General features: G+C 44.1%; 1 protein-coding gene across 1 annotated transcript; it reads right to left on the bottom strand.

Moving 5' to 3' along the window:
- Positions 1-30,074: 30,074 nt before the first annotated feature.
- stambpl1 (STAM binding protein-like 1) lies at positions 30,075-143,760 on the bottom strand. Its single transcript, XM_084322749.1, has 13 exons — positions 143,627-143,760; positions 143,379-143,454; positions 73,125-73,252; positions 69,938-70,155; positions 66,653-66,728; positions 65,786-65,881; positions 53,804-54,019; positions 49,697-49,847; positions 49,357-49,481; positions 48,800-48,937; positions 31,668-31,780; positions 31,215-31,314; positions 30,075-31,061 (listed from the first exon to the last, which is right to left on the bottom strand). Exons 3-13 carry the CDS (start codon positions 73,227-73,229, stop codon positions 31,005-31,007), a joined length of 1,395 nt encoding a protein of 464 aa, XP_084178875.1. The 5' UTR covers positions 73,230-73,252; positions 143,379-143,454; positions 143,627-143,760; the 3' UTR covers positions 30,075-31,004.
- Between the last annotated feature and the right edge of the window lie 419 nt (positions 143,761-144,179).

Here is a 144,179-nt window from a genome sequence, read left to right as displayed (position 1 = left end):
CTATAGCAGCCCTCCTATATCTTCCCTTCTCAGATATTCATTAAATGGTTTCCATATATCCTCGTAAATCTCTATATTGTTCCTGAGGATATACGTTATTCTCTCCATAGACATGCATTGTGCCATGTTTTTAATCCAAGCACCGATTGTGGGTGCGTCTATTTTCTTCCAATTGAAAGCTATTGTTCTTTTTGCCTGTAGTATAGCAAAATCAATAAATTTAAATTGTTTGGTTCTCAGGTTCAGATTTATTGGATATAAATGTAACACTATCATTTTGGAGTCTAGTGGGATATTCACTGACAGGATATCTTTGATTTTATTCACCACCTCCCCCCAGAACTTCTTGATTTTGTCACATTCCCAAATACAATGTATAAAAGTTCCCCGATTCTTGGTACATTTAAAGCACCTATCTGGTGTGTTGCTGTTGTATTTATTCAGTTTGACAGGGGTTATATAAGTCCGCATCAGCCATTTGTATTGAAGTAGTTTTAAGCTAGTGTTGGCTGTTTGTGTCTGAGCCTCCTCGCATGCTCTGTTCCAGTCCTCGTTTGAGATCTCCTCTCCCAAGTCCAGCCTCCATGACTCCAATCTAGATAGTGACGTCTCGTCTGAACCAGATACAATCCAGTTATAGAACATTGATAACAGGCCTTTGCTGTTGCAGTTCTTGATGATAATTTTTTCTAAAGATGAAAGTGTAGGAATTGCCAGTGACTGGTTTTGCATAGAGGAAATGAAACTTCTCAGTTGCAAGTATTTAAAAAAATGCTTCCTTGGGATGTTGTATTTTATTGATAGTTCCTCAAAAGGTATCAAGACCCCATCTTTGTAAAGGTCAGATATTTGACTTATTCCTTCTTTTGTCCATAGTTTGAATCCGGCATCCAGTTTGCCTGGTTTAAATGAGACGTTTCCCCAGATTGGGCTGAATTGCGACATGGAGTTGTTTATTTTCATAAATTTCTTTACCTCATACCATACATTAATCATGTTGAGCACTATGGGGTGTGTAGTATGTTTTCTTAAATATTTTGGCTCAGCTGAATACATGTATAAATGTAGTGGTAGTTGCATTGGGTATGCTTCCACTCCCATCCATGATGGTGGTTCTTCCTTAGAAAAATAAAACATTACAGTTCTCAATTGTGCAGCCAGGTAATACCAATGAAGGTTAGGACAGGTCAACCCCCCTGCATCGAATGGAAGATACAACAGAGATAGGCGGACTCTAGGACATTTCTTGCGCCATATAAATTTTGAGATGAGAGACGCAATCTTTCCGAACATTCTTACCGGTGGTGCCAGAGGGATATTTTGAAATAAGTATAGGAACTTTGGTAGTATGGACATCTTTAGTATGTTTATCCTCCCTATCACAGAGATGGGCAAGAACATCCATCTCTCTATGGATTTGAATACAGAGTCTATCATAGGTTCATAGTTTATTGATGCTATATTTTCTATTTGGGGTATTATTTTGATGCCCAGATAAGTGAAGCTGTTCGAGAGCTTGAAAGGAAATTCTTGTTGGTCAGCGGTTTTTCTCTCGTTGTCATTAAGCAGCATAAGTGATGATTTTGAGGCGTTTAGTTTATATCCAGAGATACTACCGAACTGATCAATTATATCGAGCAGTGCAGGTATCGATGTATCTAGGTTTTTTAGGAACAAAATGACATCGTCCGCAAAAAGGGCTATTCTGTGATCGTTATTACCGATTTCAATCCCATGTAGCTGTCTGTTAGCCCTGATTGCTATTGCTAACGGTTCGATAGCTAAAATGAACAGGAGCGGTGATAAAGGCGAGCCTTGAGGGCAACCCCTGGTGATATTAAAGGGTTTAGATGTCACTTCGTTTGTTAGTACCTCAGCTACAGAGTTTAGGTGTAGTAATTTGATCCAGTTACAAAAGTAATTTCCAAATCCAAATCGATCAATAACATCAAAAAGATAAGCCCATTCCACCCTATCGAAGGCCTTCTCCGCATCGAGCGAGAGAAGACCTGTGTCCCTCTCTCCTTTTTGGTTGTATAGGATGTTGAAGACCCGTCTAACATTGTGAAATCCCTGTCTCCCTTTTATGAATCCATTTTGATCATCTCCCACTATCTCTGGGAGTACGTTCTCTATTCTTTTGGCCAAGATTTTACTAAGGATTTTGGTGTCGTTGTTTATCAAACTTATAGGACGGAGGTTCTCGCATTTAGTATTGGTTTTGCCTGGTTTTGGGAGCAGGATAATCAGGGCCTCTTTCATTGATGCGGGTAAGTAACCATTTTCAAAGGATTCTAGGTACATCTCAAAAAGGGGGGTCACTAATTTATCTTTAAAGTGTTTATATAGGTCAATTGAGAGGCCGTCTGGTCCCGCTGTTTTTTCAGGTTTTAATGCTCCTATGGCCTCTGATATCTCTGTTATGTTTAATTGTTCGTCCAGGTTTTTTTTTCTTTCTTCAGAGATTTTGGGGATGTTAAGGTTATCAAGAAATGTAGTTTGTGTAACTTCACTAATGTTATATTCTGAGCTATATAGTTTTTCATAAAAGGTTCTAAATGTTGTGTTAATCTCTAATGGATCGATTATATTATTTCCATTGCCGTCCTCTATGTTAGTGATTGTCCTCTCAGTCTGTTGTTTTTTGATGCGCCATGCAAGGAGTCTACCAGGTTTTTCTCCTTGGTCGTAATAATTCTGTTTTAGCCTCATCACATTTGCAGCAGCTTTATCATATGTTATCTCGTTGTATTGAGTTCTGAGTATTAATAATTGTTTTGAAATGAGATGTTCGTTCTGTCCTTTCTGAAATCTTTCATTCTCAAACATTTTTATTTTGGATTCCAGGTCTCTAATTTCTTTCGTTCTTTCTCTTGTCGTTCTACTTGTGTAGCTTATAATTTGACCTCTAATATATGCCTTGAAGGCGTCCCATCTAATTGTGGCTGACGTTTGATTCGTGTTAATTTCAAAGTATATATCAATTTGTTCTCCCAAGAAAAGTAAAAATTTTGGATCTTTCATCCATTTTGTTTGAAATCTCCATTTATGAGGTTTGTGTATCAGTTTTGGTTCCACATATACCATAGATACAGCTGCATGGTCTGATATGACTATGCTGTTGTGTTTACATCCTCTAATGTTAGGTAGTAGTTCTGTTGATATCAGAAAGTAGTCTATTCTGGAGTAACTTTTGTATGTACTTGAATAACAGGAACATTCTTTCTTTGATGGATTTAGGTGCCTCCATATATCCAGTAGGTTCAGCTCTTTTATAAAATAGTGTAATGTTTTCCTGCATCTTGTGTGGGTGTTATCCACTCCGAATGATCTATCTTCCTTTGGGTCGAGGGTGCAGTTAAAGTCCCCAGCGATAATATATTTGCCTGGTAGTGTTGAGATTTTTAGAAATAGGTTATTATAGAAGTTAACGTCATCATTATTTGGTCCATATACGTTGATTAAATTGAGGTGTAATCAAGAATCTACCATTAGGATCCTTTATCACCTCTTCAATTTGGAATGGGATAGACCTGTGTATTAGTGTCATTACACCTCTAGCATTGGTAGAGTATGATGTTGAGAAGACCTGTCCTGGCCACCTCCGTTGTATTTTAGGTGTGTCGTTCGCTAATAAGTGTGACTCCTGTAAAAACACAATCTTGGCTTTTAGTTGTTTTATCCTGTTCATAACTTGTTTTACTTTAGTAAGCTTTTGAAGGCCTCTGCAGTTCCATGAAATATATTCAATTAAGGTATCTGCCACTTTGCATTAGTTGTTTTGTCTCCCTGAGACTGTTGTAAAGATTCGGATGTCATGATGTAACAGTATAGAAATAAGAAAAAAAAATAAAAACAAAAATTAATAAAGTTGGTTGGTACCATAATACAGAGAGAGAAATTACCCTACCCCTAACATGCCCGATTTGGCCCCTCGGGCAACCCTTAACCCTTACTAAGTAGCTTCCTTTTCGAGCTCGAAATATGTCCACATCACTGTGAGGAATCATATTTCCTTTACCTCTACTCTATACTACCTGAGGTGTGTGACCGTTGGTACAAGATAAATCAAAAATCAAACATGAACATCAAATATAAATCAAGTGTGTGAACTGTTAAGCATTGGTATTACAGTACATACGTTATGTCCACCTAGAATATAACTTTTGGTACACTTTTAGAGAGCTGTTTAGCCCTCAAAATACACGTGTGAAAGTGTATATACATATATACACACATACATATATATATATATACACATATACACACACACATAGAAAGTATATACAAAAAAACCAATAACAAAAAACATATACATTTCACTTGATTCATTTTTTTTTTTTTTTTTTTTTATAAACACTCATTCGTTGACATTCAAAAGTCAACTGATTAGCTGCCAGAGTCTTGTTTGGTGCCATAACATATTGGAAAATATAGCTTCGAAAGGCCTAAGTTGTAATGTTATATTTACTATAGGTGAAATAGAGGATACGTGTTACATCACCCATCTACGTTTGAGGGACACGTTACAGCAGCAGTCAATTGTGTAGTTTACTCCTCGACAAAGGTAAGAGAAAAAGTAAGAGTAAAAAAAAAAGTGAGAGTGCCGAAGCAACAGTTCATGTTATCTGTTGCTTCTGCTAGGGCAGCTAGGCTAACTACATCAGTCAAACAGCTAACGCTGCCATGTTGTTTAGCCTGTCGGCTAAGTAGGCTACTGGTGGTAAACAGTTATAATGTTGTATGCTTATTGTGGATAACACAAAAGATAGGTTATATAGTGTTCGTGTTTATGTAGCCTACTCACCCGCCAGGACAAGAAGTGAAAGTTTAACATTTTCCGAGAGTCCTCGATAGTCCATTCTAGGTTAGCTGGCTCAGTCAAACAGCTAGCACAGCCAGCTAGCCTACTAGTTAGCTTGTCGGCTAACCTGCCAGTACGACCAGCTATGCGACCTTTTGGTTATTTAGGCACGTTCATCGTTTTCAGATATTTTTGGGTGAAGTCGGTTGCCAGAGCTGGGTCTTCGAATCGGTGTGTCGAGTTGTCCGGTAACGTTATCCTGAGAACTGCAGGATAAACAAGTCCATACTTCACTTCAGTGCAGGTTCTCAGCAGGCGTTTCACCTCACCAAAGCTAGCTCGCTTCTTAGCTACTGCCGTTGTATAGTCTGCGAAGATGGAGATCCTTTTCCCATCAAGGAGCAGGGGAGACCTTTTCCCCGCTTGCTGCATCATATCGTTGCGAACGTGGAAGAAATGTACTCTGATGACAAACGGTCGTGGGGTTTTTCCTTCTCGGGGGCGGATTCGCAGGGTACGGTGAGCTCGGTCCAGTAGCGGCTTCTCCTCCAGGCCGAGTAGCTTTTGGAGCAGCCCGGCTATGTATTCAGTTGGTCGTGGACCCTCTACTCCCTCTGGTACACCTAGCAGTCGGATGTTGTTTCTCCGCATTCTGCTCTCCATATCTTCGCAACGGTTGTCTAGGTATTCTACCCTAGTCACCAGGGAGCCGACGGTGGTTTCCAGCTCACGGATGCGGGTGCTGTTATCTGTGGCGCCGCGTTCCAACTCCACTATAACCTCTCCTTGCGTTTCGAGTTTGTTTTGTACTTTCTCAATAGACTCTTTTAGCTCGTCTTTGACTGCCAGCATCTCCGATCTGAGAGAGTTTGAGAGGGAGTCAATTTTGGCAAAGATATCAGTCTTAAGGGAGCCCATCATGGCTTGTAGTAGTCCAGCAGTTAGGATCCCGGTTTCGTCACCGGCCTCCGTGGCATCTGGTATTGGACCTCCTTTTCGTGTATTCAGCATTATAAGTTATATTTCCGCACTGATATCAACGATAGTTCATCAATTTCGGTTTGAATGACTGTTCAAACACCTACTTAACACATGTGTGTTCAATTTGATAAGAGTATAATATGCAAGTTTAGTCACACACTCAGGAGCGGTGGGGAAGCGTGTCTTACATCCTCCTCCCACACGGCCCTGTGACTTGGAGACTTGTGTGACTTGGAGACTCGTGTGACTTGTGTGACTTGGAGACTTGTGTGACTTGGAGACTTGTGTGACTTGGAGACTTGGAGACTTGTGTGACTTGGAGACTCGTGTGACTTGGAGACTTGTGTAACTTGTGTGACTTGGAGACTTGTGTGACCTGGAGACTCGTGTGACTTGGAGACTTGTGTGACTTGGAGACTCGTGTGACTTGGAGACTTGTGTGACTTGGAGACTCGTGTGACTTGGAGACTTGTGTGACCTGGAGACTCGTGTGACTTGTGTGACTTGGAGACTTGTGTGACTTGGAGACTCGTGTGACTTGGAGACTTGTGACCTGGAGACTCGTGTGACTTGGAGACTCTTGTGACTTGGAGACTCGTGTGACTTGGAGACTTGTGTGACTTGGAGACTTGTGTGACTGGGAGACTTGTGTGACTTGGAGACTTGTGTGACTTGGAGACTCGTGTGACTTGGAGACTTGTGTGACTTGGAGACTCGTGTGACTTGGAGACTTGTGTGACCTGGAAACTCGTGTGACTTGGAGACTCTTGTGACTTGTGTGACTTGGAGACTTGTGTGACTTGGAGACTCGTGTGACTTGGAGACTTGTGTGACCTGGAGACTCGTGTGACTTGGAGACTCTTGTGACTTGGAGACTCGTGTGACTTGTGTGACTTGGAGACTCGTGTGACTTGTGTGACTTGGAGACTTGTGTGACTTGGAGACTCGTGTGACTGTAGGCTAGCTAAGCTGCATGTTAGCCTAGCACAATGAATGGAAGCGGACATGACTGGGTAGCCATCGGGAGAGGTGTTAGTTGGACAATGCCTAGGCTAACCAGTCATGCCCGCTTCCATTCATTGTGCTAAGCTAGGCTATCATTGTGCTAAGACTGAGCGAATTTTCCAAAATGTTGGCGTGTTCCTTTAAACTGTATAAAGTTAGCTGTATTGTCTATAAAACACTTAATATTTCATTAGATGATATGTGTACTTATATAAGCAGATAATTTTCTGCAGAAATGTTGTGCCTCTAATTTAATGTGTTTCAGATGTACTCATGTATGGGATGCATGACTTTCATGTTCAGTTTTACTGTAAAAGGTAATGTACAATTAGCAATTCTGTATATTGGGCTAAACCTTTCTGAAGCAGAGACTTAGTTAGTAGCTCCCCTGTTAGCCTCTTTAGCTCCCATGTTAGCTCCCCTGTTAGCCTATTTAGCTCCCCTGTTAGCTCTCCTGTTAGCCTCTTTAGCTCCCCTGTTAGCTCCCCTGTTAGCCTCTTTAGCTGCGGCTGTTAGCTCCCCTGTTAGCTCTCCTGTTAGCCTCTTTAGCTCCCCTGGTAGCTCCCCTGTTAGCCTCTTTAGCTGCGGCTGTTAGCTCCCCTGTTAGCTCCCCTGTTAGCCTCTTTAGCTCCCCTGTTAGCTCTCCTGTTAGCCTCTTTAGCTCCCCTGTTAGCTCCCCTGTTAGCCTCTTTAGCTGCGGCTGTTAGCTCCCCTGTTAGCCTCTTTAGCTCCCCTGTTAGCTCTCCTGTTAGCCTCTTTAGCTCCCCTGTTAGCTCCCCTGTTAGCCTCTTTAGCTGCGGCTGTTAGCTCCCCTGTTAGCCTCTTTAGCTCCCCTGTTAGCTCTCCTGTTAGCTTCTTTAGCTCCCCTGTTAGCTCCCCTGTTAGCCTCTTTAGCTGCGGCTGTTAGCTCCCCTGTTAGCTCCCCTGTTAGCCTCTTTAGCTCCCCTGTTAGCCGAATCTGGGTTTAACATGATTTGTGGAGCTCCCTGTGTTGTGGTCGTGGTATTCACTGACCTTTGGGAAGTATTTTGACAGCTTGGTCGTGTAGTGTATCTTGTAGACCAGGCCCATTGCAAGTTGCTGTACTCTGTCGTCTACTAGCCATCCTAGGTTGTCAAAGTGGGCAGGGGTGAGGTGGGTTCTAGGAGTAAGGTCAAGCAGTAGTCTGACCAGTGTGTTTTGTTATGTTTGTGTAGCAGGGTGGATTCCCTACTTTATGAGAGTAGATGTACACACTGTCACCAGCGGTAGGGGGGAACGCAGCAGATCTGAGTCCAACTGAATCCCCGACTTTAGTGCAGGAGTAGAGCTTTAGCAGAGGGAGTGGATGGGGCCTAGGATTTACTAACCTAGGTGTAGTGTGCTGGTCCAACTTTAACAAATTATCTCTGTATCTTTTCAATGTAAATAATAAATCAGTAACCAGTATTGTTATGTTAGCGTATGGCTGCGGTTAAAGGCCTTAACCACAGTTGTTATGTTAGCTACTGAGCTGCTGGTTAAAGGCCTTAACTAGTGTTGTTATGTTAGCTACTGAGCTGCTGCAGGCCTTAACCACAGTATTATGTTAGCTATGAGCTGCTAACTATAGAGGCCATAACCACAGTATTACATATACTCTTGTTAGCTTTATGAGGCTACATCAACACGCTCCTATGAGTGCAGCATATGTTAGCTTAATGAGGCTACATCAACATCCTATGAGTGCAGCTATAATGTTAGCTTTATGAGGCTACATCAACATGCAGGCTCCTATGAGTGCAGCTAATGTTAGCTTTATGAGGCTCTGCCCCCCCCCTCCACTCCTCTAACACCCACCTCGCTCTGCCCCCCCCCCCCCCTCCACTCCTCTAACATTTTATTTATTAATTTTATTATTTTATTTGTTGCCATTAAAATAATAGGCAAGCATAGGGCTAAAACATTTTCATAAACAATAATATAATTTTTTGTTATTTGGTTATAATAAGGGCTTTTCTATGCATTTGTCTGATTGATTGATTGATTGAAAGCTTTATTGACAGACTACAGAGTGGGTACAGTACAGCTGTATTCACTTGTTGTGGTGATCTCAACGGAACAATTTTGATTGACAGTCGATTCTGCCAATCACACCGCTGTTGTGTGTGGGGGCGGCGTCGCTTGACTGAAACTTCGGCTCTTCCCCGGCAACCATTGCCGGGCCAGAGCCGGTTTATCTTTGGCGAGCCCGAGTCGGCTCTGCCCCGGCAACCATTGCCGGGCCAGAGCCGGCTTATCTTTGGCAAGCTCGAGTCGGCTCTGCCCCGGCAACCATTGCCGGGCCAGAGCCGGTTTATCTTTGGCGAGCCCGAGTCGGCTCTGGCACGGCAACCATTGCCGGGCCAGAGCCGGTTTATCTTTGGCGAGCCCGAGTCGGCTCTGCCCCGGCAACCAGAGCCGGGCCAGAGCCGGTTTATCTTTGGCGAGCCCGAGTCGGCTCTTCCCCGGCAACCAGAGCCGGGCCAGAGCCGGTTTATCTTTGGCGAGCCCGAGTCGGCTCTGCCCGGCAACCAGAGCCGGGCCAGAGCCGGTTTATCTTTGGCGAGCCGAGTCGGCTCTGGCACGGCAACCATTACCGGGCCAGATCCGGCTCATCGTTGGCGTGCCGTGCCAGACATGTGCCGAGTGTGCCGACCGGTAGCCGGAATCGGGCAGAGTATGCTGGCCACCTGGGATCACTCTCCCCCTCGGGGAGTGTCAAGTCAAGTCAAGAGTTTTATTTGTCACGGCATACAAGTATACAGTGAAATGCGGGGGGTCTTGCCCGCAACGATTATGCATAATACAATAATACAATAATAAGAATCCAATAGGATGAGAATTGTGGAATGAACTACCCACCCCAGTTAGGACAGCCGAATCCCGTCCAATCTTTCGCCGTCGACTAAAGACGCACTTCTTCAACCATTATCTGAAAAAATATATATATATATTCTAACCCTAACTAACCTTACTGTCATGCACTTGTCCTAATAAACTAACCTACACTGTAACACGCAACACTTTGATGAATATTGTTACTCAGCTGATAGAGTTGTATCCTTCCTGATGACCTGTCGTACAGAACTTGTAAGTCGCTTTGGATAAAAGCGTCAGCTAAATGACTAAATGTAAATGTAAATGTAAATTCGACATTTGTGCAATAATACAAGTAATCAAAGTAGGGCATATCAGGTATATGTACATGAGTTTTATAAGAGCATTGTTGTGAAGGATCAGATTAAACCGAATATATATATTTATTTATGGATATATATTTAATAGTATTTGTATATCGTTTGATATCCCTTGTATATTCTTTGTACATATACACTGAATATCCCTTTAGTCTACTACAGCCCATAATAGTTCATTCTCTCATTGGACAAGAACCTGGCGCCAGCAGACAAGCCCCTTGAGTCAAGTTCAATAGTGCCGACGAACATGTCCCAACTAGCCCCGGTTCCACGTAGGAATATGGCTACCGAAATACGAATGGTACTATTTGTTCAACGTGCATATAAATATGGCGCAAGTAAAGTAGAACTTTCTTTTAGTCCATTAGTCCTTTACCCTCCAACCTAGTAACAGATGTGAAGCCTCACCCACAACCCATGTGTGGTGCAGTATGGCCTATTTGGCCCCAGAATAGGCATTGAGACCTCGTGTAAATTCATAGCTGAATTGTCATAGTTTGGCACTGTACCGTCGAGTGGGACGTATTTCTATTAAGTTAATAATAGTCTATTATGTATGGTGCATCGTGCGGTATCGAGTTCTAAAGTGAGTAGCACCCCCATCGCCTCCTCGTGTTATCTGGAAGCTTAACCAGGCTGGGCAGACCACGTGTGGTGCTTGCATCCGAGGAGTTCTAGACGATGACCGAGGGGGACCTGCACATTGGATTACCTACCCGGACGACTGCTGAGCCTATACGGCATGGAATATCTATTTGCTTTGGGTGCTTTGATTTGTGGAGCGGATAACAGCCAACGCCGGTGAGTGTTGGAATTACCCCCGAGAGGAGCCCAGGTGAGACGGCGCTCAACCCAGACCGAGGCCGCCTCGCTTCTCCTTCGTTGTGGACCTACAGCCTACAGCTACCGTCTACAAGAGGGCCCAAGTGTATTCATCTGTGGATCAAGATCCTGCAGGCACTGTGTTCTGTACCTGAATTCTCCCCAGGAATCGTTGGCCAGATGGGATGCAGCTGACGGCTCTCCAAACCCCCCCCCCCTACTGACTTACAACCAGCAGGACCCCTTTAGTATCCCGCTATAATCCTTAAGTACCATCGCTATAGTTCCCTAAAGAACCAGGTTGTATACTTGCTTCCTGCGTAACCAGAGATTGGACATTCAGTGTTGATTTGCCTACGAATACTCATTTGCCTTACAAGTGCATTCAAATCATAAATGTAATTAAGTGAATGTTGTATATACCTTTTGCTATATTAAACCTTCGACTGTTATATTTGTGTGGACCTGATTTCATATGTGGGAAAGTGTTCATCATACTTAGATATCGTGTACTGTATGGCTAGAAGTTAAAGTACATCAAGCGGTAGTGGTTTAATGATACCATACTTATCAATACAGTCAGGGAATTGTACCCCTCAGTTACAATTGGTCCTTCGAGCCGGAGGGTAACTAGTGTAATATTAATATAGTGTTATTAATATTGAAATGGCCTATGATGAACACTCCACGAAACGGTCCTCCTAACGTAGAACGCCCGCGGCGCAGACGACAGACACCTCAGTACTTAGAGGATTACGCTGTCAGTCAACTACCTAGCCTTCTACAGACGGTAAACGCGGTAAAAGTAGAAAGTAAAATTATGTCTGACCTTAACGACCAGGTTACCCCGACCACAGAGGCCCTAGTGGGTTCTAATGTAACTGACCAAGCTCACGGTGGGGACCAGGAGGGAACAGACATGCCTTTACCCCCCGCCAATACCGAAGAAGTAGTCCCCGACCAGCTCCGGGAGGAAGACAACCCTCCAGAGGTGGAACCCTGCACGGAACAAGATGAGGAGAGCGCCGAGGAGATAGAGCTCCAGGACTCCCCAACGAGTACAGCCAGGAGCGGCTCACCTCTACAAGCGTCTTCCCCCAGCGAGGCGGAGAGGATGCTGTCACAGGCGTTCCTCGTCAGCCTGACAGCCTCTACCGAACGCGATCGACTCCAGGGTGAACGCGATCGACTTCAGGGTGAACGCGATCGACTCCAAACACAGCAACGGAGCGAAGAAGAGCACATACGCCTGGAGATGAGACGCCTTCAGACGGAAGAGAATATGGCAAGAGACCGGTCCGACACCCAGCGTGCCGCTGACGGTGCCCAAAGAGAAGCAGAGCGCGACATCGCTCTCATCCAGCGCGAAGCCGAGCGCGACAGACTACAGGGCGAGCGCGACAGACTACAAGCGCAGCTAATGGAGCAGCTGATCACCAAGGCAACACCCTCTCCCTCCGCCAGGGGTTCAAGGGCCTCGTCGAGACAACAGTCAAGGGCAGCATCCCCTAACCGACCAAGCGACCCTGAACTTGACCACCAGAGAGAGCCTATACCCCCCGCAGACCCCCTTCCCTGACCGGTCCAAGCGAGACCCAGCTACAAGGAAGGAGCAGCATACACTGCGGAGAGGCTAAATAAACGACTACAGGATCTAGAGGACCTGACAGAAGAAGAAGAGGGAGAGGAGGAGAACCAAGCCCGACGACAGCACAGTACTCCACCGGACCAGGAGGTCCAGTACAGCCCAGGCTATACCCCCGCGGCGCTGCGCTACAGACCCCCGACTCTATTCACGGGTGAGCATGACGCACGACCAGCCCCGAGGAACAGCACCTGGACCAGCGGGCCATGGTACCCTGCCGGTACCAGCCCACAGAGAGGCGCAAGAGGAGACTCGCCTAGGAGGCCTCTCTCCCAATGCTCACCGATGTGCCAGCCATCCACGGCGTCATACATTGGCACACCGACGTTTCCAGACTTCACCCATGAGAATCGAGCACAGTACACGGAGCTCCGGATGTGCTTAGAGACAATGATGGTGGATGTCGTTGACGAACGCCACAAGTATGCAATATTACTGAAGCACCTGAAAGTACCCCGAGCGCACAATATAGCGCTAGCCTATGCCACCTCTACGACCCCATACACCGCGGCTCTAGCAGCGCTGGACCAGAGATATGGACGTATATGGGATTACGTAATCCAAGAGATAAGGCATATTGACCGCCTACCCCCAGCAACAGACAATCGCTCACTAGACGACCTGTCTATAAAAGTGCAGTCCCTGGTAGGGATGCTGGGAGCGCAACGAGAAAAGGGTATGCACGAGCTATACGCCAACTCTAACGTCGAGAGGATTTTAGAGAAGCTGCCGCCCGCCAGACAAGAGCGCTTTAGGCGGCAAAGAGACCACCGTGATCCTAACGGTCCCGAACCATCCCTCCTCGATTTAGCCGACTTCCTGACGAGAGAAGTCAGCAGCCTACGCTTGGATACATTCGTGCGGAGCACACCAAGCTCCAGAGAGGGACCTAGGAGAGTAAACGATGGAAGAAGATCAGTGACTGTCATGCACCAATCAGAATCAGTACCGAGCAGTAAGAACCACAGTACCCCCTCGAGAAAAGAGAAGTGGAAGATGGTGTGCCCGTACTGCGAGAAGGAACACTGTCACAATGTGACCTGTTCAAGAAGATGAATGCAGAAGAAGTGAGTCAATGGATAAAGTCCAACAGGCGCTGTTACCGATGTGCGCGCAGTCACATGGCAGCCGAGTGCCGCCTAAAGAAGAGGTGCAGTCGGTGTGACGGAGCCCACCTAGATGTCCTACACGACAGTAACAGAAGAAAGCCTGCACCTGCACCATCGAGCAGCACAAAGGCAAGTGTCATGTACATTGACCCCGCCAGCAGCAGCGGCGCCCAGGTGCTCTTAAAGGTAGTCCGTGTAACATTGAGCCACCAAGATAAAGTCATGGACACTTACGCCGTCCTTGATGACGGGTCAGAGAAGACCCTTCTCCTCGCATCCGCTGCGGCCCAGCTGGGACTGCGGGGGAGCGAGAACCAGATGACGATTCGGACAATAAGAAGAGATTTAAAGACGATAAAAGGCGAGAATGTCTCCTTCACTATCGCAGCAAGCGGGCAGCCAGAGAGACGGTATAGGATTACAAATGCTTTCACCAGCCAAGAAATAGGACTATCACAGTACACCTACCCCATCGCCAAACTGATGGATAAATATGTGCACCTGCGTCAACTACCTATCCCGCTCATAGACGGCGCCACCCCGACCCTGCTGATAGGCTCCGACCATGCAGACCTCATAGTCCCGATAGACCGGGTCCATACAGGACCCAGAGGCTGTCCTGCAGCAGTCGAGACCCGCCTAGGATGGACATTACAAGGCCCCCTCGCTAAATCTCTCAACCGAACAGCAGCCACTAGCTGCCTCCACTCCAGAGTGACAGAAGAAGACACCACTCTCCTGCAGCATGTCGAGAGGCTATGGACACTAGAGACAATGCCCTTTAAGAACGAAAAGAAAGACATTCGTTCTAAAGAAGACATTTATGCCATAAACCTCCTCGAGCAAGGGACAAAGAGAGTCACAGTCAGCGGAGTGATGAGATACGCAACTCCACTCCTGAGGCGAGAGGGAATGCCCACCTTTCACGCCACGAAAGAAGCTACGGAGCGGTATCTATTGAACACAGAGCGGCGCCTAGCCAAAGACCCCGCTCAAGAGAGTGTGTACCGCGCTGAGATTGAGAAGCTAATCACAGCGAGACACGTAATGAAGATTGACATTAAAGAGGCCGATCAGACGACCGAATCATGGTACGTGCCGCACCACAAGGTCCACCACAACGGCAAGGATCGCATTGTGTTTAACTGCAGCTACCAGATCGGATCCCAGAATCTGAATAAAGAGCTCTTGCCCGGCCCCACACTCGGCCCCTCTCTACTAGGCGTGCTACTACGCTTCCGCCAGGACAAGGAGGCTATCAGCGGGGATATCAAAGGGATGTTCCTGCAGGTGAGACTGCGGTTCCTATGGAGAGAGAGGATCGGAGATGAGCACCCAGCCATCTACCAATGGGAAGTCCTCCCCTTCGGAACCACATGCAGCCCGTGCTGTGCTACATTTGCACTGCAGAAACACGTCGCAGAGGACCCAGCAGCAGATGAAGAGGTCCGACACAGTGTGAAGAACAGTTTCTACGTGGACAACTGTTTACAAAGCGTTTCGACCCAAGAAGAAGCCGAGGCTCTCCTACTCAACCTACGCGCCTCCCTGATCAAAGTCGGCTTTGATCTCAGGCAGTGGGCCAGCAGCGACCCGCAAGTATTGCGCAGCCTCTCCCCCGCGGACAAGGCAGCCAGTAGCGAGACCTGGATGGCGACCATCCCAGGAGAAGCCCAAGAAATGACACTAGGACTAGTCTGGTGCTTCAAAACAGACTCGCTCCACTATAGACACAAACCCCTGACCACGGAGCAGGGAAGGTCGACGGCGATACCGACCACCAGACGGAGTGTGTACAGAACACTCGCCAGACAATATGACCCATTGGGATGTATTCTACCTTACACCACCAGGGCAAAGATACCCAATACCCGCACACCTTGCCTCCACATGGAGAGAGTGGGAGACGGAACTCCGCTCACTCCCAGGCGTCAACATACGCCGCAGCTACTTCCCACCCACAGTGAGGCCAGAGACATGCAAGATGGATCTACACGTCTTCAGCGACGCCTCCGAAGTAGCCTATGGATCTGTGGCCTACTTGCGTGCCCAAGAGAAGGGAGGAGAGATACACACCGCTTTCATCCTGGCTCGCTCAAGAATAGCCCCACGAAAGCAACAATCTATCCCGCGTCTAGAGCTCTGCGCAGCCCTAGCAGGAGCGCATCTAGCCACGTTAATCCAACGTGAACTCACCATCCCGGTGCAAAGAACAATCTTGTGGTCAGACTCTACGACAGTACTCACATGGATCAAGTCTGATTCATGCAGATACAAGGTCTTCGTGGGAGTCAGAGTCACAGAGATTCAAGAGTTAACAGAAGCAGCAAGCTGGCGGTATGTGGACACCAAACACAACCCAGCTGACGTCATCACCCGGGGAATGTCCCTAGATGACCTCACCCGTCACAACATCTACAGTGACGGACCAGAGTTCCTCAAGCTCCCGGAAGAAGAGTGGCCTACGCCCACCCCCCGGGAGGCGAGTAAAGAGGAGGCTGAAAACAAGAAACCTATGTTCTGTGGACTGAGCACAGTCGCCTCCACAGACCCCAACATAGATGATTGCCTCACCCTACAGAGTGCGCAGCTAAAGACATTCCTGTGGCACCACCCAGAGATTCAGCCCACCACTGACATTTCAGCAGCTGACTACGAAGAAGCAGAACTTCTTCTACTACAACGAGCCCAGAGAGACTCGTTCCCCGATGAGCTAGACTGTCTACAGGGAGGAAAGCCCGTCCCATCAGACAGCAGACTGCTCCACCTGGCACCCGAGAGTGACGCCCATAATCTCATCAGAGTGGGTGGTCGTCTGCGGAGAGCCCCCGACCTACCGGATGACGTTAAGTACCCGATAGTCTTGAACAGCCGACACAAGGTCACAGAGCTGATCATAAAGAAATACGACGAGGATGTGCACCACGCAGGAGCAGAGAGAGTCTTCGCGGAGATCAGACGTCGCTATTGGATACTTCAAGGGAGAGAAGCAGTGCGACGCTTCCAGCGAACCTGTCTAGACTGCCGAAAGTGGCGCGCGCAGCCCAGCATACCCCGGATGGCTGACCTACCTCCCTGTCGCCTCCGACTCGGCGACAAGCCCTTTCACTCCACAGGCATGGACTGTTTTGGCCCGTTGTATATAAAGAAAGGAAGAGGAACCGAGAAGCGGTGGGGTATTGTATTCAAATGCCTGACCACCAGAGCGATACATATCGAACTCCTTCTAACCATGAGCACAGACTCATTCCTTATGGCCTTCCGAAGATTCACATCGCGGAAAGGAAAACCGTCTACATTGTTGTCTGATCACGGGACAAACTTCAAAGGCGGAGAAAGAGAGCTGAGAGAGAGCTTCCAAGCTATGGGCCCAGAACTTAAGACCCACCTCGCTCCATCCCAGATTGACTTCCAGTTTAATCCCCCGAACGCACCCCACTTCGGTGGAACCTGGGAACGAGAAGTACGTTCTATAAAGACAGCCCTGTACGCCGTGCTTGGGGCCCAGACTGTGGCGGAAGAAGTCCTAATGACAGTCCTCACGGAGATCGAGGGAGTATTGAACTCCAAGCCCCTCGGTTACGTCTCAAGTGATGTAGCAGATGTCGACCCAGTCACCCCCAACACACTCTTGATGGCGCGGCTGGACCCCGCGCTACCCCAGACAATGTACAGGCCTGAAGAAGCGAACGGCCGAAGAATGTGGAGGTACAGTCAAGTACTGGCTGACAAGTTTTGGAATAGCTTCCTACTCCACTATCTACCGTCTCTACAGACCCGCCAGAAGTGGGTAAAAGAGAGAGACAATTTGACAGAAGGAACAGTCGTCATGATTATCGACCAGTCACTACCCAGAGCTATGTGGCCGGCTGGCCGCGTAAGCAAAGTGATCACCGGTGCCGATGGCAAGGTCCGAGCAGCTGAAGTGCTCGTCCAAGGGCGGACTTACACACGACCCGTGGCGAGGCTAATAGAACTGCCAAGACTCCCAGACACTATCGATGACGACCATGACCCCACGACTTTGTGAGTTGACTGACCCTTACAGCGGACCTTGAGTGGTAGACAGTGCGGTTAATCTGTCTCTGCTTAGCTAATTAGGTGGGACTAATTAGGGGGCGGCTGTTGTGAAGGATCAGATTAAACCGAATATATATATTTATTTATGGATATATATTTAATAGTATTTGTATATCGTTTGATATCCCTTGTATATTCTTTGTACATATACACTGAATATCCCTTTAGTCTACTACAGCCCATAATAGTTCATTCTCTCATTGGACAAGAACCTGGCGCCAGCAGACAAGCCCCTTGAGTCAAGTTCAATAGTGCCGACGAACATGTCCCAACTAGCCCCGGTTCCGCGTAGGAATACGGCTACCGAAATACGAATGGTACTATTTGTTCAACGTGCATATAAATATGGCGCAAGTAAAGTAGAACTTTCTTTTAGTCCATTAGTCCTTTACCCTCCAACCTAGTAACAGACGTGAAGCCTCACCCACAACCCACGTGTGGTGCAGTATGGCCTATTTGGCCCCAGAATAGGCATTGAGACCTCGTGTAAATTCATAGCTGAATTGTCATAGTTTGGCACTGTACCGTCGAGTGGGACGTATTTCTATTAAGTTAATAATAGTCTATTATGTATGGTGCATCGTGCGGTATCGAGTTCTAAAGTGAGTAGCACCCCCATCGCCTCCTCGTGTTATCTGGAAGCTTAACCAGGCTGGGCAGACCACGTGTGGTGCTTGCATCCGAGGAGTTCTAGACGATGACCGAGGGGGACCTGCACATTGGATTACCTACCCGGACGACTGCTGAGCCTATACGGCATGGAATATCTATTTGCTTTGGGTGCTTTGATTTGTGGAGCGGATAACAGCCAACGCCGGTGAGTGTTGGAATTACCCCCGAGAGGAGCCCAGGTGAGACGGCGCTCAACCCAGACCGAGGCCGCCTCGCTTCTCCTTCGTTGTGGACCTACAGCCTACAGCTACCGTCTACAAGAGGGCCCAAGTGTATTCATCTGTGGATCAAGATCCTGCGGGCACTGTGTTCTGTACCTGAATTCTCCCCAGGAATCGTTGGCCAGATGGGATGCAGCTGACGGCTCTCCAAACCCCCCCCCCCCCTACTGACTTACAACCAGCAGGACCCCTTTAGTATCCCGCTATAATCCTTAAGTACCATCGCTATAGTTCCCTAAAGAACCAGGTTGTATACTTGCTTCCTGCGTAACCAGAGATTGGACATTCAGTGTTGATTTGCCTACGAATACTCATTTGCCTTACAAGTGCATTCAAATCATAAATGTAATTAAGTGAATGTTGTATATACCTTTTGCTATATTAAACCTTCGACTGTTATATTTGTGTGGACCTGATTTCATATGTGGGAAAGTGTTCATCATACTTAGATATCGTGTACTGTATGGCCAGAAGTTAAAGTACATCAAGCGGTAGTGGTTTAATGATACCATACTTATCAATACAGTCAGGGAATTGTACCCCTCAGTTACAAGCATGGTAACACATGCTAGGTCCTGTGATAGTGCAATACACTATTAGCTATGGATGAGGCACTGGGTCATTATGTACACTGCTATACAATGCTATATTATACAATCTCAAGTTCTACTATACTATTTTTTAAAGTGACCTTTCATTTTGTAAAGTGACCATAAGTGTGAGCGTGTGCAGCATGAGTGTGTGTGTGTTCATGTTAAAGTGACTGCTAGTGTGTGAGTGTGTACAGTGTGTGTGTTGTGTGTGTGCTTGTGTGTGGAGAGTTCAGTGTTCAAGACTCTGATGGCCTGGGGGAAGAAGCTGAGCCGAAGTATCTCTGTCCTAGTTGCTGGTGTTCGCAGGCGTTTGCCTGACCGCAGCAGCTTGAACAGGCTGTTGTTGGGGTGGTGAGGGCCTTTCATTATTCTTCAGGCTCTGGATTTGCACCTCTTGTTATATAGGACCTGCAGGGGTGGTAGTGCAATACCCGTACCACTCTCTGTAGGGCCTTCTTGTCCTGTGCCGTGCTGTTTCCATACCAGGCAGTGATGTTTCCAGTCAAGATGCTCTCTACAGCTCCAGAGTAGAAGGACTGGAGTATCTTCCCCGATACTCTGAACTTTCTTAACTGTCTCAGGTGGTAGAGGCGCTGCTTCGCCTTTTTTACGACTGAGTCTATGTGTGTTGTCCATGTCAGATCCATGGCAGGGGGTGCTGCGTCTCCTTGGGGTTCCTTGTACTCCGGGACTGGGTTAGAACCTCCAACCCCGAGACGAGATGCCCAGCTATCTGCCGCGTCGGACGTTGGAGGCCGAGGCAGCCTCCCGTACGCGAGGGACGCGAGTGACATGGAGGAAGGTATGCAAGGGGAGTTGCTTGCCTTGTTCCCCAAGCTCATGGCGGCCGCCACAGCCGCTAATGGCGTGGCGTTGCCGCAGCCACTGCCGGCACCTGTTCCTGATGACATGATAGGTCATCTCTGGCAACATTGTCCTGTGAGAGAGACGGGCGTTGTCTGCCCATTCTTTCCAGCAATGGAGGCTTACGTGGCACAGGGACAGGTAATATCCCGCATCATTGGCCTTACCCCCGCCTACGTGCCAGTCACGCGGGTGGTGGGTTTGGTCCAGGGGCTTAAGGACGGGGTGCCTTGGCTTGATAGCCCGATGGCAGCCATACTTTGCCCCGAAATGGTGTGGGAGCCGTTAAGGAAGCCGGTTCCCCAGGGGAAGTCGGCTAGGCAGTTGGCGTCGTGGAGTGACCAGGTGTACATCGCCTCAACACAGAGCCTGGCTGCGACCTCCAACATCGCGCAGCTGGTGCGCTGCATGTCGGGGATGATGGCGGGCGGGTCGGTACTGGATGACCATCAACGGTACCTTTACGCCCAGGTGGCTGGAACCATCCTGCACCTAACCCAGCTGCAGGCGATAGCCGCCGGGAAGGAGCGTGCCCTGGCCACTCTCATCCAGCGCCACCTTTGGCTGGAGCAGGCGCGGGTGCCGGACCAGAGGAGGATTCCGCTGCTCACGGCCCCCCTCTCCGATGCTGGACTATTCAGGTCGGCCATGCAGCAGATGACGGCAGCCTGCAGGGAGATGGAGGAGGAGTGCTCCGTGCTCCAGCCCCATTTCCCCCGACCCGATGCCACCGGTGATGTCCGGAAGAAGCCTGCGACCGGTGCCTCCATCACCGCCGCCGCTGCTGGGCCTTCCGCCAAGAAGGCTAGGAGTGGAGGGAGTGCCGCGACCACTGCAGCCAGTCGTCCCACGCCCGGAGGGTACGGTAGGGATCGACGTGACCAGGAGCCTCCCCAGCACCGTCCCTCCGGGCCGGCTCCCCGTGGGGGCAAACGGCGCTCTGCACGCGGCAGGCGGCGCTAGTGACTCCCCTGTTTACCCCTGCCCCCCCCCCCCCCCCCCCCCCCCCCAACATATAATTTTGTTATTAAATAAAAAGTCCCTTCTGGTGAGGGACTGTTTTTTGTTACAAAACGTGTTTATTCACTATATATTTGGGATACGATGTATAACCCTCACCTAGCTGTGGGGTTGTGTGCTTGGACTTCACCAAAGAGCAGATCTCTGCCTTTACATCTAATGGTTTGCACTGCTTTCATCTTAACTCATTGACTGCCACGCTGTTTTCCCATCTTTACTCCCTGGCAGCCAGCATTATTGACCATTTTCACAATGTCTGCGGACCCATCGTATATTCTATATTATAGCTATGGAGACAATAGTATGGCTCATTTGATTTTATAGTCCAACATGGACAAACCAGTTAATTTCTACATACTTTCGTTTGTGCACTATTCCATGCTAAACATCGCCCTGTTCTCGTTTCTCGTTCGGGTTGCTCGCCTGAAACCTATATTATTTCCAAATCAAAGGTATATACCATATTAGATGTTTCTTCACAAAATCATCATGGGGGGAGGCGTCGTTTTACGAAGCTGTGATCTTTACCAAAAGCATGTTTTAGGTTAGGTAAAATAGACCTAAAATAGACCTGGCCTATTATATGGGAAACAATAGGTTTCAGGCGAGAAAATCGGTGACAGATAGCTGTGTGCTGATTCACTTTGAGGGGGAGGGGATTCTTGCAGCCGGAGGTACAGAGGTACTGAAAGACAACTGAGAGACCCAGTTCAAAAGGTAGGCGATACTTCCACCTGTCGGGATTCGATCGTCATTGCAATTATAACGTAGGCAGTGGTGCCAGGGAGACACAGGCAGGTCTGCGCAAGTGAAAATCGGAAATAATATCTAAAAACTAGTTTTCTCGTTTTTGGCGCTCAGAGGTTGGATTTGAAACACGAGAATTCTACCAATGCCCGCATTTTGTGCTTCAGAGATTCTGAACTGGAAATTGAAAACATCTCAATTATCCGTAAGGACAGAAACAGACGAGGAGGAGGAATTTGTTTATTTGTTAGGTCGGATATTGAATTTTATGTAAGAAATTATTTGAACAATGACAACCTTGAAGCTGTTTGGATCGATATTTTACTTCATAAAAGCAAACCGATTTTGATTGGCATTTTATATAGACCTCCCGACCAGAATAACTTTGTGGAAATTCTGGAAAATGTGTGCACAAGCCGCCATAATTTTTTTAATAATGAAGTAATTTTGATGGGGGACGTGACTATTGATGTATTAAATCATAACGGTCCGCTTTATAAAGCCTTATCTAATTTTCTGAAGACGCTGGGTCTTACACAATTGATAAATTAACTCACACGCATTACTGAGCATAGTCAAACCGCTATCGATCTCATTATGGTGTCTGATGAATCTAAAATATCTAAAAGTGGTGTCATCCCGTATGGAATCAGTGATAATTTCTTAACATACTGTACAAGGAAAGTCAGGTGAGGTCCCCTGTAAATTCCCATAATTCTGTTAAATGCAGAAGCCTCAGAAGGTACAATATTGATAACTTCGAGGCTATGCTCAGGAATATTGAGTGGTCCAATGTTTTAGATAGTTGTGATGTTGATGTAGGGTGGAATCACTTCCAAAGAAATTTTCTCCAGGTGTTAGCTAAAATAGCCCATGGTACAGTATATAAGATTTTACAAGGTTTGTGTCCTAATTATTTTTAAAACTATTTTCTGTGTGTCCAGGACTCCCATAGCTTTTTTTTTTTTTCCACTTTTTCTCCCATTTTCTATTTTTCTCCCATCCCAATTTCGTATCGTCCAATTCAACCCTCCCCTGTCTCGAACGCTGTTTCATGCCTCCCACAAGCCGGCTGTAATGTGGACGTGTAAGCCATACATAGCACGAGTCCCCTCCGGTACTCGAGGTAGCAGCCGTTGCATCTTTTCACCTGCACAGCGCGATCTTTCAGCGTCAGGGGTCTGCGCTTTGGAGGGACGCCGCCCCCGTCACTTCCTGATTCTACTGCGCAGGCGCACCAACCGACCTGTAGGAGTCGCTGTCCACAACGTCCGATCCCCACCCATCAGTTTCCCACCCCCTAATACTGCCAAATGTATTAGTACGAACGACCAGCCAAACTGAAAGCAATGTGGAGAGCTGGGCTCGAACCCAGCGTCTCCAGCATTGGAGGTGAGCGCCTTGCCCACTGCACCACCTAGCCGCCACGGACTCCCATAGCTTGAATACAAGGGCTAGTGTAGGTAATCTGAAAATACCCAACCTGAAAAGCAAAGCTGGAAGAAGTACATTGCTCTATAGCGGGGGGGAGGAATGGAACAAAATCCCCAGTGAAATTAAATCTGCCCAGTCCTTGAATGGGTTCAAAAACCAACTGAAAAAATTGTTGCTGAGCAACTTAGGGTAGTGTAGCCTGTAGCTTTGAGTCTGATATTAAGATGATGTGTTTTTTATGTACTTTTTATATTATTATTGTAATTGTTATGGTTAATTGAGTAGGTGTGTGATTGACTCCGGTTGTCAAGTAGGAGGAGTAGCATACTGTGCATGTCCCTCTTTTTGTTCTGCCTGCCTTATCCTGGGACCGCAATGGAAATAAGTCTAAGGACTTTCATGCGCTATCCTGATATATTTTTATACTGTATGCACCTGTGTATTGTATTTTATTATGTCAAATAAAATCAATCAATCAATAGGTCTTTCTGTAAGCCTTAACACTTTACACTGCCAATGATGTTGAAAAGGGGTGGAAAAATACTCCACAAGAAAGTTGCTAAGCATGGGTAATTACACCTTGTGAATTTCACAGCGCCCCTTTACTTTCGCTAACACTCTACTACAAGCCCTGGACGTCAAACTTCTGCATTAATTTGGGTGCGCTTGTTATTAACTCCAGGGTGTGCCCGAACGATGCATACATTTAAATGGCTTGGAGTAGACTATAGAGTAATGCATGAGTACCTAGTGACCTCCACGTGTCATGGTGTTTTCACCCATTTTCAACATCACTGGCAGTGTGAAAGGACGGTAGACTAAGATCTACTAAAACATACTTTATTTATTTTTGGGGTTCCCCCCTTACCTTTAGTGTGTTATATAGCTGGGGGTGCATGGGTAAAACTCATGGACCGTAAACCAATGCAATGGCATCACTGCTGTGTTTTGAGTAAGCACAATCTTTTCACGTTTAACAATTTTGTAATTTTCTGTAATATTAGACTCGTTTTTAAATGTTTGCACAATCATGTATCATTATTCTTTTCTGGACTGGTGGTTAGACGTTGGAGCTCTAGTAGAGCAAACACACAAGCTTCCAATAATGGTGTTATAATACTGTTCCCATGTGTTCGTTTGGACAGTCTGCCTTCTCGGTTAACGGGGCAAACTTATGGAACTCTCTGCCTACTGGAGTCCAATGTCAACGTCTTCAGCAGAGGACTCAAGGTATGGCTGAAATCAACGCAGCAGTGCTCACATATGTAGACACGGACTGGTTTTGATCATGGACTCTTGCTCTGATAACTATTTGTTCCGATTTGTGATTTTAATTCTGTATTTTACTGTTGATTTTATTATATCTTAGAAAAGCCTCAATGGACTGGTGTCAAAAACTAGCACTTGTGCTATAAACACGCAAAACAGCGCATCTGGTCTGTCCACTGTGGCTGGTCCAATGTGGCTGTGGTGTCCATTTTAAATAAACATTTTCATTCATTCATTCATTCATGTAGAATGTCTGCAGAGTTACAAAATCCAAAGTCCACGCCTTTTCTTCTGTTACACGTCTAAGTCACTATGTAACACAATAGTATTAGAATGATGTGCCCTGGTTATGCAATTATATTAAATAGGATATGCAATTGTTGGATCTTCAGTCATAATTTATTTTCAATGCCTAGTTTGATCTTCATTTCATGCATGCTCAGGTGTGGGAAGCAGAAGCTCATTTGCATTTAAAGAGACAGCAGCCAAAACAGCCCGTTTCAGGATGAGTGAGCCTGACTGCACACACAGGCTGCTGTAACTAGGTGCTTTTTGACAATAAAAGCATGCAAATGCTTGTAAGTAGACCATGAATATGAAAATATTAGACTGGGGAATGGGCATAATATGGGCTCTTGTGTAATGTGGGGATAGCTGATTTAAGCCCGACACGTACTCTGGGTCAAGCTAATTAGACCTGGGAGCAGGGGTGGCTGTGCACCTGTTGTGCACTGAGGTAATCAAACAATGGACACAGGTTAAATCAGCCTTCCCCACATCACACACTGAGGAGAGCTCCGTCTAGACGGCACATAGACCATCTCCTCTGGCTTGTTACATATTGCCACAACTCAACCTGTGAGCAGCAGGTTCAACTGCCAGTCTGTCACACTCAAGATTCAAGATTACACAGGTATATGGTCCTTGAGTTTATGGCTCCCAGTACCCACTGGTCTTAATGGGGAATGCTAATGCTAACAACAACCGTATCCTCCTCCCCTTGCCTTAATGTAGAACACCTGATGAAGAAAAACTCCTTTAACAATTCAACTGATATATGATCTCAACACTTGCTGGCTGTGAACATATTGCCCATATACATTAAACAACAGCACGTGTGCATCCATATTCCATCCATTAAGCCACAAAACTTTGCAAACAGCACAATTTTTTTTCTTTTTCAGCTGGGGAAAGCTGATAGCAGCAGCCCAGCACACTCTACAATTAACTCAAACATAAAGCCTCCTTTGCTGAATGTTCACTAACAGTGATTTGGTCATTGACGGTTGATGTTCAGATACATTTGACGAGTGGTGGGTGTTAATTTGTATATCACCTATTGTAAGCGGGAAAACATTTTTAGAATCAAACCAAATCATGTTTCTAATGGCATATTGCTGCTCAAAAGTTGAGCTTCAGTCAACTTTTATGGAGTGCAGGATCGGAGGTTTGTGACGAACATACAGGACTTTCATCGCTGTGGCCAACTCTCGACCCACCCTGCTCCATAGGCAATACATGGAACCTCATCTTGTCTCTGTCTGTGAAAATTCAATCAGAATCACAGGTATAGGACCACTGCTCAGGTTGTGTGAAGGCCAAGGGTGTATTTCCCTTTTGTGGCTGATGACGCCTCTATGGAGGATCCCATATCCCATATATAAGTGTGTCAGTGGTGACTGACCTCCATAAATAGCCAATTTGCAAAGGTTAACTTAGAACAAAGGATGTGTCAGAAAATGTTCTGTACCACTCAATAGAATAAAACACATTTGCAATTGCAACCATTTTGTTCACTCCATTACCTCGCCGCTGCCTTAGCGGAGCAACAGGACACATTGGCCAGAGGCAAATATACAGATGGACCCTGAGCAAACAGCGACTGGTGGTGTCTTTGTACAGAAGCTAGCAGAGGACGCTGTAAGTAAGTACTCTCTCAAAGGAGAGAGGACTTTGGTGGCAGTGGAGTGAAATTAATGTATTTGCTTTGTAAGAGTTGACAGGTAAGAGTCTGAATAAGCTAATGTATAATGACCCTCACTTACAAAGGCTGATGGAATAATTGTAACGTCAGGTGACTTTTGTTGCAAAACCTTTCTGACACAAGTCGTCGGTCTCCCTCTAGTAGCCAGACCTCTCTCCACACTATGTTAGCACTGTGCCAGCACCGGAGAGAGGTCTGGCTGAACCTATTATCATTCCAGTATAAAGGGGGGGGGGGGACGCTCTGGCTTGTTTGTATTTCTTCAAAACAATCACAATCATCCTGGGTGGTGCTAAGCACAGGATGCAGCGACGGTGACGCAGATAGCAGTCGACAAAATAGTGTTGCAGATAGCAGAAGGGGAAAATAGTCTGCCTGGGCACAACCTCCAGGCTGTTGTGTTCACTCTGCCCCCTCTGCTTCGTTATGAGAGCTAGTTTAATACATTAATAGTTGATGAGGTGAATAATGTTAGTAGTAGAGAGTTCCATTTTCATAGTCGGAATAACGTTTTAATAGACTTTGGCACTTGATATGTAAGGTCAGATAAATGTGCATATATGTACAAGATCCTTTTTTAAATAATTGTTGATCTGGCGGGAGGGGGTACATGCGTTTGGGGTGTGGGAATCGGAAGCTGGCTTGAATGCAGCCGTGCAACGCATCTGCGAGCAGGCAAACAGGGATTTCTGTCAATATTAGGGATGGGTACCGGATTCGGTACTTTTGAGGTACCGAACCGAAACACGTCGGTACTACAGAGTATCGAATCAAGTGAGTACTAAAAAAAAAAAAAAAAAAAAATTCATGTCAACGTTCACACGCACAATATATGCTTACCTAGGATTTGACTTGATTCAACAACAAAGCAGTCGGAGCAATGGCAAGCCGAAAACTGTCGATATTGTAGTTATTTGAAGTTTGGATTTTTTTTTTCACGACTGAGGTAGGTAAATTCAATTTCTTGAGACTAAAGTACCGAAAAAAGGTACCGTTTGGTACCGGTATTGGTTCAAATGTGAAAGGTACCCATCCCTAGTCAATATAGCACTGAGGGATTTATTGCTTCAATTGACTACATTTACCATGAAGACTGACTGGACATCCAGTGGCAAAATGACCTTTTAATACAACAGTACTTTTGGGGTCTCCTTCAGGAATAGCTCTAGATTAATTGTTTGTTTATTTCCCCCCCAACAGTGAAATTAAATATCCTCCCTTGAAGAAAACTGGCCTAAGATCAGTATTCCTGTTCTAAAGTACTTCATGCATTTAGACCATGGAGTGTATTGAATATCACAACTGGTCTCAGATCCATATTCCTGTTCTAAGGTAACTTATGCATTTAGACAATGGAGTGTATTGCATATCACAACTGGTCTCACATCCGTATTCCTGTTCTAAGGTAAGTTATGCATTTAGATCATGGAGTGTATTGCATTTCACAACTGGTCTCACATCCATATTCCTGTTCTAAGGTAACTTAAGCATCTAGACCATGGAGTGTATTGCATATCACAACTGGTCTCACATCCATATTCCTGTTCTAAGGTAAGTTATGCATTTATACCATGGAGTGTATTGCATATCGCTGCTGGCGGGACAAAACCTCATAACTCCAAAAACCCAACTTTTCAGCAGATGAAAAAAACGAACACAGATTTGAGGGTGAATAGTTAGGAGGTTTAGACAGATGATCGGTTTAATGCTTTCCCATTGTTTAAACTTTGTAAAACCCACACACACATATGGAGGATGATCTACGGAGTTGATTTATATAAAAAAATAAATTAAAAATAGAGTTATGAGGTTTTGTCCCGCCAGCAGCGATATCACAACTGGTCTCACATCCATATTCCTGTTCTAAGGTACGGTAACTTAAGCATCTAGACCATGGAGTGTATTGCATATCACCATAAGGGATGGATTTGGAGAAGAAAAACCTTTCAATGGATCTAACCCAGCGGATATTTGCGATGCACACTGTGGTGGCCGAAGCCAATGCAGCAAAAAAATGTAATCAGATGTAATGCTAGTTCAGACTTTGCACCCTGCCAAGAAGAACTTCTAGGGATGACACAGAGTATAGTATGGTAACGATTTGGTACAGTAATTGTATTGAAGAGCTGACCCTACAATCTACAAGTCAATTCATTATGAAACTAATGAACCGTCTACTAATGAACTGTTTTCATGAGAAGGCACTATCTTACGACATGCTCTTTGTTTCGGCTTGACCTGTAATTCACTTTCAGTTAATTCATTTATATTTCATTTTTTAAAACGTTTTTGTTTCAGCTGTTTTTTCGTTGTTTCTTCTTTCTTTTATATATATATATATATATATATATACGCTTCCCACACACTTGCATCAAGTTAGCAAGATAATATCACATTCACAAAAAAGCAAAAAAATGAATGTATACAAATACAAATGCATAGACAATAACACTGGCCAATAAAGTATTCATCAGAAACACTCGTTTCTGTATTATAAACATACAACACCACAAAAATTATAATAAGAAATAAAACAAAACATTCCTTGATGAGAGAGCCAATAAAACGCATTTGGTTAATTCCAGAAGAGATGTCATATTGGGTTGGCTCCTAAAATCCACTTAAGATCCCATGACGGGTACAGTACACTCAGAGCTGAAGTCACCATAGATGGCCAGTTTGTGCATCTTGTTAAAAAGAATAAATACCAAGATGGTAACTGGTCACACATTGTTTATGGAGGTGGCAATAGAAAACAGAAGCTGTAATTAAATGTCAAACAAATCTCATCACCACACTGGCTGTAATCGTGACGAAGTGAGAGGCCTTGTGTACGTGTTGCCTTGGAAACTAGACCCCGGCAAAGTACCTCTGGCTTGCTAGGAGACGTCAGGTAAAACAATGCGTCCTTGTGGTGAAGGTGAGTCATCACGCCTTCACTCTTCATTTACTGGAACAGTGGAGTCAGATAACATGCCGATGGGTTTGAGTTTAAATATGTGGAAAGCATACCGTATCTTTTTTTTGGTACATTTTGGCACGTATGACGTGATGCACACATGTGCAAAAAATGCACTTAGGCAAAATAAAGAAATTCTAATTCTGGTCTACATTTTGCATCTGCCCACTGTTTACATTGAACCGCTAGCCCCTTTCGGGACTGTAAATCACACCAACATCGTTGGACGAGCTAACGCGCTCCGTGAATACACAGTCCCTTCTAAGACCATTGAAAAATCTCACAATTAAGTCTGAAGAACTGGTCGTCAGCAAAACGCTCATTGTACAAGTCTCGCACAGAAATGTCAAAGGTACTCACAGTTGCACGAGGGTTTCGGACAGACAGACGCTCTGCATTGCTCGGTGAGCACAGCGCAGGTGCATCAGGCAGCCAAAGCCGAAATAAATCTGTGTTGACAAGTTTATTCAAATTATTTAAAATGTTTATTAGCAACGCCGAGCTTTCAAACCCTAGCGTCTGTCCGAAACCCTCGTGCAACTGTGAGTACCTTTGAAATCTCTGTGCGAGACTTGTACGACGAGCGTTTTGCTGACGACCAGTTCTTCAGACTTAATTGTGAGATTTTTCAATGGTCGTAGAAGGGACCGTGTATTCACAGAGCGATCCGGAGCGATCCCGACAGGGGCTAATTGAAACGCTACCTCTGCTGGTCACTAGCATGACCAGCAAAACTCCAAAAGCCAGATTCACTAGCTATGCAGCCAGAAGATAGTGCTGTGTTAAAAATATTGCATACAAGACACATCCTCTCTTTGACAAGAGCTCTCTTCAAAACCAGGAGGTTTTCATAGAAGCAGAATTACTATGCCAGATAACTAAGTGTTGTTTCTTCATAATGAGAGCTCATCGGGTCATAAGGCTACAAGACAAACATAAGAACCAACTCTATGTCTGACAAACGACTCAAAGCAAGGTAATTCTGGCTCTTGAAATACCCCTCAGTATTAGTGTCAATTAAATGTCCTTTCATATAAATAGGCCCTTATTTTAGTGTAACTAACTGTAATCACTCCCACTTCAGAGTGATCGGGTTACTATGGCAACAACGGTACATCCATTACGCAGCTATAACACGACGAGCAACGGCAACAGCGACATACAGTGTAAGTCTTAAGTATTGAGAGAGTGAGCCGAAGTGGGTCTTTTCAAAGCGCATGGGACACGAAGCCAAATGGGGTAATTATAAAAGGCTGTGAGATAGTGAGCTAAAGTCTTCTTTGCGGGAGTCGTCGTCTTAACGAGGACAGTCTGTCCTTTGGGTCATATTCACCTTTCAACATTAAATCCATATTACGGTGTTGATGCAAAAAAAGCCCAATTTTAGGTTCACTTTCTAATACTATTGACCATAGGTCCAAACAAGCTCTCTTGTAGTATACAATCACACAGTGGAGCCAAGCGCGCTCAGTTCACAGTAACTTGTTTTTTTCTTCAGAAAAATAAATAAATACAAAAGCCTTTCTGTAAACAAAGCGGTATATAAATAGGAGTGTTGCTGTGGTGGTGTTTGGGGGGAGAACAGCGCCCTCTCTCTGTCACCTGAGGTCCAGCACACTGATCTTGGCATCCCGCACTACCACATGTTTGCAGATCTAGAGAAGGAGAGAGAGAGAATTAGAGAGACATAGGGGGAGAGAAAGTGTGAGATAATTAGACAGATATAAGAAGAAGAGAGAGCCAAAGAGACATACTGTATGTGTCAAAGCATATACCTGAGGGGCATATTTCAGAATTGAATTACTCACTGTGAATAGTGGTGGTTCCTTTGAGTGAGGGTGGAATCCTTTTAGTCTGCAGGTAGATACTTCAGCCATACCTGGACTGGTCAGCCTAAACACTCCAGTACTGAGAGGGAAGGGGGGGCAGATAAACATTGATAAAGAGGGAGGGAGAGAGAGCGAGAGATAGCATTATCATCCACATTTAATAACCATGGATTTTAATGTGAGCTGGCTGGATGATAGCTGTGGCTTAAAAACTATAGTATATATATATATATATATATATATATATATATATATATATATATATATATATATATATATATATATATATAAGCTATATATATATATATATATATATATATATATATATATATATATATATATATATATATATATATATAGTTATAGCTTCCAGTAACAGGAGGTTGTAGAAGCATTGTGTGTGTGAGTGTATGTGTATGTCTTTACACTTACTCATTGTGTTTAGGAGCACAGACGATAGCAATAGCTTCTGGCAGCATCAGCTGGTAGGAACAGTGTGTGTGTAGGTCTACACTGGAGAGAAACGCAGTCTGGGTTGGATGGGTCTGGGGAGAGAGTGTAATGGAAGAGAAAGTGAGAATGGAGTTGAGGTGGAGAGAGAGAAGGAAAGAGAAAGAGAGGGGAAAAGAGAGAGGGGAGAGAGAGGGGGAAAGAGAAAGAGGGGAGAGAGAGGGGGAAAGCGAGTGAGAGAATGTTTTGTGTTCCACCTTGCTTTGATTGATTGGTTGCTTTTATGTATGAAGTATCTTCTTGTTGCCCAGGCCATATGCACTTACAAGACACTATTCACAATGAAGAAGCATACATCAAATACTGTACAGTACATACGCATCATATATCTGTATACATACACCGTATATACATTACATCCCTTACTGATGAATATTAACACAATCCAACCAACTCTAGTACATACTGTATATAGTCGATTTGCTTTGGAAACACTGAGCCATTCATGACAATAGGGCATATTGAATTGTGTGAGAGAGAGTGAGAGTGAGAGTGAATGTGTGTATTAGATTAGATTCACTTAGTTTATTGTCATTACACAGTACAAGACAGTGCAACGAGATTGTGTACGTCCAACCAGGATGTGACAATCAACAGTCAGTTGCAATATAAGACACATAAATAAAACTGTACAGTAAAGTGCAATGGTTAGCACACTGTGCAATGGTGAGAATAAAAAATAATAATAAAAATAAAGTCTACATAAGCTATGGCTATATACACAGGTATACAGTAGAGTTTTGATTCAGAAGTCTGACAGCTGAGGGGAAGAAACTATTCGTGGTCCTGTTGGTTCTGCCTGGGAGGCATAAATCAATGTATGTGGAGATCCACACTTGAGAACTGACCGATCCCAAGCTCTGCCCTCTTTTCTTGACCCCTCCGATCACAACCGATGCTTTCCTCGGTAAGGCTAAGAGAGGGCGGAGCTTGGGATCGAACGAGGTCAATTGCTGTAGACATTGGGTTGGTCTGAGGAAAGAGAAACAGTAATTGTGTAAATTGAGACCTCCAAACCCTGCGTCTAAATTCACAACTTGTTTTATTCCATTTATTCGAATAAATAACTTTAATAAATAAAGCCAAAGGACAGTGAGTGTGTGATATATTAGCCTGCTGTCTGAATTCACTGCTCGGAATTACAAGGACATGTTGAATTTTTTTATTTATTTTTTTATTATTATCTTTTCCCCCCCTTTTTCCGTACTTTTTCTCCCATCCCAATGTTAGTCGTTATGCCAATTCCCTTCCTGGTCGTTGCGCACTTACCCCCTACCGTCGGTCTGGGAGGGTGAAGACTACCACACGCTTCCTCCGACACATGTGGAGTCAACCAACGATTCTTTTCACCTGACAGCGAGGACTCTCACTGGGGGAGTGTAACGCGTGGGAGGATCACACTACCTCCCCCAGTTCCCTTCCTTGCTGAGCAGGCGCCCCGACCGACCTGTAAGAGTCGCTGTTTACAACAACCAGGATACATACCCCACCGGCTTCCCACCCGCTAACACTGCCAATTGTGTTAGTATGGACGACCGACCAAGGTATCTGGAGAATTATCCGACGTTTTTCCCAATATATTTATCATTATTATCCTTCATTATTATCATGAGTAACATTTATTGTATACATTTATTGCATGAGTTCATTATTATCTGGTGCCGCCTAGTGGACGCACTTTGGAGTACGTATTGCGACTCTGAGCAGGTAAGCTGTCTCTGCGCAGGCGCGTCGCGCTATTTAAGTGACACTCTCAGTCTAGACTGTAAGGTGAAAAGCCCTGTGGGCGAACTCTTGACTGGCCAACGGTACGTAGCATTATATGCGCCGTTAATATCCGCATTTCTCTTTAATTCATATATCTAGTTATTAACTAATGCGGTTTGTTTTCCTTTCCTTTGTATAGGTAAATAATCTGACTAACGTCTGACTAACGTCTGACTAACGTCTGACTAACGTCTGACTAACGTCTGATTGTACGTTGCTGACTAAATGCTGACTGAATGTACTAACTGACTTAATGGAAACGCTGACTACATGCTGACTACACGCTATTAACAATAGACTGGCTAACGTCAGACTGAATGTACATGCAGACCAACTAATGTCTGGCTACACTAACCAGAACTGGTTGCTAAATTGCAACTTAACTATTAATGAACTATCAACAGAGGCGACTTGGTTGAACATTACCGATACCACTTCGACCTCTACTAACATTATCCACTAAAGCTTGGATGTAAGCTACTACCAACTATCAGCTACACGCTAACCCCTTGTTAATTGACCACCTGGTGATTACTGTAACAGAGGATGAGCTGGATGCTGGATTTCAAGGTCCAAATAAACAAACATTCTTATGAAGTCCGAATTGTTTCTATGGTTTAAGAAAAGTCATTTCGCCCACACCCTTCCAAGGGGGACATCTAGTTGACTCATTGACTGAGACTGCTAGATAATTGGACAGTACCGCTGACAGCTGGATTCGATCCCAGTGTCTCTGTGGTGGTAGGCAGGCGCTTAGTCCGCTGCGCTACCCAGCCGCCCTGACATGTTGAGGTTTTAAAGAAATCTATCTGTTATTATTCAGTTATTCATTATTATGTCACCTCTTTTTCTCTCCTTCTCTCTCTTCCCCTCTGCTAGACTTGCAACCTGGCTTTCATTTCTCTGTACACTGGGATGTTTCAGATTAAATAAAGAAAGCTAGTGGGCGAAGTGTGATATGTCATACTTCACACAACAGAGAAGATGCAACTCTTTTGCAACTCTGAAAAAACTTTACCAGTTCAACATTTATTTCTCAGTGTATTGTGACTGAACGAGAGCCATTCCATGAGTACTTATTAGCAGAGACGTTATTGCATTAGGGGCCAGTGGGGCACGGCTGTTGTAGAGAAGGATTCTCTCTATGTCAGACAGAGTAATGTGATGAGCTTAAGTTAATAGCACACTCAACTTTATGTACTTAATAAAATGTAAAAAAGATTTCATCATATGCTGAATGCAATTTATTCTCTAGAAAAATATTGCTTTGTAGCGTAAGAATTTGTCTTTGTGCGTGATGCTGCTTGGCTGTTTCTGCTTGGTGTTTCTGCTACATACAGTATATGTTACAGTAGTCATCATGAATTGTGTGGATTATTTAACTACAGTATGATTTATCTTTTTCTTTTAATATTTTCCTCCCTTCTTTTTCCGTTTTTCTCCCCTCCCAATGTTAGTCGTTATGTCAATTCCCAATCCCCTTCCTGGTCGTTGCGCACTCTACCCCCTACCGTCGGTCTGGGAGGGCGGAGACTATCACATGCTTCCTCCGACACATGTGTACCCAGCCCACCACTTCTTTTCACCTGGCAGCGTGGACTCTCACTGGGAGAGTAACGTGTGGAAGGTCACACTACCTCCCTCTAGATCCTTCCCTCGCTGTGCAGGCGCCCCGACCGAACTGCAGGAGTCGCTGTTTACAACGACCCGGACCCACCCACCGGCTTCCCTCCCGCTGACTCTGCCAATCGAGCCAGTATGATGGCCAGCCAAGCCGGAGGCAACGCTGACAGCCGGATTCGATACCAGTGTCTCTTGCGTTGGTGACAAGCGCTTAGTCCGCTGCGCCACCCAGCCGCCTACTACAGTACTGTATGATTTAGTACTTTAGTCTACCCCTTGAGGAAAAATTGGAAACAAAACATTTGGGACCAGATCAACCGGATGATCAAATCTCAAGAAGAAAAAGATTAAAACATTTAAATTAAAAAATAAACTCAACCACGAGTGGTTCAAAAGTAAACATTGGCTAACTGCTAGCATAAAAAAAAAAAAAAAAAAAAATATATATATTATATATATATATATATATATAAAAAGCCCTGCTCTGCTTTCAATGTCTTCCTTTCTTTGCATGTCTTCCTTTCTTTGCATGTCTCCCTTTCTTTCCATGTCTCCCTTTCTTTCCATGTCTCCCTTTCTTTCTATGTCTTCTTCTCGGAGGGGAAACTGTCTGGACAACAGTTGGATTTTAAGTCTTTCAGAAAAGCTGGTAAAAGACGAGTGTTGTGCATCGCATGTCGATAGTGCCATCAAGTTAAATGGTAAAAAGTTAGGCTTACTACAAAAAACGAGAAAATGGTTGAGTCATTAATAGTGAGTGTGATGGGTCCGGATCAGCTGAGGGTGGATTTGGTGCCAATGAGGAATAGTTATGTCTTTTCACTGTTGAGTTTGAGGAGGTTGTGAGTCAGCCAGGATTGTATTTCGGATTGGCAGGACTCAATGTGACTGAGGGGTGGGTTATGGGAGGAGTTTGTGCTGATGTAAATTTGGGTGTCGTCAGCATAGCATTGGGAGTCGAGGTTGAATTTGTGGATGATGTGACCAAGGGAGAGTATGTAGCAGATGAAAAGCAGGGGGCAGAGGACTGAGCCTTGGGGGAGATGAACTGATGTCTGTCGGTGAGGTAGGAGGTGAACCAATCGAGTGCAGTGCCCTCAACACCCAGTTGGTACAGCCTTTGGAGGAGGATGGAGTGACACACAACCGACAGACTGAAGAAAACAGGTATTTTCTTGGCAGAATTATAACCTGTATAAAGATTGCCTTGCGTGGACATGACGAGCCCGCCAACTTTTAAACCCTGGCATTTTTAGATGCTTATTTGAGACAATGTGCAACTGAGACTCCAGGCTTAGGAGCCATTATGATGCTCAACCTTATTCTAAGGACACTTCAGACATTATTCAAAACAAAGAATCTAGAAATTTAAACATTGTACATGCAATCCAAAACTTTAAGTATCGACTTATTGGCAGTGATCCGTTCAGTTTTGCCTTGTGCTTTTATTGTCCTCATGTTAGTGTTGTTTTGGTTGTGAGTATTTTATGTTGAGATCTTTAACGCTGTCCTTTGGTGGTCCTAATGTTGGTATGGTAAGATATGTAGTCAGACCTTCATTGTTTGTGTGATTTTGGATGGTAGTATTCTGCTAGAATGTTGTCATCACTGGTACTGGCGATCCATTGGTCACATCAATCGCAGTGTTTCCCCTTTCTCACACACAGTTTATTGGTTGTGCGAGTATGGTTCAATGTAATATATCTATGGTATGTTTGGATTGCATCATCACATCTTCTTGTGTGTGAACAGAGGTCTGAACTTGAGTTGAACTTGAACACTCACATTTTTCTGTAGTGGTTGCAAGATTCCATATTCCAATATTCCAGCAGTGGAGGTTTCTCTATGACAACACGTGAAACACAAATTCACTCATAATTCATAATTATTATTAATTTACATATACCTATATATAGGGCTGGGCGATAAATTAATTCCTCGAAATAAACATGAAACGTGGTCGCAAAGTTTCGATATATCGATTTTCCAAGCTTGGATATGAGCACACGCACTAACAACCAATCAGTGAAGGAGATGGCCGAGAGCGAAGGAGACCCGGAAGGAGACCCAGAGGTAGGACTCACTCAACAACAAGGCTTGCTAGGCTAATTAGCTTGCACGGCGCTGTTTTATATATTTACGTACCAAGTATGTGTGTGGTGTGAATTCTGAGGCCACGTTTATAGTAGTGTGGGGTATACAGTGGACGTCGTTTCAATATATTGTGGCGGAAGAGAGTATTTTAGTGTCATATTTAGCACAGCTCAGCATTCAATACCATAGTCCCCTCCAAACTCATAGCCAAGCTCAGGGACCTGGGCTTGAACTATGACCTCTGCCAGTGGGTCTTGGACTTCCTGACGGGCAGACCCCAGGTGGTAAGAGCAGGCAACTGCACCTCCTCATCCATCACGCTCAACATAGGGGCCCCCCAGGGCTGTGTTCTGAGCCCCCTCCTCTACTCCCTGTACACACATGACTGCGTAGCACAGCGGAACAACAACACCATCATCAAATTTGCTGATGACACAGTAGTGGTGGGCCTGATCTCTGCCAACAACGAAAGGGCTTACCTGGAAGAGGTAGAGAACCTGTCACAGTGGTGTCAGGAGAACTGCCTCTCCCTGAACGTCAGCAAAACAAAAGAAATGATTGTGGACTTCAGGAGGTCGGGGGTCAAGGACTACAGCCCCCTCAGCATCGACGGGGCACCGGTTGAGAGAGTGAACAGTTTCAAGTACCTCGGAGCCCACATATCCGAGGATTTGACATGGACCACACACATTGACAGTGTTGTGAAGAAGGCACGACAACGCCTCTACTTCCTCAGGCGCCTAAGGAAGTTCCAAGTCAGTCAGAAGATCCTTAGGAACTTCTACTCATGTACAATAGAGAGCATCCTGACTGGCAACATCACCTCCTGGTTTGGGAATAGCACTGCACAAGACCGTAGCAGACTACAAAGAGTGACACGTTCAGCCGAACGCACAATTGGAGGGGGGCTTCCCACCCTCCAGAACATTTACAACAAGCGGTGCAAGGGGAAGGCTAAGAGAATTATTAAGGACTCGAGCCACCCGAACAACTGCCTCTTTGAACTGCTGCGGTCAGGCAAGCGATACCGGAGTCTTAAGGCGAGCACAGAAAGACTCAGAAGAAGCTTCTATCCCCAGGCCATCAGGCTGCTAAACGAACAATAAACACTATGCAACAACCATCAAATGCACACAGCACACACACCCACACGCACACACTCACTTAAACAAACAACACACTGCAGCACCCACTCTCCACACTTTAGATCACACAAACACACTTTATATTTATTGATAAAGGATTTGCACTACAACTCGTACACCTACTGTAAATTGTACCTAAATTGCACCTCATCCTATTTCTGCCTTGCACTATATAGTATTGTATATTAGTACACTACACAGTATTGTATATTATATGGTAACTCAGTTACGTCTACTCTGCATCGAACATTGTACATATGTCTATACTGAACACTGTGACCTCATTTTTTTACTTCTAATTTACATGCTATACTATGTTATTTTATTTCATACTTATCTTGTCTTGCACAGTCTCTGGAGCGTAACAGTAAGAAGCATTTTGTATAAAAGTATTCTGTACTTCTGTATGACAACTATTAAAGAAACTTGAAACTTGAAACATTGTCATGGAATACACCGTTTAGAAACAACAGGCTGGCTAGGATAACTAGCTTGCACGGCGCTGTTTTATATATTTACGTGCCGAGTATGTGTGTGGCGTGAATTCTGAGGCCACATTTATAGTAGTGTGGGGTATACAGTGGACGTCGTTTCAATATATTGTGGCGGAAGAGAGTATTTTAGTGTCATATTTATTACATTGTCATGAGATACTCCGCTTGTCGGCTAACTGCTAACGTGCGCGGACTGATGACGACATCAACTCGACTCGAGACATTCGCAGCAGCATAAGAAGTTAATTAAACTTGACAGACATTATATCGACGATAATTATTGATATCGAGTTATATGAAAATAATTTTATCATTTTATCGCGATAACGTTTTTGGTCATATCGCCCAGCCCTACCTATATATATATATATATATATATATATATATATATATATATATATATATATATATATATATATATATATAAAAAACTATATATATATATATATTTTTTTTTTATTATTATTATTATTATTATTATTATTATTATTATTATTATTATTATTATTATTATTATTATTATTATTATTATTTTATTATAAATGTTTTCCTCTAAAAAGAATTCCAGTGAATTTTTTTTTCTTCAAAAATGGCCAATATGTACAGCTCTGAGCAGGCCTGCACTGCAGTATTGCCTGCAGTAATTATTCGTGAAGAAAACTTCACAGGTGACCCATTGTTAAATAAATAATAAATAACAGCGAATCAAAATAGGCTATTAACTTCATCTAAGCACGGTATGTGCAGTTAAACTCTTGCCATTGAATGGAGGATTGATTGATTGACAGCCCTTGACATCCAATACACGGAGGTTGAATATGATTGGCAGCCTTGCAAATCCAATCAGAGATTGCTGCATTGCAAAGTCAAAACGGGACCAGCTGCATGTCCGGAGGATAGGTTTAGCTCGGGCCGATCTCAAGTTTCTCAAGTTTCTTTATTAGTTGTCATACAGAAGTACAGAATACTTTTATACAAAATGTAACATAAAGAAGCATTTTGTATAAAAGTATTCTGTACTTCTGTATGACAACTAATAAAGAAATTTGAGAAACTTGAGATTGGCCCGAGCTAAACCTATCCTCCGGACATGCAGCTGGACCCGTTTTGACTATGTGAAAGTTGAGACTATGAGAAAGTTGTTGTTTAGTAGTTAGTAATCTGTACAGCTATAACAAGTCAAGTCAGGCTAAATTAAACTTTGCGCCAACATTAGGACCGAAGTATAAACCAGCAACTGAGCAACATGAAGAAGTGGACTTATGCATCTGGATCAGAAAAAACGTTGTGGATGAAAAAGTAAGTAGGCTACAGTGCTTGTATGCTAACAGTAGCTAGCCAGCTTAGCCTACATCACAATGATAATCACCAAGCTAACTTACTGTACACACTGTAGGACTGGGCAATTAATCGAAACAGAATCGCGATATCGATTCATAGACCTATGCAATCTCATTTCTAAGTTATGATTTTTTTTTTTTTTTTTTTTACTTTTTAAATTATTTTATCTGGGTTGAACATGATTTGTGGAACTCCCTCTGGTGTTGTGGTCGTGGTATTCACTGACCTTTGGGAAGTATTTCGACATGCACATGGGTATCTTAGTGGTGTAGTGTATCTTGTAGACCAGGCCCATTGCAAGTTGCTGTACTCTGTCGTCTACTCTAAGCCATCCTAGGTTGTCAAAGTGGACAGGGGTGAGGTGGGTTTTAGGAGTAAGGTCAAGCAGTAGTCTGACCAGTTTGTTTTGTGATGTTTGTAATCTTGTTTTTATTGCCTTTGAGGTGCTTTGGTACCATGAGGTGCAAGCATAGTCGTAGTACCCTTGAATGAGTGCTCCTGTTAGAGTCTTCAAGGTATTCTTGTTTACCAGAGGGTACAGGAATCTAGTTTGTTGGTTGACTTAGTTTTATTACATTGGATCCCATTTTGTCACAGGAAAGATTTGCCTCTATAGGATGGAACCCAGGTAGGTAATTTCATCTTTCCTTTTAAGATAAGATAAGATATTCCTTTATTGATCCCCTTGGGGAAATTCAGGCATCATAGCAGCATGGGGGAAGGGGGGGGGGGGGTACAGGTAGTGAAAACAACACAAGCAGTGTAAACAAATAGGTCAATATAATTTACTATCTAACTAACTGAAATATACATTATTCATTATTCACAGTATCACAGTATCCACATAAGGTGCAGTATGCATAAGGTAGTGTTATTGTCCTACTTGGGTTCTTATTAGTTCTACGTCGATGTCTGGCAGCAGTCGCTGCCCACTGTTGTGGAGCCTGATGGCCACTGGTATGAAGGACTGTCCGAGGCGGTTAGTTGAGTGTCGGGGGGGTATGAGTCTGTGGCTTCCTTGTCACCTTCACCTAATATGTTTTGATCTGGTCAGGTGCGCTGTCACCTAAAATGTTTTGATCTGATCAGGTGCGCTGTCACCTAATATGTTTTGATCTGGTCAGGTGCGCTGTCACCTAATATGATTTCATCTGGTCAGGTGCGCTGTCACCTAATATGATTTCATCTGGTCAGGTGCGCTGTCACCTAATATGTTTTCATCTGGTCAGGTCCGCTGTCACCTAATGTTAATATGTTTTCATCTGTGTCCACTGACCACTGACACACAGTGGGGGATGTTTTAAAAATATTATTTAATATATAATATAATATAATCATTTGTGCTTCACCTAAAAATTTGGTCAGCAGCCTCCACTGTATTCCAGCATAGAGGTATAAGCTGGAAAACACTGCAGTTCCATAGCCTGAAGTCGTATGTAGTACAGGTCCAAATTTTATAAAAATCCATTCAGAAGAGTCTTTGAGAGACGGTTTAGTAAAAAAAAAATTAAAAGCTTTCCTCATCCACCGCTGTGCATTCTGAAGTCTGATTCATTTCCCGTTTTCGCTCTTCAACTTTAACCTAGTTCCTACTGTATATTCGCACTCTTTTCCATAAAAATAGCATATTTGGATAAGTGTGACCATTTCTCAAAAACTGAAAATCATGTATTTTTTTTTTAAATACAGAAAAGGATCACTAAAGTGCTATCTGTTACAGCTGCACTGTTCTCCATAAAAATAGCATATTTGGATAAGTGTGACCATTTCACAGAAAAGGATCACCAAGTTACAATTTCTCAAAAAATATAAATAAATACAGAAAATAAGCACTCGTTCACTCAGTGGACATTTCTAGCTCAATGCGAGGTCTGCTGCTGCTGGCTAATAATACGGTCAATACGTGGGGAGATCTTTGACAAGGCAACACGCATGTCATCCTCAAGGCTCAACTTGGCCCTATATTTTGTTTTCAGAGCTGTCATGGATGAAAAGCCAGCTTCACACAGATATGTGGTGCTGAATGGTATCAACACCTTAACTGCTGCATCATGAGATACTTGGTACTCAGCTCCACACTCTGAAACGAGATCTCCAAGTGGTATCAGATGATATTTCAATGAGTTCTTCCAAGAGTTTGGATGGAGATGTGTCAGGAAGCTTTGGCTCAATGTTGTCTGTAAAGTTTTTTTTTATCCAGAGTAACTTGGTGATCCTTTTCTGTGTTTTATTAAATAATGATTTTCAGATTTTGAGAAATGGTCAAACTTATCCAAATATGGTATATTCATGGAAAACAGTGCAGCTGCAACGGATAGCACTTTAGTGATAATTTTCTGTAATAAAAAAAAATTAAATTTTAAGGCACCCCTGGCAGCTCTCTGAGGCACCCTAGGGTGCCGTGGCACCCCTGTTGAGAACCGCTGGTCTAGAGCCTCTTTCTCTCAGTCACGTGAAGTGAAATCTACTCTGCTACTCTGTGCTGCGACACTGTGAGCACAGATGGAGCAGACAGACACTTTCAGTTTATAATGTTGTCAATACTTGATTAAGTGTACTTTACAAATAAGTGTTTTAATTTTTTTATGAATGTGGGCACCGATGTATGAAAATAAACTAAATGGGTTCTATTTCTATTAAGAGGAACGAATGGTCTTTCCCTTTCCCGTTTACCAGTCATGTTGTCCTTGATACTGTATGTGTATGTACTGTATTGAAAATTACGTTTCAAAGGATTTTATGTTTGGTTAATGTTCCAATTTTTTTAAGTCAAATAGCTAACTGCTAAATTACCAGATGTTGCAGAGAATGCACTGACGCTGGTGACCTGATCTGCAATGCTAAGCTAGTTTTGACTAGAGACTTTTTTTTTAACTGCCGCTTAAATCCCCTGCGCGCGCTCTCTCTCTCTCGCTCTCGCTCTCTCTCTCTCTCTCTCTCTCTAATTGTATATTAGAAGGTTTTGTTCACGGGACCACAGCTGCATGAACCACAGACAAAGCTAGGAACGATCTATTAACTCTGATGACCAAACCCGTTGAGTCCCAAGTATACTCTGGTTTTGATCCTTTGATATTTTCCTTTGATCCGCGTTCTATACGGTCAGCCAGAGCCCTCTAGGTGTCTCCGATTCATCTTCCTACATTGGAATTGCAATGATGATCGAATCCTGGGAACTGGGGATATCACTTGTCTTGTGGTCCACTCCGGCTGTTTCCGCCTAGGAGTGGATCACAACATAGCAATCGTGGAAGATTTGGTGCATCAGAGCTATTATTTCCCGTATGGTAGCCATGCCCAATATACACGAGTAATTGCGATCGCCATGAGATCAACTGGGATTTATTCATTTTGGAGTACTTTCTGACTGAGGTAAGGTCTATCTTAGGTAACCTGCTGGTATTTTCTTCAACGTAAAACATGCTTCTGTACCGATCACAGTGTCGTAGTTTACCGGATGTAAAACGTGCTTTTGGTAACGATCACAGTTTTGAGTTAAAACGACCTTCCCCCCCTTGATGATTTTGTGAAGACACATATGTACATGGTATATACCTTTGGTTTGGGAGTATTTGGGGCTTCAGGCGAGCAACCAGAACGATTTGGGCTTATTGCATATAATGTGTCATATCTCGCAATCTATGGAAAAAGACTGGATTATTTTGGAAATGGGGCGATGTTTAGCGTGTAGCGTATAACAAACTACAGTGTGTAGAAATTAACTGATTAGTCAGTAATGGACTATGAACAATGCCTGTAAAATGAGCCATACTATTGTCTCCATAGCTATAATACAGAACACACGATGGGTCTGCAAACATCGCTAAAATGGTCAATAACGCTGGCGCCAAACAGTGCAGATGGCGAAACCTGGTGGCTGTCAAAGAGTTAATAGTCCATTTATTTTCCTATAGTTGCAGCAATGACTGGAGAGTGGAGACTCAGAAAAAGCTTGAAAACACAATATGTCACTAACCCACACAAGAGGCAAACGCAAGTGTGGAAGAATTGAGGGAACGATCATGCATGCAAGTTCCCTGCCGTCTGTGCTGCACATACTGGAGAAGACCTTTTCTTCACTCAACAAGTGGCTTCATACAAAATCACAGCATGCGTGTGATTGCTACCAGTGGTGCGTTATTGAAATCATCTGTGGTTGCACGCACCACGTGCACGCGCGCTCCCGGCGCGTGCGCGCGCTCCCACGAATGCGCATTTAATGTCCCCTCGCTTGAGCACAGACTAAAGACAGTGCCTAATTGCCTCTACGAATGGAATGTAACACATGTCTTCACAACAAGTTAGGTGTGAATGTGTCTGAGAACGTATTTAACACACCTGAGGACCGGCGCTATTGATATGCAAATAGCGAGTACTTATCTGGGGGTTGCACAGAGTGCAACCCCGTCCCATGAAGAACGCATGCCTGATTGCTACTCAGTAGCCATGGCAAAAACAGTTTCCCCTCTCCGGTGACACAAATGTGTCTTCCCTCAAATAGGGAACCATTTGGTAAAGGGCCTTTTAAAAAACAAAATGTATAGAAGAAATCAGTCCAGCAGAGCGGCCATGTTAGAGCAACAACACAGTCTAGCATGTATTTGCAAATCTGGTATTTCATAAATGTATAGATGTAGCAGTACTGTCTATCTGTATGTCGTGTATGTCATATGTTATGATGAATTGAAAATGGGGGACCCTGATGTAAACAAGACGAAAGTCTTTCTCTGGTCTGCATCCCCTTAACAATTGTATGTATTGAGCTGTACTGTACCCATTCTGCAATCTGTTAATAAAGTTTTCAATTCAATTCAATTCAATAGCAGAGCGGCCATGTTAGAGCAACAACACAGTCCAGCAGAGCGGCCATGTTAGAGCAACAACACAGTCTAGCAGAGCGGCCATGTTAGAGCAAGAACACAGTCCAGCAGAGCGGCCATGTTAGAGCAACAACACAGTCCAGCAGAGCGGCCATGTTAGAGCAACAACACAGTCCAGCAGAGCGACCATGTTAGAGCAACAACAACACAGTCCAGCAGAGCGGCCATGCAAACAGGTTGGAGCAACAACACAGTCCAGCAGAGCGGCCATGCTAACAGGTTGGAGCAACAACACAGTCCAGCAGAGCGGCCATGCTAACAGGTTGGAGCAACAACACAGTCCAGCAGAGCGGCCATGCTAACAGGTTAATAGGCCCTGTGTGGCAGCAGCAGCGCGTCATCCTAGAGATTCGGCACAAGCCTATTTTCTTGTGTAAAACGTGAGGTACTCTGTCTACACAAATAGCATCATCGGGAGCATGTCTATGTTCCCCGGGTCCTATGTTCCCCGGGTTCTATGTTCCCCGCTTTGATTGATTGATTGATTGATTGAAAATTTTAGACCACCAGCCCTGATTCCAAACTCTAACCTTAAACAGTTCGAAAGAGGGCCTAAGCTTAACCGTTCGAAACAAGGCGGACATTAATAATTAATAAAATAAAAATGTATAACATTTTCAATCTATTAATCAATCAAAGCGGGGAACATAGAACCCGGGGAACATAGGACCCGGGGAACATAGGGATGATCCCGCATCATCAACAGAGCTACTGAAGTAGAACAGTCGGCGAGGTGTGTGATGGTTTCTACTGAAGTAAAGTAGTTGGCGAGGTGTGTGATGGTTTCTACTGAAGTAGAATAGTCGGTGAGGTGTGTGATGGTTTCTACTGAAGTAGAATAGTCGACAAGGTGTGTAGATGATTTCTACTGAAGTAGAATAGTCGGCGAGGTGTGTGATGGTTTCTACTGAAGTAGAATAGTCGACAAGGTGTGTAGATGATTTCTACTGAAGTAGAATAGTCGGCGAGGTGTGTGATAGTTTCTACTTAAGTAGAATAGTCGGCGAGGTGTGTGATGGTTTCTACTGAAGTAGAGTAGTCGGCGAGGTGTGTGATGGTTTCCCTGTAAAATAGTACAGTAGCTGAGAGGTTATAATTACATCCAAACAGTACTAGGTGGAACACATTTTTAATCAGTTCCCTCATACCCCCTTGCCTCTCCTCTCTCTTTCCCTCCCACTCTTTTTCTCCCAATCTCTTTTTGTTGAGACTCCAAATCTCTTTCCATCTCGCTCTCTCTCTCCCTCTGACTCCCCCACTCTCTTCCGTCTCCTAATCTCTCTCTTTCTCTCTCTCTAGTCTCCCCCCTATGATTGGCAGTCCTATGTATAAACCATGAAACATGAGACACTACTGTTGCGTTGCCATGGCGATATTTGATTATGCAAATAAAGGTGAAGAGATGGCACCATGGAGGTTACTATACAGTGTCAGCTCCACCTCAGTGAGGCGTGTGTCTGTCATACAATGTGTGTACTGTACTGTGTGTGTCCTTCAAAGTATCCAGCCCAGCATTTCAAACATTAAATAAATATTCAAATACGTTTAGTACCTGTTGCAGTGTTTTCTATTACAATAGCTGACAGGAAATCAACTTTGAGCAAAGCTGTTCCCTGCAATGCAACTCCACTGAAAAAGGCCCCTCAGGTTGTGGTGTGAGAGCAACTTTTATATCCAGACCCAATCTGCTCACAACAACCTGGATATGACTACCAAGCAGTGTTAATTTTGGCAGCTATTTTCATTTTAGTTTTAGTCTTAGTCATGTGTCAAGTGCTCCTTTTTCTTTTCATCATATTTAGTCATCTTCATTTATTTTTTGGTTAGTCAGTTTTAGTCAACTAAATGTCTGAGCATTTTAGTCTTAGTCAGTGTTAGTCTCGATTTTGTCTTTTTTGTTTTTGTCTAGATTTAGTCGCAGAAAACTGATGATTTTTGTCTAGTTTTCGCTAATGAAAAAAAGGCATTTTATATTTTTATATTGTAAATAATGCAATTCTATTTATTAAGTATAGTCTAGCCAAATCCCCTATCAGCTGATTCACAATAAGTTCAGTAGAAGGCTAGAAGCCCAATAGTAACCAAACATTCCTTGAAATAGTCAATAGATTCAGAAATAGTCCGACATGGAATGGAACATATTCTGATTTAAATAGCTTTTTTAACCAACAAAGCAACATTAGGATAGTGTAAATACACAGTACACACCGATTGCAATTCTCACTGGGACCTACTGTACAAATTTCACACACGTCACACACACATTCCCTGTTGTCCGTCGAGTACAACCGTAGATCGCTGACGTCACTTTAAACTTAAAACTTAAAATGGCGGCCCCCATCAGAGCATTCGGCTAACAACATTACCTTAGCAAACCTGCCACCGCACCGCACTTCTATGTGCATAAAGTGTGGTAACAAAATATCACAGCCCCTAAGACTGGGAGCGTTCTAACTCTACTGAGCATGTACCCAACATTATATGAAAAATAAAAAGTCATTACGATGTTTTAGTGCACTTCAAGCGCTAAAGGGATTCATTAACAACTTATACTAGTAGTAGGGTCCATCTCACTCTGTGGTAGTACTCGTCTGTGTCTTTCTTTTCATACCAACATCAGATGTAGTCAACGATCATGCATAAATAATTTAGTCACGTTAGTGTCACATGATCAACATTAATGTGACGTCACGTCTCGTTGTCGTCGGGGGAAAAAGCTTTGTTGACGAACATCTTTAGTCATAATTTTCGTTGACAAAATTAACACTGCTACCAAGTGGCTTATAGTGGTGATTATGTCTGTCTGTCTGTCTGTCTGTCTGTCTGTCTGTCTGTCTGTCTGTCTGTCTGTCTGTCTGTCTGTGTGTGTGCTCGTCCATTTGTGTGTATATTTAATTTAGAGATGGGCCGTTAACAGCGTTAACGTGCTGCGTTAACGCTATACTAGTATCGCGCGATAATATAATTAACGCATTAATCAAAAAAAAGAAAGAAAAAAAAAAAAAAAAATTTACATTTTTTTTTTTTACCTTTATTTACCCAGGGTAGGTTCGCTGAGCACAGATGCTCTTTTTCAGGAACGCCCTGCTTCACATTCACACAGTTCCATTCACACCTGGGAGCTGCCCAGTACAACCACAGTTGACACCATTGGCCACTGAGCAACTCCACTGGAGCAGTTGATTCAAGCCATGTCACATAGTTCAAGTTTGAAATGATTCTTTCTGTTTTGCTCCTGAGAGTGTGCTAGATACTGTACTGTACTGGTAATATTATTTATTTGTGTTAACTTCTGAATAAAACAACTTATTAAACACAAGTACATCTTATTGAACATTATTTTGATATTTCATTACCAATTATCATATCAAAACAGCTTTTTCAAACAGTCTGTAATGCATTTTGGAAACGGGAGATGGGCTCATGGTGTAATGGGCCACCTGGCCTGAGAAACAGAAGGAGGAAAGAAAAAGTAAGGACTTACTTCTGGTCATTATTTGGGTAGAACACACATATTTTGAATGCCTTCGGCAGGTTTTTCTTTTTTTTTGAGTCATTTTAATCTAGATTAATCTAGATTAAATCCAGGATTGCAGATAGATTAATCTAGATTAAAAAAAATAATCTATGCCCACCTCTAATTTAATTATTCTTACATGTATCCAGCCCAGTGTTAACAGGTTATGATGATGGTGTGTATTTATTCTTACATGTATCCAGCCCAGTGTTAACAGGTTATGATGGTCTTGGAAGCTGAATAGCTCCTCAACGTTCTCCATGTCGCAGAAGTCTGGACCCGCTGTCTGCTTAGGGACGACCACATGAGTCAGCAGAAACTCATTCTGAGTCTAGAGTAGAGAGAGAGAGAGAGAGAGAGAGAGAGAGAGAGAGAGAGAGAGAGAGAGAGAGAGAGAGAGAGAGAGAGAGAGAGAGAGAGAGAGAGAGAGAGAGAGAGAGAGAGAGAGAGAGAGAGAGAGAGAGAGAGAGAGAGAGAGCGAGAGAGAGAGGGAGGGAGAGAGATATACAGAGAGAGGGAGAGAAAGAGGTAGAGAAAGAGGGAGGGAGGGAGAGAGAGAGATACAGAGAGAGAAAGAGAGGGAGAGAAATAGGCAGATAGAGAGAGGGGGTAGAGAGACAGACAGAGACAGAGCGAGAGTGACAACATGTACAGAGCTGGTTTTCCTCTGTAGTAAAGCAACACTTCTACAAATACAAAAGAGTGAAATTTCCCTTTAATGTCAGTGTTTTAGTTAGTTGTTTATCTCACCAGTTTTCCACACAGAATCCCACAGGTCTCGATGCCCCTGGTGGTGTTGGAGTCAGCCAGCAGGAGGAAGCGGTAGGTCAGGTCTCTGGGAATCACCACTCTCCTAATGCCCTCTATGCGCTGGGCTAAACACACGCATATAAATGTTACAGATGAAGATGATCACCACTTTCATTGCCAAAACAAAGCACAGAGGCTCCATATCATACACAAATGTGTGTGCGTGTGCGTGAGTATTGGGGTGGCGGTTATATGTGTGTTTGTATGTGTGTGTATGCAATAGAAAGAGAGAAAGAAAGAGACAGAGACAGAGAGACAGAGACAGAGAGAGAGTCCTCACTGTGAGCTCCAGCTAGCGTAGCAGCAGATCTGTTGACAGGGGGCGGAGGCTTGTTCCTGTTGGGGTCTGACGCCTGCTGTCGTACGTGGTTTCTGATTGGCTGGTGGGACAAACATGAGCCGTCCGTCACCTCAGGCACTTTATGGTCCGCCTGCTAGAAAAAGTACAATGTTGAAATATCCTTCACAAAAATAAGTTCAAGTTTCAAGTTTCTTTAATAGTTGTCATACAGAAGTACAGAATACTTTTATACAAAATGCTTCTTACTGTTACGCTCCAGAGACTGTGCAAGACAAGATAAGTATGAAATAAAATAACATAGTAAAATTAGAAGTAAAAAAAATGAGGTCACAGTGTTCAGTTTAGACATATGTACAATGTTCGATGCAGAATAGACGTAACTGAGTTACCATATAATATACAATACTGTGCAGTGTACTAATATACAATACTATATAGTGCAAGGCAGAAATGGGATGAGGTGCAATTTAGGTACAATTTACAGTAGGTGTACGAGTTGTAGTGCAAATCCTTTATCAATAAATATAAAGTGTAAAGTGTGTTTGTGTGATCTAAAGTGTGGAGAGTGGGTGCTGCAGTGTGTTGTTTGTTTGAGTGAGTGTGTGCGTGTGGGTGTGTGTGCTGTGTGCATTTGATGGTTGTTGCATAGTGTTTATTGTTCGTTTAGCAGCCTGATGGCCTGGGGATAGAAGCTTCTTCTGAGTCTTTCTGTGCTCGCCTTAAGACTCCGGTATCGCTTGCCTGACCGCAGCAGTTCAAAGAGGCAGTTGTTCGGGTGGCTCGAGTCCTTAATAATTCTCTTAGCCTTCCCCTTGCACCGCTTGTTGTAAATGTTCTAGAGGGTGGGAAGCCCCCCTCCAATTGTGCATTCGGCTGAACGTGTCACTCTTTGTAGTCTGCTACGGTCTTGTGCAGTGCTATTCCCAAACCAGGAGGTGATGTTGCCGGTCAGGATGCTCTCTATTGTACATGAGTAGAAGTTCCTAAGGATCTTCTGACTGACTTGGAACTTCCTTAGGCGCCTGAGGAAGTAGAGGCGTTGTCGTGCCTTCTTCACAACACTGTCAATGTGTGTGGTCCATGTCAAGTCCTCGGATATGTGGGCTCCGAGGTACTTGAAACTGTTCACTCTCTCAACCGGTGCCCCGTCGATGCTGAGGGGGCTGTAGTCCTTGACCCCCGACCTCCTGAAGTCCACAATCATCTCTTTTGTTTTGCTGACGTTCAGGGAGAGGCAGTTCTCCTGACACCACTGTGACAGGTTCTCTACCTCTTCCAGGTAGGCCCTTTCGTCGTTGGCAGAGATCAGGCCCACCACTACTGTGTCATCAGCAAATTTGATGATGGTGTTGTTGTTCCGCTGTGCTACGCAGTCATGTGTGTACAGGGAGTAGAGGAGGGGGCTCAGAACACAGCCCTGGGGGGCCCCTATGTTGAGCGTGATGGATGAGGAGGTGCAGTTGCCTGCTCTTACCACCTGGGGTCTGCCCGTCAGGAAGTCCAAGACCCACTGGCAGAGGTCATAGTTCAAGCCCAGGTCCCTGAGCTTGGCTATGAGTTTGGAGGGGACTATGGTATTGAATGCTGAGCTGTAGTCGATGAACAGCATTCTCACATAGTTCCCCTGCCTCTTGTCCAGGTGTGATGCTGCTGTGTGCAGCACATGGGCTATGGCGTCCTCCGTGGACCTGTTGGGGCGATATGCAAATTGCAGAGGGTCCAGGTTGATGGGGAGGGAGGAACAGATGTAGCCCTTCACTAGCTTCTCAAAGCACTTCATGGCTATGGAGGTGAGGGCTACAGGGCGGTAGTCGTTGAGGCAAGCGGGCGTAGATTTTTTGGGTACAGGGATGATGGTGGACTTCTTCAGACAGGTGGGGATGACAGCCTGTTCCAAGGACAGGTTGAAGATGTCAGTGAATACCGGGGCCAGTTGGTCGGCACAGACTTTTAGGACGCGGCCGGGGATGCCGTCCGGTCCTGCTGCCTTCCTGATATTCACTTTTTTAAAGATCCGTCTCACCTCATGCTCTGTTACCCTGAACACTGAGTCTCCATCAGCAGACCCCCCCCCCCCCATTGCCGTGGTTTGTAGGCTGGTGTTGTTATTCACAGCCTCAAACCTCGCATAGAAGGAATTGAGATCATTTGCTAAGGAGATGTCACTGTTCAGTTTGAGGGGGGTGCCTTTGTAATCTGTCATTGTTCTGAGGCCCTGCCACATGCCTCTAGAGTCAGCCTGTTCAAACTGAAGTTCAACTTTATCCCTGTAACGCCGTTTTGCCTCTATTACTGCTCTCCTGACGTTGTATCTTGCCATCTTGTGTTCTTCCATGTTGCCTGTCACCAGCCCGGTGTTGTATGCTGATGTGCGCACTTTCAGAGCCTCACGGACGGATTTGTCTACCCAGGGCTTTTGATTTGGGTAGATTTTAATTGTGGTGGAGGGGATTGAACTACAGTAGAACTGTAGTACAAACTAGGGGTGTGCAGAGATGTCATACATTTGTTATCCCATGTTCAAGATTTTGTTTCTAAAGTCTATCATCTAATGAATTATTCATACATAAGAATGATAAATAGCCTAAATATAAAATGGGTGGGCTGTTTACATGAGGAAGGAGGAGCGGATAACACCCTGGTTACAATAACATAGTTTTCTATGTCTGATCATTAAACTGACATGTCCACCTCAAAACATACTTAATAATTGTTTTCTTGATTTGGAGTAGTGGAAATATTAATATAATATAATAGGCGGCTACGTGGCGTAGTGGGCAAGGCACTCGCCACGAAATGCTGGAGACGCTGGGCTTGTCAGTTCGAGCCCAGCGCTCCACATTTGCTTTCAGTTTAGCTGGTCGTTCATACTAATACACATTGGCCGTATTAGGGGGTGGGAAACTGATGGGTGGGGATCGGGCGTTGTGGACAGCGACTCCTACAGGTCGGTTGGTGCGCCTGCGCAGTAGAATCAGGAAGTGTCGGGGGCAGCGTGAGCCTCCCACGCGTTACTCCTCGCCACTGAGAGATCGAGCTGCGCAGGTGAAAAGATGCGACTGCTGTTACCTCAAGTACCGGAGGGGACTTGTGCTATGTATGACTTAGTCCACATTGCAGCCGGCTTGTGGGAGGCAAGAAACAGCGTCCGTGACAGGGGAGGGTTGAATTGGATGATACGAAATTGGGATGGGAGAAAAATATAGAAAAATGGGAGAAAAAGTGGATAAAAAAAAAATAATATAATATAATAATAAATGGTGTGTGTCTGGAGAACAAAAGCATTGCGATGCATGTTTTTATTCAGCATATCCATTGCCAGTAACAAGGACAACCCATGACATTTTTTTTTACAGATAAATTATATCTAGAAATCATATTCCTGAAATTGGTGTATATGAAGGGTGCAGTAACGTAGGAGAGGAGAGACGGGGAGCGCACCGTGTCTCGGGTTGGTTCTGAAATAGGTCTCCAAAGGCACGCACACACATGTGATAAATATATTTAAATTAAATTCACATGCATAACTCATGATGATACAAGACAAGCTTAAAGCTTAGGCTTTTGAAAATGCATCAATAACAAATAATAATATTAATATCTGTGCAATAAAAAGATCTGTGTTCATGCTTTCCCAAATTCATATTCAGGCTCATCCCTAGTACAAACACTAGTACGTCACTAACGTAGTCTGACTACTTCCTATTACTTTTTGGTTATTTTGCGTCCAAAATTCATAGATTATGTACTGGAGTTAAATCAAGGGTTTAACTGAATGGTGTTTGAATGGTGTTGCATCATTGTCAACTACTATCAACCATTATTTCAAGATTTCAAGATTTCAAAAATGATGTTCCTTTCTATCACAATATATCACATTTATATCACAATATAAACAGTTTTCCCATAATACATCATTCTTAGCAATCCAAAAGGTAAGCACCTATTTCTTGAAAAGTATCTGTTATCTAATTGCAGTATACATATTATTTTACAGTTACCATGTTTTTTTTTATGAAATGCTTGGAGTCCTATTACATGTAATCAGTGACCACAGATGGCCAAGTTTACTCAGTCTCTACGTGCCTTTTGCTCCACCTCCTCTCCCCTCTGATTGGCTAATTCCTGACGCCGTAGCTGATCCTCAAAGTAACGGAACTGTTCTGATTCGATCTGCATCCGCCTAAGAGCGGCGACCCTCTGCCTCTCGTCCTCCAATAGTGAGAGCCGCTGCCTCTCTCCGTCCAATAAAGTGAGGCGCTGGAGCTGTTGGCCACACCCATCGACCACCACTGACTGGCTCTTGAGGTGGAACAAATACACACACACACGCAGTGAAGAGAGAAGTAGACACATCTATTAGCAAAAGTAGAAATATTCTGACAGTAGTACTGTGGTAAAAGTAAGTCCTCCATTAAAAACAAATGTTGTATAAAAACATTTTGCCATTAGATGTACCTACTTAAAGGGATATTTCACTTTAGTAGAACTTGTTTCAGCAGTCTTACCTCTGTGTATGTACATCTACAAGTAAGCTAGCGGCACTACTGTCCCTGTTGTCTAAAGTATAATATTTAGACTTGGTCCTCAAAATGAATGGAAGTGAATGAGGAGCCTGACACCTGGGAGGAATGGTGGTGTTGACACAGACGACAGCGACGGGGTCGCTATACACTTTCACAAAGAAAGTCTACCAAAAAACTAATTTGCATAGAAAGAGCCACATGTTCCGCCCATATTACCTCATTTAAATACCCGCAAATAGCACAGACGCACAAAGACGCAATGCTGATGGCAACATAGTTAACACCGCCTTTCACACTTTGCGCTTGCTTTGTGAATAGCAAACTGTGTTTCGGAGCTACAGTATTTGCACAGGCATAACGTCAGAAAAAGCCGTGCAATCCCTTTGTTAATTCGCTCCTTAGATGGAGGCAAGACTGCTGAATTTTGACAAGTTCTACTAAAGTGAAATATACCTTCAAGGATCAAACATTTACATTCAATATAATGTTACACGTAATTCCTGGTCAATACTCACACACAATTGGACACACACACACATCATTAATTTGGTTGTGAAATGGAGTTTTAAACCTATGTCAACATACAGTACCTTCATGACACACACACACACACACACACACACACACACACACACACACACACACACACACACACACACACACACACACACACACACACACACACACACACACACACACACACACACACACACACACACACACACACACACACACACACACACACACACACACACACACACACACACACACACACACACACACACACACACACACACACACACACAGGCAATCTGATGATCTGGATAAGGGACGGTTGAGGGCAGTCACATGGATTGGCCTATTCAATGCGACACACACACACGTACGCACACACTACAACTACACAGTGGATGGAGGACCCTTATGTAAACAAGACGAAAGTATTTTTCTGGTCCGCATCCTCTTAGCAGTTGTTTGTATTGAGCCGTACTGTATTGTACCCATTCTGCAATATGTTAATAAAGTTTTCAATCAATCAATCAATCAATCAAACAGACACATGTACACACACACTACAACTACACAAACACACACATTACAACTACACAGAAACGTACGCACACACTACAACTACACAAAAACGTACACACACTACAACTACACAGACACATGTACACACACACACTACAACTACACAGACATGCGTGTACACACACACCTACAGTAAACACACAAACCCCATGGACATGCACATAAGTTAAGGCAAGTCATACTTTATGTGTATCACAAATCATACACTGGAGTCTGGACGTCACTGAGCTTGAATCACCCACTCAGTCACTATCCCCTCCTCACAGGTGAATACTATGCACACAAACACACACTGGGGCTGAGCCCTAACGTTCCAAGGTTCGGACCTTCGTTCGTTACGTTGGCACTCAAATCTTAATGAATGGGTTCGAACCTCAGAATGTGATATATATATATATCAGAATTAGGGATGTCCGATATTATCGGCCTACCGATATTATCGGCCGATATCGGCATTAAAATGTGATATCGGAAAATATCGGTATCTGTTTTCAAATTTTTTTTAATTTTCTTTTTACATTTCTATAACCTTTATTTACCCAGGCAAGCAAGTAAGAACAAATTCTGATTAAATTTATTGTCAGAAGTATGCATAATGTTGTGTTAATTCCACAACAAGAGATATGTAATGTTAATTACCTGAAATTATTCCATTTTTTGGGGGGGAAACCCTGCATATATCGGTATCGGTTGATATCGGTATCGGAAATTAAGAGTTGGACAATATCGGTATCGGTAAAAAAGCCAATATCGAGCATCCCTAATCAGAATATCACAATATTTATATAATATACAATAATTCGAAAGTCACGGACGAACACACAGACACAACACAGTCAACGAGTCGCGGTGAGCAGGGGTCACCGTCATACGTTATCAGGAAATGAGTCAATGCTATGCACGTTAGTCACGCTATGCACGTTTAGCTTGCTAACGTTAAGATAGCAGGAGCCGGCTGCCAACAAAGATGTTGTTTCAACAAATGTATTCACAAAATGGATTACCATCCAAATGTTATTGAAGACTCCTGTGACCAGGGCCCTAATCCCCGTACCTGGCTAACTGAGTTAGCCGGATAATTTTCAGCATAGCTTGACTTAAACCAGACCAGGAACATCTTTCAATCCTGTGCCGTCCGTTCCACCTCCCCCGGGAGTTTACCGCGGTCATCATGAACGCCGTATATATTCCCCCACAGGCGAATACTGGCAAAGCGCTGGGGGAACTACATGATTAGGGCTGGGCGATATGGAAAAAAATCATATCGCGATAACGATATGATAATTTTATTTTATTTCTCGATATCGATAATTATCGAATTGTTATAAGTATAAAAAAAAATAAAAAATAAATTATTATTATTATTTTTTTTAACAACAGATGTATGTTTATTTTGCAGCAATTCTTTGTCATTGCCGCCATCTTTAGTGTTACATCCCCTCACACTCCAGTTCTCAGGCTGCAGCTGGTTTAAAAGCTAAAGTAAACCGGCTTCTCTGCTGGCTGTGGCTCCAGAGGAGTTGAACAGTTCTGGCTCTGCTAGTTTATTTTCGATCTTTTGGCGCTTTTTTGGTGGACAAACCACCGCACATGTGCACTGTGACTCGTGACTGGAGTCTAGTTCTGCTAGCACACATAGCCTACTGTGTACAGACGGTTTCAAAATGTATTTTAAATTAGAAAGCAAACAAAATAAATGGACAAGAGAAAAAGAAATCTGAATTTGGTCAGTATTGTCATTTGGACAAGCAAAGCCATTACTTTAAGTTGCAGGCAAGAAAGACAAGTCTGTCCACTGTCTCTGGTTTTAAAACTGCCCTGTTGCAGGTATAAAAAAAAAAAAAAAAAAAAAAAAAAAAACGATTTTTCGATTTTTTTTTATTTCGATATTCGATATCGATTATTAAAATATATCGCGATATTTATCGTTATCGTTATATCGCCCAGCCCTAACCTCAATATACACCAGATCAAACACCCGGACGCGGCGATGATCGTGGCTGGCGATTTCAACCAGGCGAACCTGAAGAAAGTGATGCCGTCCTTTTTTCAGCACATCGCCTGCTCCACCAGAGGGAGGAACACGCTAGACCACTGTTATTCCCCGTTCAGAGCCGGCTACAAGGCGGTAGCAGCTCCGCCATTAACGGGGTCTTCAAGCTCGAGCGATCACGACTCCATCTTGTTATTCCCCGCCTACAAGCAAAGATCACGTGACGCCGTCGTGTCACGTGAGACAAAGAAGTGGACTGACGAATCAGAGGCCACGCTCCAGGACGTGTTAGCAGACACGGATTGGGATATGTTCCAAGGCAGCGCCAGTGACGTCAGCGAGCTCGCAGACACAGTGGTGAGCTATATAACAACAATAGCTGATAGTATTGTCCCCACGAAAAAGGTGCAGGTTTTCCCAAACCAGAAACCGTGGGTGGACAGTACTATTAGAGCAGCTCTGAACTCTCGCACCACCGCTTACAACCTGGGCAGAGAGTCAGGAAACATGGAGGAGTATAAGGCTTCAGTCTATACTCTACGCAAGGCTGTTAAACTTGCTAAGAGGACATATGCTGACAAACTGGAGACACAAATGGCACAAAACGACACAAGAGGCTTATGGCGGGGACTGAAGACAATAACTGACTACAAAGTCAGCGCCCCCTCAATGGGGAGCGACGACGCCTCCCTCGCGGACAAGCTCAACTCTTTCTACGCTCGGTTTGGTGTAGACAGTGGCGCTGCTAGCTCTCCGGCTAGTGACGTCACTGGCGCGCCTGCTGTTGTGGAGGGGGGGGGGGGGGCAACCGCGGGGGGGCGGGGACGCTCTCTCGTTGTCGGAACACAGTGTGAGAAGAGCATTTATGCAGGTGAACACCAGGAAGGCTGCTGGCCCAGATGGTATAACAGGACGCATACTTAAGTCCTGTGCCAACCAGCTAGCCTCGGTGTTCACCGCCATATTTAATCAATCCCTGGCGGAGTCAGTGGTCCCTGCCTGCTTCAAGATGTCTACCATCATCCCTGTACCGAAGAAACCCTCCCCAACATGTCCAAATGACTACAGACCGGTGGCACTCACCTCTGTGGTCATGAAATGCTTCGAGAGGCTGGTCAAGGACCACATTTGTGCCTCCCTCCCCAGTGATATGGACCCTATGCAATTTGCATACAGGACAAACAGGTCCACTGACGACGCGGTCTCCCAGGTACTGCACAGCACCCTCTCTCACCTTGACCGTCAGAAGGGGGGCTATGTGAGACTGTTGTTCATTGACTACAGCTCAGCGTTCAACACCATAGTCCCCACCAGACTGGTGGACAAGCTGATCGAGCTGGGCCTGAGCTCCGCCCTGAGCGCCTGGGTACTGGACTTTCTGAGTGAAAGACCCCAGGCGGTCAGGGTGGGGGGTCAGACCGCCAACACCATCACCCTGAGCATCGGTTCCCACCAGGGCTGTGTTCTGAGCCCCCTGCTGTACTCACTCTACACACACGATTGTGTGGCCAAGTTCAGCTCCAACTCCATAGTGAAGTTCGCAGACGACACGGTGGTGGTGGGGCTGATCTCGGACAACGACGAGAAGGCCTACCGGGAGGAGGTTGAGGTACTGGAACGCTGGTGCCAGGACAACAGCCTGCTCCTGAACATTGGTAAAACCAAGGAGCTGATCGTGGATTATAGGAGAGGACAGCAGGAGACACACACACCACTGAGGATTAACGGGGCTACCGTGGACAGGGTGAGCAGCTTTATGTACCTGGGGGTCCACATCTCAGAGGATGAATGAATGAATGAATGAATGAATGAATGAATGAATGAATGAATGAAAACTTTATTTAACAGATTGCAGAATGGGTACAATACAGTACGGCTCAATACATACAATTGTTAAGGGGATGCAGACCTGAGAAAGACGTTTGTCTTGTTTCCATCAGGGTCCCCCATTTTCAATTCATATAGACATTTATGACATACACAACATACATGACATTTATGGCATAGGGACATAATGGTATTTAGTACTGATACATTTGTGACATAGGCGGTATTCAAATATACAGTACTGTTACCCCTAGATCCTGACAGAGTATATACATATGATGGGGAGGGGACTGTACATTAGGAGGGGGTGGGTGGGTGGGAGGGAAATATACATACGGCGGGGAGGGAATATATACATGCGGTGGGGAGGAGACTGTCTATTAGGAGGTGGTGGGGGTTTTGGGCATTTACGGTGGCCAGTTTCGAATTGCAGCCTCCCGTAGGTGCTCTTTAAGGGCGGTTTTGAATGTGGGCAGGGATTCACATTCCTTTACAGCTTTGGGTAGGGCGTTCCACATTGTTGTGGCATAATTGCGAAACGTGTTTAGTCCCTTGTTTGAGCCGAATCTGGGTTTAACATGATTTGTTGAGCTTCCTCTGGTGTAGTGGTTGTGGTATTCACTGACCTTTGGGAAGTATTTTGACATGTACATGGGCACCCCGGTCGTATAGTGTATCTTGTAGACCAGGCCCATTGCAAGTTGCTGTACTCTGTCGTCTACTCTAAGCCATCCTAGGTTGGCAAAGTGGGCAGGGGTGAGGTGGGTTCTGGGGTTCAGGTCAAGTAGTAGTCTGACCAGTTTGTTTTGTGATGTTTGTAATTTTGTTTTAAGCGCCTTTGAGGTGCTTTGGTACCATGAGGTGCACGCATAGTCATAGTACCCTTGAATGAGTGCTCCTGCCAGAGTCTTCAGGGTATTCTTGTTTACCAGAGAGGAGATCCGGTACAAGAATCTAGTTCGTTGGTTGACTTTTTTTATTACATTGGATGCCATTTTGTCACAGGAAAGATTTGCCTCTAGGATGGAACCCAGGTAGGTAATTTCGTCTTTCCTTGTGACAATATTGTCACCCACTGTAACTGAGAATCCGTCGGTCTTGCTGAGTTTGTTATTTGAACCGAAGAGAATAGACTCTGTTTTGCCCATGTGTAATGATAGTTTGTTATCAGCGAGCCATATGCAGATTTTGCCTAGTTCCGTGCTGAGGGTTTTTTCAACCTGCAATTTGTTCTTGTCAGAGACCAGCAGGGCTGAGTCGTCCGCAAACAGGAACAAGTTGCAGTCACAGGCTGACGACATGTCATTTGCATAAATTAGGAAGAGTAGCGGTCCTAGTATGCTTCCTTGTGGAACACCACAGCTCACTGTGAGGGGGGGGGATAGAGTACCGTTTACCTCTACCATCTGTTCTCTCCCCTCCAGGTAGGATTGATCTGACATGGTCAACACACAGACACAGTAGTAAAGAAGGCGAAGCAGCGCCTCTACCACCTGAGACAGTTAAGGAAGTTCAGAGTATCGGGGAAGATACTCCAGTCCTTCTACTCAGGAGCTGTAAAGAGCATCTTGACCGGAAACATCACTGCCTGGTATGGAAACAGCACGGCACAGGACAAGAAGGCCCTACAGAGAGTGGTGCGCTCAGCCGAGCGTACCACGGGTATTGCACTACCTCCCCTGCAGGTTCTATACAACAAGAGGTGCAAATCCAGAGCCTGCAGAATAATGAAAGACCCCCACCACCCCAATAACAGCCTGTTCCAGCTGCTGAGGTCAGGCAGACGCCTGCGAACCCCTAGCTACTAGGACAGAGAGGCTTAGGCTCAGCTTCTTCCCCCAGGCCATCAGAGCCTTGAACAATGAACATTGAGTGCCACAGAACACTGAACTATCCACACATGAGCACACATGAGCACACACATGACATGCACGCTGTGCACGCTCACACACTAGCAGCCACTTTAACACTTTAACATGAGCGGGCACACGCAAATTGACTTTGTCCTAAATAATGCACGTTATATACGGCGCTCGGAGTCGCGATACACACTGCATGTGGATGTGATTATTTTAATAACGGCACATTGCAAATGTGAATCCCGCAGGGATATTTTTAATGAATGAAACCTATTGGGCGTTTGGCTCAGATTAGTTTCATATTCTCTGCTGTGGATGTATTTGCTTAACGGAGCACCCGGATTGTGTTTCATTCAAGCATAAATTTAAGTGTCTATAGCGTGGACTGTGGATTATGAATTACGAGGAATCTGAATCTGTGGATTGTTGAATTGTATCACTGTCACTCACACGTTATTGTGATATTGTAACTGGGATTAAAATGTCTGATGAGATGCGCTGTTTGACGGATTTGAGAAATTGAATGAGCCGTTGACATTAACACATTCCCTGCCACGCTTATATCCATCAATGTAGGATCACTGCCACCAGTCTAAGGCTACGTTTAGACGGAGAGAGTCTGAACAGAAACCGCAAAAGTCGTCTTGCGGTCTCACTTTAAATTTTGCGTTTAGACTAGTGTTTTGGAATGGAATTCTGCGTGCAGACGAGGCTGAAAGACTCGAGACGACGGAGCCCCGCTGTCACACGATTGGCGCAGATGTCACATGACCAGAAACGTTAGTGGCCAATCAGATCGCCTCAGGTCGTTGAGACAACCAGACGTGCTGTGAAGACCCGCCCTACTCTGCCTCTGATTCGCAGACTGTGGGTGGGGGAATGTGATTGGACCAAAGCAGAGTCACTCACAGACAGTGGGTCCAGTCACTAATAGTTGTGATAGCCGCGGGACAGATTCTAGTGTATTTAAAAGTACTGCCAATGTAGCCTTCAGGTGATCGCCATGGATAGAATCAGACATGCTTTGTTTACGCTTCTAGGCTACTGGCGCATGCCTGTGATGTAAGCAGTACGCGCGACGAGAGCCTCGACAACCCTTTCGTCATCGTTTTATGCGGTTTGACAGTTTAGATCAGTGATTCCCAACCTGGGGTCCGCGGACCCCCTGGGGGTCCGCCAGGTGGCGCAGGGGGTCCGCCAGACCACAGATGATTTGAGGCATTTTTTTTTTTTTATTATTCTTTTTTAAATTTTTTCTTTCTTTCAGAGAAATATTTAATTGGCATATTTTTATCATCAGAAGCATGAATAGTCTCTCCACTACAATAAAAAATTAAGATAAATAAATAAACATCTAGACATGGTTTCTGAACGTTAACAGTAGGCTACCGGGTAGCCGCTAAAACGCGAATCAGTTGACTGTATCACTTTCCGTAGCTAGCCTTGCACGCTAGTTAACTTTCTCAGCTTATCTGCAGTCAGCCGCCAGAGGCGAAAATGTGTGACAAACGAAAAGGAGATGATGGCAGCTCATCTGCAAAAAAAGTTAGGACCTACAGCAATCGCGAAAATTACATCACCATGGGCTTCACTGAGGGACCAGACAAATGACCTGAGTGTGGAGAAAAGTTGGCAAACTCGAGCCTGAAGCCCAGCAAGCTGAAGAGACATCAGGCGTCTAAGCACCCAGAAACCGTTGGGAAGGATCCAGACTTTTTTCGGAGGAAAGAACAGTCTCTCAAGGCGAACAAGCCCGTTGATGTTAGAGTAGCGTGGAGCAGGGGTGGCAGTGATTTACAGAAGGCTACCGAAGCCTCCTTTGAGTGTTCGCTTTTAATTGCAAAAGCAAAGAAACCGCACAATATTGGCGAGCAGCTCATCAAACCAGCCTGCATCAAAATGGTTTAGAAACTGTGCGGCCCACAGGTGACGGATAAACTAAAATCAGTACCACTCTCGAACAATGTAGTGAAAGACCGAATTGATAAGATGTCAAGTGATTGCGAGCAGCAGCTGTCAGAAAAGCTTAGAAAGGGTCCATTTGCCATATAACTTGATGAAACTACAACTGTCGCAGACGAGGCTGTGCTCATCGTTTATGTGCAGTATATCGAAAATGAGGATCTGAAGCAGGACATTCTCATGTCAGTCAACCTTACTACCACCACTCGAGGTGAGGATATTTTTACTGCAGTGGATTCTTACTTCATTCAACATAAATGCAAACCGTTCACCATTAGGGCCTGATTTGAGAGGATGAATACAGGATTTGAATATTGGCCAACATTTTGAAATACATATGGTGCAAGATGAGATTTGTTGATTGAAGGCACAAGTCAAAGAAGCATAGTGGGTCTAATTATGATGCATATACCTGTGTATAAGCAGTTTGTTATTAAAATGACAAAAAAAAGTATTAAAATGACGGAAAAAAAGTATTTTATGGTATTTTATTAGGAGGGGGGTCCAGGAATTTCATCAGAGATGTTTGGGGGTCCCTGGGGGAAAAAAGGTTGGGAACCCCTGGTTTAGATGATAGCGCAAAGGTTTATCGTTTGTAGGAATTCCACCCTGGAAGGTGGTCTCACTTTTTTGTGGTTTCACCCCGTAAAAACGCTGTTGCCGTATAAACAAAAGGCACATCCGAAAAAATATTTTTGCGGATTCACCTGCTAGCGTTTCCGTCTAAACAGGGCCTAAGCCTATGGAGATGTTCACCTTCTTTGCAGGGCTATAACTTTTTAAATTGTATTGCTAAATTGACATTACTATGGCCCATTCAACATCGATTATCTATCTTTCAGGATGTAGGAACGTTATACTTTTTCATTCATAGATTCTTCCAAAAATACCTTCTAGAATATAAGTATGTTTTTATCGTTTTCTGCAGTAATTCATAGAATGTGAGTTATAGGCATAAACGCATATATATATTATCAACTGCCGTTTATTGCCGATACACGCTATATAATTTTTTTTAACTGTACATGATCGTATACGTTATGATTCATCATGCACGGATGAAGGGGGGGGGGGGGGGGTCGTTTATAATTCCGTGATCGTCAATAAATGCTTTATGTAGTATGGGTGATATATTGATCCGATAGGTTTGCAGTTAAAAGAATAAACAATCAAGCTGAAAGTAACGTTACTGTCCTCTTACCGTTCGCCGATGAGACTGGAGGAAAAGGATCCCACTTATTTGACGTCGATCGACTAGATCCATTTCCGGTTTGTATGGCCCAATAAACGCCCAAATCATGTCGATTATTGAGTTATGGCAGCGATCCAAATGCACGCCAGTGTGTGTCTGTAGTCCCGCAACGATATGTGACTGCCGGACGGATTTCCCAGATGCACCGAGATCACCAGATCCACTTCCGGTTGTAACTCGCCCGATCATCCACCAGGCGGCGGTATTGAGGCATTGCACTGTTGTGCAGGCTCCCACTGTATCACCAAAGGCTGGGTGGCGTAATTATGAATGCCATGGCGAAAAAATTAAATATGATCTCAATAACGTCGTACAGCGTGGTCTGGCAGAATTAGCATGGCCAGCAAACACGTCGTAAGCCGTTTTTGACGGTCAATGTGTTAATGCATTTGAGAAAATGCATTTATCTGTTCAAGGCTTCAAGTTATCTGATGATGAACATGTGTCACTGGTATAAACCAAAGGTTAATCAATTCAATGCATGTATGGATGATGTCCGAAGATTAAAACCCGATTAATAGTGAAACTGTATAGCCTCCCTCCAAGTCTCTCTGACACGATATTTCGGGTCGTGCCTTGAAACTTTGGGAACCATGTATTTATATATGCCGAGCGCATACACTGTACAGATATCCTCATAAGTATCTATTAATTCGTAACAATTATACTCTTTGGGCTTGTTTGTATCTACTTATTCTGAAAGAGTTAAACTAATTATTTTCGCTAGCAATAGATCTCATTCGATTATTCATTCCATTAAGCCTACTGCCAGCAGGCACAATTAAAGAAATATAATGTGATTGATTGGGGTAATGAGGGACTTAACATTAGCCTATAGATTATGCATTTAACTGTCGGCGAGGCTATTGAGCCGTACTGTATTGTACCCATTCTGCAATCTGTTAATAAAGTTTTAAATCAATCAATCAATGCCGTTAGAAAATCAGGATTTCTGCGATCGACACCTGCTGTCTTTTCAGGCGAGGCGGCCGCGCGCACTTATCCTGAGTATCAAGTCTGGTTCGAATTAACGAGACTGAATCAGGGTTCGAGGAACAGGGAAAGCGCGGATTCAAACATCCCGTTAATTGAATCTGGATAATGGGACTTTTGATCGACTTAGTTGAACCAGGTACGGTACTACTACTTTTACTAGCCATTTTAGAATTTTGACCGCAGCAATATGCGCACATGTTCTACGTTATATGCGTAAATGTGCGCAATGTGCCTAAAGTCAGGCTCGGAAAAATTATTTAGGGGCTATAATGTCAACCAAGCTGATTTTATCCCAGGTTTATTTCTCCTACAGTGAGGGTTAGTGTGAGTCTCTCTCGCTCTCTCTCTCTCTCTTTCATATGATTAAAAACGATGGTTCGAAGGTCGGTTCGAAAAACCCTGCCGAAGTTCGAATCCTAAAAACAGGCTTCGGGGACAGCTCTAACACACACACGCATGCACACTTGCACGCTCACACACTACAACTACACAGATAAATACACACACACAAACATGTACACAGACACTACAACTACAGACATGTATACAGTACACACACACCTGGGTCCTGAGGTACTCTGTGTGCTCCCTGTTGTATTTCTCCTGAAGACGTTTCTTCAACTCATCTTTACGAGGAAATGCCACCTCCTGGAGTTTCTGGAGAGAGAGAGAGAGAGAGAGAGAGAGAGAGAGAGAGAGAGAGAGAGAGAGAGAGAGAGAGAGAGAGAGAGAGAGAGAGAGAGATACACACAGACAGAGACAGACAGAAATAAAGAAAGAGAGAGGCAGACGGAAAGGAAGAGAGAGAGAATTTTAAAGTATGGTTATATCACTTACAATAAGTAGGAGCTTGACATAATACTTTATACTAGGGTTGCCTTCAATTAATCAATGCATTAATTAGTTATGAAACTATCCTGGCTGTTGTGTACATGTGCCAACTCCGACAGAATACTCAAGTATATCACAAATAATTTCATAATATTATTGTACATGTGAACACACCCATTGTTTAATGTTTTGGCTCTATATACTATATTACTATTACTTTAGTCATACAATTAATATGACCGTTTACATCCAAATAATTAAAAGGTACATGTCAGAATCCTCAAACTGTGTCACTGTCCAAGCAGTTAAAGGATGCTATCAAATCAAATGCCATAACAACCACCCCTCTCTCCTTTCATCCAGGCCACAGCCTCTCTCTCCCTCTCTCTCTCCATCACTCACTGTCTCTCTCTTTCTCTAGAAAAACAGGTTGTGATGTTAAAGACCTCGGGCCAGGTGGTCTTCACAGCAGGGTCCTGGCAATGTCAGGGTTAAACCAGCAGGTGGTTGGAGCTATGAAGAAGTCAGACTCTGTGAGACAATGTACCACGCCCCCCCCAAACACACATACACACACACACACACACACACACTTACTTTCATGATGAGTTGTTTCTCTGGAACACAGCATTGCTGGTAGTCTCTATGGCTGGGCAGCTTTTCTACAAACAGACTACACACAGACACGCACACACACAGTGTAAGGGCTCGATAGACAGTAGAAGATGCACAACAGAGATTAGTGAGACGTGTCTCTCGTTTTACATTTAGTCATTTAGCTGACGCGTTTATCCAATGCGACTTTGTGAACAACGTCAGCAAGAGAGGTACCTCTCAGGCAGCTTAGGGTCAGTGGCATTGTTAGTCAAATAGTATCAAGCTTGAGTGTTACACTCCGAGTGCATAGTAGTATAGACATATTAGCATGATAAGTAGGGGTGGAACGATACGCATTCGAACCGTACACGGTTCGGCACGACCTCCACGGTTCGGGACGTCTGTGTATTGTACGGTTCAGGGGATGCGAAAAAATAAATAAAATACTTCATTTTGCACGGAGCCGGGAGAGGTGAGCGCTGGCTGCAGGCAGCAGCAGCACTGCAGGTGCTAGTCAGTTTGTGTAAATGGCAAGCGCAATATAAATCAATCTTCATTACGACTTTCAAAACATAGCGATTAACATTACATAGGCCTACACACATCTTGCCATAACGTTAGCAGTTTGTACAACACAATGCACGTTTTAACTATGGTAGCCCGCCAGCTAATACAGCCAATGAAATGTTATCGTAGCTACTAGCTAGCAGAGGAGAAAATGGGAGTCTGAGAGGCGGGGTGTTTAAAGACAATGATAGGCGTTTATTCAACATCCAAGAAGGCTAACATACAACTGTGTTTACTAACTCCAACCGGGACTATTGCCGCTTTTCCACTGCATGTTATCAACTCCGGTAACGTTAACACATTGACTGCCGTTCACGTAGATCTACGTTTCTGTCGCCCGATGGTTGAGTGCCGGAAACGTAGATCAAAATTTCTGTCACGGTATTTATTTTATTATCTATTGCCATTCATAATTCAGCAGGGCACCTTGTGCATACTGTTCTGAGTGTGTCTGAGCTGGCAGACGGTATTATACCTATATTATATTATATGCTTTGGACTACTGACCCCGCCCGCCCGTTGAAGAGCAATGTCCTTCAACATCGGATGCACGATCGCTGTGGATAACTGGAATGGCGATGAGATTATTGGATTCTTTTTTTTTTCATTACTTCAGAGACCAGGTAAGGACACCATATATGAAAGCTTGCGTTGATCTGATATTTACTTCTACTGCGATTGAAGCTATCTGTGTTATAGCTGTTTGGTTGTTTTCCGTTGGGTTGCAGGAGGGGGGGGGGGGGGGGGGGGATCTAGCGTTGATTTCAGGAAGATCCAATAATCAGGCAAAAAATTACTTTTTTGAATTACACAAAAACAGCGTTTTCGTGTCTTTTCCCTGGAATTGCTCAGAGGAGGCCGGACTATGTTCATATTCAAAACGGTATAAAACGGAAATGTACGGATGAAAAAAGAATCAGTTTTTTGCACGTTGACCAGAAGCAGCTCAATGAGACTCGAGAGCGTTATTAGACCCATAGCTATACTATAAAATATAGGTTTAGGTCTACAAAGTACAACTACGTTTACATGGGTTTAATGGACGGCACGGAAGTGGTCACTTCCCGGAAGGGGCGTGGCACTCAATGTGTTAACACTTTGACTGCCACTCACGGCTAATCTCGGGTTTACGATAGTTACGTTGAAAGCCACTCACGAGATTTCTCGGATTTCTTTTTTTTTCTTTTTTATCGATCTGAAATCATATTGCATCACGCGAGCCTACCCTAGCCTACCCAAGGGCCGCCGGCGATCAGATGTGAAAAAAGCGCCCCCTATCGTCTCCCAGATGGTAAATGGTAAATGGAATGGACTCAATGAAAATGGATGGGGGAAAATAAATATTCCAGTCCACATTTTCCAGTCCACTGATGCAGCCGGGGTTACCAGAGTTCATTCTGGATCCTCTGAGCCCCGCTGATCATGAGTTCTACTGTATACACGTTAGATCTATACACTTATCGATTTTTTCGAATGGTGATCAGGAATTGGAATATACCATTTGGATACCATCTGATGTCAGGTAAGGAATCTATGTTATCAGTGTTAGGATAATCAGACTCGTTTTTCTGATATGTGCTCTATCGGTTTCACTGTAAAATCCATGAGGAAATGAAAACGGCTATTATCAGCGCGCGCCTCGAACGTGCGTGCGTGCACGTATACTATTGATCATCTAGCGTTTATTTGAAAACTATTCATAAATAGGCCGACAAATATCAACGTTCTGGAATATTCCAGTAAAAGGCGATTATCACAGAATGGGCTGTTTTTCACCTGAAAACGGGCGCTTTTCAAAATGCTCTCAAACGGAAATGAAGCGATAAAAAACCAATCTGCCTTGACAACACTGACTGGAAAATTATTCTTTGATAAGCGACGGGCAGATTAGACACATAGCCATAATTTAAAACATAGATTAGGCGATATTAACGTTAACATTGGCGCAGATGGTGTCATTCAAGCACTAAGTCGTGCGCCCCCTGGTGGCACTGAAAGTGTTAAGAGTCGAGAAGGTCCGTGATGTTAAAATGTCCGTGCGGTCCCCCAACCCATAGATAGTTCCAACTCACCGAATTATGTTAATCCACCACAGTTGCACTCAATATTTAAATAATGTTAGTCTAAATAAATGTAGACAGATAATGTACGTATTTTAAAAATAGAATGAACAGAGCAGTGTTGTTTTGAAACAGTACAGTGTGTGTGTGTTAGTTTGATGTATGCTGCAATTTATATTGATGGCCTTCTAATTTGTTTATTTATTTATTTTAAATAACAGTGACACTTTTCCCTTTGATAAGAAATCCAGCCATATTCCTTTCATTGTATTTCAAATACTGCACTTTAATTTCAAGCGGAAAACTAATCTTTCCATTAAGAACTGACAATCAGGGAATTTAAACATTGTTGACATTGTTTTTTTGTGTTTATATTAAAGAAAGGAAAGTCTAGTGCTGGCTCAGCATATTGTTTGTTTGCACTGAACCGAAAACCGTTAGCCCAAAACCGTGATACGAACCGAACCGTCGATTTTGTGAACCGTTGCACCCCTAATGATAAGTATAGTAGCATAGTAGTAGGGTACATTATAGTAAAAAGAGAGTAAGAAGGTTCGTTCTTATTTTAGTTATTTTATTTCAGATATTGTTTGAAGAGGGTTTTAAATCTTAATAAAACACAAGAGCACAAGGCATATGGTGATGTTATTAATCTTACGTGATGAACCTGTTGTACAGAACATAGGCATTTTCCAGGCTGCCCTCCTCCAGGTAAACGGCGGCCATTCTCTCCATCTCCACCCCGGAGCGGAAGTAGCGCCTGGGAGTGATGTCCTCGTTGATCTCCACACTGCACCCCATCTTCCCCAGCGCACGGACCCGCTCAGCCGCAGACAGGGACACGTCCGTGTAGTCAGGCTCAGCCGCTAGCTTCTTCTGTACGATGGCCGTAAGAGAATGAATGAGACGGAACAGGACGAAGGTTTGGCATTCCATGTTCCACTCAGGGGTGATGTAGTGTGCAGTTACTGTTAAGTAGGGCTGTCAACGAATATTCTATATTCAAATTGGGCATGGGCCTGAAATGCGCTGCATGACAGATGAGACACGCAACGTCACTTTCATTGAGCTGCCAGTAGTAACAAATGGACAAGGACAACAACAATATCAACAACATCCACAACCGTCGGTCATGAAGACAATGATTTGCACTCTGAGCAATCTCAAGCCCTGGTTGGAAATACTTCGAATTAAAATCATTTTGTGGAACCTCGAGACAAAGTTGTATGCAAGCTATGTAAACTACAGCTGGCCTACCTTCTTTTTTTCATGCTAACGCTATTTTGGGAGTTCTAGCGTCAAGAATGTAAGTAGCCCTCAGGGTAAAACTGTATTGAATAGAGAAAGAAGCGTCATGCAGGTCCGTAATGGTTTGATACTATTTCCCGTTTCATGCCAAGGAAATAGCTCTGGCTTGTCGTTTGCGTTCGCCATACTATGAGGCTATGTTAAATTACAGGTAAAATTACAGGTAATCTCTCAGTGGTGTGCGTGGGGTGAACTTGGGAGTTTTTAATTAAGTTTGATTGATTGATTGAAAACTTTATTAACAGATTGCAGAATGGGTACAATACAGTACAGCTCAATACACACAATTGTTAAGGGGATGCAGACCAGAGAAAGACTTTCGTCTTGTTTACATCAGGGTCCCCCAGTTCTGCACATGCATTCCGTTAGTGGTTAAAGTAACGTTGTATTTACTTTAACCAGCTCAATCACCCTCCCACCACGCCCCCACTGCCCCAGCTCAATCACCCTCCCACCACCCCCCACTGCCCCAGCTCAATCACCCTCCCACCACCCCCTCACTGCCCCAGCTCAATCATCCTCCCACCACCTCCTCACTGCCCCAGCTCAATCACCCTCCCACCACCCCCCCACTGCCCCAGCTCAATCACCCTCCCACCACGCCCCCACTGCCCCAGCTCAATCACCCTCTCACCACCCCCTCACTGCCCCAGCTCAATCACCCTCCCACCACCCCCTCACTGCCCCAGCTCAATCGCCCTCCCACCACCCCCTCACTGCCCCAGCTCAATCACCCTCCCACCACCCCATCACTGCCCCAGCTCAATCACCCTCCCACCACCCCCTCACTGCCCCAGCTCAATCACCCTCCCACCACCCCCTCACTGCTCCAGCTCAATCACCCTCCCACCACCCCCTCACTGCCCCAGCTCAATCACCCTCCCCACCCAAGAGTCAGAGTCAGGCAGGGTTGTGCTCAACCAGAGAATACCCTCCCCTTTCAACAGTCCAGACGAGCTCTTCTGGTCGAGTGCGACCAGTGACGCATCAATATTCGTATGAATAGATTCAATCAATATCTATATAAAACATGAACAGCTGTCTCCCTATAAGCTAGAAATTTCAGCTTAGGGCGTTTTCAAAAGACAGCTCAGGTGTCTTCTACCGTCTTTTTCTACAGCACTCGTTTTCAACTTCAGTGTCACTTCTTCCCTCTATTCAGTGTGTTCCATTTGATCAATTATCTCTCTATATCTCTGCTTCTCTCTTTCCCTGCCCCCCTCTCTATATCTCTGCTTCTTTCCCTGCCTCTCTGTCTATTTCTCTGCCTCTCTCTTTCTCTACTTCTCTGCCTTACTCTCTCTATATTACTCTGTCTGTCTGTCTCTTAGTAGGAACTCTGTCTGAGTGAGGCATGGATAAGTACTACTCTGTTTCTCCTTGCTCCCCTATTCAGTGCATGTAAGAGAGACAATGTATGGGTCTGTGTCCATGTTCCTCCTCTATTCAATATGCGTGTGTGTGTGTGTGTGTGTGTGTGTGTGTGTGTGTGTGTGTGTGTGTGTGTGTGTGTGTGTGTGTATGTGTCATCTCCTCTATTCAGGAGGGGAGCTCTCTCTCTCTCTCGCTCTGAAAAGGATGAATGGAATGATGGACGCAGGATGGGCTTCATTAAAATGTAACACACAGTCAAACACACACAGACATGTAAGCTCTTACACCCAAATTAGATTTATATTCTAGCATTGCTAGAACATCTGAACCACAATAGAACCTAATTTGTGTGTAAGCGCTCACACAATCATTTCATGGCCATTCATTGTCTGTGGAGCAGACCCAGATTTGACATCCCAGTGACATCACTGCTTGGAGGGTTCTCTCTCTGATTTCTAACTTTAGGAGAGAGTGGTGCATGTTCACATATACTGATTGACCCGTCGTGGAGCACAGGAAGAACATACTGACTGAACTGTCCTGGGGCACAGGAAGAACATACTGCCTGAACTGTCCTGGCGCCCAGGAAGAACATACTGACTGAATTGTCCTGGGGCACAGGAAGAAAATACTGACTGAATTGTCCTGGCACACAGGAAGAACATACTGACAGCACTGTCCTGGGGCACAGGAAGAACATATGTGAATTCTTCAAATGGGTGGTATTTTAAAATAGTGTGCTGTAAATGTGAGCAAAGCCATGCTATACTACAGTAATTGCATTACTGAACCCAGTACATGGTTCAGGGGAGTTTAATGGGTTAATGAGGGGGGATGCAGATGGGTGGATAGATGGTGGAGTGGAGGATGGATGGAGAGATGGAGTGAAAGAGAGAGCTGCAGTGGATAGAATACTAATGGAGCAGAATGCTGAGAAATAGAAAGAGGAAAACTACCACACACCATCTCTCTCTCTCTCTCTCTCTCTCTCTCTCTCTCTCTCTCACACACACACACCATCTCTTTCTCACTCACACACGCACAATCAACAGCTTGTGAGACAATCACACATACATCATGATCACACAACCGCTTTTGCTGACAAAACTCCCCCTCCCCCCTTGACCATCTAACCCCACACTCACTCATCATACACAACTCACCAGCGTATTGAAGCTGAAGCCTTGGTCCATGGTCTGTATGTATGTGTGTGTGTGTAAGGGTGTGTGTGTGTGAGGGCGTGTGTGTGTCACAGCCGTTGCGTCCATCTGTTACTTCCCATGATGCTTCACTGCAGGAGACAGAAGAAATCAACAAGTTGGATACAGACAGACGGTCAGATAGATCGACCAATAGATAGATGGGTATACTGTATGGTTGGATTGTAGTGACTGAGTCACTGGAATGAAGGAACTATATAATGATGAGTGATGAGAGGAGGAGGATGCGAGAGGTAAGTAACAGGTAGGAGGAGTGAGAGGTAAGTAACAGGTAGGAGGAGTGAGAGGTAAGTAACAGGTAGGAGGAGTGAGAGGTAAGTACCAGGTAGGAGGAGTGAGAGAGATAAGTAACAGGTAGGAGGAGTGAGAGGTAAGTAACAGGTAGGAGGAGTGAGAGGTAAGTAACCGGTAGGAGTGGGAGGTAAGTAACAGGTAGGAGGAGTGAGAGGATGACACTCAATGGCATCTCCATCTCTAAATGGGAAAACCTCACTTTTGTCAGAAATGGCTCATTCAACATTAGTCAAATGCCAAAACCCAGGAGAAGACTGAGCTCAGTGTTCACAACCAGGATGTTTTGTGACAGAAACATCACACGGCAATAGTAAAAATCCATTACAAAATACTTTTCTGAGGTGTCACAAAAGAAAAGAAAATCTTTAATTGAGCTGTTTTCCATGAGGGAGAGGGCTACTGGTACTATGTGGTAACTGGACACATCAATAAAGCTGCTTTGTTGTGACATAGTCTAGCACAAGAAGATGAGGAAGTCCCTTTGATAAAAGGTTTGATGGAATGATAAAGCAACCTTAAAGGTTCCATACGATTGAAGTCCATAACCTTCTATACTGTATAGGTGGGGAGATGAAACCTATGATCAGAATGAGCCTTCTTATATATTCTCTCATTGGGCTAACATCTAGTTGACAAACTAATAGTGTCATTTAACTATTCCCCATGTGTCTGGGGACACGCATGGGACCCTCTGAAGGACCCATGGGGCTCAACAACATGCCTTCCCTTCATGACCTCTACTATGATGGACCATGGTTGCTGTGAGAGCCGGTATCTAGGTAGCGGATACAGAGAGAGAGGGAGGGGGGGGGGGGGGGACAGAGAGGGGTAGTGAGAGGGAGGAGGTAAGAAATAGTTACATTAAGGCTAATATCACACACACAGAGAGAGCGAGAGAGAGACCTTGAGCAAGACACTTAACCCCTAACTGCTCCCGATGAGCAGGTTGTTACCTTGCATGGTTGCCTCCGTTGTCGGTGTGTGAATGTGAGGCATAAGCTGTAAAGCGCTTTGGATAAAAGTGCTCTATAAATGCAGTCCATTTAACATTTACATTTGCCCGTAGAACTATCGATGTACACCAAATTCGATTTTCTGCCAGTTCTCATTTCTTTTCATTCCTTTATTTAAACTCGAAAGACAACTGAGGTTTGCCTCATTTACAGTCACGCCGAGTGTACAGAAATAAGCAAAAAAAGCATATAAAAATCACACAGCATATAAGATCATAACAAGACGAGGCAAAAAGCAAGGATAACAAATCAATTAAAGACATAAAACTTGATTGACAAAAGTTGGAGATCAAGGTTTTAAACTGCAACAGAGGGGATAATCTCAAGCTTTAAGGACTGTTGGGAGTTCATTCCATGAGCTAGGGGCATCACGTTATGGAGCATCATCGCGATAGGGGCATCATAGTGATAGGGGCATCATAGCGAAATGCAGATTTACCCTTTCTTGAAGGCCAGTGATTTACCCCTGGAGCAAGATACAACATGCAAACATTGTGTATTTTCTGATGCTTGATCCTTCGCTCAGACTGAAACAATATCTTGGAACTAGCTAGCTACCATAGAGATGCACTCTCACATAATTTCAATGAGCAGCTGCCATTGTGATCATTAGAATGTTCCGCTCAAAAGATATCCTAATCACAGCAGTGTGATCACACACCAGAAATATCAGTCACGCCTGGTCACGCTCCCAATGCTTTATGCTATTGTCATGACAACCGGTACAATGAAGCTAACACGTGTGTGTATGTGTGAAAGAGAGAGAGAGAGAGAAGTGAGAGCAGATGAAGAGGTTGTAATTTCAGTTATATCTCTTGATAATATTTTTTTAATTTTCTCTGATTAAAAACAAGTTAGAGAGAATCAATTAAAGGAAGGAAGGATGGATGAAGAGAGAGGAATAGCTAAAGAGACATGAAATATAAAGAGACAAGGAGAAAGACAGATATGCGAGAAAGAGAGATGAAAGAGAGATATGAGATAAAAAGGAGACAGAGAAATATGAGAGAAAGAGATATATGAACGAGAGTGGAAGAAAATCTGAGAGATAAATGGAGAGAGATGAAGAGGGAGAGAGACTAGAGAGCAATACGAAGGTGTGAATCACCACCTTGCAACACACACACTGATGTGAGAACAGCAAAACACAGAGAAATAATAAGAGTGTGTGTGAGAGAGAGAGAGAGAGAGAGAGAGAGAGAGAGAGAGAGAGAGAGAGAGAGAGAGAGAGAGAGAGAGAGAGAGAGAGAGAGAGAGAGAGAGAGAGAGAGAGAGAATCATCACTTTGAAACACTCATGTGAGAAGAAAATCCCTCCAGGTCAAGTCACTTCACTCATTATGGTTGCATGGATACTGATATTGATGCCAGGCTAAAAATAGGCTACAGATACTGATATCAGGCTAAAGCAGGCTACTGATATTGATGCCAGGCTAAAAACAGGCTACAGATACTGATACCAGACTAAAGCAGGGTACTACACTGATACTAGGGGTGCACCGATATATCGGTCGGGTATCGGTATCGGCCGATAAGTGCCTTGTTGACTGCTATCGGCCTATCGGCCGATAAGCTCAAATGTGCCGATAGCAGTCGCCGATAAATAAGCATCAATTTGTGTAGCGTCAAAAGGCAAAAAAAAAAAAAGTTCACTCGCGACCTACCTGCACAAGCCCGCCGTCCCCCACACACACACACAAGCTACTGCATCACAGTTACTACTTATGATTAACAAGGCATTCGTTTTGTGGCATTGACGTTATATAGTTAGTGTAACTGAGGGGTACAATTCCCTGACTGTATTGATAAGTATGGTATCATTAAACCACTACCGTCTTATGTACATTACTACTGGCCATACAGTACACAGGTATCTTATGATGAACACTTCCCACAATGACTCGGTTCCACACAAAACTGGATTTAAGTATTTATTAGCAGCAATGATAGTACATAATATACTTTACTTTGGATGCGCTTATAAGGCAAAGGAATGTGCGTAGGCAAATCAATAACGTATGTCCATTCTCATATTACGCAGGAGATAATAATACAACCTGAATCTTAGGAATTATATCTATGGTACTCTGGTAATATAGCGGGAGATACTGGTAGGGTCCCTCCGGTCGTAAGCCAGCAAGGGGAGAGGATTTGTCGGTAGTAGAGTCTGGGTCAACGATGATAAAGAGACTCCAAGTACAGGAGACGGTGCAATAATCTCTTGATCCGCAGACGAATACAGCTGTTCTCCGTAGCATGCAGCTCCGCATGGAAGAAAGCTAGCCGGCCTCAGGCTTCTGAAGGCGGGCTCGACGTGGCTCCTCACAGGGTAAATCCCACACAATTGTGGGTGTCGGCGATTCTCCGCTCCATCAATTACAGGACCAAAAGCAAATATAATCCAGCCGAAAAGGGCTATGCAGTCGTCGGTAGGTTATCCAGTGTACATGATCCACACGGTCCTCGTCTAGGGCCCCTCGGGTGAAAGCGCCAGGGTAAGCAGCCCAGCCTGGATAAGCACTCTAGCTGGTACGAGGAAACGTTGGTGATGCTAGTCACTGTAGAACGGTAGCCGCACGATACACTATACACAAATAGACTATTACTGACTTAATAGAATCGGTCGAACTCGACGGTACAGCGTTAAACTCTGATACTTCAGTTATTAATTCGCACGCGGTCTCAATGCTCTATTTGGGGCCAAACAGGCCATACTTCACCGCACGTTGTATCGTGGGTGAGGTTTTAACTTATTGGGTAACTCTACTTCTGTATTCACCTGCGCCGTATTTATACGTTAGGTGAACAAACTAGTACCAGCTTTATTCCTGTCTCATATCCTTGCGCAGAACCGTTCATGTCCAGGCAAGTCCCCGGCGGTGACTTTGAACCAGACCTTGGAGGTATGGCAATGGCGCCTGGTGGACCGCTGTCCAATAGGAGAATGAAGTATTATGGTCTGTACTAGGCCAAAGGGATATTCCGTGTATATGTACAAGGAATACACAAGGGATATCAAACGATATACAAATATTATGCAATATATATCAATCAATAAATATATATATTCGGTTTAATCTGATCCTTCGTAACAGTTAGTGTTACACGGACAATAACATCAGCATATTATTATTACCCATAGCAGCAAGGCATTACTCCGAGTCCGTTCATAGCTCAGTTCCATTCCGTTGCTCATTCCGTACCCAACTACCCACTACTAGTTAGTTAGCACCATCTAGGCATCAACGTGAGCTCCCGGTACGGTAGCTAGTTAGTTAGCACCATCCAGGCATCAATGTGAGCTCCCGGTACGGTAGCTAGTTAGTTAGCACCATCCAGGCATCAACGTGAGCTCCCGGTACGGTAGCTAGTTAGTTAGCACCATCCAGGCATCAACGTGAGCTCCCGGTACGGTAGCTAGTTAGTTAGCACCATCCAGGCATCAATGTGAGCTCCCGGTACGGTAGCTAGTTAGTTAGCACCATCCAGGCATCAACGTGAGCTCCCGGTACGGTAGCTAGTTAGTTAGCACCATCCAGGCATCAACGTGAGCTCCCGGTACGGTAGCTAGTTAGTTAGCACCATCCAGGCATCAACGTGAGCTCCCGGTACGGTAGCTAGTTAGTTAATAACGTTATATAGTTAGTGTTACACGTTCAATATAACATCAGCATATTATTTACCCGAACACAGCAAGTAAGCAAGGCATTATTCCGTTCATAGCTCCGTTGCTCATTCCGTACCAAACTACCCATTCTGCAATCTGTTAATAAAGTTTTCAACCAGACAAATGTATAGAAAGGCTTTGTTTTATTATAACATTTGTTGCATTAAAATCATTGCGTCTCGTTTGGCCATCCTGTGGAGCGCTCTGGTCGGCGGGCACTGCCGGGCAGCTAACGTATTAGCTTGTTGTGGTTCTGAGTTTGACTCGCATTCTGAGTTCTCGCAAGCAGATCAATGGCGGCATGCCCCCGAAGTAGAAAATGAATAAACGCTTGCCGATTGGTGGTAAGAACAGCAGGAGGTGGGTGCTAGCGGTGTGGCGTAATTGGCCGAATCGACTGTCAATCAAAATGGTTCCATTGCATTGGTTGAAAGCTCTGGTTGAGAGAATAGTATCCCGCTGCAGGCCGCCAGAATGGTTCCATTGCATTGGTTGAAAGCTCTGGTTGAGAAAATAGTATCCCTCTGCAGGCCGCCAGACGATACTGGGAGAGAGATAGTGATACCATAAACATATTTCTTGATGTTTCCTTTTTTTAAGTAAGTAAAGAGGCCTACAAATACAAACACACATACAAATATACAGTAGTTTCATAAAAAAAAAAAAAAATTTTTTTTACAAATACTTATATACAAATATCGGTATCGGTATCGGTATCGGCCGATAGTGTTAGTTGAACAATCGGTATCGGTGGCCAATTTTCATATCGGTGCATCCCTAACTGATACCAGGCTAAAACGAAAGGTTATCCTATAACCTAGTTATATGAATACTGGCTGAGCGTCTCGCTCTTCACTATAATGAGATATCTCTTATATCCAGCACCTACTGTGCTCATTAACAAAAGGATAACCTTTCGTTATATAGCATTACTGGCCTCGCGTCTCGCTCTTCGCCATAATGAGATATGGGGCAGAGCAGACGCGTGGCCCGACAAGTGTACCCCCTGAGGACCCGCAAGCCCTACTACCAGGGGGGGAGGGGAGTCCCGTCCACCCGCCCGTCCTAGTGAAGGGGGGGCGGCAGTCAACTCCACCAAAGTGCGAAAAAAGAGGGAACCAGAGACCCAAAAAAACGCACAGCACAGGCGGGAACACGTGTGACACATCACCCCGTGGCACACACCCCTACTAACCCACCGAGAGGCGGGACGCAGGGGAGGTCCCAGACCTCAGAACCGCTTGGGAGACAGAACCCCCAGTCATGTCCATGTCGCGTGTACCACTTCCGCAACGTATTTGATTTCCGGGGTTGGCCTGATTGGCCGCGACGGCCACGTGACGCGCGTGGCACGCCCCCGCGGCAGCCGCAGCGGCAAGCCCGCTGCCGTTGGCGAAAGCAGGATGAGAGAGCGTAGATTTCGCTGTGTATCATTTAATCATTTATCATTTAACATTTGAAAGGCATACATTGTTGTCATACAGAAGTACAGAATACTTTTATCCAAAATGCTTCATACTGTTACACTGTTAGAGACTGTGCTAGACAAATGAATGACTAATTCGGTCTGAAATAGCGTAACTAATAACGTTAGTAAGCACTGCTTATATGCTTATTATGTCTGCGGGGTACAGTAAACGTTTCTCCCGGTAAATTCTGAAGAGCACACCGCTGTATGTTGGAGAACCAGCGGTCTTCCGCTCCTCCTCACTCGGGGCGGCACCTCGGCACAGCTCAGCCCTGTGTGAGACGCGAGCAGGAAGGAGGAGATGGGAGTCCTTCCAATCGGAATATGTTGTTTCTTTACACATATGTTGGATTATGAATATGTCTTTATAGCTATGCTGCCAGGCTGGTCCGCGACCCTCCGTGCTGCGATCACCAGCGGTGAGAATATGCTCACGCGAGCGGCATCGCTGAGCTCTGGTGACGGTCTTATTGGGGCTTATGCCGAGAAGCAGTAACACAACATTGCAACTGTTGTGTTACTGCTTTCTGACCGAATTAGTCATTCATTTGTAGCTATAAAGACATATTCATAATCCAACATATGTGTAAAGAAACAACATATTCCGATTGGAAGGACTCCCATCTCCTCCTTCCTGCTCGCGTCTCACACAGGGCTGAGTTGTGCCGAGGTGCCGCCCCGAGTGAGGAGGAGCGGAAGACCGCTGGTTCTCCAACATACAGCGGTGTGCTCTTCAGAATGTACCGGGAGAAACGTTTACTGTACCCCGCAGACATAATAAGCATATAAGCAGTGCTTACTAACGTTATTAGTTACGCTATTTCAGACCGAATTAGTCATTCATTTGTCTAGCACAGTCTCTAACAGTGTAACAGTAAGAAGCATTTTGGATAAAAATATTCTGTACTTCTGTATGACAACATTACTGTACCCCGCAGACATAATAAGCATATAAGCAGTGCTTACTAACGTTATTAGTTACGCTATTTCAGACCGAATTAGTCATTAATTTGTCTAGCACAGTCTCTAACAGTGTAACAGTAAGAAGCATTTTGGATAAAAGTATTCTGTACTTCTGTATGACAACAATGTATGCCTTTCAAATAGAAATCTACGCTCTCTCATCCTGCTTTCGCCAACGGCAGCACGCTTGCCGCTGCCGCGGGGGCGTGCCACGCGCGTCACGTGGCCGTCGCGGCCAACCCCGGAAATCAAATACGTTGCGGAAGTGGTACACGCGTCCATGTCCATGAGGTAAAACCTAACGAAGGGACCCGGGGAGGACCAGGAGGCTGCAGCACAGATGTCCTCCACCGAGGCCCCCCCTAACAAGGCGACAGAGGCCGCCACACCACGAGTGGAGTGCGCCCTGACACCCCCAGGGGGGGGGCAGCCCAGCCAACGTGTAGCAAAGGGCAATGCCCTCGCACAACCAATGTGACAGGCGCTGCTTGGACAGTGCCTTACCAGCCTCGCGCCACCGAGGTGATGGCCAGCAGGAACGCAGTCTTGAAAGACAGCTGTTCCAAAGACGCCAGCTCAAGAGGCTCAAACGGGGCCTCAGACAACCGGCCCAGGACCAGTTGGAGGTCCCAACTCGGAGACAGAGAACGCTCCACCGGCTTGAGACGCCGAGCGCCAAGCAGGAAACGCTTCACAAGAGGGTGGCTGAACAACGTACCGCCCTCAAACCCCACATGACAAGAGGATATAGCCGTGGCATATACCCTCACCGTCGAGGCCAACAGTCTACCCAAAATATACTGAAGGAAGGAAAGGACAGCGTCCAGGGGGCAGGACACCGGGTCCCAGCCCCCCACCTTACACCACTCTTGGAAAGTACGCCACCTACCCGCGTAAACCGCGATAGTGGAGGGAGCACGCGCATTTCGGATTGGGGTCGACCACAGAAGGGTCAAGACCCATCCCCTCCAGACTCACCCTCTCAACAGCCAAACCATCAGCGGCTGTCCCAGAACAGGGAACAGCCACAGAGACCTGTGCGCCTGAGAGAGGGCCCGCAATGACCAAAGAACAGGCCACGGCGGGGCTACCAAGAGCTGGATCAGGACCGGGAACCACACAGTCCTGCGCTCCCGACGTATCCGCTCCAACAACTGAGCTATCAGATGTATGGGGGGAAACGCGTACAGAATCCCGGGCGGCCATGGATACATCGAGAAGGCATCCACCCCCAAGGGAGGATTGTCCCCCCGACTGAAAACCATAATGGGCACTGGTGAGACGTCTGCTCGCAAACCTTGACCTTGACGATATACGATGCTGCCATCGTGTTGTCCGTCCTGACCAACACGTGCTCGCCCACCACCAAGTGGCCGAGCCGCTTGAGGACCAGAAGGACCGCCTTCAATTCCAACACATTGATGTGCAGTGCAGACCGGGCAGCGTGGACCGTCCAGCTGCCCCCTAATGTGTTGGTCCAACAGGCCCCACCCGTCCCGTGAGGGAGGCGTCGGTGAAGACCGTGACGTGTGACAGCCTGCTGCCCATGGAGACCCCGCTGGTGAGGGTACCAGTCCTCCCCCAGTGGTCGAGATCCCCCAGTATTGACATGGGAACCTTCAAACGTTTCCACTTGCCTCTCACCAGGTCTATTCCCATACTGGAAAACCACCTCTGTATCTTCCTCATGAAGAGGAGGCCAAGAGGGACAACAGAGTGAGCAGATGCCATCATAACGAGTAGGCGCATCACAGACAGCGCCGCAACCGTCCTGCCAGGACGGAGCCCCCTGAGCGCGTTGAGGATAGCTACTCACCACCGCTCCGAGAGGGTTGCCCTCATGGGCCTTGAGCTTAGAACCAAACCCAAGTACTCCACCTGTTGACTGGGAAGAGGCGTACTCTTCTTCCAGTTCACAGCAAAACCCAGCTTGGTGAGGAATTCCAACACCAGCCTGGTATGAGACCTGGCGACCTCCTCCGACCGGCTGAGGAGCAGAATGTTGTCGAGATAGAAAATAACTCGTATCCCCTGACGACGTAGAGGCTCCAGCACGGTCTCTACGCACTTGGTGAATGTGCGGGGAGCCAGAGAGTAGCCGAACGGCAGCTGTTGTGAAGGGCCAGATTAAACTGAATATATATATGTATCGTTTGATATACTTTGTATATTATTTATATATATACACGGAATATCCCTTTACCTGCGTTCAGACCAGAGTAATATTCGCTCTCCTATTGGACAGCGCCCCCAGGCGCCAACGCGCAAGCCCCCAACGGCAAGTTCAAAGACAACTGCAGGCATGTCAGAACATGCCCAGAGTCAGCGTAGTAATACGAGACAGGGACTGAGGTTGGGACTAGATATTCACTTAAGTATAAATACGGCGCAGGTGTAAACAGCAGTAGTTCATTCAGTTACGTTCAGTACCTACCTTACCTACCTTCACCACGAGTCAACGTGCAGTGAAGTGAGCAACCTTGCGTCTAAATAGAGCATTGAGAACCGCGTGCGAATAGAATGTTAAAGTGTCAGAGTTTAATGAAGTAATGTTGAGTTCGACTTAATCTAATGTGAAGTCAATAGTCGATCATTTATTGTATATCGTGCGGCCACAGTTCTTCCGTGTGTAGCATTACCCATCGGTTCGTCGTGTCTTTAGCTAGTGCACTTAACCAGGCTGTGTGGCCTAAATACGTCGCCCACACCCGAGGAGTCCTAGGCGGGGAACCATTGGACATGTACACAGGAGAATCGGCGCCGGCGATTGCAGAACCATTCCTGGTTGGATTATATTGATTTGGGACGTGACTACCGGAGAAGAGCATCGTTGATTTCCACTATCGTTTGGGATTTAACCTCGTGAGGATTACCACTCGGGCCTGCCTCGTGGACGGGGCTGGCTAGCTGTCATCAATGCTGTCGAGCATTTTGGATTACAACTATTGCTTTTGCTGCTGATCAAGGGAGTTTACAAGCACCGACTCCTGTACCTGGAGTCTCTTTATTCCCCGTTGACTCAGACGGAGTACCCGAACATTCCTCTACCCTCCAGGCCTTACACCCAGGAGGGAACCCATTGTCTCCAGTTGGTACCAGTGTTGCCCTATATAATTGCTACTATACAACAGGTGGCGTCAGCTTAGACCCATCGTAGGATTCCTGCTATTCTTAGTGACTTATGCTCTTGACTGACTTTACGTATATTCTTCGCCATACAAGCGCGACCCTAATTCTCATTCTGTAACCTAACGTTGCCTAATAATAATAAATTACCCTCCAATAGTATTTCTGTGTCAATGCCGTGTTCTTGTGAGTGTTCACCATCTATATTTGATGTACTGTCTGGCCAGTAATTAAAGTACATAACTAGCAGTGGTTTAATCTATCACAATCTTTAATACAGTCAGGGTTTTGTAACCCCTCAGTTACAGCAGCCTATGGTATTCGTACGCCACACCTTGAAAAAGGAAGCAAACGAATTTCCTGTGAGGAGGGAAGATCGGGAAGTGAAAATACGCATCCTTCAGGTCTATGGAGGTGAACCAGTCTCCCACCCTGACGGAGCTCATCAGGTGTTTGACGGTCAACATCCTGAACCGCCTCGTCACAATCAGCCGATTGAACGCAGACAGATCCAGTATAGGTCTGACACCTCCCGATTTCTTGGGCACCAGAAAATACAGGGAGTAAACGCCACACATCGCGTCCTCCCTTGGGACCACGACTATGGCTTGCTTCGCTAACAGAGATTGGATCTCGTCTGCCAGAGCTGTCACAGCCGCTGACCCTGACGACAAGGTCTGCACCAAACCTGAAAACGGAGGGTGGGGTCGTGCAAACTGCAACACAAGCCCCCGCCTCAACGTTCTCTCCATCCACCTCGACATATGGCACTGCTGTAGCCATATGTGATGGTACTCCCAAAGCGCACTTGGCTCTGGTCCGCTAGGAACTGTAGATAGGCGGCCCGGTCCCACCCGCTGTGCGTTGCCAACCCTGGACCCGCTAACCGCGCGAGCAGGGCGTTTCGTGGAGTCGGGATATCGGACCCTGACACTACCCACGAGGCAATCGCACCCAAGGGGGGACCCCGATAGAAAGGGCCGGTTTGATACGGGAGAAGCTGACATCATACTGGGTGACAAAAGCTCCCCCACTGAACACCCCACCAGCATGGATTGCTGAGGAACTGTTCTACAGCTGGACATGCAAGGTGTGAGGCCCCCACACTGCCCGATAGGGTGGGTTCCTACACACCGTAGCCCTGCAGTGATATTACTACCACCCAAATCATGCACGCCTGCCAGACCTCTTCCGGGAGTGGGAGGCACTAACGTGATACCCGGCCTGGCGAAGGCGAGGTCGGGGAAACCCGCGCTGTGCCTCAAGAGGCCTCGAGCCCCCCTGCTGACAACCTTTGTAGTTGACAGACGTAACACCAGGCTCACCAACCGCAGACGCAGAACGCGTGGCGAGGGAGCCACTTGACAGCACAACATTCTCACGGACAGACCCAGTTGTAGCCATCAACTGGGTGTCAGCCTAGGGCTGGGCGATATGGAAAAAAATCATATCGCGATAACGATATGATAATGTTATCATATTTCTCGATATCGATAATTATCGAATTGTTATAAGTATTTAAATTTTTTTTTTTTTTTTTTTTACAACAGCTGTATGTTTATTTTGCAGCAATTCTTTGTCATTGCCGCCATCTTTAGTGTTACATCCCCTCACACTCCAGTTCTCAGGCTGCAGCTGGTTTAAAAGCGAAAGTAAACCGGCTTCTCTGCTGGCTGTGGCTCCAGGGGAGTTGAACAGTTCTGGCTCTGCTAGTTTATTTTCGATCTTTTGGCGCTTTTTTGGTGGACAAACCACTGCACATGTGCACCGTGACTCGTGACTGGAGTCTAGTTCTGCTAGAACACATAGCCTACCCTACTGTGTACAGACGGTTTCAAACTGTATTTTAAATTAGAAAGCAAACAAAATAAATGGACAAGAGAAAAATAAATCTCAATTTGGTCAGTATTGTCATTTGGACAAGCAAAGCCATTACTTTAAGTTGCAGGCAAGAAAGACAAGTCTGTCCACTGTCTCTGGTTTTAAAACTGCCCTGTTGCAGGTCACAAAAAAAAATATATATATAAAAAACGATTTTTCGATTTTTTTAAAATTTCGATATTCGATATCGATTATTAAAATATATCGCGATATTTATCGTTATCGTTATATCGCCCAGCCCTATGTCAGCCCCTGTCCCCATGAGAAGCGAAACGTGGGGCTTCATTGAAGGCACGCGACCCGCAACCAAAGGAAACAAATCAGAGCCCTTATCCCGCTGGTGTTGGGGGGGGGGGTGACCGGAGAGCGAGCTAGACACAGCTAGACGGCAACGTTTTTTTAGGGCGTGCTCATCTAATGTAGCCGATCCCTCGGCCGCCAAGGCTGTCGGCCTTGCGGTCACCTGTTTTCGTTGTGCCCAGGGTACCTCAGGCGGGGGAAACATGGCCGCTGGTTGAGGGCCTCGCCACAGTCGTTGACGAGGCCGTGCTCTCACCTCTGGCTGCATGGTGCGAGGCGGTGTGGGGCCCAGGTCAAATACCGCTAGGAGTGGACGGTATAAACGGTATACGGTATAAACGGTATGAATTTGCTCTACGGTATGGATTTTGACTATACCTTGTAACCGGTAGAGCAGCTCTAAAATAGCAATGACGTCATGTAACCACAGCGCGACTATTTCACTGCATTTGCCCCTAAAAATAGATAGAATTAGTCATAGATAATAGATATGTGCAAACTGGAAAAAGGTATTTGGAGGCTTCGCGCAGTGGGCGTGTCAACACGCAATTGTCATTTCATAATAAACACATATGACTGCGGTGCACAGCAAGTTTCAATTTCAGTTCCTGGCATTTTTAACCAGTGGAGAAAGGGAAGAGATTTCCCTATAGTTTTTCTTATATGAATTATTCTATGTTAATAAAACATACCTGGTGATCAACTACAGTTTGCTGTGAACATTATGATATGTGTGTAGTGTTCTGACGGCTGGGCAGCGGGAGCTGGAAGCTGCATTTTGCGAGAAGCATATGCAGCTGCAGAGCCGCAGAGTAGGGGCGCTTTCAGGTCCGGTCACAGGCCCGCTCAACAGCGCCCCCCACCCAACGGCTGAATTGCCAATGGCTGAATAATGGTAAAATTGTTATTTAAAAATGTGCCCCAAAAAAATATTTGTTGCCCCTAAATTTCTCATTTAGGGGCAAGTGTGCCCCTAGTGAAAAAGCTTAGCTTAGTATATAACAGGCTACTGATACTGATACAGGCTGCAGATACTGATATCAGGTTAAAACAGGGTACTGATACCAGGCTAAAACAGGGTACTGATACTGATACACTACAGGCTGCAGATACTGATATCAGGTTAAAACAGGGTACTGATACTGATACCAGGCTAAAACAGGGTACAGATACTGATACCAGGCTAAAGCAGGGTACCGATACTGATGCCAGGCTAAAACAGATTCAAGATTCAAGAGATTTATTCGTCACATACATACACGAGACATGTAGTGGTACTGATCCTGTTACCAGGCTAAAAACACTGTACTGATACCAGGCTGAGTTTGTTTTGGTGTGATATAGGACTCGAGTTTTATCAATCTCAGCATACTGTATGTCCCTATGAAAATGTATTTGGTGTTGAGCAAAGTTGTCTTCATTTAATTTTACTGGAAGAGACAGTTTAAAATGAAGAACATCCCCACTCACTCACTCTCTTTTCATCATGTATTGAGTGGATGATTTCATATTTCACAGTATAATGAGGACTTAATGAATATCTGGCATCTATAAACATTGATTAGTAAGTGACACAACCTTTTTACGGAATTTCACTGGATAACTATATTAAATTTGAAAGAACTATCATCTCTCTCTCTCTCCCTCCCTCCTTCCCTCTCTATCTTGCTGACTCTCTTGTGTTCTCCCTCTATATATTATAGCATATTTATCTTATTGTCTGACTCTGGAGAAGGTAAGTGCATTTCCCATAATGGTGGTGTGTTCCTTTAAGACTATGAGGGATAACCCATAGGGACATTTACATAATTCATAGTGGAATAGTCAATGTTATCATCACCTTGTTATATGTTCTGATCTTGGTTAAGTTATTAGAGCAAGGCACCTTTATGATAGGGATGGATGAGAAAAATCGGGGAAAAAAAACGAAATTATAAAAATGTATTGATTTTTATTTTTATTTTTTTTACATATCTTTTCACATGTATGTGTAAGATTATAACTGTTTGTTGGTTTCCTTAAACATATATACGTGAATGAACAAAAATAAGTAAAAGAAAATAATAAAAGAAGAAAAAAAGAAATGTTCCCCCTTTTCGAGTAATACACGATCAATCGAGTATAGCATGCGATCAATCGATCTGTATTTTTCTTTTAAATGCCCATCCCTACTTTATGACAGTGGATTTTGTGACGCAGAGAAGAGAGTCTCATTAATGTGTTTGTGTTGTAAGGAGTGAAAAAGGATTGTGAAAGAATGTGAAACATGTGTTGTGCCGGATTATGTCGGGGACCCGATGGACATTGGACACCAATACTAGAAATCGCGATCAGACAATTGGAATATTCTTTTTGGAATACCCCCGATCAAAGGTAAGGACTATCTGACATCAATTCCACCTTGATCCTACAATGATTTCATATCGATCCAGTCAATCAACGTACAGTATGTAGTATTCAAAACGAATGCCGTTGATGACGATCAGAGCATCAAAAACGACCCCCCCCCCTCTTTTGATGCATTCATGATGAAACATAATACCTATTATATACATTTGATTTGGAAATAGTAGCGTGTCCAGGCGAGAAACGCTAACAACTTTAGTCAAATTCACACAGCGCCCTATAACTCAGCTTTTCAGGAATTAGCCCAGATCACTCCTAAACTATACAATATTCACCACGGGATAACGCGCGAACGTATACATGCAAAAGATTATCTCTTTTTTGCATGTTCGACGGGAGAAAGTGACTGTCAAATGACCCTAATATTGTCTCCATAGCTATAATATAGAACACTGGTTCTCAACCTTTTTACACCAAGTACCACCTGAGAACGTAGCTGGCTCTCCAAGTACCACCATATGACCGACGTTAAAATACAGTCTATTCAGCTATGCACAGTTCACGTACCCTCATTCAAGGGTACTACGACTATGCTTGCACCTCATGGTACCAAAGCACCTCAAAGGCGCTAAAAATAAGATTACAAACATCACAAAACAAACTGGTCAGACTTCTACTTGACCTGACTCCTAGAACCCACCTCACCCCTGCCCACTTTGACAACCTAGGATGGCTTAGAGTAGACGACAGAGTACAGCAACTTGCAATGGGCCTGGTCTACAAGATACACTACACGACCAAGGTACCCATGTACATGTCAAAATACTTCCCAAAGGTCAGTGAATACCACGATCACAACACCAGAGGGAGCTCCACAAGTCATGTTAAACCCAGATTCGGCTCAAACAAGGGACTAAACACGTTTCGCAATTATGCCACATCAATGTGGAACGCCCTACCCAAAGCTGTAAAGGAATGTGAATCACTACCCACTTTCAAAAACACTCTCAAAGAACACCTACGGTAGGCCTGCCACGATAACACATTTTGCTGGGCGATTAATTGCCCCCGAAAATATCGCGATAAGCGATATTATTGCGACCGGTTAGAGATTTTTTTTTTTGAAATTTATTTCCCCAAACTTTTATTTTGAAGCCCACCGCTCCGTCTTTTCCGGTGTTTAGACTTTTATTTTGAAGCCCACCGACCGGACCGGAAGTATTTTGTGATTATCCTAAGCAGAAACTATGAGCCGACAACTTGGGCTAATGATATGATGTTTTTGAGCTAATGATAAAACAAATTGTTGGTGAACAACTAACTTTAGGTTAGTTTTAACGTTAGCTACTAACGTTAGATGCAGCTACTACAGGCAATCAACGATGAGGAGGAAGCGTCAAAGCAGTATATAATATAATAGCTGTGGTGCGTAAGCACTGCAGCACGACTCGAAACTACCGGAGTGTTATAATAAATTAATTCATGTTTAACTTGTCCCCGTGTCCAGTCCTTTGACTAGCCCCACCCGTTAATTGTAAACAATGATGCATGTAATTGTATTAACGTTATTCTGTGTTGTACTTGTAGCTATGCTATACGTTGTATTTCGTTTGTAGCTAATGTTGTTAGCATTGAATGAGCATCAACGAACGCTAGATCTTTAATCTTTATTTAGCAGTCCAGTTTCTCCGGGCAGTAGCGAGTAACTACTTGGGTCTAAAAATAGCTAACGTTACACTACAAATAATGCTACTTGGTTAAAAGGAGCAACACTATTGAGAAATGTCTATGTGGCGTTGCCCCACGGAGCTCCCGTGCTGTACTCTAGTAACGTCAGCGGCCCGCCTCCCAACACGGACAGTGACTGAGGGGCACTGGTTCCGCCTCATTAAAACAAACGCGCAAATAGCAATTAATCGCGCCCGTCAAAATCATTGCATTCATTTTAATTATCGCAGCAATTAATCGATTTATTGCTTATCGCGGCAGGCCTAACCTACGGGAGACTGCAATTCGAAACTGGCCCCTACAAATGTCCTAACCCAGTTGTACAGTAAATGACCAAGTATGGCTATGTCAGTATTTCAATGTACAGTGTGTCCCCCCCCCCCTACCCAACCCCCCCCCCCCTAACATTATCACATAGCAAGTGAGATAATTAAGAGCAACTGTATTTCAGCCAGTGTACTTAATTCAAACATACTCACTCTCTCTCACACATACACACTCTCTCACACACAGTAAGTGACACACAGTGATAACATTAATAACAGAATAATAACCATCATTATCACACAGCAAATGATAACATTATTCTCTCTCAGGCCCCGTCCACACGAATGCTGGTTTTAATATAACCATGATTGTATGTGCGCAGTTGCATTGTTCGGCCACACACAACCGGGGATTTGCTACACTGCAACCGCGGTCTTTGAAACCGGTGGCCAGGGTGGATTGCAGTTGCGTGTGGGCATAGCAACCGAGGTTATTCCCAGTGTTTACAGCAGAGCTGTCGCAATTATTCCCCATGTTCACGGCAGACCGCGGGGTAGAGAGATTAGAGCAGAGCCAACTACACCAGTGTTTACAGCAGAGCTGTCCCAAGTAGCGTTATATGAAAATGATTGTAACAAACTTTTGTTCAAAACGTATCGTCTGTGTTGAAGAGTGTTGTGATCGACTGATGTCTGTTGACGCTCAGAGAAAACATGTAGCTGCAGCTAAACTAAACTCATGTGTTGTCAAGTTATTGTTATAAGGAACCCAGTCCAGACTGCATCCCCTTAACAATTGTTTGTATTGAGCCGTATTGTATTGTACCCATTCTGCAATGTGTTAAATAACGTTTGCATCCATTTCATATCGGTAACGTTACCACATTACGTTAGCATTTAAGCTATATACTATACATGGATATAGCCATTCACATTAGCATGTAGCTAACAACACCGGCGGTCTTTTGTGAGACTAAACTATCCGCTCTTGGTGGTAAATTGTGTTGCTGATGGTTTTGTTTCATCAACAAAATGAGAGGCAGAACACACAGTGAATGTATCCGTTTGTTTATTGCAGTTTCTTTCTTTGCTGAAAATATATGTTCCGTTGGCAAAATTATCAATAGGGTCCAGCTATGTTTCTAAACAGGAAGTTCTTCTTCTTCTTCAGTGAATTAATGGCAGATCGCAACCACAGGAAGTTTAGTGAGCGTTCAGCCTTTTCTGATTGGTTGAAATGGCCTTCATGTCTGAACAACATCGCCGCCTACTGTTTTGGCGTTGTACTAAATGTATCGGTTGCTGGGTTCCCAGCTCTGCCGTGAGTACGCAGTTATACACGGTTGTTAACCTGTGTTCACCGTGTGGACGGAGTTTTATTTTTTCAAACTTCGGTCATATTAAATCCAAACGCTCGTGTGGACAGGGCCTCACTCTCTCACACACTCTCACACACAGCATGTTGTTGTCCATTGACAACTCACATAAGCAGGGAAATATAGTGTGAAATATAGCCCCAGTCAGGCCACTTTTTAAGCGGGGTCCCCCTTCCAGGATTTTTTTTTGTTACACAGACTTAATTTTAGAAATGTTACTCCTTAAATGCCAGTGTTTGTGATGGGCATTAGTGGTCTGCAAGGGCCTTGAAATAAAGCCTGAGCCCTGCCCGAGCCCTTGAACTTCAGGCCCTGCCCGAAAATAAGCCTGACTGTAAATAATATTTTAAGCCCTAGCCTGCGTGAAAACCAGAAAAAAATTATTATTATTATTATTATTATTATTATTATTATTATTATTATTATTATTATTAAAATATAATTTTTTTTGTATTTGTTTTAAATATTCGAAACACGGTTTTATATGAACGTAATAAATAAACAAAACTAAGAAGCATTTACATAGCCTGTTTCGCAATGCCGTCTCTCCCAGTGCTCGCTTATATAGACTGACTCACACTGTCACACATCAGCCTCGTAAAACGTATTGAAGGCTATAGAATCGTCTTTGACACACGCACACACACACACACGACACACAATAGCCTACTCAGTCAAACAAACAAACAGAAAACAGAAATCAGATTTCGAGCAGAGCAACGTAATGAAAATCACAACAAAACAAGTAGCAGTCGCGACCCAGCAAATAGTAAACATCACTCACCAGACGTCAGCAACGCGTTGAACACCGTTAACAAAACCGGCTACATACATCCCAAGAACAAATTAAAACGTTCGCCAACTGGCTATATTCCAACACAACCAATCGAGTTGAACTTGTCCCCTGAGTTCTCTCTGCGCGCTGCAGTAATTACATCCAAATGTTTCTCTGGCGCAAAAGAGAAAGCGAATCTTAAAACGAAGGTTATCATATAACCCTAGTTATATATAAAAAAAAAAAAAAAACGCGATTAAAAAAAACACAATAAAAAAATTAAAAAAAAAAAAAACGGCGGTGCCCGGGCCCGGCCATTAGTGCAGTGCACTAATGGGCATCACAAATTATTGTAAAAAAAAAAAAAAAACACAAAAAGTGAAATATTTTCAATATATCAAATGCAAAGTCGATTTTTCTGGGGGGGATTATTACAGGCTAGCATGTGTCAATGATTAGCAACAACACTGATTTTGATGGATTTTTTGTTTTTTGTAATGTCAGATTTAACAACAACTCTTTTCAGAGAAGTGGGAGTATTTCATTTTGTATCTGACATTACAAAAAAAAATTTAATCTGGGGCTGAAGTTGAATAAAAGATTTACGACTGTTCAGACTGCATTACTCTCTGTCACAGTGATCTCCTGGTTGTTCCCCACTTAGGTTATTTAACTATCGCGCCGCCGAAACTAGAAACACTGGCCTGGCCTGCTTCTAAGTTCAGTGGCATGACTGCGGACAAAAAAATTATTATAAAAAAGAAAATTGGAACTTCTTTTTTCTCAAGTACCACCAGCAGGGGGCCCAAGTACCACTGGTGGTACGCGTACCACAGGTTGAGAACCACTGATATAGAATATAGATATAGCTCTCCAAACATAGTGACGCACAGTGAAAATAGGGCCTAACAAAAATAATAGTTGGTTTCAGGTTGGTTGTCAGTTTGGCCATGGGTAGGTAGGGAATTTATTTTATTTTATTTTTTTATTTTATTCTTTCCCACGGCGACTATGGATAGGGAATTTCTTTATTTAATTAAAATGTTCACAACAACATGGATGCATGTACTCTGCCAGCATGTTTAATATCCATAATACTAAATGTTTGACTAAGATTTCTATGAAACTTTATTCTTAAAAAAAAAAAAAAAATAATGATATTTTTTTTTTTTTTTTTTTAATATATAATTTTTTTTAAAAACTCATAAAATATATTGGGTCGCACCTAAATCGGCAGGGTCGGTCGGCAACCTGAAACCAACCATTATTTTTGTTAGGCCTAGGCTATGGAAAGCTGGCGCATTAGCTACAAGGATAAGGGTAATGGCTGGCGCTGAAAGTGTCAACTCTTTCTCTGCCAACAACGATAAAACTCGTTATTGGCCGCCAATCGTTGAACGCCAACAACGAGTATACTCGTTATTTGATCGTTTTTTTTTTTTTTTGTATTTTATTTTTTTATTATTTTTTAAACAAACACATAAACAAACATGACAACACACAATAGGATATACAAATACACATATGCTCCAGCTCGTACCCCCCTCTCCCGGACCCCCCATTGGATAATCCAACCATTATAATTTGTTCCTAACCAGACACTACCATTATATGCTGGCTTTTATTCTCTCCACCACTTCTAACCACATTGCCATTTTGGATTCATTGAGACCCAAAATTCTAGCTGTTGATATTTCTTGATAAATCACATCGAGATATGTAAGAATCCAGACCTTACGGCACATTTTTTCCGGTTGAAACCATCGTGATGCTATCAGCTTTTTAGCCACTGTGATACCGGATAAAACCACTCTCTTTAGCTGTGGAGGTACTGCATGCTCAAAGACATCATTCAGCAGTAATACAGAGGGGTGTACAGGTATATCCAGAGTTAAGAGATTTGATCGTTATTTCTTTTATTCAATATTTCCATTCATTATCCATCCAGGGAGCCTGGTGTTATCATGGGGCTGAGTCTGAGATAGCTAAAGTGCAATACCGGCCGCATCCTACCAAGCGGCGGTATCGAGCACCATTTGAAACCTTGTGTATTGGGCTGTGCGCGCTCTTTTCTACTAACCTGAACCTAGGGCTTCACCCGATCGCATTGAATCGTTTTCGGGACCCCCGATTCATTATGCTGTGGTGGGTTAAGTCGTGGGCCAAATGGACATACGATCTACCAGATGACAATAAAATAATTGGAATATTCTTTTTGGAATCCCACCGGCCACAGGTAAGAGCAATTTAACGTAAATTTCAGCTTGATTGTGCCTTGTTTTCATAGCCATCGCCCTGATCAGCATATGTTGTTGTACTAACAAATGCCGTTATTGACAATCAATTAATCAGAAACGACCCCCGCCCCCCCCCCCCTTTCATGCATTCATGATGGAACATAATACCGATCATATGCATTTGAACTTTTTATTGTAGCGTGTGTAGGGACGAAATGCCAATGGATTTAATATAATACACGTCGCAGGCTATTACTAGCCTCCCAGGAATTACCCTAAACCGCTCTAAAACCATACTTATATTCACCGCGGTATAAAACGGGAATGTATGGATGGATCTTTTTTTTTTTTCACATCTTAAACGATAGATACTCGATGTCAAATGGGCCAAAGTATTGCATCCATAGCTATAATATAGAATATAGTTATAGCCCTGCAAACAAGGTGACTGACTCCATTGGTTTAATGCGTGGCAGCGCATAGCCATATCCCAGAAACAGCGTGGCAGAGAATGTGTTAACGTTGTGGGCTTTCCCAATGTTGTCGGTGTTATGCTCCAGAATAAACTCTATTTATTCCGAGTTGGTTTCCCACTTTAGTTTGAAAGTTGTGTCTGTTTGTTATATTTTTTTTGTATATATATAAGCGACAATTAAATGAGATATAAACTAAATTAAATATAGCACAATAGAATATAGTACAATACAATATAGTACAATTATAAGTGACAAAGATTTTTTTTTTTAACACTGTCGGCTTCCCCAATGACGTGGGCGCGATTGACTGCACTCACATTGTAAATAACCAAATTCCTCTGTTTATAACGTTAGACTTGATTTTATGTGGAATTGTTTTTTGCTGTCTTTTATTTTGAAATGACTGGTGGTGCCCCTCGCGCTGTGGCTACTCTTGCGTAACAACGATATCCGGTTAACGTTGCCGGTTCAGAGAAATGGTTGATGAGAGAGAGTACTAACGTAATTAATGGATTTATGGATTGTGTTATTTGTGTTATATTGGCAATCTTCATATTTTATGTATTGAGCTGAACTAGCTAAGATGCTAGCCGGTGCTACACCCTTCTATGAAAACGTGGTCTGGATAAACGAATGACTGTATGTCTGTTTCCACTTTCAGCTCTTACGGTGTCTAATGGTGAACTTGTGTCAATAAATGGTTGGCATACCATGGCCATCAGTCTCACGGAGTTAATTTTGTCTGAAGTAAAGTCCAGCTTGGAAATGCTACAGTAAGAGCTCTGGCCCCTCATCATCCCTGCCACGCCGCTGCACCGAGGAAGCCTGGTCTACGACGACGTACCACGGGCTGAGTTGCTACGGACAGCGGACAATTCATCAAGCAACTCGCCGCCATTCCATGGGTCTTGTAGACAAAAGGACTTCACGTGATGATAGCTGGCTAAAGGTCAGACAAAAGAAAAGGAACAATTATTTCATTAAAAAAGGTACAACTCATCTTCAACAAGAACATTCATAGCTGGCTGGAGGTTTGATGCGACGGTCAGACAGAGGTATGGAACAATTACTTCATTAAAAAGGAACAATTCATCTTCAATAAGAACAATTGATGCTCACATTGACAGTTTGAAGAAAAAATCGAAGTCAACCATTAAGAACCTTTCTTAATTCTAAGGTACCCTCCACACTAAAGTGATTTATATAGAAACCTTGTTTTTTATGCACTATGATTATAATTTATCTTAATTTAATGCAGAATTCTAAGGTACCCTCCACACTAAAGGTATTTATATAGAAACCTTGTTTTTGCACTGTGATAACTACTGTTGGTTACCTGATCGCCTTTGACTGTAAAATGCTTCTATGGATAACTATGTGCAGTCTAAATTGTAACATAACTGGGTATTCACGGGAATGAAAGGAAATGTTTATAATATTCAGCATTCAGCACATGTGTTAGGTTTTGGTTCTCTCTGAGTGGTATAAATAATTAGGATTCTTTGCAGTAAAAAATAGTAAGGTATATTTAATCTTTTATAGTAATAGTAAAAACAACGGTTTATTATTCAGATCAGATTTAATTTTGCATATTTAAAAATGGAGCAAGCAGAGACTGAGCACCTTTCTCCACAATTAGAGCTGGAAAATCAAATAGATAGCCTACAGCTTAAAATTTGTAAGCTTGAGGTGGCTCTCGAACAAACGCTAGAGACTACTGAGATGGAACGTATAGAGAAGGAAATTCTAAACAAAAAAGAAATCCTAAATAGCCTCAAAGGTCAAAGTCAGGAGGACGGCGAGGAGCACCTCCGACGCTCAGGCCGAATAAGGTATCCAACCCCTAAAATGCTTGAAAATCAACAAGAGGCACAGAGGAAGGAAAGAAAACTCGCCTCAGCATATGAAAGGTGGAAAATTGGAGTCCGTGAGTCAAGAAAGCAGCTCAAGTCGGACCTTAATGAAAGGGAATTGGCATTAATGTCCGAAGCTCTGGAGAAAGAGAAAGAGGCTGTGTTGAGCGCCTACCTTGAAATACGAGGTCACAACACACCATCAGTTGAACTGAGAAGCTGCATCGATACATGTGAGGCAGTTACAACAGAGATTAAGAAAGTAGTCTATGAGAGGATTTTTGACATTGAAGAAGAATTCGATGGAGAACAAGTACAATGTCGTCTCAAAGAACTGCTTAAAGGCAGCTATGCTCGGTCCATCTATGGATCCACTGTCTCGAGAGTGAGTCACAAATCATTCATCACTCATGACAGCGCCACTTTGACAGTCAAACTGGTGGACGCTGCGGCAGATCTTGCCGCTAAGGAGGTGGAGTATGAAGGGTTGCTGGAAGAAAGGAAGCAAACAGAGAAAATAGAAGATTTAGAGGGGCAACAAAGAAAGCAGCTTGCAGTTGAGAAGCGAGAGCTAGAAGATTTAGAGGGGCAACAAAGAAAGCAGCTTGCAGTTGAGAAGCGCGAGCTTGTACGCCTCCAGGCAGAGAAGGACATGAAGACAGCCCGGGCCAGGCTGCAAGTTTACACACAGGAAGGCAGCGTCCACTCAAATAGTCCCGAAGGAATTCACTATGCCTTCTCGGCGGCAAGCAGACAACCCCCCAATGCCACAACCTTGTCGACTGATGTAAATGTATCATCCCTAGCCAAGGCCTTCCAAGATAGCATAGCTCTAAATAGACTTCCAGTTCCAGAGCCATCTGTATTTAATGGCGATCCTATCCAGTTCCTTGAGTGGAAAGCCTCATTTATGTCACTCATTGACACAAGAGCCGTCTCATCTGCTGATAAACTTTATTATTTGAGGAAGTATGTAGGGGGCCCTGCTCGTAAAACCCTGGAAGGAACCTTCTACAGAAATGACAGCGAAGCCTACAAGGACGCGTGGGACAAACTAAACCACAGATATGGCCAGGCCTTCGTTGTACAGAGAGCCTTTAGAGACAGGCTCACAGATTGGCCAAGAATACAACCAAAGGATGCAGAGGGACTAAGAGACTTTTCAGGCTTCTTAAACACCTGTCAAGACGCAATGAGGCATGTGAAGAGTCTCGAAATATTGAATGACTGAAGAGAATAGAAGGCTAATCCAAAAGATGCCAGACTGGGCAATGTCAAGCTGGAACAGAAAGACTACCGAAGCCTTGAACAGGACTCAAGAGTTCCCCAGCTTCAAGGACTTCGCCACATTCGTGGCGATGGAGGCAGAAATCGCTTGCAATCCGATCACCTCATTCCATGCTTTCCGCACCCTTGAGTCCAGCACAGAAAAACGAAACAGGGACCCCAACAGGAACAAGGCGTGTGTTCTCAGTACTCAAACTGAGGCCGACAGTGACAGGCAAAGACCAGCCAAGGGAAACGTAAAGCCCCCTTGTGTGTTCTGTCAGGACAATCAACACAGTCTACATGGATGTCCCAAGTTCATCGCAAAGACTCTAGCGGAGCGACGGGAATTTGTGAAGGAAAATAAGCTCTACTATGGCTGCACAAGATTCGGTCATAGTGCCAAGGACTGCCATCATCGACATTCCTGCAACACCTGCGAAGGTAAACATCCCACTTGTCTTCATGATGACAGCTATGTGAGAAAGGAAAGGCCTGCACCATGGGAAAACATTTCCCAAAGCAAATCTGTTCAAACAGAGGCTGCCGCAATGTCACTGGCAGTCACTACTGCTGGAGCAGGACAAGCCACCAACACGTCGATGATTGTGCCTGTGTGGGTGTCCTCAAGGAACATGCCAGGAACGGAAAAACTGGTCTACGCCCTGTTGGACACACAAAGTGACACCACTTTCGTCGACCAGGAAGTCAGTAACACTCTAAAGGCAGACTCCTGTCCAGTTAAACTGAAGTTAACTACCATGATAGGATGAGACACAATAGTCAAAAGCCAAAGAGTCTCAGGGCTTCGTGTATGAGGTTACAGCTCTTCCCTGCACATCGATCTTCCTCCTGCCTATACCAAGGATTGCATACCGGTGAACCGCACCCACATTCCAACAAAGGAAACGGCCAAGAAATGGAATCATCTCTCCACAGTCATAGACGAGATTCCACCGCTACAGGATTGTGATGGTCTCTTGATAGGATATGACTGTTCAAGGGCCATGGCACCAAGACAAGTAATATCAGGAGGAAACGATGAACCTTATGCAGTTCGAACCGATTTAGGATGGAGCATTGTGGGGTGCTCTTCACCGCGCCTTGACACTCCAAGCCAGGCGAGAGAATGTGTCCAAACATAAGATCATCAATGATCTAATCAAACTGTGGTGTAAAAGTCTTAAAGAAACAGTCAAAGTGGAACAACAATCATATTGTGTCACCAAGACCTTGTGGTCACCCCAGGAGGGCATTTGCATATAGTGGCAGCTGGGGTAATACTTACTCCCCTTAGGGGGTGTGTAAGAACAAAGGGCAGGAAATTCTAGAGAAACATGTCTCCTTTTAGGAGACATCAAAAGACCAAAAGGTCACGTAAACATGTTATCTCGCTGGAGTTTCCTGTGACACACACACATAGTCTCACACACACACACATTCAGACACACACACACACACACAGACACACACACACACACACACACACACACACATAGACTCACACACACACACATTCAGACACACACACACACACACAGACAGACACACACACACACACACACATAGACACACACACACACACACAGACACATAGACACACACAGACACAAATAGATACACATACATATATATATATATACACACACCCAGATCAGAGATATGAGCATTTTGTACTGATCTGAACTACAGTTTGCAGAAATTCAATGTCTACAATTAGTTAATGTGTCTGTGCTGTTTCCAATTTATGTTCAATTTGATTAATTGATGGTTTTATATTGTTCTATATGGTATTGATTTGTATTCTATTAAGCTAACAGAATGATTAGATATGTTCTGAAAGTCAGCAGACTTAGTGATAAAGAAATATATCTGTGTTTATGTAATCAATATATCTTGAGGTTCATCAAAGTATTAACAAGTCAAGTAATGTGTTTAAGTAAAAAATATAGGGAAAATATTCTCTGGGTAAATGTGAAGGGGGTTTGGCCTATAAGCCAAACCCCTATTTTCAAATGCCAGCTTAGCAGGCTTGTGATTGGAGGAAATAATGTGATGATGTCATCAACTCCGAGACACTGGGCCTTGGCTATAAGATCCCAGGTGTGATGGGGGAGAGGGACTCTGGAACAACCCAACCCACAGGACAAGACCTCTCCACCAACCCATCCACAAAGCAGGCAACAAGGACAAAGGACTTCTTGGAGGGAAAATCAACTCTTTGTTCACTAGCCAAGGGAACAAAGCCATCAACAAACTTATCAACTAGCTTTCTTCTTTAGTCTGGTTGTATCACTCACGGCATAGTGTTTGTGATCACAACTATAGCATTTTCTTATTGTAATTTGTATACACTCTTAAACTTTCATTAAACAACTGTTATACTATTTTTCCTCCTAATTCCTTCTGCCTGCACCGCTCAGTTTGAAGAGAAGTGATTCCCAGAGCTTTAAAAGTATTGAATCACAACGCAGAGTACTAACGCAACCCGGTTCTGATCAGAGCAGAACCGAAATAGCTTGGGAAATCCACTTCATTTTGGTGCCGTGACCCGGATCAGAGCGCTCGTTTTATCAACACAACAAAATAAAAAAAATTTTCTCTACACGCCGGTCGACGAGGAGAACAACTGATCGATCGATCGTCTTCAAGTGACTAGGAGAAGTTACTAAGAGGTGAGTGTGATGATGTTTGGGTGCTCTATTCGAACCACGGAGGGGGTTGCTAAGAATTTAACCTCATGTAAGCATGATATAAGAGATATTGAATTGAATGTTCTGACTAAAGGATGGCGGCTCTAGGTTCAGTGTGCGTTGTATGTCCTGAAAGCAGGATTATAAGCACACCGTGCGTCGTATGCCTTAAAGTATTGGCTTTAGCACACCGTGCGTGGTACATTTTAAAGTAAAATTTTAGCACAATAAACGGGACGCCGCTGGCAGTCGGAACATTCAAAAAAGTAAGGGAGTAGGAACATGTCTAGATTCGTGCTCAGAGTTAAACCAAGGTAAACAAGTGTGCGTTGTATGTCTTAAAGTAGGGGCTTAAGCACGCCGTGCGTCGTATTTTCTAAAGTAGAGATTGAGCACAAGTAGGTCTGGTTTAACCTTGGGCACGGCGGGCGTGTTGAAATTAGACTGCGTTAGGCTGTAACAGAAAAATAGTACTTACGCGCTGCTGTGCGGCGTTCGAGAGACGGTAATGTGCGTGAATGCTGATTTTGTAATTTTTATTTGTGTTAGGAAGCGTGTATGAATGTATAGTTGGCGAATGTTTATGGTTAGGAGTGATTGGTGGGACGTGTGAGAGTATAGTTGTGTTATTATGTAATTTAAGTCACCGATTGGCCGTGGGGAAATGTAAGGATAACGCCGGTTTTCCGAGGCCCGGGGAACGCAGCAGCAGTTAGCTGTTGTATTAGCCTCTGAGGCGCCGGAAGATACGGCGGACAAATAAACATAGGTTCAAATGTATAAGGTCGATCGATAGTGTCTTGAGATTACGGGGATGTGTAAGGCACTTAAAAGTTTTCATATTCGTGGCGGATAAAATAGATGTGTAATGTTTAAGGTGATTGGGATTATCTAGACCCGACCCGGAAGTCGTTCTAAGCTCGCCGGTGGAGACGACGGAGGGGTCAAACTAGTGTTTTGCTGTTATGTTTTTATATTTCTATTTAGATCACTACACTGGCGTTTTGAGGGAAATAGGATTCTGTTGTGGGGGATGTGGTGTTATATTAACATTGCAAGGAGACGGCCCGCGCGGCGGGACGGGTCGGTGAGTCGTTGGGGAACGTTTTTATGGGATCATGGGGGAAGCTAAGCTAATGCTACCTAGCCGCGCTAACGGCTAAAGCGGTCGCCGGTTGTGACGTCATAAGGGTGCGCGGTCTGACGGCCTACGCACGCTGGGTTGAAGCTAACGAAGCTAATATGCTAAGCTAACTGTGCTGACGTCATGGCATGATGGGGCTCTCGGGATGTCTCGCGATGGGACGGCCATCTTGGTAGGGGCACCGAGCGTCCATTTTGGTAGGGGCGCCGAGCGTCCATCTTGGTAGGGGCGGCGAGCGTCCATTGTTAAGGGGAAGGTGGAGTTTATTTAGGAATACGGTAGGGGGCAGAAGAGGACAGGATGAATATGTTTGGATTCTGCTCACAGAACGTTTTCATTGTACACTCTCTTCCCCTCCCTTCTCTTTCTCCCTCTCTCTCTTTCTCTCTCTCTCTCTTTCTCTCTCTCTCTCTCTCTCTTCCTCTCTCTCTCTCACTCTCTCTCTTTCTCCCACACGCACCATTCTCTCTCTCTCTCTCTATTTCTCTCTTTCTCCCACACGCACCATTCTCTCTCTCTCTCTCTATTTCTCTCTCTCTCTCCCTCTCTTCCCTGCACATCGATCTTCCTCCTGCCTATACCAAGGATCGCATACCGGTGAACCGCACCCACATTCCAACAAAGGAAACGGCCAAGAAATGGAATCATCTCTCCACAGTCATAGACGAGATTCCACCGCTACAGGATTGTGATGGTCTCTTGATAGGATATGACTGTTCAAGGGCCATGGCACCAAGACAAGTAATATCAGGAGGAAACGATGAACCTTATGCAGTTCGAACCGATTTAGGATGGAGCATTGTGGGGTGCTCTTCACCGCGCCTTGACACTCCAAGCCAGGCGAGAGAATGTGTCCAAACATAAGATCATCAATGATCTAATCAAACTGTGGTGTAAAAGTCTTAAAGAAACAGTCAAAGTGGAACAACAATCATATTGTGTCACCAAGACCTTGTGGTCACCCCAGGAGGGCATTTGCATATAGTGGCAGCTGGGGTAATACTTACTCCCCTTAGGGGGTGTGTAAGAACAAAGGGCAGGAAATTCTTTTTTCTTCGAGAGACGGTAATGTGCGTGAATGCTGATTTTGTAATTTTTATTTGTGTTAGGAAGCGTGTATGAATGTATAGTTGGCGAATGTTTATGGTTAGGAGTGATTGGTGGGACGTGTGAGAGTATAGTTGTGTTATTATGTAATTTAAGTCACCGATTGGCCGTGGGGAAATGTAAGGATAACGCCGGTTTTCCGAGGCCCGGGGAACGCAGCAGCAGTTAGCTGTTGTATTAGCCTCTGAGGCGCCGGAAGATACGGCGGACAAATAAACATAGGTTCAAATGTATAAGGTCGATCGATAGTGTCTTGAGATTACGGGGATGTGTAAGGCACTTAAAAGTTTTCATATTCGTGGCGGATAAAATAGATGTGTAATGTTTAAGGTGATTGGGATTATCTAGACCCGACCCGGAAGTCGTTCTAAGCTCGCCGGTGGAGACGACGGAGGGGTCAAACTAGTGTTTTGCTGTTATGTTTTTATATTTCTATTTAGATCACTACACTGGCGTTTTGAGGGAAATAGGATTCTGTTGTGGGGGATGTGGTGTTATATTAACATTGCAAGGAGACGGCCCGCGCGGCGGGACGGGTCGGTGAGTCGTTGGGGAACGTTTTTATGGGATCATGGGGGAAGCTAAGCTAATGCTACCTAGCCGCGCTAACGGCTAAAGCGGTCGCCGGTTGTGACGTCATAAGGGTGCGCGGTCTGACGGCCTACGCACGCTGGGTTGAAGCTAACGAAGCTAATATGCTAAGCTAACTGTGCTGACGTCATGGCATGATGGGGCTCTCGGGATGTCTCGCGATGGGACGGCCATCTTGGTAGGGGCACCGAGCGTCCATTTTGGTAGGGGCGCCGAGCGTCCATCTTGGTAGGGGCGGCGAGCGTCCATTGTTAAGGGGAAGGTGGAGTTTATTTAGGAATACGGTAGGGGGCAGAAGAGGACAGGATGAATATGTTTGGATTCTGCTCACAGAACGTTTTCATTGTACACTCTCTCTCCCCCTCCCTTCTCTTTCTCCCTCTCTCTCTTTCTCTCTCTCTCTCTTTCTCTCTCTCTCTCTCTCTCTTCCTCTCTCTCTCTCACTCTCTCTCTTTCTCCCACACGCACCATTCTCTCTCTCTCTCTCTATTTCTCTCTTTCTCCCACACGCACCATTCTCTCTCTCTCTCTCTATTTCTCTCTCTCTCTCCCTCTCACCTTCCCTCCCTCTCTCTCTCTCTCTCTTTCTCTTTCACCCCCCTCTCTTTCTTTCCCTCTCACATCTCCTCCCTCCCTCTCCCTTTTCGCCCCTCTCCCTCTCACTTCCTCTCCCTCTCTCTCTCTTTCTCTTTCACCCCCCCCTCTCTTTCTTTCCTTCTCTCGCCCTCCTCTCTCCCTCTCCCTCTCACCTCTTTCCCTCTCCCTCCCTCTCTCTCTCTCTCTCTCTCTCTCCCTCTCACCTCCCCTCCCTCTCTCTCTCTTTCTCTTTCACCCCCCCCTCTCTTTCTTTCCCTCTCACCTCTCCTCCCTCCCTCTCCCTTACCGCCTCTCTCCCTCTCCCTCTCGCCTCCCCTCCCTCTCTCTCTCTTTCTCTTTCACCCCCCCCCTCTCTTTCTTTCCTTCTCTCACCCTCCTCCCTCCCTCTCCCTTTCACCTCCCCCCTCTCTCCCTCTCCCTCTCACCTCCCCCCCTCTTCCCCTCCTCTCCCTCTCTCTCTTTCTCTTTCACCCCCCCTCTCTTTCTTTCCTTCTCTCACCCTCCTCCCTCCCTCTCCCTTTCACCTCTCCCTCTCACCTCCCCCCCTCTTTCCCTCTCCCTCCCTCTCTCTCTCTCTCTCTCTTACCCCCCCCTCTCACTCACTCCCCTCATTCCCACACCGCCTCTCTTCCATGTATTTCGGCCCCCCCGAAACGCTTTCTCTTTCTCTCCTAGTTTAGGGCCTGTATATAGAGGTTTTTTTATGGGTTTCAAACGCGGTGTAGTGCTAGGTATATTGTTTATTGCTGTTTACTGTAGGGGTTCAGAGGCGGTAGGTTGAGTTTGGGACTTATAATGCGTATGTTGTTGTTCCATATTCAGTTTTATTGTTATTTTTAGGGAATTTCTAGTGCTGGCAGTGGTATTGGCTGGCGTTCGACAAGGCGCTCGTACTTCTTTCCTTACATTTGGACGGGGGCTCCGTGTCAGTTCATGTTGGTGGGCCGTAAGTCGGAGCATAATTACTCTGCTCGGCTGCGCCTGCGATGGGGGTGTGGGTAGACAGTTCGTCGTGGCTCACTGTCTGCCTCCACGCTTTGTGCGCTGTGTGCGACTCGTCGGTGCTCGCTGCCACACTGCGCACAGTTTTCATTTTACCAGGGGTACGGGGACTGCTAAACGTCGTGGCGGGGGTGGGCTCGCTGTCTGCCACCGCGCATTAACGGGGGTGCGCTATGCGTGCACTCGTCAAAGGCTCGCTGCCACACTACGCGCGTCGAATTATATTGTGTGTGGGTGTTTGGGGGACTGGTTACGGTGGTGTCAGAGGTGCTGTATGTGTGTGGCGGTGGTTGTGAGTGGAATGATCTTTGATTATCCTTGAGTAGGGGGCCCGGGGTTTCGCGTTCCAGGTTGCAAACTGGGGGTGATGCCATGGGCCACAGGGCGAGTTGGCCAGTGGAATGTCATTGGTCGGCAGGATTTTCAATGTGGGGATGGTGTCGCCGCCTGTGGTTATGAACGGGTTGTGTGACACTGTTCTAAATGTACGGGGACTTCAGTGACATAAGGCACTGAAAATTGATTTCTGTTCCCGTGAGAAGCGCGTTATTTTAGCACCTAAGGGGTTAGGTGTTACGGGGGAAATATAGTAACTGTGTGAGAGATTATGAATGGAAAATATGTATGTTACTGATATGTATAATGTAATATGAGCGAAATACATACTAGGCTTTCACGGACAGAAATAAATATAGTTACACATACACATAGTCATTTGCAAATAACAATTAGAGTAAAAGTGAGATTATTCACCTAAATTACCATGTCCAATACAGATGTTTAGAAATGATAGGCTGTAAATAACGAGTTTCTGATTGACCAACAGAAGGAAACGGCTGATGCGAAATAAGTTCCCCGGAGTTGTGTTAAGGAGGATCATGACAACAGGATTGAGAGTCTGGGTTTCCAATGGAGACAACTGGAAAAAGATTAAGGCTGTGTCATTGATAAATCAAAAACGAAAATTGCACAAATGCTCTCATGTGATCTTAGTATAGGAGATGCCCGACATTCCATGCTTAAAGACAAATGATGGATTGTGAATGGGAAATGTCACTGATAATTAAGTGTATTTTTTGCTTCTCTCTTCACAGCTGCTCCAGGACGGATGGCCAGCGCTGACAATTCCGAACCCCAACAGGGAAATCAAAGGGACTGTTGACAGTCAGGGGGTATAGTATCACAAGAGCGAGATTATCAATTCCTGTTTACACCAATATAGAAGTGTGAGTGAAATTAACTCAAGTTTGGTAAAAATAGTTTGAATACAGAGAAACTTGCTTTCCAAACGGTGACGTTACGAGTGTTTGAAGAAAGGTGAGAATGGAAAATACACAGATAGGAGCAACCGGAGGGTTAGATGCACTGACCATAGAAAGGGTAGACAATCTGTCTATTTCAACGACTGGAGATGTCACAATAAAAGTGACGAAAAGATGGCCAAAGATATTCAGGCCATTACAGAACCTTGTAGTTAAAGGAGGCCGGTATAGAATGCGTACCCGAATCAAGATAATGCCGATGACCTCTGCAGACATTACATTGACCGAATTGGACGTTAACTTGATTGACTGGAATTTGATCGACTCCCCTCTAGTGTCCAGTGAGACGGAGGGACTGGAAATAATGTCTTTTACTCCGCCACAGGGAGTCGTTGCAGCAAGCGACCCAGAGACAGCTGTATTACCCGAGTCAATCCACGCTGAAGTGTCCGTTGCAGATGACTGCCAGTTAAAGACGTGCCTCCCTCTCGAACAACAGCTAGCCGAGGCTAGACGGGTAGTGGACTATCTCCAAGGCCTAATCCAGTCCACACAGCCCGGAGGGGAGACAGGTTCCAATCGCCTCTCTCCCTCTCCCTCTGGAGAACCAGATGGCCAGAGACGGGCCCAGTTGGGGCCACAAGGGGGTCCCGTGCCGGAACAACAACAAACCCCAATAAGACCACCCACGAGGTGGCAACCACGAGGAAAAGGTGGAGGCAGAGGCAGGAATCCGAATGGCTACCGTGTGCGGCAGGTGCAGTGTTGGACGTGTGGGACCCTCGGACACATTTCTCGGGACTGTGCAGAGCGGGACCATCTATCCACAACAGGGCGTGTTTGTGCAGAAACAGGTGGCGGGCCCCTCCCAACCACGGGCCCCTCTCAAGGAACTGTGACTGGACCAAATAGGTACGTGGCTTTCTCCTCCAAACAGGCTCCAGGGAACCATGGCGATGATGGCATACCACCAGGACATGTTCTGGGCCCGATGACCCCAGGGTCATCCGGTCACAGGCAACTGACCCACCGGGTCCCACAACCCGGGGGAGACCGCCAGTGTTGTTGGATCTGTGGAGTGAACGGTCATTTTCAAAGGTCATGTCTGCAGAGGCCACCGGCAGAATAAAAATATATGCAACTGACTAGGGTAGAGGTGGGATATATTGAATGATAAAATATGCTCCTAATTAGATTAGAATAAAAAATAAGAATAGATAGAGGTGTTAGGTGATTAGATTATGAATGAAAGTTACTAAAAACGGATGTATGAGTGACTGACAAATGCATGAACTAATCAGACTGACAAGAGGATCAAATTATGTTAAACAGTTAATCAATATTAGACAGTGTGATGATGTGACACTGCGGCAGCTAGTGATCAGTAAATTATCCATGCTTGGTCAACATTCAGATTGATCAAAGGGTGGACTGCATGATTAAGAAATTGAAAAGACTCATAGTTGTTTCTAGTATTTTATAGTATTGATAGAAGCGTATTAACAGTTATGAGCAATAGGATAGGTGTTTATTTACTTTTATTTTTACTTCTCTTTTCTAGTGTGTTACGAGCAATTCCTGACTTAGGCCGGGAGCGTACAGTTTGTTTATTCATTTGATTTCCCTTTTTGTTTCTTAGTTAAAGATGAGCTCAGAAGAAAAAAGAAAAAGCTCACAAGTTTGGTTTATTTTTTCATTTATTGGTTTGGCAGCGTTTTCTTTGTGTTTTGTTTTCTGTTTTCTTTCTTTCTGTGTGTTTTTTCTTAGGGTACCTGGCAAGCTGGGAGTGATCTCGACACATCAGGACGGGGTAGTATATGTCTGTAAAATGGACTGGGAACAAAGTGAAGGAACATGAGCTAGTTATGGATTTTTGTTCTCCGCCCATTGAATACCCAGTTTTAGGGGCTGGGGGTGTGTCGTGGTTGGTGAAAGTGTTGGGGAGCATGATTCTCTGTACATTAATGAAGCTCAATAGGTTTGGTCGCTATTGGCCAAATTAGTCTTGTGTAGGGTGTGAACATGTGCAATTGATAATTGGCTTGTGGTGTGGAAGATGTGTGTTTAAGGCGGACTGTGATTTGTTGCCGTACACACAGGAGTACTGGGAGAGTGGAGGTGTCAGTGCTGACCGTCCGGTCCGGGTGCAGCTGTCCAGAGGACGACGGTAACGATGTTTGAATGTGTATTCCACATCGAGAGGTGGAGGAGTATACTGTTTTGACAGCATAATATAATGAGAGCCATGTGAATTTTTCAGAATTTTGAAATTTAATGATCTAGAAGCCATGAAATATATAGATAAATGATTTGGAAAAGAAAGTTGTCAAAGCTCAGACCAGTAAAGAGAGTCTGAGGGAGGATAATTATGGAAATTATGGATTCTCAATCAATTGTTGTGGTAGAAGTGACCTGCACTGTCCCCCGAAGCGATATATATTCACTGCAGGATACGGATGGGAGATTGGGGGATCCGCAGTCATCAGAGAGTGGTACAAGGAAGACCGAGGACTCCATCGGTACTGTTGATCCTGGACACTGGCTAGTGTCTACCCAGCGGTTCCATGGGGAACCACAACACTGCGGAGAACCAGGAGACGCCTACCTCTCGGGCCGGGAGAGTCTTAGCCAACGCAGTGACCGAGTCTTGAGGCTTCAGAGGGAAACGACAGACAACCAACGAGGAGACAGGCGGCTAGACCTCAGCAACAACTCCGGCTGTCAACAGAAGCAAGGCCTCAACTATTGACCAGGGGGTCAACAAGCGAGGGGGGGGAGCTGCTATCGCCCCTATCGACGACCAGGCGGAGGGGAGGAGAAACAAACCTCTTCCACTAATCCGAGGGTCAACGGGGGTTGGGCAGCCAGCGACGACCTCCCCACCGCTGTGACAGCAATAGAAGATACAGCAGGGGGCTCTACCCCCTAATAGAGGTCAACACGAGTCAAGATGTTCTTGACAGAAGATGGGGTGTAATAGAAAGGCAATTTGCTTTCTAAATTCCACCTCCCAGAGATGGGGAGTTACACCCAGCAGTCGTGATACTGCATCAGCTCTGAGCAACAAAGAGGAGGCCGGGTCAAATCTAGAAAACATAGACCCCCCCTCCTCAATGCTCCAAGTCAGAATTTGACAACTCACAGTTGAGACCAATGGAAATTGATCTTGGTACGAGAACAAGTTGTTAAAGACTGTGCACATGATCACAAAAACTGAAATGGCTAATTTGAATTTTAGGATCCGAGTGTGGCAAACCATATATATGTTATCCTAATATGATTTAAAATGTCTTAAGTGTTATCTAGATAGTAGTGTGTAGAGATTGATATCTATGTTTGACATATTAAGGATAGGTAAACTATCCAAGTGGGGAACTGTGGTAAAATCCAAACATAAGATCATCAATGATCTAATCAAACTGTGGTGTAAAAGTCTTAAAGAAACAGTCAAAGTGGAACAACAATCATATTGTGTCACCAAGACCTTGTGGTCACCCCAGGAGGGCATTTGCATATAGTGGCAGCTGGGGTAATACTTACTCCCCTTAGGGGGTGTGTAAGAACAAAGGGCAGGAAATTCTAGAGAAACATGTCTCCTTTTAGGAGACATCAAAAGACCAAAAGGTCACGTAAACATGTTATCTCGCTGGAGTTTCCTGTGACACACACACATAGTCTCACACACACACACATTCAGACACACACACACACACAGACACACACACACACACACACACACACACATAGAAAAACTCCGCAAATACCACCTCAACTTCCACTGTTACGCTGACGACACCCAAATATACATCAGTACACAATCCCCCCACAGCCCACCCCTCAGTCACATTGAATCATGCATCACCGAACTCCAAACTTGGATGACCCACAACTTCCTTAAACTGAACAGTGACAAGACTGAACTCCTCATCATTGGCACCAAAACCACCCTCACCAGATCCGGACCCATCACACTCACCATCAACGACTCCACCATCACCCCCTCCCCCCTAGTCCGCAACCTTGGTGTCCTCCTTGACCCCACCCTCTCATTTGACCCCCACGTCCGCTCCATCGTCAAAACATCCTACTTTCACCTCCGCAACATCGCAAAAATCCGTCACTGCCTCTCCCCCCCCGCTGCTGAATCCCTCATTCACGCCTTCATCTCCTCCCGCCTGGACTACTGCAACTCCCTCCTCACTGGTATCACCTCCCGCTCCCTCCATAAACTGCAAATGGTCCAAAATTCAGCCGCCCGCCTCCTCACTAACACCCGGTCCCGCGAACACATCACTCCTGTCCTCCACTCCCTCCACTGGCTCCCGATCAAACACCGCATTAACTTTAAAACACTACTCCTCACCTTCAAAGCCCTCCACAGCCTGGCCCCCCCCTACCTGACTGATCTCCTTCTCCCCTACCGCCCAACCCGTTCCCTCCGGTCCTCCTCCACTGCCTCCCTCACTGTCCCGACATCCAAGCTTAAAAACTTCGGAGATCGGGCCTTCTCTCGCACTGCACCCCGACTCTGGAACTCCCTCCCCCAGTCCATCAGAGACTCCCCTACACTCTCCACCTTCAAAGCTCGCCTCAAAACCCACCTGTTCTCCCTTGCCTTCAACCCCCCCCACCCCTAAACCCCCCCCTCCCCTCCAACCTGATCGATATGTCTCTAGTCTTTTTTTTGTGCCATCAGGCTGTTTCCCCGTTCCCCCCATGGTCTCATGTTCCTTTGTTTTTGTTTCTTTGTTGTTTTGTTTTGTTTCTTTGCTTTCGCCTCTTTGTTTGTACCCCTGCTCCCGACTACTGTCAGCGACTTCGGGTTACTGAGAAGCGCTATATAAATTAAATGAATTATTATTATTATTATTATTATAGACTCACACACACACACATTCAGACACACACACACACACACAGACAGACACACACACACACACACACATAGACACACACACACACACACACACACAGACACATAGACACACAGACACAAATAGATACACATACATATATATATATATATATATATATATACACACACCCAGATCAGAGATATGAGCATTTTGTACTGATCTGAACTACAGTTTGCAGAAATTCAATGTCTACAATTAGTTAATGTGTCTGTGCTGTTTCCAATTTATGTTCAATTTGATTAATTGATGGTTTTATATTGTTCTATATGGTATTGATTTGTATTCTATTAAGCTAACAGAATGATTAGATATGTTCTGAAAGTCAGCAGACTTAGTGATAAAGAAATATATCTGTGTTTATGTAATCAATATATCTTGAGGTTCATCAAAGTATTAACAAGTCAAGTAATGTGTTTAAGTAAAAAATATAGGGAAAATATTCTCTGGGTAAATGTGAAGGGGGTTTGGCCTATAAGCCAAACCCCTATTTTCAAATGCCAGCTTAGCAGGCTTGTGATTGGAGGAAATAATGTGATGATGTCATCAACTCCGAGACACTGGGCCTTGGCTATAAGATCCCAGGTGTGATGGGGGAGAGGGACTCTGGAACAACCCAACCCACAGGACAAGACCTCTCCACCAACCCATCCACAAAGCAGGCAACAAGGACAAAGGACTTCTTGGAGGGAAAATCAACTCTTTGTTCACTAGCCAAGGGAACAAAGCCATCAACAAACTTATCAACTAGCTTTCTTCTTTAGTCTGGTTGTATCACTCACGGCATAGTGTTTGTGATCACAACTATAGCATTTTCTTATTGTAATTTGTATACACTCTTAAACTTTCATTAAACAACTGTTATACTATTTTTCCTCCTAATTCCTTCTGCCTGCACCGCTCAGTTTGAAGAGAAGTGATTCCCAGAGCTTTAAAAGTATTGAATCACAACGCAGAGTACTAACGCAACCCGGTTCTGATCAGAGCAGAACCGAAATAGCTTGGGAAATCCACTTCAAATGCTTCCGGATCGCGGTCAAAGAGCTCCCACCAGTCACCCCTGCAGATGCCATTCGCGTTCTGGAGTCCGACTTCAAGAATGCCAAGGAGGATGGAAAAACAGTCTCCCAAGATGACATCCTGTTCCTAGACAAACTAAAAAACGGCATCAAGAAAGACAGTCAAGGTCACTACGAAATGCCCTTGCCCTTTAAGGAGAGACCCAACTTACCTGACAACAAACAGCTTGCCATCATACGGCTCAGCCATCTGAGGAGGAAGCTGTCAAAGAATGAAAGGTACAAGGAACAGTACGTCAAGTTCATGGAGGAAGTCATAGAAAAGGGTGATGCAGAAGAAGTTCATGATGATGGGAAGGACGGGGAAAGATGGTACATGATGGCGTCTACCATGCTAAGAAGCCAGACAAGCTACATGTGGTATTTGACTGTTCCGCCAAATACAAGGGAACCAGTCTAAACGATCATCTGCTCACGGGACCCGACTTGATGAACAATCTAAATGGTGTTCTACTTCGTTTCCGGCTGCACTCTGTTGCATTAATGTGCGACGTAGAGAAGATGTTTCACCATGTTTCATGTGAGTGAAACGGACCAAGACTATCTGTGCTTCCTTTGGTGGAAGAAAGGAGATCTCAGCGCGCAGCCTCAAGAGTACCGTATGAAGGTGCATATCTTCGGCGCCGCATCGTCTCCTGGTTGCGCGAACTACGGCTTGAAGCTCCTGGCCACGGAGAACAGAGACCTATACCCGCTAGGCTCACAGTTCATTATGAGAGACTTTTATGTCGATGACGGGGTCGCAAGCATGGACTGTACCGAACAGGCTATTCGGCTTGCTCAAGAAGCCAGAGAACTGTGTGCCCTAGGTGGTCTTAGGCTGCACAAATTCGTGTCCAATGACAGAGCTGTCTTGGAGAGCATACCATCATCTGAACATGCATCAGATATCAAAGACCTCAACCTTACCTTCGATGACTTACCTTCAGAAAGAGCATTGGGTATCCAATGGCACATCGAGTCAGACTGCTTGAAGTTCAATGTCAATCTCAAGAACCAACCTGCAACGCGCCGAGGTATGCTGTCTGTGGTCGCCTCTTTGTACGACCCCTTAGGGTTTGTAGCCACCTTCTTACTCATTGGAAAGGGAGTGCTGCAGGAAATGTGCAGACACGGAACGGGTTGGGATGACCCCCTGACTGAAGAACTTCGTCCACGGTGGGAGGGTTGGAAAAATTACCTGGCCAACTTGGAGAAGATAAACATACCCCGGAGTTATGCACCTGCAGACTCTGGAAGGGTCATCAAAGAGAACTACACCACTTCTCTGATGCAAGCATGACTGGCTATGGACAGTGTTCATATCTGAGACTCAGAAATGAAGAAGGAAACATCCACTGCACCCTAGTCATGGCGAAGTCTCGTGTTGCTCCGACGAAGGTCACAACGATCCCATGATTAGAATTAACAGCTGCGGTCGTCTCAGTGAAAACCAGCGATATGCTGAAGGAGGAGCTCGGATACGCTGACACCGAGGAGTACTTCTGGACTGATTCTAAGGTCGTTCTAGGATACATTAACAACGAGGCTCGACGTTTCCACACGTTCGTTGCCAACCGTGTTCAGAAGATACACCTCAGCACAACTCACCAGCAATGGAGATATGTCCCCACTGACAAAAACCCGGCAGATCACGCTTCCAGAGGCCTCACTGTCAGTGAGCTAATCTCATCGAACTGGTTCCATGGGCCTGCGTTTTTATGGGAAAGGGAAATCAGCCTCTCGGAAGAGGTGGTCACAGAGCTGCCAGTAGGAGACCCGGAAGTGAAAGGAGCTCAGACACTGAACACAAAAACTACAGAGCAATACTCCCTGGCAGATCGGCTGTCAGTGCTCTCATCCTGGCCTCGGGCCGTTCGAGCAGTAGCTCATATCCTGCGACGAATCAACAAAGAGAAGTCTAATGGTCTCTCTACAGTAATGGAACGAGAGGACGCGGAGCGCCTCATAATCAAAGACCTACAGAGACAAACATATCCAGAGGAACTGAAGTTACTGAAGAAAGGCTCTCGGCTGCCACTCCATAACAAGTTGCATCGCCTTAACCCCTTTCTAGACAAGGTTGGTGTGATCAAGGTGGGAGGAAGGCTCTGTGACTCCAATCTCCCCCATGCAGTCAAACACCCTGCGATCATTCCGAAGGAACATCACATCACGAAGATGATCATCGCACACTGCCATGAAAAGGCTAAACATCAAGGTAAAGGAATGACCATAAACGAGATCAGATCAAAGGGCTACTAGATCTTAGGGATTGGTCGGGTTGTGGCATCTCATCTCCGTCAATGTGTGACCTGCAGAAAGCTCAGGAGACACACAGAAGAACAAAAAATGGCAGATCTCCCTCCAGAGCGTGTGGAGCCATCTCCCCCATTTACATACTGTGGAATGGACTGCTTTGGACCCTTCTATACCAAACAAGGACGGAGTGTGCGCAAAAGATATGGCCTTCTCTTCACCTGCTTCTCCTCCAGAGCCATCCATATTGAAATGCTGGAGGACATGTCAACCGACTCATTCATAAATGGAATGCGCTGCTTCATTGCCATACGTGGTGCAGTGCGTCAGATCAAATCTGACCAAGGAAGCAACTTCCTCGGAGCCAAAAACGAACTGAAGGAAGCTCTTAAAGAAGTCGATAGTGACAAACTGGCTACCTTTCTCTCTGAGAATCAGAGCGACTTCATCATGAATGCTCCAGATTCAAGCCATGTCGGCGGAGTGTGGGAGCGTCAGATCAGGACAGTCAGAAGCATCCTCAATTTGACCCTCTCGCTCTCTTTTGGAAGATCAGATGATGCATCCCTCCGAGTATTCTTCTATGAAGCAATGGCAATAATTAACAGTCGCCCTCTCACTGTTGACAACCTCAACGATCCCAACAGTCTTGAGCCACTTACCCCTAACCACCTACTTACCATGAAGTCCACCCTAGCTCTACCTCCCCCCGGCAAGTTCATTAGAGAAGACATGTATGCTAGAAAAAGGTGGTGGCATGTACAGTACTTAGCGGAACAGTTTTGGGGCCAAAGAGTATCTAAACAACATCGCCATCAAGCAACGCTGGCACACGCCAAAGAGAAACCTCCAGATAGGTGACATAGTGATGATGAAAGATGATGATCTGCCGAGAAATGAATGGAGATTAGGTAGTTTCTAAAAATATAGTGGATAGAGATGGTCTGGTTAGGAGAGTGACAATATGTCTAGGTGACAGGAAACTGAGAAAGAAAGGTGAACGTCTCACTAAGCAGTCAGTTCTTGAAAGACCAGTTCAGAAACTGGTCTTATTACTAGATAAGTGACTAGATGTTTACTAAGTAAGGCACCCTTGCATCTCTTAAAGATGTATTTGATTTGAAGTGTTTGACAAAACTTTAATACCATATTTTTGGTTATTGCTTATGGTTTATTGAGAAATCATTGTGTTTGCTTATGCATGGTTTCCTACAATATTTGAAAAACCAATGATTTGATGGGAGTGTAAAGAACCAAATTCCTCTGTTTATAACGTTAGACTTGATTTTACGTGGAATTGTTTTTTTCTGTCTTTTATTTTGAAATTACTGGTGGTGCCCCTCGCGCTGTGGCTACTCTTGCGTAACAACGATATCCGGTTAACGTTGCCGGTTCAGATAAATGGTTGATGAGAGAGAGTACTAACGTAATTAATGGATATCTCTCATTTATATAACTGTTCGTGAAGGAAACCCCCCTTTTTACCTTGTTTAGCACCTAGCTGGAAGGCGAAGAGGTACGTGTTTATTTATGGATTGTGTTATTTGTGTTATATTGGCAATCTTCATATTTTATGTATTGAGCTGAACTAGCTAAGATGCTAGCCGGTGCTACACCTTTCTATGAAAACGTGGTCTGGATAAACGAATGACTGTATGTCTGTTTCCACTTTCAGCTCTTACGGTGTCCAATGGTGAACTTGTGTCAATAAATGGTTGGCATACCGCACCATGGCCATCAGTCTCACGGAGCTCATTTTGTGTGAAGTAAAGTCCAGCTTGGAAATGCTACACACATTGCAATTGTACCACCCGGCGAAAATGAGCAAATTTTTCGATGTGTAATGCCAGTAATTTAATTACTAATGTGGTTGCCAAGTTCCCTGGGTCAGTGCAGGACAGCTACATCTTTTGGAACAGCAGTCTATACCGAACGATGCAAGCCATGGATGGCAATACCTCAGGGCTCTACAGTGCGACCATATTGCTCGCATATGCCCCTAAAAATATGTGTGTGCGAACCTGAAAAATCAATTACTCGCACGGCGTGCGAGTGCAGATTACAGCCTCATTCGTTATTTTTTTTCTCCCCTGCGAGAATCGTTAAAAAACTACAAGTCCCACAGTTCACAGCCTCATAAACGTTCCAATCACAGTAGAGTTTCCTGTGGTCACGCGACTGGAAACTGATCAGCGTCACTGTCTGAGTCAGACAATACAGCCATGTCGAAGCCCATTCATTTTTATTTTGCGCGAAAGATACCGGAGAATGAGAAGTCAGGCGAGGCAGCTCATGTTACAGAGGTGATAGTTAACGCTAACGTTAACCAAGATACTGACGCTAGCCAGCATGCTAGCGAAGTTGGCCAAGCTAGCGAGGCTACACCCACTACTACCCCCACTGTAGCACCCAATGTAGCCACTGTAGCTAGCGAAGCTACACCCACTGGAGCCGGAGGGAAGACATACAAATTTAACGTGAATTGGCTAAACATTTCCCCATGGCTAGAGTTCGAAAACAAGGTCATGTTTTGTAAATATTGCAAAGTAGGATCGATGCATTGCGATGCATTGTTACACCCCTACAACTGGTCCACTGTGTATGTGTGTACAGCTAACTTGGCTAGCGTTATCAACCGCAGAGGTGGGCAATAGGGCCCAGCTGCAGCGCCGGACGGCCAGAGTGCAAGCGGTGTGGCAATAGGGTCCAGCTGCAGCGCCGGACGGCCAGAGTGCAAGCGGTGTGACGTCGTAATTGGCAGAATCGACTGTCAATCAATGGTCTACCTGACACGCAAACTCATAAACAATGTTTCTGTACTGGAGGTGTACAGTATTTCAATAGGCAACCCTGAAAGGATTATTTTTCTAGAAGAGCAACACTAGCTCCCCCCTCTACTGATGGCCCTGGTTGTAAAGCCAGTGTCTCCTTTTTGTTCAATGTCACTGCCTTTCTTATTAGGCCTAGTTGTTGGCTACAACTTTGCCACAGTAGGCATTAATCACTTAATTAATAGTTCAAATGTCTGTGTCCCATTCCCGTTTGCACACGCAGATGATACACACCCACGCACACAGTGGGCCAGTGACTTTGGTGGTATGTGCTATTGCTCAGATGTGTGTCCCGTTCCCGTTTGCACATGCACGCACAGTACAAATATACATTTATTTTTGAAAAAAAAAATGACTGTTACTTGAAATATTTTCACTGTGCTCCTAAATATTTTTGGGTGCTCCTAAATTTCTTTGTGTGCTCCTACATTTTTTCATTTAGGAGCACCTGTGACCCTAGTGAAAAAGGTTAGCGTAGAGCCCTGTACCTGGTCCTGGTTACTGGGTTAGAAAGTATTTTTCAGATGCGGCTGGGTGGCGTAGCGGAGATTGTGCTCGTCAACAATGCAAGAGACTCCGGTATCGAATCCCAGTCTCAGCATTGCCTTCGACTTGGGCCGGCCGTCGTACTGGCTCATTTGGCAGAGTCAGCGGGTGGAAGTCGATGGGTGGGGAATGGACGTTGTGGACAGCGACTCCTACAGGTCGGTTGGGTGACGCCTGCACACCAGAGACAGGAAGTATCGGGGGCAGCGTGAGCCTCCCACGTGTTACTCCTCGCCACTGAGAGTCCGCGCTGTCTGGTGAAAAGATGCTACCGATTGTCTGTGTTGTTCCCCGATTTGCTGTCACCCTGTGGTGCGTGTGGAATGTTTGGAATGTGGACTTAAGTAACCCCTGTTTCCATCTGTTCCCCGTCAGATCTTCACAATTCTCCAGTACCAGTATGCGGCGGTACCGAGGACTAGAACGGACGTTCTCTTGTTTCGCCTGAAGTCTATTATTTAGTTTTCTTGTTTTTTGCCTTTCCTCTGTTGACGCCCGGCGTCTTATCTTGTACCTCCCTTTGCTCAAGTGCCGTCCTAGAAATAAAAGGATACACTATTGTGAAGAGCAACTAACTCTCAGTCTCATCTTTGCCACCACAACTGGTACTCTAAGCTCTTACCTTCACGTCGTAACAGAAGATCCGACCACCAGCGAGTACCATGGAGGCAATTTGGGAGGAACTCCAAGAGTAGAAAAACACCTTTAGGGCTCGTGGCAGCCCGCCAGCAGCAGGTGAGCGCCGAGCTGGGTCGCCTGGGGGTCTGTCCATCACCTCCCAGGAGACGGCGAACTCAGCGCTGGCTACGGCCAACATCGCTCGGTCGGAGGCTGCCGGAGCGATGACAACAGCAGAGTCCACGCCGGAGGAGTCGTCTGCCAGCGGCAAGAGAGGGAGGTCGCATCCCGGCTTCCAGGAGGAGGCTCGGGAGCCATGGCTGACGCCGCCGGCCCGCTACGGGGGAGAGCCGGAGGGGTGTCGGGAGTTTGTCACAAAGTGCTCACTTGTGTTCCAGTTGCAGCCACGCTCGTTCCTCACTGCCATGTCCCGTGTGGCCTATGTCATTACCCTCCTCACCGGCCGGGCTCTCTCCTGGTTGAGAAGAATTTTCGATATTTCCCGAGTAATCTCGATTTACGAGGCCGGGGGGGCGGCTTCTCGCCTGCCGGCAGGGCCTCCGCACTGTGGCAGATTATTCCATTGATTTCAGGATCGTGGCCCGGGAGGCAGCTTGGCCTGAGGTCCCCTGCTGTGTCTTGTTCATCCAGGGGTTCTCCGTTCGGATAAGGGACGAGCTCTCCGTTTGTGAGTTGCCGGAGCGGTTGGATGGCATTATCAACCTGGCCATCCGAATGGAAAATCGGCACCGGGAGAGGGAACGTGAGCGAGGAACAACGGCTCAGGTACGTGTACCTTCTTCTTCCGGTGTTAATATCTTCGCGCAATACATGAGTGAGCCACTGGGTGACGAACCCATGCAGCTTGGAGTGCTGTCGCTCTCTGACGCCGAGAGACAGCGGTTCATCGAGGAGAGGTGCTGCTTCCGGTGTGGGCGAACCGGCCATCGCTTCGGCAGCTGTCGGGCACCTTCGGGGAAAGGGGGGGCTCGCTAGGTCCAGGAGGGGCGCTAGCAGGTGGGCTCATTTCTTCCTTGGCTCATGACTCTCGCACTTTTTTTGATGTCACTGTGGGAAGTCCGTCAGGAAGACCAGGGCTTTAGTAGATTCTGGGGCAGCGGGGAATCTAATTCATGTGGGGTTGACCAAAGAGTGGGGTATTCCTATAGAAACGTTGGAAGTGCCCATCCCGGTCCAGTCTTTGGATGGACAGCCACTGGGTAATGGGAGTATTACCCAGCGAACGGCGCAGCTGCGCATCCAGGTGGCTGGTGGTGGGTGGGAAGGAATGGGTGCAATTTTTTGTTATCATGTCTCCCTACTGTGTCATTCATTGTATTAGGTCACCCTTGGTTAGCCACACACAACCCTGTGATTAATTGGGCAATGGGTGAACTCTCAATGGGGAGCGGCATCAAGTCGGTCTCCGGCGAGAGTTTACCCGCCCCTTCTCACTCTTCTTTTTTGTCTCCCTCTTCTCTCTCCAGGATGGTGGGGAGCAATGTTCCCTCTAATTATTTTTTGGTCTGAGCAAACACTCAAACCTCCTGAGCAGACATCAGCAACTACTGAGAAACATACGTCACCTGCCGATTAACCGGTTAGTTGATAAGCGGCGGTTTGTAAAAAATCTGAGAATCTTAATTTCCCTTAATGTCTAACATAAAAATATATACATTTTGCTGATACAGAGAAATAATACAAAAAGGCATATATATTCCTTAATCAAATATTTATTTGACCATTGATTGACGATACAGAGCATAGTCCTTACTTTGGCGGCGGCGGTGTGAGTCGTGTCACTAACTTTTGTCTTTTTAGGAGGCTGACTAGTCATTATTTTATTAAGTGAATTATAATGCGACTTCAAGGGTGACCATATTGTGATTTTTTTTTTAAAGATGACACTCTGCCTTCAGCCTCAAGATACTTAATCAAAGTTTACTCAAAGATGCCTTATCATTATAATATATTTAAAGTATACCTCCTCTGTATGGATATAAAATTATTGTTTATATTATTTTATATAACAAAATAATATCTCTCTATAACCAAAGTTACTCAACATGCTGTATTATGCCTAAAGTAATCTATCTGACAAATCTCAAGAAAATAACTAAATCAACCTATGACAAAATAATATATATTTTCAAGTCTTACTGGACAAAATAAATAACAAGAAAAATATGATGTAATGTTCTAAATAATACCTCTTCTGTATTAGAAAATCCAGCTTTAAAAAATATATCTTTATCTTTTCAATGTAATGTAAATTATAAAACAGTAACCTCACAAAGATACTAATTTAAAAGTGCACTATGCAGTTTCAGATTTGTTGCAATTAGTGTACTAAACTAATTTATTACACACATAATCCTTATGATTGTATCATAAGCATCTTATCAAACCAAAACATCATTTTGAGGCATCAAAATAGTTTTCAATTATTTTCTCTCTCTCTCTGTATAGCTGCATTCTTCAATCAATTTGGTCAACTTTGCCATCAAACTCTCGCCTCGCACTGCTTTGGTTGTAATGTTTTGCTGTGTCCATGTGAGCTTTGAGATCGCCAGCACCTTTATTAGACACATAAACATATGGTCAAGCTTTGCACGCGGCGCTTCCAATTAGTCTCGACCGGGATGATAAATTGGAAATTTTCTCTGCAGTTCATCTGTAATGTACATTTTCGCGTTTGCATTGTGAGGAGCCAGCAATGCTGGTCGGATCTGTCCACTTCCTCATCTGTTGTGTGTGTCTGTGTGAGTGTGCAGTAGCGCTGCCCACAAAGCACTGAAAGCGGGGCTTCTCTTGGTAACGTCACACGCAACAGGTTACCGTTAGGGATGTCCAGATCAAATTTTTTTGCTCCCGATCCGATCCCGATCATGTGATTTTGAGTATCTACCGATACCGATATTTCCCGATCCGATCAAAAAAATAAAATATATAAATAAAAATATATATATATATATATATATATTTCTTTTTTATCCCAATTTCTCACATTACATTCACCCTGAATGTTAATGTTATCCAGGTGAAAAGTTAACTTCATTCAAGCGAGGCATTGAAATCCTTGACATAAATCATTTGATGTATAATTAAATCAAAGGAAATGCGTTTGGGTCTGAGAGTGTGGCTGGTCTGCCGTTCTGCAGCTGGATACTATTGGTTTGTTTTGGCAAAATTCTTCTGCTCTGTGACAATAAATAAATGAATGATGATATGCAATTTAAAACCAAAACTAAGGCCTCAGTATGAGTTTAAGACGTGAACATGGTCATGTTTGTTGAATAAAAAAAAAAAAAAAAAAAAAGATTTGCGACCGATTTCAGATGTGCGCAGGAGCGTTTTGCCATGTGCGCGCGCGCACCTTAGGGGGAACATTGGTGGGGAGCATTGCAGACTCGGTCATATCTCCTAATCCGGATTTAATAGGCGTGCCTGAGATCTATTTGGACCTGGCGGACGTTTTTAGTAAGACGCGTGCTAAAGCACTACCGCCTCATAGGTAGAGCTGCCGCGGTATTGATGTTTTCCTTACCGCACAAATTTGCGAAATATTTCCTACCACCGCGGTTATCGCACACAAAAAAAGAAAGAAAAGTTTGAATGCATTTTTTTTTTTTAGTAGTCTACTCTTTATAGCATATAGCCTGCCTCTAGTCTAAATGTCTATCTTTAGAGGATGCCTTTGCAGCATGAATATTGTTTGGGATTCGGCAAGCACGCATTCGTTATTGAAAGTGAAACACGGATTCGAAGTCTCCCCTCTGGTCGTGCGCCGTTCGTTACCCCCCCAACCCTTTCTTCTTATTATTATTATAAAGTTACTACTTATGATTAACAAAGGCATTCGTTTTGTGGCATTAACGTTATATAGTTACACGTTCAATAACATCAGCGTATTTACCGGACCATAGCAAGGCAAGCATTACTCAATTCATATCTCAGTTCCTTTCTTTGCTCAGAGCGTGCTGAGTTGTGCTCATTCTGCGGTCTGTTAATAAAGTGTTCAATCAGACAAGTGTATAGAACGAAGGGCTTTTATTATAACATTCGTTGCAGTAAAATCATTATGCCTCGTTTAGTACTCCTGAGGAGCGATGATAATCCACTCCGGCGGGGAGCTAACGTTATTAGCCGTGTTGTGAGCTCTGATCAATGGCTGACATTCAGGAAGTAAAAAACGAATATGCGCTTGCCGATTGGTGGTAACAGCAGAGGTGGGTGCAAGCGGTGTGACGTAATTGGTAGAATCGACTGTCAATCAAAATTGTTACGTTGCTTTGGTTGAGAGCATTATTATAAAAAACAGCTGTGATGCGGTATTCAGCTAAACTCTGTGGTGGGCGTGATGTAACAGCAATACCGCGGTAATGCGGTAATTGCGGCAGCTCTACTCATAGGTCTTACGACTGCCCCGTTAATCTCCTACCCGGTACCTCTCCACCCCGTGGGCGTACGTTTTCCCTCTCTCGCCCCGAGACTGTGTCCATGAACACGTACATTCAGGAGGCACTACTCGCAGGGCATATTCGTCCGTCCACATCCCCTGCCGGCGCTGGGTTCTTTTTTGTAGCAAAGAAGGCCGGTACCCAGCGTGCATTGATTATAGGGGATTGAACGACGTTTCCATCAAGAACTGTTACCCTCTGCCTCTCATGGACACCGCCTTTGAGTGCTTACAGGGGGCGCAGGTCTTCTCTAAACTTGACTTACGTAATGCATACAACCTGGTCAGGATTAGAGAGGGAGACGAGTGGAAGACTGCATTTAACACGGCCAACGGGCATTATGAGTATTTAGTCATGCCCTTTGGCTTAGCTAATGCTCCGGCAGTTTTCCAGGTACTTGTCAACGACGTGCTGCGGGATTTAATCGGGGTGTCAGTCTTTGTGTACTTAGATGACATCCTCATTTTTTCCTGCAATATGGTGCAGCACAAACAGCATGTTCGTCAGGTGCTACAGCGTCTCCTCAAGCATCAACTATTTGTTAAGGCAGAGAAGTGTGTGTTTCACACTGACACCGTTTCTTCCTGGGCTTCGTGTTGATGAAGGGTGATCTTCGCATGGATCCAGCCAAGGTTGAGTGCAGTCTTGGACTGGCCACGGCCTTCGTCGCTCAAGGAGTTACAGCGTTTTTTGGGCTTTGCAAATTTTACAGGCGTTTTATTCGCAATTTTAGCACCTTAGCCAATCCCCTAACAGCTCTCACTAAGTCCTCTCTCCCTGGCTTTGAATGGTCGCCTCGGGCAGAGTCAGCCTTCTGCAACCTCAAACGTCGATTTACCTCCGCCCCTGTACTGATCCGCCACGATGCAGACTCCGTTCATAGTGGAGGTGGATGCCTCTGACATCGCAGTGGGGGGGGGGTGATCTCTCAGATATGTTTAAAGGACGGGAAAGTGCATCCTTGCGCATTTTTTTCACGCCGGTTGTCTTCGGCCGAGCGTAACTACGACGTGGGTAATCGGGAGTTGTTGGCAATCAAGTTGGCACTGGAGGAATGGAGACATTGGTTAGAGGGGGCAGCACACCCTTTCATTGTTTGGACTGATCCTAAGAACTTGGCTTACATCCAGGGGGCTAAACGCCTTAACGCTCGCCAGGCCAGGTGGGCGTTATTCTTCACTCGATTTCGATTTTCCATCTCCTATTGGCCCGGTTCCAAGAATGTCGCTCTGTCACGCCAGTTTGATCCTCCGGGCCGGGAGGAGAAGCCTCACCCTATTATTCCACAGGCCTTGATTTTGGCACCCGTGTCATGGGGCATAGATAGGGTGGTAAGATCGGCTCTGGGGGTCCTCCGGGGCGGATGTATGTGCCCAGGGCTGCACGCTCGCGCCTGCTGCAGTGGGCACATACCTCTTCTCTCACCAGCCACCCTGGGGCCGCCAGAACCTGGAGTTTATCCGTAGAAGGTTCTGGTGGCCAACAGAGGAGGGGGATACGCGCTCCTTTGTGGCGGCCTGCCTGGTGTGCGCGCGCAGTAAGACCTCTCGTCGTGCGCCGGCGGGTCTCCTCCGGCCGCTTCCTATTCCCAAACGTCCCTGGTCAGACTGTCTACACGGTGAGGAGGATCCTGGGTTGTAGGCGGAGGGGTAGGGGGTTTGAGTTCTTGGTGGATTGGGAGAGGTACGGGGTAGAAGAGTGTTCCTGGGTGCCTCAAAGGGATATCTTAGATCCCAGCCTGATCAACGATTTCCGGCGGCTGCATCCCGAGGCCCTTAGGTGAACGTCTGGTGCCGTTCGTCGGGGGGAGGTACTGTAACGTTCTGGGTTCTCTGGCCTGTTGGCCTGAGAATCCTGCCACCATTCTGACGTCTGTCACTTGCTCTCTAATTGCTACCGATTGTCGGTGTTCCCTGATTTGCTGTCACCCTGTGGTGCGTGTGGAATGTCTGGAATGTGGACTTAAGTAACCCCTGTTTCCTTCTGTTCCCCGTCGGATCTTCACAATTCTCCAGTACGCGGTGGTACCGAGGACTAGAACGGACGTTCTCTTGTTTCCTGATCGCCTGAAGTCTATTATTTAGTTTTCTTGTTTTTTGCCTTTCCTCTGTTGACACCCGGCGTTTTATCTTGTACCTCCCTTTGCTCAAGTGCCGTCCTAGAAATAAAAGGATACACTATTGTGAAGAGCAACTAACTCTCCGTCTCATCTTTGCCACCACAACTGGTACTCTAAGCTCTTACCTTCACGTCGTAACAGCGGTGTGATCTAGCGCACATTTGGCTTATTAACACTTTCAGTGCCCATGACATCATATCTAGTTTTATCAGCCCAATGCCTGAATGCCCACGACGTTTATTAGTGTTTGTTTTTTTATTAGCGATCTGAATTCATATTTCATCAACCGAGTCTCCCATTGGTACAGCAGCCCCTGTAGGAGCTCAGATGTGAAAAAACCGCCCCCTATCGTCTCCCAGATGGTAATGTACCCTTTTGGAATGGACTCAATGAAAATGGATGAGAAAAGAAAAATACGGAATCCACATTTTACTTCTCAGGCATGTAACCCGAGCCGATCGGTTCATTGTGGACCCTCAGAACAGCGTGGAATACATATGTCCAGTATGTAGCGTTGGATCAATAAAAGCGATCGATATTTGGAATGGAATAATCTTTTTGGATAACATCTGATCTCAGGTAAGGAATCTATTTTACCAGTCTTAGGATAATCAGACCTGTTTTCACGGAGATATAAGCTTTTTCCCTATGTGTGTGTGTGGCTGTGTGGCTGTGCGAGCAATCAGGAAATAAGATAATCGATTTTTCAGATCGCCTATATAGCGTGCATACGTACACATATACTATCGATAATCTAGCGTTTATTTGAAAACGATTAATAAATAGGCCGAAAAATTACAACGTTTTTGTGTATTCTAGAATATTCCAGTAAAGGCCGATTATCACGGAATCTTTATATTTTCCTTGAAAACGAGGGCTTTTCAAAATGCTATAAAACGAAAATGAACCGATAAAAAAACAATCCGTTTCGACAATGTTGACTGCAAACAAGTCATTGATAAGCGACGGGCAGATTAGACACATAGCCATAATTTAAAACATAGATTAGGCGTTTTAACGCCATCATTGAAGTGGGTGGTGGCACTCAAGCACTAAATCGTGCGCCCCCTGCTGGCACTGAAAGTGTTAAAGATGCGCTTTAGATGCCTCAATCGCACAGGTGGGGCAATGCTTTACAGTCCCCAAAAGGTGTGCCAGATAATTGTAGTTTAAGTTTAAGTTTGAGTTTATTTGGATCCCATAGGGTTATTCTTCCTGGGGTCCATAACGTCAAATACAGTGCAGACTTTATACACTCACAACATTCACATGGCATACAGACAATTAAAACAACAATAAATACTCCTAATCAAATTCATAATAAAATACAACAATACATACTCCTAATCAATTCATAATACCTACTCATAATTAATTCATAATACAATACAGAATAATATACTATTTAGCTTTTACATACATTATCTATGTTCATATCAACCAATTATACAATCTTCTAATAATATATCCATATCAGACCCTTTTCATCCACGTATATACCTATCTCTTTATCAGACACATACATTTTCATTTACATACACACTATCTATTAGGGAATGTCAATTTATTATTATTATATTATTATTATACAGGCTAAGGTTATAATCACAATAAAGGGGTGGTGTAATATACAATGAAATATGAACTAAGTTAAGCGCAATAGAATATAATTATGATATTGAATATAGGCCATGGCTTTACAACTTAATAAAGCTATTTTCAAGTCTTACTGGTCAAAATAAATACAAAAAAAAAGAAAATATGAATTAATGTTCTAAATAATACCTCTTCTGTATTAGAAAATCCAGCTTTCAAAAATATATCTTTGTATATTTTCAATGTAATGTAAATTATAAAACAGTAACCTCACAAAGATATGCATAACTTGCAATTGTACAAAACGAATTTATTACACACGTAATCCTTAGAATTATTGTATCAAGCATCTTATATCATCATAAATCAATAATGAGGCATCAAAATAGTTTTAAATAATTTTCTTTATCTCTCTGTATAGTTGCATATTCAGTCAACTTTGCCATCAAACTCTCGCCTCGCACAGCTTTAATGTTTAATGTTTTTCTGTGTCCATGAGCTTTGAGATCTCCAGCACCTTTATTAGACACAGAAACATATGGTGAAGCTTAGCACGCGTTGCACTCCGCCTCCCATTTGCAGGGCTGTACACTGCGATGATCTCATCGCAAATTGCCCCTTTAATTGGCCGTTGCGATTGGTAAATAATATTTGGGGACGGGCTTGCGAGTAGGGATTTCAAGCCTTGCATTCGCATTTCACTCCTAAATGATCCAAGGCGTGTGATGACGCTGAGCACTCAGGTATGATCAGCGGGGGAAATCAACCGAGCACTCACTCTGATAGACTGGCTGACTGTCTGATTTAGTAAAGTTAGTAGTAGGGATGGGAATCGATGGTTCCTAACTGGGTTTTGGCCATATGCTCCCGAAATTCTCCCGCTGTTTGGCTGCTTCTATGTGCAGTGAAAACTACTCGAAATGATGTCATTGATTTAGTTCAGGGTTAGCCGCGGAGCTAACGCTAGCTAACGTGAGCTAATCAAGCTCACAGAGAGAGATAAACAGCTGACAGCAGGTAGTACAGGTACAAATACAATAAAACAAGGGGTGGGGGCTGTTGTGTAAACCTTGTGTCGCGTCAATCTGGTCCACACGTTACTCGTTCATATCTCAGCCTGTGCTGAGATATGCCCATTCCGCGGTCTGTTAATAAAGTTTTCAATCAGACAGATGTATGGAAAGGCTTTTATTATAACATTCGTTGAGGTAAAATCATTATGCCTCATTTAGTCATCCTGCAGAGCACTGGTCTCCTACTCGTGGGCCGCAGGGAGCTAATGTAAGTAGCTTTGTTGATGTCAGCACACCGGACATTCAGGAAGTCAAAAACTAATGCGCTTGCCGATTGGTGCTAAGAACAGCAGGGCGGGTGCAAGCGTTGTGACGTAATTGGCAGACTCTACTGTCAATCAAAATTATTCTGTTTTCCGTCAGAATGAATGAATGAGAACTTTATTAACAGATTGCATAATGGGTACAATACAGTACAGGAGGATGAAGACCAGAGAAAGACTTTCGGCTTTTTTACATAAGGGTCCTCCATTTTCAATTCATCAAAACATTTAGAGACATACAAATATACAGTAGTTTCATAAAAATGCTAAAATGCTATTTATTGATTGATTGGTTTAAAACGTTATTAACATATTGCAGAATGGGTACAGTACAGCTCAATACATACAATTGTTAAGGGGATGCAGACCAGAGAAAGACTTTTGTCTTGTTTACATCAGGGTCCCCCATTTTCAATTCATCATATTTCATATCTAAATCATATAATATCTCATTGCTAAATATATGCAATATATAATCTAATAATCCAATAATCTAAATCTAATATATAATATAAAAATGCTAAATGCATGGGTATTTTATTTTGTCTTTAATGTTAGCTTGCAAACTCATACTGTCTTGGTAAGCCTCATAATGAATTGTTTGGGGTAAAAAAGAAAAACATTGTGATGTGTATCGTGTATCGCCGAAAGGTCAGAAAATATCGTGATATCATATTTAGGCCATATCGCCCAGCCCTAGTTGGTTCATTATAAAAGATACAAACCTGACAACAAAAGCACTTAAATGTTAAATAAAAGGACCACAGTAATGAGGCAGGGGGAACATATTTTTTTGCACTATAATGGTAAAATTGTTATTTAAAAATTTGCCCCTAAAACATATTTTTTGCCCCTAGTGTGCCCCTAGTGAAAAAGCTTAGCGTACAGCCCTGATTTGTCTCGACCGGGACAGTAAATTGTGAATTTTCTCTGCAGTTCATCTGTAATGTACATAGGGCTGGGCGATATGGCCAAAAACGTTATCGCGATAAAATTATAAAATTATTTTCATATAACTCGATATCGATAATTATCGTCGATATAATGTCTGTCAAGTTTAATTAACTTTTTATGCCCGGCGCTGATGGACGGGCTATTAATAGACTTGTTTTTCTGCTGTGAATGTCTCGAGTTGATGTCGTCATCAGTCCGCGCACGTTAGCAGTTAGCCAGAGCGAGCAGTGTATCCCATGACAATGTACTAAATAAATATCCCTAAAATACTCTGTTCCGCCACAATACATTGCAACGACGTCCACCGTATACCACACACTACTATAACCGTGGCATCAGAATTCACGCCACATACATACTCGGCACGTAAATATATAAAATAGCGCCGTGCAAGCTAAGTATCCTAGCCAGCTTCGTTTCCAAGCGATGTATTCCATGACAATGTACTAAATAAATATCCCTAAAATACTCTGTTCCGCCACAATACATTGCAACGACGTCCACCGTATACCACACACTACTATAACCGTGGCATCAGAATTCACGCCACATACATACTCGGCACGTAAATATATAAAATAGCGCCGTGCAAGCTAAGTATCCTAGCAGCCTTGAGTCCTGAGCTGTGGTGCGTAAGCACGTCATCACGTAACGTTGGTTGTTGTTAGTGAGTGTGCTGAGCCGAGGCTGAACGGAGCCAAACTTGGAAAATCGATATATCGAAACTTTGCGACCACGTTTCATGTTTATTTCGAGGAAATAATTTATTGCGATATTTATCGTTATCGTTTTATCGCCCAGCCCTAAATGTACATACAGCGCGGACTCTCACTGGGAGAGTGTAACGTGTGGAAGGTCACACTACCTCCCTCCAGATCCTTCCCTCGCTGTGCAGCCGCCCCGACCGAACTGTAGGAGTCGCTGTTTACAACGACCCGGACCCACCCACCCACCGGCTTCCCTCCCGCTGACTCTGCCAATCGAGCCAGTATGACGGCTGGCCAAGCCGGAGGCAACGCTGACAGCCGGATTCGATACCAGTGTCTCTTGCATTGGTGACGAGCGCTTAGTCCGCTGCGCCACCCAGCCGCCTGCAAATCTATATTTTGACGATGAATTTGATAGTGACATGTGGTAAGAACTAGCTAGTTTGGTTTCTGTAGCTAAGGTTAGCCTGTAATATTTGACTGAACTTGAAAACATCATCTGGGTGACCGAGTATCATGTGGGGCGACCACTGCAGAGTGTTTTACATGATAGATATATGTCCTGTATTTGTAGTTTCTGTATATTTATATTTTATTTGTGATTTATATACATAAAGTTCTTTGTTTTAGCATAACTCTTTGTATACTTTAACATGTATTTTTCAAGATTTCTGTAATTTTTCATTCCTATTTAGTAATTAACGTTTCTTTTTGAGTATTGTACAATCTTATGAGAATTTTTTTAAAGATGTATAGCATGACATTCCATTTAGGTAATTGTACATGCATTAATCATGTTTAACAAGTTTAATCTATTTTAGAGATGGCACAAACAAGCAAACAGAAGACTGCTTGCTACAGACAGTGGGTCAATGCAGACTCTACAGCTAGAGCCGACTATCTTGCCAGGAAAAAAGAAAGGTAAAAAAATATATAGGTAATATGCAGTATATCCTTCTCTGGTGTATTTTAAACTGTCATGTTATTAGGATTAGGAATGACCTTTTCGTAATATTTTGAACTTAACACATTCCCTGCCACGGTTATATCCATCAATGTAGCCTCACTGCCACCACTCTAAGCCTATGGAGATGTTCACCTTCTTTGCAGGGCTATAACTTTTTAAATTGTATTGCTAAATTGACATTACTATGGCCCATTCAACATCGATTATCTATCGTTCAGGATGTAGGAACGTTATACTTTTTCATTGATAGATTCTTCCAAAAATACCTTCTAGAATATAAGTATGTTTTTATCGTTTTCTGCAGTAATTCATAGAACGTGAGTTATAGGCATAAACGCATATAGATTATCAACTGCCGTTTATTCCCGATACACGCTATATTAAAAAATTCAACTGAATATGATCCTATACGTAATGCGTCATCATGCGCGGATGAAAGGGGGGGGGGTCGTTTATAATTCCGTGATCGTCAGTAAATGTTTTATGTAGTATACAGGGGAGGAAATTAGGCCACTTTACTCGCCAAATGCAAGTATTTTTTACGTTTGGCGAGTGAATCATGAAGACCACTCACCAATCTGGCGAGTACTGCACAAGACCTGCGCCGCGGACATATAATGTTTAATAAAAGTTCCCGCAGTACTGGCCAACCCACGAACATATAGAATGTTTAATAAAAGTTCCTGCAGTACTGGCCAACCCACGAACATATAGAATGTTTAATAAAAGTTCATGCAGTACTGGCCAACCCACGAACATATAGAATGTTTAATAAAAGTCCTGCGGTACTAACAATCAGTCAAGGGAGCACTCGCTAACAGATAACGTTAAACACAGCAGAAGATGGAAAAAAGACAGATTGACCAACGGGGAACTGCATCCAACCCTAGTACAACCCTTGAGTATAAGTTACTACGGACACATTTAAATCACAGAGGTGTACGTTAGTCTATTGGAACTGTACAGTAGTTAGCTTCTAGTTAGCGTTTTAGCTATAGCTGCTTGCTAGCTAACGTTAGCCCCGTGTGCGCAAAGCAGCCAGCCCTATGTTAGCTAGGTGTATCTGTTATGACTATAATGTTTCCAAAAACGCACCGGACTACGACGTAAGGTTAGACATTTTATTTCATGATCAAAAGCCCCTGGCTTGCACATCGCAGTCACGAAAGGGGCTAGCTCAACCAATGCACAACAGCACACCAACCCAACTGACGTTACCACAACACTTGACGGTACTTCACAGCACTGTCGTAAGACCACCGTGCTGTCTTAAAGGTACAGTGAACAGCGTTGTGATGCCACTCAGATGCATACACAACATTGACGCGGCTTGACAACCGAGGTTCAAAGTTAACTTGATTGATTGATTGATTGAAAACTGTATTAACAGATTGCAGAATGGGTACAATACAGTACGGCTCAATACACACTAGGGCTGCAACGATTAGTCGACATAATCGACGACGTCGATTATAAAAAATCGTCGACGAGGAATTGTTGCGTCGATTAGTCATAAAACAATTTAAATAAAAAATATTATAAATATATATTTGGTCCAGCCAGCTGAAGACTTCTTAGGTCGCTTTCACATATAGTTTTGGTGGACTCGGTGCGGTTCTGGTGGTGAAGTTGCAACATTGTTGCATTCTTCATTTGGTTCGCCTGCGTTCACATAGAAATCTGTGGGGCGCACCGAACCTTCTGAACAATGTCACGCGGTCGAAAAGGGCGCTTGTCTATTGGACAGTGGAAATGTGTGTGTGGCTGCGAGCCCGTGTGTGCGGGCGCGCGTGTGTGTGTGTCTGTGTGTGGACTGCGAGTCCTCCAGATCAGCGGAGGCGAGTTTTGACATGGCATTGATTGATACATTGTTCTATTGAAGCACATTACCACCATCCTCTCGCTAAACAACTTGTAGACCACAGTGTTTTTATGAGTGCCCACAAGTAGCTGTTTTATTAATAATATAATAAGCCGCGTTTTTTCTTCCTTCTTCCCAAGATGCACAGATATATGGATGGATGGATGGATGGATGGATGGATGGATGGATGGATGGATGGATGGATGGATGGATGGATGGATGGATGGATTATGACTAAATATGGTCCTCCTGGATACAGCTGCCCCCTCTCTCCCCTCTTCTCCTCCTCTCTTCTCTTCCTCTTCTCCCCTCCTTCACTCCGCTCACCCCCCCCCCCCCTTTTCTCTCTCTTCTTTCTAAATGTTTGTAGACAGGGTAGGGCTGCAGAAAGATTTAGAGAGAGGGTGACAGGCAGAGAGCGAGAACTAGAGAGGGGGCGATAGATAGATAGATAGATAGATAGATAGATAGATAGATAGATAGATAGATAGATAGATAGATAGATAGATAGATAGATTTTGAAAATCCTGTCGCGGTCTCATTTCCACCTAAGCGCAGCTCCAGCTATAATAACTATGGCTCCGGCAGCTAGCAACGCTCAGTTCATTTCGATACTCTTATTTTGAAAATCCGTGGTGTCGTGACTCATATCCGCTCCACAGCACACGGCTCTGACACAACAGTACTCGTCTCAGTAGCGTCTGGAACGCGGACATTGCAACATAGCAAGGCTAGTGCGCTTATTCCGCGACCCAAAACAAATCCCTGCTGTTTTATTCCGCAACGGGTCAAATGCATATAACATGCTTTGCAATCCTCGCCATTCCTTTATGACTACGTCGTGTTTAAGACCGGAATCAACGTCCTGTTAGCATAAGCTAACAACAAGCTAAAACCCTGTTCAGAGCGACAGAACAGCAGAGTGGGGACTGGGAAGGAGGGGCATTCTCCCTTCTGTGTGTGTGCGTTTGAAAAGATATGATGAAGTCAGACGAGTATATTATATTGATAGTAAATGTACTGAGGGTGGACAGATGATGTTGATATTTAAACATAAAAAATACAATACATAATAAATGTATGCATGATCATCATGCAACATAAAACAATTGCAGGAACGGTTTGGGAGAGGAAGGGGTTTTAGGTTGCGTGTTCCAAAAAAAGTTCCAAGTTAAAGTTTAAAGCTCAATATATCAAAACGTGGCACTTTATAGTGAACAGGAGGTCTATTTGTATTAAAAACAATAAATAGTTTTTCATTTAAATGTCTGGAAGAGCTAAAAAAAAATTTCCAAATTATATTTGTTACCTTTTGAGTTGATCTAAATGTTACTGATTGTGTTAAATGGGCTTATATCATCTCATATCGATTGCAGGCACCTGCATTGTATCGTATCGTGGCAGATATCAGCAAATATCGTATCGTTGTCCAAAGAATCTATATCGTATCGTGATGAAACTGGTGATTCCCACCCCTAGTAGAGTCCATACACCCAACACCAAATCCCATAATTCCTTACACGTAACGTGTCTGGCTGTGTGACGTCAACTTGTCAGCATGAAAATGACAGCCAAACATGGCACTGCAACTAAATAACACAAAAACAATAGGCACATTTGTGACTGTTACAAATATAACACGTTTTATACTTGTGCTACAAGATTTTGGCCAGTGCTACAAAACTATCAACCTCTGTAGCACCAGTGCTATGTGCAAAAAAAGTTTACGTACAGCCCTGCAGTACTGCTACATCTATACATTTCACATCTATCTATACACTTCACAACATACTTCGGTTTTTTTCTTTCACTGCCCAACCCAGTCCAACCCAGCATCTTTCACTGCCCAGTTCACCCCAACCCAGTCCAGAATAGATCCCTCTTTCATGTTAATATGTTTTTGCTAATATTGTGAAGAGTAGAGACACTGTTATTAATGTTTTATGCTAATACATATTTTAAAGAGTAGAGACACGGTGTGATTATTACTATGATTGAAAATCTATTTAGACGAAGACATACAAAGAAGTAATTATCACAATTAGCGATTTTCTTTTGGCTGCTAAAAAATCTGTTTGGCTGGTAAAAAAAATCAGATACTCGCCAGTTGGCTGGTAAGCCAAAAAGTTAGTTTCCTCCCCTGGTAGTATGGGTGATATATTGATCAGATCGGTTTGCAGTGAAAAGAATAAACAATTGGGCTGAAAATTGCGTCAGCGTCCTCTTACCGTGCGTCAATGAGACTGGCGGTGAAAGATCCCAGGTATAGGATGTCGATCGCCTAGGTCCATTTCCGGTTTGTATGTCACAATAAACGCCGAAATCATATCAATTATTAAGTTTATAAAGCGATCGATATGTACATTGTGTCTGTCGGGAGTCATGCAACAATATCTGATGGCCGGATGAATTTAATCGAGGCACAGCCCCCATATCCTGTTTACCAGTATAACTCGCCCGACCATCCACCAGGCGGCGGTATTGAGCCGTTGTTTTTTTAGCCGTAGGGTCCAGCTGCAGCGCCAGAGGTGTATATATGAATTATGAATGCCATGGCGAAAAAATTAAATATTGATCTCAATATCGCTGTACAGCGTGGTTTGGCAGACAACGCATGGCCGGCAATAACGCTGTACAACGTGATTGGCGGGGAATGTGTTAAGTTTGTTGTATGTAATTTAGCCCACCAGAATCTGTATCACATTATACACTATTGTTTCAGCTATCAGAGAAGAAAACAACAGGGAAAGATTCAGAAGTCAGATGAGCTATCGGAGGGGGAGAAGGCTGCATCCAGAGGTTACATGGAGAAGGAAAAAGATGGAAAAGGCTATGCTGGACCTGACATCACCATCCATGGAGAACACTCCACCAGTTCTGGCTGGTGTAGGAGTAGAGAAGAGCAGCAGGGCAAGCTGTGGTGGATCCCCTACCTCTAAATGAGGATTTGAATCTAAAACATTTACTTTGATTCTACAGTAGGTTTATCATCCCTTGAAACCATAAGTTATATATCCAGCCCATGATCAACAGTGACATATTTCAACAACACATTTTCAGTGGATTGCACTGTGCAACATCTCCATTATAATCTGATCAAAGTTTGTTTCGTGTTTGATATATCTTTGGGGAATGTTGACCTAAATGTTCAAAATATCAGTGTTTTGTTTTTTGGTGTGCTTCTTATTCTAGGTTCTCAGGGAAAATTGTTTGTTTCAACACAAAATAATTCACTTGTTTTTCATTGTTTTTTTATGCCATTGATAACATTATTTGTTAAAACATAATTTGCGTAGCGTTGAATATTTAAATGTCTCTCCCATATGTGGGATTTGAGTCACTACCTACTAGAGTTGTTCCGATACCGATACCAGTATCGGAAATGCCGCCGATACTGCCTAAAATGCTGGTATCGGTATCGGCGAGTACCCTCTAATGTTGCGCTCCGATACCATGACGTAATTTATCAACAACACTGCGGACGTTGGGCTCTGTAGATACTTTATATACTCATACTTCGCTGGGTGAGCATTATAAAACAAACGTGTGCTTAATCGACCGTGAATTAAAGTGTCAATTGCCATTAACAGCAGAGCAGATACTTTCTTAAAATGCCATTGTCCCGACAGCGCTGTTGACGGGGAGCTCTGATGAGTTCGCTTGGTGGCTGGTGTTATTAGCATTGAACAGCTAACCGAAAGCTAGCTTTGACGTTACCTTGGCTAAAGTTCTGTTGGGGCTATTCAAAATCCAGCAATAATGACTGCAGATCAGCAAACAAAGTACAGCAAGTTAGCAAAGGAGTATTCCAAGTGTTGGAATGTTTAGCTTTTAGTGCCAAATGATAAGAGTCTGAGGCGGAGTCTCAAAAGAGAATGTTGAATATTTATTGTGCAAAAATCACAACAACAGAGCCTCTGGTACTAAACGGAGCCTTCTTGTGGAAGCAAGTGCAGCAACGAATAATGTCCGTGTGGAACTAATGTGCCAACAACCTTTCCGTGGGTGAACTCATTGAGATAGTTTTCAATTACTGATACTAATACTAATCTATACAATCACCTGTTGTTGAATAAATACCATTACTTTATAGTTATTACTAAAAAACAGTATATATATAAAACAGTAGCTGTATTACGTTTTATAATTTATATAATATTTTTTAATTTTTTTAATGTATGCACTGGTATCGGATAAGTATCGGTATCGGCCGATACCCAAAGCTTAGGTATCGGAATCGGATCGGAAAGGAAAAAATTAGGGATGTCCGATATTATCGGCCGACCGATATTATCGGCCGATATCGGCAGTAAAATGTGATATCGGAAAATATCGGTATCGGTAAAAAAAAAAAAAAAAACAATAACAATTTTTTTTTTTTTTTTTTAACATTTATTTAACCTTTATTTACCCAGGCAAGCAAGTAAGAACCAATTCTTATTTTATTTATTGTAAAAAGTATGCATGTTGGTTTAAAATGTTAATTTTTACTTTTTTAATGATCATATTTTGCACAGATAATGCTTACATTTAGAAAGCCTTTTGAATGCATCCAGTGAAATTATTAGTTACCTGAAATTATTCCGTTTTTTGGGGGGGAAACCCTGCATATATCGGTATCGGTTGATATCGGTATCGGTATCGGAAATTGGAGTTGGACAATATCGGAATATCGGTAAAAAAGCCAATATCGAGCATCCCTAGAAAAAATGGTATCGGAACATCTCTACTACCTACCCATGCACATGTACCTCAATTTGAAATGCCTGCAGATTACCATGATATAATATAAAAGGAACTAGGGATGGCACCGATCTGATACTCAGTATCGGTCCGATACTGGCCAAATTCACAGGATTGGATATCGGAAAAACAGGAAATATTTCCCGATCCGATACAGACCGTAAAGCATGCCATCACGTGAACTGACCCGGCCCCGGGACGTTTTAAGCACGATTTGCCCGCCGGCGCCCCACTTTGGTGACCTCTAGCGGCTCGGGTGTGCATATCTTTTAATACAATATATAGATCGAATTAAAGCCCTATTTGTTGTCTGTCAATAGTATACAGTAGCACATTTAGTATAATATTGCAGTTTATCATAACAGGATAATATAGCATAGCATTACAGTATAGGCTAGTAGGAGTATAGTAATATAGTATATAGCAGCCAATATATTAAAATAACAGTATATATATAAAATAATATTGTATATGACTGTATACCAATATAATATAGTCTAGTTACTCTAGTATAATATAGTATACTATAGTATGATTTAGTTATAGTATAATAAAATAAAAATAATACAATTATATAATATATAGAATACATGATATACTGTAATAGAACAGTGTACTATAAATATATAGATGCACGTGTGTGTGTATAAATGAATGAACCTCAGTAAATATGCAATTTAACTGATATACACTAAATTTATTTATTTGTTAATTTAATTGTGTTTATGTTTTATTTTCTGCAAAATAAGTATGTACATTTTGTTTGGTTTGGTAAACATTGCGCTATGAACAGTCTATCCGTGTACTGTATACTGTAGGGGCAGGTACAATAAGAGCTTTCTTCTTCCTGTTCCTTTCGGCCATGAAGTTTAGTGGATCATATGAAGTCAACTATATGTACTGAAGACACTGTTGGACTGTAACAATTCCATGTATGAATAAATAAAAATGAAATGAAATGAAAATGAAGAATTACTTGATCATTGATTGATGGGAGTAATATGGGGTTCTTAACCTGATAAATCAAAAGGATTTATCTTAAAATAACATATTTTTACATCTATGCAAATGCATATTGTAGTGGAATTTTAGCTAACAATGACCCAGTTGGAACTGTGAAAGAATGCTTACTTGAATCAAGGATAGAAGCTGATAAGCTAAATGTATTATCTGTGCACAGAGTCTCACTTCAGTTTACAAGGTGTAGCTGAAAAGAGACTGTTTAAATGCAGAGACAGGATACCGCATACCAGGGGTGGGGGGCAAAAATGCAAACCTGCCATTTCTAACTGGAAACAAGCTTCCTGTGTTGCCCTGGCAACGGGCAGTTTTATCATTATATTTGATGTAGCAGGATGTGTAGGGGACTGAAAGTAACACCTGTGTATCTCCTTGCATCTTTATGAAGAAATATAGAGCAGAAAAACGTAGACAATTTCCACAGAAGTGCATTGTAGACATTTTCTGAGCAGGGTTAAAGAGCAAAATATTTTCCTATCACAATATGTAATATTTGTAACTTGAAGTAATAGAATAGAAGTAATGAATACAGAAACAGTTATTTAACAATATGTAAAGGAGTAGTTGCATTTATTTTACATTATATTTACATGTATACTGTCTTTGGCCCTTTGAGGGCTACCATGCTGATGTGGCCCTCTGTGAAATAATAGTTTGACACTCCTGCCCTAACCCTATCAAAACAGCAGTCAAAGTGTATATTTTCAGCACTATGTTTGTTTACCAATGGATTTTAAAATCTCCACGCATTGTACCGGTAAACGGACGTTTTAGACGCAAGGACAGGAAGCCGCCATTAAAATCGCTGTAGTCTTATTAACTAAATCATTTGAACTAAATAAAAAGCAGCAGCACTATTGCATAACTGAGTCATGTGTGCTATGTATTTCTTCCTTTAGGATAGTTTTTGATGTTTTATAGATGGCTAGGTTAAACACAGGTTTTAGTTTTTTAAGGGGGGGGGGCAGTATCGGATGGGTATCTGTATTGGCAGATACTCAAGGCTGTGATATCGGTATCGGACATGAATAAGTGGTATCGTGCCATCCCTAAAAGGAACTGATACAACTGTGTTATAGTTATTTAGCATTGATTTCATCCATGCAACTATGTTGGTGGTTATTGTTTATTGGCTGTGTTGGTGTTTCGTTTTTATTCCATACATACAACTGTTTACTTTTTATTATTGACTGAAATTGTTAATCCCTGTCCAATGTGACTACCAGGGTCCACAAAAGTGATGCTACTTAACCCGCATACATTGACAAAACCAATGACGACATGACAAGGACATGAAAATGGACATTTGTGAAATGTTCAAGTTCCTGAAGCATGTAATGTGTATTGCACTTTATCTTTTTAATGTTTAATGTTTTTAACATTTGTGATATTTGAATGTTCCTGATGAAGCGTGTAACCTACCATGCATTTCACGGTTTAACATGTTTTACTTTTGTGTTATTTGAATGAATTGAAGAATATTTTTTACTTGACCACTTGAAAAGATTGTAATAAAAACATTCAGTTTTATTTTGTCTGAACTGTATTGTGTACATCTTACATATACTTTTAACTACTTTCATCATTTCGGGCGACCATCTGTCATGCGGGGTAAGGGTAACCAATGATTTTCAATAACTGTACTAAATTAAAAATGTAATATCCATCAGTTTTGTCTCAAATATTAATCACTGGTATACTATGCTTAAGTGGATACTATCTGTACACATTTTAAATCAGTTTTATGGGTTTTAGAGCAAAAATGGGTATTGTAACTGCATTACGAGGGAGACACTGCCATTATAGAATAAACTTGTAAAATCATGGGTTACAAAAAATGAAAGGGCACACAAGCATGTCTTTCTTAAGCTGTATATTAAATTACTGATACTAGTTAAAATATTAGTAATATTAAGGAAATACATAATTTTTTTTATCAATTACAGTCGCCCCAAATTACTTTTTTTTAAGGCTGTGTCCTATTAATTCAACTTTAAAAACACTAAAATCTCTTAATTTGGGTTTTTTGCATACATGCATGTGTACACTACATTCCAAATGTTTGAACAATGGTCAAATATATCCTTCTTTTCTGTATTGTTAAATTGGCCTATTCAAAAGTCTTATCCGTCAATGATCCATTTACATTTAGCTGACACTTTTATTCAAAGCGACTTACAACAAGTCAGTGGGAGGGGTGCACCTGTGGTGACTAAGGGTCAGTGGTATTGTTCTGAGTACATAAGTAGTATAGACATGTTAACATAGTAGGCAGTAGTATAGGAATAGTAGCATAGTAGGTAGTAGTATATAGATAGTAGCAAAGTATATAATAGTAAAAGACAGTAAGATGGTTATTTTATTTTATGTTTTTCATATTTAGATAAGCCAAAATACTGTGTCCATCAGACACTTTGCATCTCAAAAGAAAACAACATACTACAAGACAGGCTACTACATTTAAAAAGGGACCTACTGTGTTTTGCATAGTTTTTACAGAATGATGGGGTGTCCCAACACTGAGAAACTGTGAAATATGTGCATTGTGCCTCTTTCTGCAGTTAAGCTGTGACAAGAACCCTGCCTCAAGCCATTCAGAATTGCTTCTTCGAGCGACGTTAGTAAGACCTTGTATGTGCGTGTGAAGAGATCTTGATAAAATGTGTGTGTACAAAATGGCGGCTTGCTCATAAATTCTCTTTTCTACCTAATTGAACCTAAAATATGTTTCTGACAACAGTTTTAACGGTAAGTTTGACCTTGCTGGATCTATTGCTGGATCTTGAGTCATATTTAATCTACAATGTCTAGTTTGACAGTTTAATCTGAATTTCATTTCGACGGTACAGGCTCATACAACATTGCTAGACGGTGCACAAGCGGCCCGCTTGTTATAGGCACAGCAAAATAATTCAAAGTCATGTTTAGGGGACCTATATAAAGACCTATATTAAATTAATTATGTCCCCTTTAGAACATACTGAAGCCCAAACACAGATGTCTATTTAGTATCACTCATGCCGCACAGCAATGTTGGTCGTTTTATACTTTACAGTTAGTATTTAGTGGGGCGGCTTTGGCTCAGGGGTAGAGCGGGTCGTCCAATGATCGAAGGGTTGGTGGTTCGAATTCCGCTCAAGCCCATGTCCATCCCATCGCCGTTGTGTCCTTGGGCAAGACACTTAACCTACTTGCCTCGTATGAATGTGTATGCATGTGAATGAATGTTGGTGGTGGTCGGAGGGGCCGTAGGCGATGATTATTCGCCACGCTTCCGTGAGTCTGCCTCAGGGCAGCTCTGGCTGCAATTGTAGCTTACCACCACCGGTATGACTGTGTATGAACGAATAATGGACTCTGTGAAGCGCTCTGGGTGCCATGAAGAGCGCTATATAAATCCAAGTCATTATTATTATTATTATTTAACTATAGTCTATCAATTAAACCCGAGAAATGGTATACTCCCGAGTGTCATGTAAGGTATTGGCTCGTGTTGCTACACGGACAGGTATATAGGTGGCACGGTACTTCCTGGTGGGGAGGCTAGTAAACAGTAAACCTGAACACACGCTCTCCGTCTCGTTATTATTATGTCCAGGTTCTCATACGCACTCAATCAGACGACCTCCCTTATATTAAAGTGGAATGCCACTCGTTTTATGAATTCACACGTTATTCCTGAGCTTGATGGCGGTTTAGTCAGTATTTGTGAACATGCACCACTCTCTCTCTTCAAACTAGAAATCAGAGAGAGAGAGAGCACCCTCACATTTGTAATCTGGGGCTGCTCCATAGACAATGAATGGGTCCGTTTTTTTTAAGTCGTAAAAAGTTGAGTTCTCACAACAAAACAAGGTTTAAAATCTAGTATTCCTAACAAATCTGAATTCTGAACCTGAGAAACACCAATTTTTTATGTAAGCACTCACACAAACATTTTACAGGGTCATGAAGCCAAGTGCCTCATTCATCGTCTATGCAGCAGCCCACAGATGTTACATCCAGGAATCACACATTTGAGGGTTCTCTCTCTCTCTCTCTCTCTGACGAAACTGCCCTGGGAGCGCAGGGATGTGAATTCTTACAATGGGTATCAGTTATCTTTGCATATAACCTGTGTCGTAACCAAGGCTTAATTTACATTCACCTTAAATCCATGAGGTGGATTATACAGGTGAAATCGATAAAGAATCACACCTTTCACATGGATTCCTCTGGTCAGTCTATTTTAAGAGCAGGTGTTCAGCAGTAGAATAGAATAAAATAGAATTTACAGTAAATTTAAACTTAGAATGTTTCTCATCATCAACAATAATTAACCCAAAGTTATTAATTGACAGTTGTATTTTAAAATGTATAGGCTATTTATAACGCTATTGTGACCTGATTGTAACCATAGAGGCTAATGTGTCTCACTCTCTCCCACTCCCCATTCACTCAACTATGCTGCCTTTCCACATTCCGGCACCTGCGCACTGGGGACCTCTGGAGGTTCTGACCTCGCGCACTGCGCGATTCCAGGGAATAATTTATGAATGTTGCCGATTTTTTTTTCTATCATGAATTAATTCACCTATTATGATCAACCTGCTACTATTTCATTGGCAACTATATAGGTTATTTTAGTCAAGAAGATAAAAAAAAATACATACAATACAGATGTATTATTCTATTCTGTTCTATATCTCTCACTATTCCTGGAGCTGTCACTGTAGCCTGTAGTGCCCCACTTCCTATGATAGACAGAGCAATACTGGACATGGGAGGGAAACACTTACCACCAGTTTAGCTATTCGTCGGTATTTTGTCCCGTATCCCCTCCGACATCCCCACCGCTGTCACATGTGGCACGTGCTAGAATACAGGGGGAAGAGATGAAACGGCCGTCAACAATGTTGCCACACTTATCTCTTTACAGCAACACACGGACAGTCGCTCTTAAAAAATATATCAAAACACGCATTATTTCATAAACGAGTTTTACAACGGCGAGGAGAGGAAACGTGGAATGTAGCCTAACATTTACCGGCGATATAAATGGCCGAAAAGCTGCGGCTTCAAATCCGATAAGGCGACAGAGAGAGAGAGAGAGAGAGAGCGAGAGAGAGAGAGAACGAGAGAGAGGTGGTCATCCGGAGAGTGTTCAGTGCGCTGTGAATGATGGTGGCACTGGCAGGCAGCACCGTCGGCAGGCCAGCTAGTTCAACGCTATCGGACGGCCGTGATGTGCGACTCGTGGAGGATGCGTTCATTTTGGAATACGTGATTTTAGTGAACCGGATCATGTCACAATTTACTTAGGTGAAGCGTGAAGCGATGTTTCTTGAAAACATTCTCACGAAGGAGTGGCTCATGGGGCAGCGGGGTGCTTGGTAGAAATAAGAAGGTCGGGGGGTAAAGTGTCAATACATCACCACATGAGGTGAGGACAGGTAAAAACGGGCTTATAGAAAATAGGAAAAGGCCTATAGGTGGGAATCTATCTTAATTGTATTATTATAATTTTGCTCTGCAACATGGGTTTCCCAGTATCATAGAACAGTTAATTAAAACCTCTTAACATGCCCGCAGAAAAGTGG

This window comes from Notolepis coatsorum, assembly GCF_963971535.1.
Source record: "Notolepis coatsorum genome assembly, chromosome: 10".
NCBI lineage: Eukaryota > Metazoa > Chordata > Actinopteri > Aulopiformes > Paralepididae > Notolepis > Notolepis coatsorum.
The sequence above is the reverse complement of the archived record's forward strand: the minus strand, read 5'-3'. Positions and strand labels throughout refer to the sequence as shown.

Coding starts and splice junctions, on each gene's coding strand:
- stambpl1 (XM_084322749.1), bottom strand. CDS start 73,229: ATGGACGCAACGGCTGTGACACACACACGCCCTCACACACACACACCC. Junction 48,938..49,356: donor GGATTCTGTGTGGAAAACTG/GTGAGATAAACA, acceptor TCTCTACTCTAG/ACTCAGAATGAGTTTCTGCT. Junction 31,781..48,799: donor TAACACTGGGCTGGATACAT/GTAAGAATAAAT, acceptor CTCTCTCCCCAG/ACCCATCCAACCCAGACTGC.